Raw genomic sequence first — 108,586 nt, 5'->3', positions numbered from 1 at the left:
TTTTTTAAAAAAGTCTTCCCATTCTTTTAAAATCATTTCTTTCTTTATTTTGGCCTTGCTTGTGGCACATAGGCTCTTAGTTCACTGACCAAGGATCTTAGTTCCCTGACCAGGGGCTGAACCCATGCCCCTGCCTTGGGAGCACAGAGTTTTAAGCACTTGACCACCAGGGAAGTCCCCTCCCTAAGGTTCTATTTTAAATGTCTTTTAGAGGCAGACAGGCCTGACTTCTAATCCCACTTCTGCCACCAGTTGTGTGACACATTACCCCATCCCTCTGAACTTCTGTTTTCTCATTTGTAAAATGGGGATATTTGGTTCTCTTTTTTAAAATGGGGATATTAACAGGGTTGTCATAAAAAGTAAATAATAATGTATATAAAGTTCCAAGAATAGTGTCTGAGAGGTAGTATGTTTTCATTTCAATGTTAACTCCCTTCCATTTCCCAGCCCCTCCTCACCCTAACCTTGCTTCTAACCCAGCAGCCAGAAAACGATGACTGCTTTCTGGTGCTTCCATAGCCTTTACCCCTGCTGCGATAGGCATAATGATGGCTCCCCAAAGATGTCCTAATCCCCAGAACCTGTGAATATGTCAGGTTAGATGGTAAATTGGGATGAAGGCTGATGGAGGAATTAAGGTTGCTAATCAGCTGACTTTAAGATAGGGAGACTAAGGAACTTCCCTGATTGGCCAGTGGTTAAGACTTCGAACTTCAATGACAGAGGGCATGGGTTTGATCCTTGGTTGAGGAACTGCTGCAAGGTGCAGCCAGAAAAGAAAAGAAGACAGGGAGAGTAGCTGGGATTATTCAGGTGGGTCTAATGTAATCACATGGGGCTTCCCTGGTGGCTCAGACACTAAAGACTCTGCCTGCAATGTAGGAGACCTGGGTTCAATCTCTGGGTTGGGAAGATACCCTGGAGAAGGAAGTGGCAACCCACTCCACTATTCTTGCTGGAGAATTCCATGGACAGAGGAGCCTGGAGGGCTACAGTCCGTGGGGTCGCAAAGAGTGGGACACAACTGAGTGGCTTTCACTTTCAATGTAATCACAAGGTCACTTCCACCAGGAAGGGAGAGCCTGTGTGAAGATGAAGCCAATCAGAGGAACTCAGGGCTCACCAGAGGCACCAAGATAATATCATGTGAGTGTCTGAACCTGTGCTTGAAGTTTTGGGGGTGGCCATGACTTTTCATTTATATGAGGCAGTAACAATCCATCTTCCTTTTTTTCTTGTGTGTTTTTTTTTTTTTTTTCCCAGCCAGTCTGAATTGGAGTTCTGTCTTTTGCAAATGAAATAATCCTTTGAGAATCTGATGAACTAGAAATCCTTTCCCTAGAGACAAAGACTTGTGGACAAAACTTTGTATACAATTTCAGGGGAACTTTTGACCCCCTGAAGTCTGGCCCCAGGTTATAAAGTCCAGCTGAGTTCTAAACAGACTGCCAGGGAGACATCAAAAGGAAGAAGATCATCTTCAAGGAGTCCAGGATCCCCCCTTCAATTCCTGGAGAGGAGCTTTGGGTCACAGACAAAGGACTGGATCAAGGAATTGAAGGTGGGAGTTCTCTGTACAAAAGGCTCAGTACAAAAGGCTCTTTGGGATAACTTCAGTCTTAGCTTCTTTGAAGGAAATCTCTCAGCCCCTCTTTTGGAATCCACTATAGGGAAAATCGGAGAAGGCAATGCCACCCCACTCCAGTACTTTTGCCTGGAAAATCCCATGGACGGAGGAGCCTGGTAGGCTGCAGTCCATGGGGTCGCTAGAATCTGACACGACTGAGTGACTTCACTTTCACTTTTCACTTTCATGCTTTGGAGAAGGAAATGGCAACCCACTCCAGTGTTCCTGCCTGGAGAATCCCAGGGACGGGGGAGCCTGGTGGGCTGCCGTCTATGGGTTGCACAAAGTCGGACATGACTGAAGCGACTTAGCAGCGGCAGCAGAGGGAAAATATAAGATGGGAGAAAATTCACCATCTCTTGAATCTCCTTCCTGGACTCTTCTTTTTCCCCCCACACTTGGGACAACCAAAGAATCAGAGTGGTACTGTGACTTGCCTGAGATACACAGCAAATATATGTAGAAGGCCTTGAATTCTGGCCTAGTTAGCTCACGCCTTCTCTTTCCTCTTAGAATAAAAAGGAAGCGTCTCACTGTGGCCACCAGGCCCTATACAATTTGGCCCCTGCCTCTCTGCCTCCATTTTGGGGCTCCCCTTCCCCCTCATTTATGCTCCCTCTGGCTTTTCTGACTTTCTTTCTGTTCCTCAAACATACCAAGCACGTGCTTTTCCCCTGCTCTCCCTTTCTGCCTAGAACCAATAGTGGATAACTCAAGAGGCAGAACAGGTCCATGTTCAAGGGTCCGCAAGGCCTGGGCTCTGTCCTTCAAGATTTTTATGGGGCAACATCCTCTCCCAGGCCTTTTCTAGGACAGAGCCCCACCACAACCCCGACCCCGGCCCACCTGTCAGTCATTCCCGCCACTCCCGACCCGGATCCATCAGTCTGTCACTCATCCCCCTTGTGCCTGTCGCCTAACACCTCGCCTCAGGCCCTTTTCCCGCCTATTATCGCTCCCTCAAGGTAAAAAGAAGACAGAAACACGAGGGCCCGCACACCATCCGCCGCACTGGAGAAAGTGCGCGCGACCCGCCAGCGGGCTCGCAGGAGCTCACGCGGGCTCGCCTGGGAGCTCATGCCCTCCAAGGCTCCGCAGCTGGCGACCTCACTCCCCCAGGCTCTGCTCGGCCTTACTGGCGGCCTTCAGCAAGCACGCGCTCGCCGGGGTAAGTGGCCCCGCGTTGCTTGGCGCCAGGTGGCGCTCACGCGTCCGAGCTCTGGGACCCAGTCAACCCTACGGAGACTCGTGTTGTCATGGCAACTCTACTCCACCTAATGGGATACCTGCGCTATTCGGTTGGGTCCGCTAATCTGATTGGATGGCTGTTGAGTTCATTCCTGTATCTGATTGGATGCCAGGTACTCTTGCTCTTTCCTTCCTCTCAGAATCTCTCTCTCCGGGTCGGGTTTCTGGAGATGGAAAGTGGTTTGAGTCGCCAGGGGGCGTGAGGGGCGTCGCACCCGGCATTGGAACTTGGCCCAAGTCAGCTGACCAGACTGGCTCCCTCTCAGATACAGCCTCCCATTCCTCCGCCAGAGGGCGCCACAGTGTGCCGGGGCCCTTGGAGGCCTTGGTGACTGGTGACGCCACTGACGGGCCGTTCTTGATTGGTTACATCCCTCCGCTCTAGCCGTCAAGAGAGACCTGGAGAACAGTATCCTAGGCATAAAGAAACTGTGTTCAGGAATTAGAAATGACCTTGGACTCAAATACTTTAGTGTGCAGAGGGCAGTCACCTTTATTATCCTTTCCAAGCTCCATAATCGCCCACAGACGTGCAAACTATTATTAGAGGGGACGCCCACCTGCAGCTATGGACCCATATAATAGACACCTGTGGTTTTTGCCTGATTGGCATCTGTTATGTTTAAAAGAGATTAATAGGCTTTTTTTTTTTTAAGTAGCTTTAGGCTTACAGAAAAAATTGAGCTTAAAATACAGAAAGTTCCCATCTTCCCTAATTCCACACTCCCTAATACCCTCTCCTAATTCCCTTTATTATTAACATCCTACATTAGTATGGAATATTTATTACAATTGAAAGAAAACACCGTATGATTCCACTTACATGAGGTACCTAGAGTAGTCAAATTCATGGGGACAGATAGTAGAAAGGTGGTTGCCAGGGGCTGAGGCAGGGAGGGTGGTGGGGGTGAGGAGTTGTTTAATGAATATAAAACTTCCATTTTTGCAAGATAAAAAAGTTCTGGATACTGGTCGCATAACAATGTGGATCTACTGACACTATTGCACTGAACCTTCAAAAGCGTTTAGATAGTAAACTTTACGTTACGTGTATTGTACTGTAACTTAAAACAATGCACCGATTTTAAGTGTATTCTTCTATGAGTTTTGACAAATATATACAGTGTATGGCCATCTTCACAATCAAGATATAGAATAGTTTCTGGCTTCCCTGGTGGCTCAGTGGTAAAGGATCCGCTTGCTTGTGGCAGGAGACATGGATTCAATCCCTGGTCTGGGAAGATCCCACATGCCTCTAAGTAGCTGAGTCCATGCATCACAACTATGGAGCCCGAGCTCTAGAGCCTGTGAGCTGTAACTACTGAGCCCACGTGCCGCAACTCCTGAAGCCCTTGCACCGAGTCTGGGCCGCACACGAGAAGCCACCGCAATGAGGGGTCCTCGCACTGCAGCTAGAGAGTAGCCTCTGCTCTCCACAACTAGAGAAAAGCCCTCAAAGAAATGAAGACCCAGCACAGTCAAATAAACAAAGAAATAAAATTGTTTTTAAAAACTCAGAGCATTCCTTAAAAAAAAAAAAAAAAGGTTGCTCTGTACATGTATATAATCAACCCCCATCCCCACTCCCTTGGCCTCAGGCAACCCTAATCTGACTTCTATCTTATGGATTAATAGTCTCTACAATTTCACAGAAATGGAACCGTACAGTTTGCACTCCTTTCTGCCTGGCTTCTATCTGCACTGTTACGCATTATCAATAGGTAGTTCTTCTAAGTGCTGAGTAGCATTCATGCTACCAACATACAATTACCCATTGTTTAGAAAGTTCCCATGGTTCCTAGTTTTCCAGATTGGGGTTGTGATGAATAAAGTTGCTGTGAATATTTGTGTGTACATGTGTTCTTACTTCTCATGGGTAAATACTTTGGAGTGCCTTTGCTGGGTCACATGGTAAGCTTATGCCTCACTTTATGAAAAATTGATGAGCTGTTTTTCCAAGATGGTTGTAGCAAGTTTAATGATGACCCTCAAAAGATATTTTCCTAACTCCCCAGAACCTGTGATTGCGGAGGGGGTCTCTGCAGATGTATAACTGAAGTAAGGATATCGAGATGAGATTGTTCAGGATTTAGACTGGTCCTTAAATCCAATGACAGGTATCTTTATAAGAGAAAGGAAGGGAAAAAAACATATATGGATGACTATAACCAACTGATGTTATTCAAAGCAAACTGGTGATAAAAAAAATCGCCCTGCTTACATTTCCTTACCCTGAAATATCATTTCCCCTTCTAGAACACCTGATCCTTAATATATTAGGTCATGATGAAAGTGATTATGAAGATCTCTAATGCACAACTATATTCTAATAATACATAATAATTATTAGCAATTATAGTCAGCATTATTATTCATATTAACAGCTAACAGTTGAGTCAGTTGCTATATACCAAATACCACGTTAAGTGTCTCATGTGTATTATTTCACTAATCTGCATAACATTTTTGTGAAGTAGGCATTATCATTTCTCTATCTTACAGTTAAAGAAATCAGGGCATGGAGAGGTTATCTATTTTGCCCAAAGTCACAGAGATAATATGTGAGGAGGAGGAATTTGAATCTAGTGGCTCAGAGGTTAAAGCGTCTGCCTGCAATGCAGGAGACCTGGGTTCGATCCCTGGGTCAGGAAGATCCCCTGGAGAAGGAAATGGCAACCCACTCCAGTATTCTTGCCTGGAGAATCCGGAGGAGCCTGGTGCATGGGCTACAGTCCACGAGGTCGAAAAGAGTCGGATGCAACTGAGCGACTTCACTTTCACTTTCTTTCAAATTCAAAGCTCGCTTGTAGGGAATTCTAGTGGTTGGGACTCTGCACTTCTACTGCAGGGAGCACGGGTTTGATCCCTGGTCGGGGAACTAAGATCTCACATGCCGCAGGTTATGGTCAAACAAAACAAAACAAAAAAGCTCACTTGATAAACTTGCTGAACGTAGTGGCGTCATCAACAATGGCAAAAAGAATGAACTAGCAGCATGCTCAGTAGAGTGTGACATTAATTTAAAGGAAAAGTTTGGCGTGATGGACTGTCTTCTTGAGGATATTTTTAGGGTATTTATTAGGTTAAAATCAACTTGCAATTCTTGTGGATGCTAACAGGCTGCCCTGTTAACCTTCAGTTCAGTTCAGTCGTTCAGTCAAGTCCGACTCTTTGCGACCCCATGGACTGCAGCATGCCAAGCCTCCTTGTCCATCACCAACTCCCAGAGTTTACTGAAACTCATGTCCATTGAGTTGGTGATGCCATCCAACCATCTCATCCTCTGTCATCCCCTTCTCCTCCCGCCTTCAATCTGTCGACTAAAAAAAAATGTACTACTTGAGAGTTGTGAGTTAAGTTTTATTTGGGGCAAAATGAGGACTGCAGCCCAGGAGGCAGCATCTCAGATAGCTCTGAGAGACTGCTCCAAAGTAGCAGTGGGGAAAGTCAACATATAAGGTTTTGGTGAAGTGGGAGTTCAGGGCCATGAAGCACTAATTTTACAAAAGTCTTTTTGTTAGTCATGAGGATTTGATATCACCATGAGGGGACTTAGTGCTTCACTAGGTATGAGGAGATGCAAGGATTGAGATCATAAAGTCTGTTCCTAGAAACATCCAACCATCTACAGACCTGTCCTACCAGAGTCCCTGGAGCACAGAGTGCCTCACTCCACCCTGAACTCCCTCAGGGGTTGTTGAAGGTCAACAGCTATGGCAGCATGGGGTTCAATCTCCGTAGAGGCAGATGGCAAATGCCTTGTTGTTCAGTCATTGGCAATGCTGTTGGTAAGTGTGAATTTGTAGTTGACAATCTTTCCCAGCATCAGAGTCTTTTCCAATGAGTCAACTCTCTTCGCATGAGGTGGCCAAAGTACTGGAGTTTCAGCTTCAACATCAGTCCTTCCAATGAATATTCAGGACTGATCTCCTTTAGGATGGACTGGTTGGATCTCCTTGCAGCCCAAGGGACTCTCAAGAGTCTTCTCCAACACCACAGTTCAAAAGCATCAATTCTTCGGTGCTCAGCTTTCTTTATAGTCCAACTCTCACATCCATACATGACTACTGGAAAAACCATAGCCTTGACTAGACAGAACTTTGTTGACAAAGTAATGGCTCTGGCTTTTTAATATGCCATCTAGGTTGGTCATAACTTTTCTTCCAAGGAGTGTCTTTTAATTTCATGGCTGCAGTCACCATCTGCAGTGATTTTAGAGCCCCCAAAAATAAAGTCTGTCACTATTTCCCCATCTATTTGCCATGAAGTGCTGGGACCAGATGCCATGATCTTCATTTTCTGAATGTTGAGTTTTAAGCCAACTTTTTCACTCTCCTCTTTAACTTTCATCAAGAGGCTCATTAGTTCTTCTTCGCTTTCTGATGTAAGGGTGGTGTCATCTGCATATCTGAGGTTGTTGATATTTCTCCTGGTAATCTTGATTTCAGCTTGTGCTTCCTCAAGCCCAGAGTTTCTCATGATGTACCCTGCATATAAGTTAAATAAGCAGGGTGACAACATACAGCCTTAACATACTGCTTTCCCTATTTGGAACCAGTGTGTTGTTCCATGTCCAGTTCTAACTGTTGCTTCCTGACCTGCATACAGATTTCTCAAGAGGCAGGTCAGGTGGTCTGGTATTCCCATCTCTTTCAGAATTTTCCACAATTTATTGTGATCCACACAGTCAAAAGCTTTCACATAGTCAATAAAGCAGAAATAGATGTTTTTCTGGAACTCTTTTTCTTTTTTTATAATCCAACAGATGGCAATTTGACCTCTGGTTCCTCTGCCTTTTCAAAAACCAGCTTGAACATCTGGAAGTTCACGGTTCATGTATTGCTGAAGCCTGGCTTGGAGAATCTTGAGCATTACTTTACTACCATGTGAGATGAGTGCAATTGTGCAGTAGTTTGAGCATTCTTTGGCATTGCCTTTCTTTGGGATTGGAATGAAAACTGACCTTTTCCAGTCCTGTGGCCACTGCTGAGTTTTCCAAATTTGCTGGCATATTTGCTGGCATATCTATTTCTGCTTTACTGACTATGCCAAAGCCTTTGACTGTGTGGATCACAACAAACTGTGGAAAATTCTGAAAGAGATGGGAATACCAGACCACTTGATCTGCCTCTTGAGAAATTTGTATGCAGGTCAGGAAGCAACAGTTAGAACTGGACATGGAACAACACACTGGTTCCAAATAGGAAAAGGAGTACGTCAAGGCTGTATATTGTCACCCTGCTTATTTACCTTTAAACTGAACATTATCGCACCTTTCTAACCTTAACATTTATTAGGGTTTGAAAAGTGCTGCTCAATGCTCAAGAAAAAAGAGTTCATGTACTCCTAGTCAGACTACGATTAAAAAAAAAATCAGTGTGCTATGTGCTTTAAAAGAGAGAGAACCGGAAAGGAAGAGGTAAGTATGAGATATGCATGGGACCAGGTGGTGTGAAGACAGGAAGCAGAGTGGAGCGATACATCTACAGGAACACCAAGGATTTCAGACGGTTACCAGGAGCCGGGTGAGAGGCATGGCACGAAGCATGAAATTCTCTTCCAGAGTCTCAGAAGGAACGGACCCTGCTGACATCTTGACTTCAGACTTCTGGTCTCTAGAACTCTCAGAGAATACACTTCTGTCGTTCTCAGCTAGCCGGCTTGTGGTAATTTGTTATGGCACCCCACGTCAACAAATACAGGATCTGTATTACTTTTTTTCTTTTTTTTGTATTACTTTTTTTTCATGGTCGAATTTTTTGAAGTGGTGTGTACGGACAAGGGGGTATGAATTAATGTAAACTAGTCATGGAGTGGACACTGGCTAGTTTGAAGGACTGTCCCCTGCTGTGTCATTCTGTTGGGGCTGTCAATTAAGGGAACCCCTGCATTCTCCACTAAAGAATGTTATGACTTCAGGAGATGAATTCACCCCTGGGCAAGAAGGGTCGGGTTCCTGAGGGAGTCTGATCCAATCTGGGTAGGATGGGGAGGGGAGGAGTCAGCTATGGTGAGGGTGGGTGTAGGGGGATGGGCAAGAGCAAGCTTGCCAACTGGACAGTTGCTTAGCTGGAGGTGGTCATTTAAGATCTGAGGAGGGCCCATCAGACTCCTTTTCCTGAAGGATATGGATGCAGAGAGAGAGAGAAAGGGAATATCCTAATTTTGTTTCCTAATTTTCTGCAACTGCAGCAGGTCCTGTTAATTTCCTACCTAACAACCATTTCCCTTTCCATGCTTTCTTGCTGGCAAAGCCCACACCCCACGATATAGACTAGAAATGACAGATGCTCACTTTTCAGACTGCATTGCAACCCAGTCTGGCCCCCTAGAACCCAGTCTGGCAAATGAGAAAGGAGAACTCTTCTAGGGAGAAAATAAAAATGTCAAACACATAAGGGAGAGGCCCTTGTCCACATTTTCTGCTTTAGATGTCACTGTCTGAGAACAGGATGCGTGGTACCGTTCCAGACAGTTTGTACCCATGCGGGGAAAGCAAACTATTCTCAGAGATGCCAACTTAGTGCCTGACACTGAGCCGCTGAGCTAACCCTGGGATTTTGTGTCTTTAAAATGTTAGATGAGCAAAAGAAATTTCTACCACGAGCAAAAGAAATCTCTACCATGAGCAAAAGAAATCTCTACCATTTCAGTTCTCTCTGTTGGGAATTCTGTTTTCTTCAGCTGACGGCATTATAACAGCTTCAGCATTATAAGCCTGCAGTTCCAAATGACCATTTGTTACCATTGCAAAGATCTGCCTGAGAACGAAGTCAATAAAGGACAAAGCAGAATCTCTCAAACACCTGGGTCCAACCTGCCTGAAGTTCTTCTGTACTCTCAGGCTTCCATGAAGGTCCTTCATTTCTGCTTGTGGCTTACAATAGTCTGGGTTGCATTTTGTGTCCTATGACTACAGTGGTCCTGGCCAATGTGAAATTTAGAAAAGTTCAGAGAAAAAAAAAAAAGGAAAGTTCAGAGAAATCAGTTAAGTAGCCAAAGGTCACTCTGCCAGTGAATGAAACATTTGTTTGAATGCAGAGCCGAGATGTTCCACCCCAGCTTCCCAGTCCCATAAAGGACAGGAGCCCCAGATGGAGTGAGACCCAAAGTATGTGTTTATTCTGGAGTTGATAGCAGCAGCAGTGGGGGGAATCGGCCAGACTCAGGGTGTGGTGAACAGAAAGGGTGGACACGGGTGTGTGCGTGTCTAGGGGAACATGGGAGATTGGTCCGTTGACATTCACAGCCAGCACGAGGGTTAGGACACTAAGTCTTGTACAAACAGCAAAGAGACAGACGACAGACAGACAGAGGTTTTGGGGGGACAGGGATCCCCCAGACATGCATGGCCCCTCACCTGGATGGGGAACCCCGGGGAGGGAAGACAGACACAGTGGAGACTGAATGCCCCCCACCCTGAAACAGGGAGCTGGGCCCGCCTGCCTCCCACCACCCCCAAGCCTCCAGGGGTAGAAGGATGGGCAGGCCCAGGGCTGCCTCGCACCACGCAGCTCGGACGTTATGGCTTCGAGGAGATGAATTCACAGTCCGGGCAGGAAGGAATGGGGTCCTCAGGGGGCCTGGTCTGATTCCAAGCCTTGGCCAGACCTGCAGGACCGGGCAGCAAGGAAACATTAGTGATGGCGGACAGCCAGCCCAGGACCTGGCTGGTCATGACTGTCAAACACCCCATGGACCCAGGAATCCCAGTGCTATGTCCCTCCATCCTGACTTGGGTATCCAGCCCCTCCCACCCCTGGTCTGGGTTCCTTACCTCTCACTCTGAGTTCTCTTTCTCTGACAATCCTTTGCTGCCTTTTGTGAAGCTGGTCAAAGTCTTTTCCTGAAGGGGGAAATCCAGAAGGCTCAGGAGGAGGGGACAGAGGCAAAACAGTGGCTAGTAATGAACCTAATAAGACATCACACCTGTTTTCATCATTTATAGTTCTCTTTTTTGCCCAGCTCTGAAGTGATGGGGCAAGTGGTACTACAGTCCCATTCTACAGATGAGAAAACAGAGGCACGAAGAAGACATCACTGAAAATGTGAGAAGAGATGATGAGGCCACTGGGGTGATAGGGAAGACCCTGCACAGCCCCCAAGAAGCTGAAACCCAGTCCTGAGAGTGCTGGGGAGCCATGGGAGGGCTGAGCTAGAGAATGGTCAGGATCAGCCACAGAACATCATTGGCTGAAAGTCAAGGTCACGGCCAGACTCTGCCAGGGTTCAGCTCCTCTCCACTGAGGAGTACGGCGAGCGTGGCTCACAGGAGCTGCCAGAGAAGTTTGTGAATAAACGAGTGAGTGAATTAGAAGAAGAGTAAGTGATAAAAGGAGGGAGAGCTGCCATCTGTTCAGCTAAGTATAATCAGCCTTTTCAAAACTCACTTCTGAGTTCTGCGCTCAGCCCTTTACATCCCTCCCCACTCCAACCCCAGAGAAAACTTCAAAGCAAGTCCACACTAGTCAGTTCCAAGTGAGGAACTGAATCCAGGTGTAAAATGCAAGGTACACCCAAACTCAGCAATCCAGATAAATGCTATTGTAATACCATCTTAAAAAAAAAAAAATCAAAATCAATGCAAAAAGAGTCCATGATGAGCAAAATATAAATTTTAAGTAAAAGCTAGTCCAGTGCCATCTTAAAGAAAACTTGTTTTATTTAAAATTGAAATTTATTTAAATTGTCAGTAAAGGCCAGTTTCTAGGCTCAGGAACCAAAGACAAAAGGAGAAATATGTACTCAATTTTTTTGTATTTTTTGTCTCCCGCCCACCCCCCCTGGAATATTAAACTAGTTGGGAAAATATTGGAAAAAAAAAAAAGAGTAAGTGTACTGAAATTCATACTATCTTAAATGTTTTAATTTTACCCTGTAAGAATTTAGTATCCTCTTACTTTCTTGGCTTTAGTGACAGTAGTCATCAATAGTTTTGAAAGTTACTTCTTTGCTTTTCTTGGATTCAAATGAGAGAATGCTTGAAAATTTCTCTTGACCAATTAAGGACCTTAAGTGATCTTAAATTTTTAATTTAAAAATTGTCAAGCTGGTTCTCCCGTGACCCCCAAGGCCTCCTGGGGTCTTCCCATCCCCTTCTTTCTCTGCTCCAGGCTCACCACTGACACCCCTCTTCTAGATGATTTGGAGGAACTGGCAGCCTTACCCTCTTCCTACAAGCTTCTTTACCTAAGCCATTTCTTCTCAACCTCTATGCCTCTGCCGAGAAGCCCTCCAGGACTCCCTAATTGAAAGGGCACCCCCCCCAACTCCCCTCCAGATTCCCTTTCCCCCCCAGACTCTCAAACATTTTGGACCGCAACCCCCAGGGAAAAAATAAATTAATACCACAATCCTTGGTTTCCTGCCCTGTGAAAATTTCTGTTCTGTTCTATTTCAATTTTATTTTCTTATTCATTTCAAAAGAAAAATTTTTGATCCTTACCCAGTAAACCACAGTCCACCAATTTTCACAGGCTGCTTTAAATAACAAATGAAGAAAGCCCTGCTCTATTTTATCATCGAGGTTTTTTTTTCCCCTTTTATTTGGGACTTCATATCATGGGTAATAATAATAAGAGTAGCTGACTATTTACTGAGAGGCGGACACTTAGTCCTGCATTAACTCACTGCATCTTCACATCTGTCCTAACAATAGACGCTTCTAACGGCCCCATTTCCCAGCTGGGGAAACTGGTGGCACAGAGAGATCAAGGAACTTGCTCTAAGTCATACCGCTAAAGAGGGCAGAGCGGGGATTCGAACCTGTGACTGAGCAGCCCACAAAGACATGAGGGGTTGCGCGAATGAAGGGGAGCGTGGTGCCGCACTCACCTCCACCAGCTGATGCCAGTGCTCCACGGGCTTGCGTGGGTTGGCCAGCATCTCGGCCCAGTGCTCGCGGCCGTGGGGGTCGGCGGCGTCGGGACCCACGCGGCACACGCCGATCACCTCGTTGTGCCCGATGCTGGAGGTCACGGGTGGGGGCCGGTGAGCACCCCAGAGGCCGGCAGGCCGGGCTCCACTCCCCGCTCTCACCCCGCCCCCCGCCTCACCAGTCGTAGTCCACCACCGCGATGCTGAGCCCCACGTTCTCCACGCTCTCAGGGGCCACGTCGAACACCAGCGCCTCGTTGTACGTGGGGTTCAGCGTGTTCTTCTTGATGGAGGTTTTCCGCTTCTTCAGACGCCGCCCCTCGCTGATCAGAGAGGCCTTCACATAGGGGTCTGGGGGCGGGCGTGAAGGGAGGGCGCTGAACCGGGTCTTCGGCCCTCGGACCCCATCACGGACCCCAGACCTTTCTCCCAAACACAAGCGTTTGGTTCCCCAACCTTTTCTCTCCTAGCCCCTCAGATCCAGGAGCCCAGATCCCAGACTCTCTTCTCCCAGACTTAGGGGGTCTGGACCCCCTCCCCTCCTCTCTCAGGACTCTGTGGAGTCTGGGCTTCCAGCCCCCTCCTCGCTCAGACCCAGGAGTCTCACCCCCCTCCCCGCCCCTCAGAAGCCGGCGCCTTTCCGGAACCCACCTGAGAAGCCGGTGAGGTCCATCGCTTTGAGGTTAGAGGCTTTGATGATAGTCACGGTGAGGCGGCCGGCCGTGGGGAGGTAGCAGAGTGAGAAGTTGAGCTCCCCAAGATCTGCCTTTTCCTGCAGTGGGGAAAGGGGGCCAGCGGTGCTCTGTCTCAGCCTTCCCCCCAGCCTCTCCCTGACTTCCCCATCTCCAGCCTCCAGCTCTCCTGCCCGATTTCCAGGGCTCAGGTTTCCGATCCACTTAACAATCTGACTCCGGGCCAAAACCTGGTAAACTCCCCGGCCACAGCGGCCCACCACCGTCAAAGCCTATTTGTTCTGCGGGGAAAACTGGAAGAGGCGTGGGTGGGGGGAGAAGGACAGAAAGAGGGAGGCAGAGAGAACACTGTGAGAAATCGGCTGAGACAGAGATGCAAACGCCCAGAGAGAGTCAGAACGACAGATCCACAGAATTCTAGAGTCAGAAAGACCCAGAGCAGAGTGGGGCGGGCGGGGGTTGGTGTGGCAATCCCTGGTGCAGACAGTAAAGAATCTGCCTGCAATGCAGGAGACTCGGCTTCCCTGGGTCGGGAAGATCCCCTGGAGAAGGGAATGGCAACCCACTCCCGTATTCCTGCCTGGAGAATCCCATGGACAGAGGAGCCTCGTAGGCTACAGGGTTGCAAAGAGTCCGACACGACTGAAATGACTAACACATATGGAGACCCAGCGAGTGACAGAGACCCAGAATGAGAGGGGAGGGGGAAAGGTGGGGGAGGGGGGTACAGGAGGAGAGAGAGGAATAGAGGCAGAGACCTACATGGAGAAGGGACAGAGATCCAGAGAGGTGGGATAGAGGTCTAGAGAGGTGAGAAAAGACACACAGAGAGGTCAATCTTGGGGCAGGAGACAGACAAGAGCCAGCATGAGGTTACAAGGGAGGCAGATCTCCTGCCTCGACACACGCAGAAGGACCTGGAGCGGCAGCCAGGGCGTAGGGCCCCTAGCCCTGGTCTTCAGCCTCATCTCAGTGCCTCACCCCCAACCCACGCAGCCAGAGCCCAGGTCCCTAGACTCCCCACTGGCTCCCCTGAGGCTCTGCCCCGGCTGTGTCCTCAGCAAGAATACCCACCCTCCCTGTCGCTTCTCAGTCATCAAGCCTCAGCTTAGCTGTCACCTCTTCCCACATGCTCCCAGACTCCCTGCCGCCCTGTGCAAAGACTCCCCCCAGGCGTCCCCATGATGCTGGCCCCTGTGTGACCACCTAGGCCTGGAGCGATCAGGAGGAGAAGAGAAAATGTGAGGTGATGCAGGAGACAAGGATGGATGCAGAAGGGAGCCCTTGAGCAGGGTAGCCTGGAGGAACAACAGGGAGCAGGGTCAGGACCCTACAACTAGTCAGGTAGTTCTCAGAGCCTGAGCTTGGGGGACAGAGCAAGCGGGCTGTGGTCCCCCCAGGTGAAGGGGACCTTAGGAAGAGCCACACATGCCTGGTTCAACCGTGTCCTTGTATGTATGGGAAAATGGAGGCTCGGAGACGGGAAGGAGCTTGAGTCAGGCCATCGGGTGGGCAAAACCAGCCCTCTCAAGATATGAGCAAAACCAGCCCTCTCAAGATATGAGGACAGGGCTTACACCCCTCCCCACTCACACACAGCTTCCCCAGATCAACAGAGAGCTGGAATGTTGGGAAACCCACGGACTGGAACTGAGAGGGCTGAGGAGTTGGGAGGGTGCGAAGTTCGGGGTGCGGAAGGGGTCGGGACACCCAAACAAAGACCTAGGAACTGGGTTCGGGGAAGGATTGGATGTACAGGAGAACGAGGCTGTAAGACAGGAGGAAGGGGCCAGTGGGGATGTCGGGGGCACTGGGGAGATGTCAGGACATCGGGGATTCCAGTGTGAGGCTCTAGCGAATCACACTATCAGGGTTCCGGTGGAGACCATGAAGACACAGAGGATTCGATTAAATTAGAGAGCTTGAGGGTCAGGGCTTTGAAACAAAATGTTTAGAGATCAGAGGGGCTGGGGGAGGCGTCTCAGGAAGACTGGGAATTGAAAAATGAGGAGGTTGTAAAGGGGAAGGAAGTTTAACAAACAAAAGCTGGGAACTCTAGGCTTGGGAAATTGAAGGGTCAGGAATCCGGGGTCAGAGGGCAGAAGTCATGGGGTCACAGCCTGGAGTTTTGATAAAACGGGTGGTGTCTGTTATAGTTTTCTTCATGGTTACCATCAGATGTCAAAGTGGGGTCAGAAGTTGGGAAATCTGGAGCCTGGTTCTGATGTTAATATTTAGCTAAGTGCAGAAGGGGAGCGGGAGCCCATTATACCATTCTCCATTCCTGCTTGTACGTTTGCAGAACTTTCAGTAAAATAAAGTTGAAAACTCCAGGATCCAGGAGTTATGAGGGTGTGAAGTAGTAGGGGGGGCAAGGAGATGGCAAGCTGAGGGGTCCTGGGTCCCCTGGGGAAGGGGGTGCGGGAGCCACTGACCGAGCCGCCCTCCACGATGTCCCTCCACAGCGGGCGGTCGGGGGGCTGCTCGGCCAGCTCCAGGAGGTTGTCCAGCACCACCTGGCCGATGAGATCGTGCCGGGAGAAGCGGTCAAAGTCATAGACGCTGAAGTGCAGTTTGCGCTGCGCCAACTCAGCCAGCGGCACCGAGAACTGAAACGTCTCATTGAAGACGGGGTTCAGGGTCTTCCTGTGCACCTGCAGGGGGCGGGCGAGGAAGGGATTCAGACACCATGCCCACCGGCCCCTCCTCCCTCGGACCCCGCCCCTCCCTCCCTGGGACCCGGATGTCCAGCCCTCCACTCCAGACCTTGGTCTGAAACTTCTTCTTGCGGTCAGGCAGCAGGTAGATCTTGACGTAGGGATCTGAGAAGCCATTGGAGTCCTTGGCCGGGAGGTCCAAGGCCTGCAGGATCCGCACCACCAGCTGGTCGGAGCCGTAGAGATACCGCAGGGCGAAGCTGATGCGGCCACAGGGCGCCCCCGCGCCGGCCTCACCAGAGCCATGGGCCCCGCCGCCCCGCCGGCCACCGGGTCCAGTCCCCTGGTACAGCTCCGGCTTGATCTGTCCGATGAGCTTGGCCTTTTCTTCTCCGCCCGGCAGGGGTAAGGTTAGGGCGGGCGGCCGCTCCTCACTGCCCGGGTCCGGCTGTGGGGTCAGGGTCTGCTGGGTGAGGGGCCGGGGTAGGGCGGGGTACCTGTAGGGGGTGAGGAAGACAGATGGAGTCAGTGGCTCTGATCTCTGACTGCACCTGAAAACCTGGGGGGCCCTTCCCGGCCTTCTCCTCAAGCCCCACAGCCAGGCGCCCACAGACCCCCACCTCTGCCCACTGTGACCTTGGGCAGGGCGCTTGAATCCTCTGAGCCTCAGTTTCCCCATCTGTACGGGGGGCGGGGGGTGGCCATCCCCTTCTCTAAGCTAGCTCCACCCCAGACCTGGGCTCTCACCAGCCTCTCAAAGCTTCCATCTGACCTCCAGGAGTGACCCTGAATAACTTCTCTGTGGAGCCCAGGGGCTTCACACAGCCCAGACCATCCGACCCCCATCTGCCCTTCTCCAAATTTCCCTGGCCCATCCTCACCCTCTCCCACCTGGCCATTGCTCCCCCTGGCCTGTTCTTTCTCTCTCAACTGTCTTTTCTGTGCTTGTGGAACACTATGGAAGCCCACAGCTCCATCCTTAACCATCTTGGCCATCATCTTCCCTTCTCACCCATATGCTTTCCCTGGACAAGCTCATCTGTGCCCCAGGTTTCCACGACCACCAGCAGCCTCTGTCTGCTAAGTGTGTCTCCTGGGCTCTAGCCAGGTTCAGCCTCCCAGCCCCATGAGACACCACATACCTCTTGTGTTCCCCACTGGGCTCGCTCCCTTCTCCCCAACCCACTCCCTCTCCCAGCCCCCTACGATCCACCTCAGCCTGCAGGACAGATACCTGGGGCCATCCTCACCTCCTCTCTCCCCTCAAACACTTTCCCTCCCGTCTCCTGAATTTTCCCACCCCCACGGTCCCTGCTCATCCATCCTTTCCTGCATGAACCACTGCACCCATGGTGAAGTCCATGTGGTGGGGCCCCTAGTGATGACTGGACAGGGCAGTGCCAGATGCACTGAGAGGCAGGCATGGGGCTGGGAGAAGCAGGGGGGTCGGGAGCACGGAGCCATGAAAAGGGATGCGGGGTGAGATGCCTCCAGCTACTGATCAGTGCTCCCAGAGTGACTTTGAGCAGGTCATTAACACCCTCTGAGCCTCAGTTTCTTCATAACCAGTGTATCCATCAACCTCTGGAGGGCTTCCCCAGAGACCTCAGACTACATTTTCCATGAGCCCCTGACCAGCCCCTACCTGGAGGGGAACCACCGATGAACCTCTGGGGCCTGAGACAGTCCTTCTAGAAGGCAGTTTCCCCCAGATGCTCCCCCAGGTCCCTCCCGTTCAACAAGACCCAGATAAGCTCAGGGTCTCCCTCAAACCCTCCCCTCTTCCTAGGTCCTCTGACAGTGCCACCATCCACCCAATCGCCAGGCCAGACCCCTGGGTGCTGTCCTTACCTCCTCCGACCCCCTCCTACCCACAGCCGTCAGGCCCCGGTTCCATCCCCAACTCACTGCCCCCTGACTCTCTCTAGCTCATCTCTGCCTCCGCTGCCCCGTGATCTCAGCGCAGGCTTGTCCTCTCCTGCCTGGACTCTCGGCGTCCAGTCTGTCCCCTGTGTGGCCCCAGAGAGGTCTTTCTATACCCAGAGCTGACCTCCTCTGCTCAAGCCTTCCGTGGCTCCCCAGCATCCCAGGACAACGTTCCAGACCCTCAATCTGGCATCCAAGACCCTGTGTGATCCGGTCCCCGCCGTGTCCCCTAGGTTGCCTTTCTGCAGCCCTGGCCTGGCTGGCTCAGGACAAGCTGGTCTGGGGACCCACTTCCCCTGGACTGGGAGTGGCATGAGGGTCTGTGTGCAGTGCTCACCTCTACTTTTTCCCAACACCCAGCTCAGGTCTCGGTCATATTAGGCACTCAATATGCATGCATAGGATCAGGATCAATGGATCAGTGAACTGCAGGTCCCACCAGTGATGAATTGCTCTGTGCTGCAGGGAATCGGGGGTCTAATCTCCATTCTCTCCCACCTTCCTGATCTCTGAGTCCTGTCCCTATCTTCCTCCTTCTGCTGGTCTTAAGAGCTCAGAGCTCTAGCCCCCTCCTCCCTCAAACTCAGGAGTCTGGGTCCCCAGCCTCGTCTTTCTCCAGGAACCAGGACTCCATGCCCCAAGCTCCCTCCTTTCCCAGGACTCAGGAGCGTCGCAGATGGGAAGGCAACACTAAAGAGGAAAGGAAGTTCAGAGTGGGCCCCCAGCCTGGTGGCCTGTCTCACCTGGTGGTGGGTGCCAGGCTTGTGACCTGCTGATGCGACTGGGCACTGGGCAGGCCCCCACCACTGGGGGGCAGCAGGAGCAGCCCCGAGCCTGCCCCGCCCTCGGAGGGCAGCTCGGGAGATGTCTGGCTCGGTTTGACCCCCGCGGCTACTGCAGCAGCTGCGGCCTCTGGGTAGGAGTCCATGTCCAAGTAAGAGGGCTCAGGGGGGTCAGACCCCCCTAGGCTGCCCGGCTCCAGCAGCTCAGCGAAGGGCGGATGGTGGGCCGTGTGGGCATGGTGGTGCGGGCCCCCCAGCAGGGGATGGCCACCCAAGCCGGCCCCCAGGTGGTGCCCGCCACCGCCTACCAGGCCTGCCAGCCCGACCCCGGGGCCTAGGTCTTTGCGCAAGGGACCACCGCCCACGGTTGAGCCTCCCTTGTCCCGCCAGGGCACCCAGCACAGCTTCCACGACACGAAGAGGGAGACACCCAGAAGGACAATGCCACAGAACGTCACGATGACCGACAGCAGGCTCACGGAGATGTCTGGAGAGAGTGAGGACAAAGGTCAGGGGTCAGGGTGGGGTCGGAATTTAGCCTCCCGCTGCTCTCCCCCAAAAAGCTAAGTTTCAGTGTTGGCCTCTCACCGTCCTAAACACGTTACACATACTACTCAGTGTAGACTCCACGGCTACGCAACGTCAGTGTCTCCATCTACCCATTTTAAAGACAGGGAAACTGAGAGTTTGGGTGACTTGTCTAAGGCTACACAGCTAGTCCATGACAGATCTGGGATTGGAACCAGCAGCCTGTCTTCAGATTTCATCCTTTTTTATCCTCTTGATCGCATTGCCTCTCCTATAAGTGGGTACATCCTCCAATTTAGAACCAAGCTTCCCCCAAATGCTCAGAGGTGATCAAAGAGAGGGGAGACTGCATGGCACAGTTAGATAGGTCAGGGTTCAAATTCCAGCTCACAGTGTGGCTTTCGGAATATATCTTCACCTCTCTGAGCTTGACCTGCTCCATTTGTCCAATGGGGAAAACTCTGTTCTGCCTGTCATAGCAGTTTTAAAGAATGAAAGGGAGTGAATGGCTCGCAGAGGAAGCTGGGGAAGATAATAGCAAGCATTTCTTGAGAGGTTACTGTGCTTTATAGACATTAGCTTCCTTATGCCTCACGGGCACCCTAGGAGCTTGGCAACATGATTATGCCCATTAGTACTTTTCACAAAAGGAAACTGAGACCTAGAGACATGAAGTTACCACAGACACGAAGTCCTGTAGATGGAGTGGAGGAGGCAGAATCTGAGTCCGGAGCGCCTGGCTCCGGAGCCCACCGACTTCACCACTGGGCTACCACAATTCAGTGTTTCCCAGTGAATGGCGGTTCATTGGGTTCATTGAACCCACTGGCGGTTCACTGGCGGTTCATTCACGAATGGCAGACTTTTTGTTAGGATGATAAATCCTAGTACTGCCATCTGCATCCAGCACTGTCACCCCCACCGCTAACACACTCTGAATGCTTGCTGTGTGCTGATATGCCTTTCAGAGAAACCCGGGACAGCCCAGATCTTGAACTGAAGCTTCGTTCAGTAAGTGGTGCCAGGAGTAGGGTTTTTCCAGGAAATGTGAGTTTGTTTGGGGGTTGACTCTTGGGTGTCCATGAAGTGGATCACAAAGGGAAATTCCTGCTCTGTACAGACGGTGGGTTATGGGGTGCACGGGGGAGGAGCAGGTCACCAAAGCATTGGCATCAAGGACAGCAGGGTGGAAGCGCTGTGTCCTGTCCGTTCAGGGAGCCTTGGTGACAAGGGGATGCGCTTCAGTCCTGAACTGCCCAGTGGATCTAAGTCAGTGGCCCCTGATGTTCATCCTCATGACACTATACCACCTGAGGGTGAGTGATCCTATATTACGGATAAGGCAACTGAGGCTCAGAGAGACAGGAAGTGACCCTGCAGGGCCACAGTGCAGGCAGCGGCAGGACTCTGAGTTTCCCACCCCACTCCAGCCCCTTAGGGTGTCCGTTTCGGAATGATCAGCACCTACTTAGAGTTCTGGGGGCCTGTTAGAAACCAGAGCAAGGCCTGTTAGAAACCAGCCTTCTGAACATGGGAAGAACTAAGCAAAAGGGGTCGTTTTGGAAGAGGAGGGGGAGAAAAGTTGGACAGATGCCATCCCCCACTGTTAGCCTGACTCAGACTCTCTCCAAGTCAAAGTCCTAGGAATCACTGAATTTGAGGGTGGTCCTGAGACACCCCACCCCCAGCTTGCCAAATTGCAGTAGTGTGCTAGACTTCCTGGGGTCACAGTCGGGCTCTTCTGCATACAGACGGTGAGACCCCGAGTGAGCTGCTGCAGCTCTCTGGGCCTCATCCCTTATCACCAGCCCCTGGACACCCTGCACTTAAGATGCTGAGCCCCGCCCTGGTGCTCAGCCAGTGTGACCGTCATTCTAACGTCCCAACTCCTGCTTTGTGAAGGTTTCTCATCTGGACGAATGCGCTTGTGATATTCCCTAGCTCTCAGAACCCTACTGCTCGCTAGCTGGGGGACCAACCACTCCATCTGAACCTCAGTTTCCCCCATTGAAAATAAGGATTATAACTATATTCAGTGTCATATAATAACATATAATGGAAAGGAATCTGAAAAAGAATATATGCATCAATATCTACCTATATCTGAATCACTTTGCCATATACATGAATCTTTGTAAATCAACTGTACTTCAATTAAAAAATTTAAAAATAAAATTAAAAAAAGAGAAGATAGGGATTATATGTACCACAAAGGGTCATCATGAGTAGTTGATGAGATATGTGAAGGACCTTGCCTACTGCCTGGCACACAATCGGTGCTCAGTAAGGATATTTCAACATTTATGGAATGCCCACTGTGTGCCCAGCTTGTTCTTAGCAAGTCACATGTGTTATATCATTTGAGTCTCTCAGCTGCTCCATGGAGTAGTCACTTTTATTATTCCCATTTTCCAGATGAGGAAACTGAGGTACAGAAGAACCCATGCATTTAATAAGTGGGGGAGATGGGATTTGAACCCAGACAAGTCAGACAGACTGATTTAGAGCCTGAGCTTCTAAGCACTATGTGAGATGCACAAAGACATTTGAAGGGGGTGTGTGCAGCAGTGGAGTGGGGGTGGGGAGGGTGGATAGGAGGCCCGCAGGGCAAAACTCAAAAGGCCGTGGGTCAAATGGACCACATAGCTCTTTCTCCTTAGATTAGAGGTAAGGGGGATCAGCAACAGGCAGGATGGAAGCAAGACTCTAAGAGGGACTGGCTCCACAAGGCACAGGAAGCGAGCAAGGCTGCTCTAAATCTCTAAAAATTCTGCCTATGGTGGAAGCAGAGGGCTGGCCAACATGGCTGGGGGTGCTGACCTGCATCTGGGCCCCGGGGATAGCCTCTGATCCGAAGGTCGTTGAACTCTTGGCACCTGTCACTGGTGTCGGCATCTCGGACCCGCGCACAGAGGTCTGAGACCAGGATGAGTGCCCGACGGCAGAGGTCATCCTCGTAGTCTCCTGACATGGTGGCCAGCGAGTCCTGTGCTTGGGAGGGGCTGGGCAAGGGTACAGATGGGGAATGGGATGGGGGAGAGAGAGGGGGTGGATAAGGGGTGGAAAGAGAACGAAAGAGGATAGGCAAGGGGCAGTGATTGGGAGTGGAATGACAAAGGGACAGAGATTGGGGGGTGGAGGGACAAGGGGATGGAGATTGGGGGGCAATGAACAAGGGAGAAGAGACTGGGAGGAAATGGACAAGGAGGAAAAGACTGGGAAGGCCAGTCAAGGGGCAGAGATTCAGGATGCACAAATAAAGGGTTGGACAGACAAGGAGACAAAGATTAGGGTTGCACAGATGCAGGGACAGAATTTAGGAATGGAGAGACAATGGAACGGCCATTTCTCCTTCACGCATACAACAGATATTCACTGGGCACCAACTACACATGAGGCACTGTGTGGGCTGTTGCAGATCCAGCAGGGAACAAGCCCCACTCAGTCCCTGGCTTCCTGGTGTCACAGTCCAATGAGAGGACATAAGGAGCATACAAATCAACAAACACACTCACATAAACACATAAACACACAGCCCTCAGACTGTGAGAAGTGCCCTAAAAGAAGGATGTGTCACAAAGGGACCCGGAGGTGGGTCATCGGGGGAGTTCCCTGAAACCTGAAAGATGAGACGGAGCCAGCCATGGACAGTGGGCACTGGGGCTGGAGTGAGGAAAACCATTCAAAACAGCGTGAGGAACGTGAGCAATGGCCCAGGGTGGGAAAGGGCTTGGGAGGTCCAGGGAACAGGAAGGTGTAGACAAGGAGAGGAGAGGGAGAGTGAGAAGGAGATGGATGGGGGTAGAGAGATAGGAGATGGTTGTCTGATGCTGGCTGTGGAGAGATGAAGGTGAAGGATGCAGAGATAAGGACCAAGTTGAGAGAGGGAGAGATAAGGGGAGGGGAGACAGAGATAATGGGAAGGGCAAACTGGGGCCTGGAAGAGAGGGACAGATGAACAGACAGACGGAGGGAAAGTCAAGGATTGAGACTTGGGATGGACAAGCCATAAAGAATAAGCTGGGTGTAATTCAAGGGAGTGTGAGAGATGGATGGACCAAGCGGGCAGTGATAAGTGCCAGGCAAGAGAGTGGACTGAAATATCTTCGAGAGACAAATAGTGGACAGGAGAATGGATGGGGTGTAGAAATAAAGGACAGAAAAACAATGGCCAGAAATCACAGATGGACAAAAGGATACAGTGGATGGAGGACTGGGCAGACAGTCATGGGGGCAGAAGGAAGGTTGGATTGGGGGGGGGGGTGGTTCATAAAAGACAGGGAGAAATAGGTGGCTGTGGGGAGAAGGGGGAGTAGCGATACATGGTTTGGAGCTAGACATCAGAGATAGACTGGAAGGAGGGTGCAGGGGAAATTAGGGACGGACAGATCAGGGCTCACAGATGGACAGGTGTTGTGGGGTGCTGCAGAAGGCCAGGACTCTGAGACGGGCATAGTCAGACTCACCTGCGCTTATCCCTGCCTTGTCCTGGATGGCAGCGGAGGCGGCGGCTGGCGGTAGCCCATGGGGGTTGTAGGGTGGATAAGGGGCTGCGGAACTGTCCCCAAGAACCAGGTGGTGGGAGGGGGGGCCGGATCTGGGGGCCGTGGCCGTGAGAAAAAGCTCAGCCCGAGCCTCACATCTTGTCCTACTCGGGCCAGCTTCTCGACCCCAGGCGACCCCCGGGAGGTCCGGCCACCCCCTTCCCACCTTCGGGCCCCCAGCTCCCGTTAAGCTTAAAGACTACAATTCCCGGCAGGCCTTGCGCTCGCGTTGCTGCGGCTTCATAGACCAGGCACTGCAGGGACTGATGGGAGTTGGAGTCCTTAGTGCCTCTCCCGGCTGCAGAGAGGATGGGAATTTTTTTGGAAGGTGGGGGGGGGGGGGCGGTTATGAGATGCCGGGGTCCCAAGGCGCTGCAGGGGAGAGGAATAATGTCTGGGACCTCGAGAAGCCGCGGAGTCCGAAGTCCAGAGGGGCCATGGAGTGGGTAAACCATCCCCACGCCCGGGGGATCGGTGGGAGAGGTTGGGGTGCACCCAGGTGTTTCGGGACCCCCCCTTCCAGAACCACGTGCCCCTCCCCCGGGGCAGCCTGGAGACGCTGCAGCACTCCCACTCCCGGGTCGGAGATCCGCGCACCTCTGCCCCGACCCGCGCCCCCATGCGCCCGGGCCGCCCCCGGGGATGGGGCTGGGGCGGGGGCTCTGGCAGGGGGAGGGGGAGGAGCGGACTCACCCGGAGCTGCCCCTGCCGCCGCCGCCGCCGCCGCCGCCGCCGCAGCCCCGCGCGCCGGCCGCGGTGCCAGCTCGGCTCCTCCCCCCGCCCCTGTCGCAGGTCCTCGGCTCCTCCCCTCTCACCCCCTCCTTCTTCCCCTTCGAACCTGCGGCTTTCTAGCCGAAATCGCGCGGCCGCAGAGAGGAAGGAGGGCGCTTTCCCCGGACCGAGGCGTCTGAGACGCAGCGCACTTCCACCGCCGAGGAGACAGAGACCGGAGATCAGGACCCTCTGCTCCCCCCAGGATCCAAGGGCTCCAGCCCCCAACCCTTCCTCTCCTAGAGAAGTCAGGGACCCCGGTCATTTCTTCTCCAAGGACCCCGGGTACCGAGCTCCCAACCCCCTCCATTCTCAGATGCAGGAATCCACCTCTCCTGTTCCCTCCTCCCTCGGGGACGCAGGACTCCCGACTCCCCACCTCAGTTTTCCGCAGGAGAGGACTTCCAGTCCTCCCAGCGGAGGGGCTCTGAGGGCTGGTGCTGGGAGGGGAGGCAGGGACTCAGAGCCCGCTGTGGAGGTGGAAGCAAGGACCTGGACTCGAATTCTTCCTGGGTCTGCTCCTACCTTTTTGACCTTGCCCTGTTTGCTCTGAGTTCCAGTTTCCTCATCACCAAAATACAGACAAAAGACCCGTTTCCTAAGGGACCCAGAGATTTGAAAAGCCAGTCAGTATATAGAGAGAATTTGCATCAACGAGGTGCTTAATGAATATTTTTTCAAAGCAGCAATTAATGACAATTGCACCGGGGTTAAATGCTTTGAAAGCATTCTCTGAGTTAATCTTCACTTTGGCCCTATCAGGTGGGGGTCAGTTATGTTATTTCCATTTCACAGAGGAGACAACTGAGGCCCACAGAGGTGAAATCCCTTGAGGAAGGTCCAGAACTACCTACTCTGGGTGCAGCCCACAGGGGTGACTTGGAGGGCTCCTCCCAGTCTTTCTCAGTGCTGCCCCCTGCCTCCCAGTGACACCCATATAAATATAATCTCTAAGTGAAAAATTGCAAACACTTTAAGCCATGTCTCCGAGGCACGTCTCCCTTTAATTAGACGACCCCACCTCCCCCAATTGCTGCCTATGTATACATTTTGCAGCTACCATCATACTGCTGATTAAAAGATGCTTGCTCCTTGGAAGAAAATCTATGACAAACCTAGACAGTGTATTAAAAAGCAGAGATATCACTTTGCCAACAAAGGTCCGTCTAGCCAAAGTTTTTCCAGTAGTCATGTACAGATGTGAGAGCTGGACCATAATGAAGGTTGAGAGCCCAAGAATTGGTGCTTTCGAACTGTGGTGCTGGAGAAGCCTCTTGAGAGTCCCTTGGACAGCAAGGAGATCCAACCAGTCAATCCTAAAAGAAATCAACCCTGAATATTTACTGGAAGGACTAACACTGAAGCTGCAATACTCTGGCCACCTGATGAGAAGAGCCGACTCATTGGAAAAGACCCTGATGCTGGGAAAGATTGAGGGCAGGAGGAGAAGGGGGCAACAGAGGATGAGATGGTTGGATGGCATCACCGATTCATGAGTTTGAGCAAACTTTGGGACATGGTGAAGGACAGGGAAGCCTCGCATGCTGCAGTCCATGGGGTCGCAAAGAGTCGGACATGATTGAGCGGCTGAACAAAAACAAATCATACTGCTGAATCCCCCAGAATTGCCTTTGGAGTTCACTCCAAATTCTATCCTCAGTGCTCCTTGCTTTCTCCCAGACGGACCTACATTTGCACCCAAGAAAGCTTGCATGGGAGGAGGTGCATCCGCAGACATGTGCATGGAGGTACAAGTGCCCCAAATACCACTCTCACAGCCAGACCTCCACCCAGGGTCCACAGACAGGGAGAGACACACAGCAGCATGCAGTAATGCACACAATCAGAGTTGTGTACGCAGGTGGGCTTGCCAGACCCCATGATGTGTTCCCAAAGAGGCCGTCAGGCATCAAGGAACAGCTGCAGTGCATGGACTATGTGTGACTTTGGGAGTGGGGAGCATGGGTTCAAACCCCAGCCCTGCTCTCCCATCATTTGTGGCCTTGGGTGAATGACTTCCATTCTTGGTGCCTCCATTTCCCCATCTATAAGTAAGGGTAATCTTTTTTTTTTTTTTTTCCTTTTTCTTATTGGGAGAGCGATCTTTTTTTAAACCCAGATTCCACCTCATTAGGTTATTTGGAGGATTAAATTCACCAGCGATTCGGAGAAAATGGTTAATGTTTACTGTTGTCGTAATTAGTAATTACATGCATTGGCTCATGGAGTCTTTTTTTCCTTGGTTTATTTATTTATCTATTTTGGCACACGGGATCTTTCAATGCAGTGCATGTGATATGTGCTAGCTGTGATATGTGGGCACTGTAGCTCTGCAGCATGTGGGATCCTCATTCGAGAACCAGGGATCCAACCCACTAGCAGGGCGAATTCTTTACCCCTGGATCACCAGGAGGGAATCCCTGCTCATGGACTGTTTAATGTCATTTTACAAGTGTGGAAATTGAGGCTCAGAGAGGGAAAGTGCGCTGCCCAAGGTCACACAGCTGGGAGGTGTCAGAGTTGATTCAAAGCCACGTGGTCTGACTCTAGACTCCCTGCTTACAACCACTACATTGTTTGCATCTAGGAAGAACCTTGCCTGTTATCACCACTGGGGGTGTAGAAGAGTGCAGAGCACTGGACAGGGAAACAGGAGACAGAGAGAGACATCCATTCAATTCAGTCCACGCAGCTATTTGGCAGATACCGAGCATCTACTGAGCGCCAGGCACTGTTCTAGGCACTAAGGATTTGACTGGGAACAAAGAAGATGAGAAGCCCAGCCTTGGAAAGGCTCATGGTCTAGTGGTGGAGACAGATGGTCATTAAATAACTCCATCTGAGGATCAACGTTAATGAAGGGAAGTCCAGGGTGCTGTGTCTGAGAAGGAGGTCACAGAAGACTTCTCTGAGCAAGTGATATTTGAGTTGGCATAAACCGGGTGAAGATGAGGGAGGGGAGAGGACTCCTCCGGGGAGAGGACTCAGTCTGTGCAAAGCCTGGGAGGAGGAAGCTTGGCACAGGGAGGAGGGCTGATGAGCACATAAGCTCCACGGGGGGAGCCCTTTTGTTTACTGCTCTGTCCTTGCTGCCTGACAGTGCCTCGCGCGCAGTAGGCACTCAATAAATACTGGCTGGCTGAATGAATGAGCGAGTGGATGGATAAACAGAGAAGTGTATGTATGTATATGGACTTTCCAGGTGGCATAGTGATAAAGGATCCACTTGCCAGTGCAGGAGGCGCTAGAGACACGGGTTCGATCCCTGGGTGAGGTATATCCCCTGGAGTAGGAAATGGCAATGCAGTACTCCAGTATTCTTGCCTAGAAAATTCCATGGACAGAGGAGCCTGGCAGGCTACAGTTCATGGGGTCGCAAAGAGTCAGACACAACTGAGCCCACACACTCGCATGTATGTATTTATGAGTTGGATGGGTGAATGGATGGATCAGTGGATAGGTGGATGGATGGGTGGATGGATGGATGGATGAATGGATGGTTGGATGAACGGATGGATAGCTGAGTGGGTGAATGAGTGGATCATTACATGGGTGGATGGATAGATGCATGCATGAGTGAACGGATGAGTTTGCAAAGTACCTACAGACCCACACATAAAGTGCCTGCAGACAAATGCAGACACACACGCCCAGAGACATGCACAGTGTATGTAAACACAGGCTCACCATTTCTCCTGGTGCTCCCGTGGGAGAACCAGCAATGAGAACGGAGGTAGACTGTGCTGGCCAGGGCCTGTGTGGACAAGGGTCCAGGAAGGCAAACCCTCTAACCAGAGCTACAACCAGCCCCACCCCTGCTGCGGCGCTGACATAATTTCTGGAATAGAAAGAAAATGCTGATTCAGGGATTTGTGTCCCAGGCTGCACGCCAGGCCAGGGAGTGGGACAGAGATGAACCTAGAGAGGTGGGGTGAGTGCCAGTGGCAGACAGGTGGGGCTAAGGCAGAAACACAGGGAAGGAGGTAGAGAGATAGAAACAGAGAGATGGCAAATAAAGCAATGGAGACAGAGAGAGACACAAAGACAGAGACAGAGAGACACAGAAAGGTACAGAGACCCAGAGAATGGGAGGCAGACAAAGAAAGTCAGAGACACGTGACAGAGCAATTCAAATTCAGGCACACAGAGAGATGGATGAGGCAGGGTTCCAGAGACAGACAGCTAGGGAGAAAAGAAGAACAAATCACAGAGAAAAATGAAGACATGGAGAGATGGGAATTTAAGAGACCCAGATGTCAGAGGGAAGAAGAGAGAGACAGACACCCAGAGATGCAGAGAGAGACATCCAAAGAGAGAAGAAAGAGAGAGCCCCAGAAGAGGCAGCTAAAGCCTGAGGCTGAGATAAGAACTGGAAAAGGGAGCAAGCTTCAACTGAGTGTCTCTTTTGTGTCTGGCTCACATGTGGGGGCTTTGCTGTATCTTGCTTAGCTCGTCAAGGCAGCATTATTAGCAAGAGAGGAGGAAACAAAGGCTCTAAGAGGAGAAGACATTTGCCCAAGGTTGCACAGCCTGGACATGGCATTTGATGCTAGTCTGTTTGACTCCAGAGTCCATACTCACTTCTTCATTCTGTTACGTCATGTGGACCAACAGGGAGAGGTCCGTGAGCTTGGGGGTTGCTGAGTGCAGGTCACAGTAATAGAGGGGAATCGTCACTCATTCATTCATTCAACAGTCACGTTCCACACTTTCCTGATGCAGGAGAACCAGAGAGGAGTCAGGATGGTTTGGAGTGGAAGGCATAAAAAGACCCAAATCCCCGAGCAAGACAGGCAGAGTGCACCGTGTTCAGAGGCCTGGGGTGGGTGGGTGGCGGTGGGGAAGCAGATAAAGAATGTGCACAGAGAGGAGACAGAAAACACAACTGACAGGAGGAGTCAGAGAAAGCTTCCTGGAGGAGGGGGCACTTGAGCTTCTTTTGAAAGGATGAGGGCATTTGGGCACCAGGAAAAGGCAGCATGTAGAGAGTGGAGATAGAGGTGAGGGATTAATGAAATAAAGTAATTAGTAAAAGGTGGCTGAAGAGTGTTTTGAAGGTACAAGGTGAGAGAGGAAGCTGGGACCAGAGATCATGTATCTGTCAAACGCCTGACTGAAACGTTGTCCAAGGTGCTGAGGAGCCATGGGAGGGCTGAGTACAGGGGAAGGGACAGCTCTGAGTGCCAAAAGACCCCTCTAGAAACCTTGTGGGGAAGAGACTGGAGGATGTGAGGGCAAGAAGGAGTCTGCAGGGAGAGGGTCCAGGCAGGAAAGGACCTTGAAACCAGAGTGGGTATTGGGCTGTGGGAATGAAAAGAAGAAAGAGCAGAATCAGGAAGCAGAAGGGATAGAGTTTGGAGACTGATGGGCTGTGCAGGCTGGGTGTGCCTGTGGCCATTAGAATGAAAAATGTGTCCTCTCCTATAGGGATGAACTTGGCAACTGGAAGTAAAGGACAGTCTGATGGGAGATAAAAAGACATAAGGATGCTGAGAGGGAGTCTGGGCTGCAAAGGAACTGGGTCTGGAAATGAGTCCACTGAAGTCTGGACTGTTGTAATTACCAATAACAGAAACTCAAATAACCTAAGCAATAACACGGAATTAATTGAGTGAGTGATGGCTTCAGGCACAGCTAGATCTAGGTGCCTCAAACATCATCAGGAATCTGACTGTTTGTATCTTTGGTTTCTGCTTTCCTCCTGTTGTCTTTGCATTCAGGCAGGCTCTCTCCCCATATGGCAATGTGGTGGTCCCCAGCAGCTCAAACCTAGGCTTCAGCCAGCCTCTTAACCTCACTGGAAAAAGAAAGACCCTGTTGTATAATGGATCTAGCAAAAGTCCAAGGTTGACTATCCTAGATTGCTTTTCAGGCTCAGTTTAGTTCAGTTGCTCTGCTGCTGCTGCTGCTGCTGCTGCTAAATCACTTCAGTCGTGTCCGACTCTGTGCGACCCCATAGATGGCAGCCCACCAGGCTCCCCTGTCCTTGGGATTCTCCAGGCATCAGTCCCTCAGTCGTGTCCAACTCTTTGCGCCTCCATGGACTGCAGCATGCCAGGCTTTCCTGTCCATCACCAACTCCTGGAGCTTACTCAAACTCATATCCATAGAGTTGGTGATGCCATCAAAGCATCTCATCCTCTGTCGTCCCCCTCTCCTCTTGTAGGAGGAAACAGACAGAACAGGCTCTATCTTGAAAGCAGGACTCCATCTTGGGTCGGACTGTGGACTTTGAGCTATATGCCCAGTATCTATGGAAATGACATACCAACTGGAAAACCAGACCTCCTGGATGGAAGAACCCCAGGGCTCATACCTAGACTCTCCATTGCCTAAAAGAATACCCTAATTATCTGTGTAACCAAATAGAATCATAAATTATATTATGCTTATTGGGGTATGACCACAGGCCTATTGATAATTGTCCACTGTTAACTACCTAGGCTTAAGGCATATGAATCACGGGTTAACTTTGATTGTATCTTTCTCTTCCTTTGTTCAGACTAGTTTCAGGGAATTTGGGGAGGTGGGTTTGGGCACTTACACTTAGGGTACATAAGGTTTTCACAAAAACTGGTTGGGGTCCTTGGCTAAGAGGAGACTGCCTTGGGCCCGCCGGTGTAATAAACTGCACTTCACTATCTGCATCGTCTTTCTGCATGAGTTTGTTTCCTGGAACGCGTGGCTACAACACTCCTGCCTTCAATCTTTCCCAGCATCAGGGTCTTTTCAAATGAGTCAGTCCTTCGAATCAGGTGGCCAAAGTATTGGAGTTTCAGCTTCAGCATCAGTCCTCCCAATGAATATTCAGGACTGATTTCCTTTAGGATTGGCTGGTTTGATCTCCTTGCAGCCCAAGTGATTCTCAAGAGTCTTCTCCAACACCACAAATATTAGTGACTCAGAAAATCGAGGTGCTACTGCTAAAAAGCAGAGAACCAATGCTTATCAAGCAGGAATAACCGACAGTTAAGGCAACGACCAGTTGAAGTGGAGAGAAGCAGAGACAGACTGAGAAAGACAAAAGAAGGGGAAAAGTCTGGGCTTCTCTCCCCTGCTGAGAGCTCGGCAGACACAAAGAGGAGATGCCCTGTGGGCACCTCTGTGGCTAAACTCCTTCACTCCCAGCCCCTCCCCCATCCACTGGAGGTACCATGGCAACCAGGCCCCCTGCTCACCTTTCCCTCCCCTATATAGAACCAAGTTTCTGTTTGAATCTCGCCTGTATCTAAGCAGTTCCTGCGTGAAACAGGGATGAGCGGAGGGCAAGTGGGAACAGAAAAGGGATGACAGAGGAGGGGAGGACAAGGGGCCCGACAGAGGCAGCTATGAGAGCAGAGAGATGGGGAAAGAGGGAAAAGGGAGACTGGGAGAGATGGGGAGAGAGGTAGGGAGACAGAGAAGGGGTGATAGGGTTAGAGAGAGCCAGAAAACAATGAAGACAGAGAGGGATGGGGGGATGGGGCGATGTTGGGGAAACTGATGGAGGAGACTGGGGAGATGGAACAAGGGAAGGGGAGAGATGTGGGGAGAAAGAGGGCAGAGAAAACGAGGGAAAGAGTAGAGGAGAGATGGGGAGAGCGACAGGGAGAAGTCAGGATAAAGAAATGGGGAAAGAGGGAGGAAGGGAGGGGGACAGAGACGTGGGGAGCAGATGAGGAAGACAGTGCGAGTGACAGGAGTGGGGAAAGAGGCTCGAGGAGACCGGGAGACGTTGAGGAAGAAAAAGGAAGCTGGGAAAGGAGGAACTGGGACACACAGCGGGTCCCAGAGATGAAAGGAAACCAGATGCCTATGTGGACGCAGCCGTCCACATTTTTCCCCTGGGGCTTCAAGAACAAGAGGGAGGAAGCAGCGGGGAGACAGAGCTGGGGCGGGTGGCCCAGTCAGAGCGCTTCTCCCCGTCCTCCTGAGACAACCCTCACCCGCCTTCCCAGGATGCAACAGGAGGTGGAGCCCCTGTGCTCCTCCGCCATGGGCAACCCCGGCATGCACAGGGACGCAGGTAACTCTCTGTGCGTTTGTACGCAAGCGTGGGGGTGGAGGGCCTTCATCCGAGCATTGTGTCACAGCCTGCCTTGCGGCGTGGCCGCGAGTGAGTTACTGGCCTTCCAAAGAGAGAGCTACCCCTAACATCTTGTGCCCACTAGGCAGTACCCTTTAAGACCGCAAACCGCCATTTCCCGTGAGCCTTTGCAGATCCCTGGCCAATGGTCTGGACCCGGAACTACATTTCCCATGAATCTCTGGGGCCTTAACAAGTCTTCTGGAGGCCATGAGCCCCTAGAGACTCCCTGCCCTGGTCCCTCACACACTTTTTGTCTCCACCACCAGACTTAGCATCTTCTCCTGAAGCTACTCCTTCTCCCTGCTTCCCCCCTACGACCAACCCAATCCAGACCCCAGGCATTGTTCCGCCGACTCCCGTTCCCTCCCACTGCCATCAGTCCCTAACCCTGTCTTCCTTCTCATTCTCTCTGTCCCATACCCACATACCCAGGTCAGGGCTTGTCCTCTTCCAATGGACCCTTTCTCCACCTAACTCCCTGGCCTCCAGTTTCTTCCCTCCCCCTGGCCTCCAGTTTCTTCCCTCCCGCCCATCCCCTACGTAGCTCCAGAGAAAACTTTCTGACACCCAACACTAACCCTTTTTCTCCCTTACTCGCAGCTCTTCCATGTTCCCCATCACTCCCAGGATACGGCACCAGCCCCTCAATCCAGTGTTTGAGGCCCTATGTAGCCTGCGCCAGCTGTCAGGCTCATCTTCCAGGGCTGCCTATTTCCGCTCTACTTTAGCACAGCTCATTCATTCATTCATTTTCTCATTGAACATTTCTAAAGTAATATCTTGGTGACAATTCATTTGGCTAGCAGGTAATACAGAATTGGACTTAAGGCAGTATAAAGAATTCTTGTTGTTCAGTTGCTAAGTTGTGCCTGGCTCTTTGCGACCCCGTGAACTGTAGCTCACCAGCCTCCTCTATCCGTGGGATTTCCCAGGCAAGGATACTGAAGTGGGTTCCCATTTCCTTCTCCAGGGGATCTTCCCAGCCCAGGGATCAAGCCCACGTCTCCTGCTTGGCAGGCAGATTCTTTACCACTGAGCGATGTGGAAAGCCCAGTATAAAGAATAGGAAAGACATTATCTCACTGTAAAAGAAGCCTATAGATGGAGCAGGGTTTGTGTTTGGGTGGATCAGCAGCTCAGTGAATGTTATTGAGAAGCTGATTTCTGTTTCCCTGCTTTTTAGTCTGGGATATATTTCTTTTGCACACTAGCTTGCATACCTCATGGTCACCAAATGGCTGCCAAAGTTCCAGGCATCACTTCCAAAGGTTTTAATCTTAAGAATTCCAAATAATCTCTCCTCACATCTCATTGGCCGGCACTAAGCACCCACTCACTCTTGTCTCAATGCCTGGCAAAAAGAATGAAATTATTATAATTATTTTAGTCATTGGGTCTATGCATCAGGTGGGAGAAAGTTTTTAAAGAATTTATATCTAATCCTACTTCAGATTCCAATTAACCAGGATCTCTAGGAATGGGGCCCTAGCATCTATAGTTTTTAACTGCTTGCCAGGTAATTATGATGAGCAGTAGGGGTCGAAGGCATTGGTTTACACTGGATGAGATATTTCTGAGGATCCTGGGGATTGGTGAGCCTCACCTGGTTCCCTCCCCATCTCTCCCACGGGTGGGGAATGGACACTCCTCAAGTGAGGGATAAGGATGGAAATCATTGACAGGGTCTCCCTTCTGGGTGCTGGCTGTAAGCACCTACTCTGTGCCAGGTGCTAGGCTAGGCACAGTAAATGCTCTAGTGGCAGAATGGACAGTTTCTCTGTCCTCCAGTCTCTGTTAGTGCCTTTGAAAACCTCTTTTGTTTGGAGACCCCCCCACCCCACATCATCTCTAACCTAGACTGAGGCACCCACCTGATAAGTATACTTTATGTATCAATTCAGTTCAGTCACTCAGTCATGTCTGACTCTTTGTGACCCCATGGACTGCAGCATGCCAGGCTTCCCTGTCCATCAGCAACACTCAGAGCTTTCGCAAACTCATGTTCATCGAGTTGGTGATGACATTCAACCATCTCATCCTCTGTCATCCCCTTCTGCCCCTGCCTTCAATCTTTCCTAGCATCAGGGCCTTTCCAAGGAGTTAGTTCTTTGCATCAGGTGGCCAAAGTATTGGAGTATCAGCTTCAGCATCAGTCCTTCCAATGAATATTCAGGGGTGGTTTCCTTTAGGATTGACTTGGTTTGATCTCTTTGCAGTCCAAGGGACTCTCAAGCGTTTTCTCCCTGCTGTGCTAGTTTGCTTCAGTCATGTCCGACTCTTTGCCACCCCATGGACTGCAGCACACCAGGCTTCCCCGACCTTCATGATAGCCTAGAGTTTGCTCAAATTCATGTTTAGTCAGTTGGTAATGCCATCCAACCATCCCATCCTCTATCATCACCTTCTCCTCCTGCCTTCAATCTTTCCCAGTATAAGGGTCTTTTCCAAAGAGTCAGTTATTTGCATCAAGTGGCTAAAGGAGCTTCAGCTTCAGCATCAGTCCTTCCAATGAATAATTCAGGACTAATTTCCTTTAGGACTGATTGGTTGGATCTCCTTGCAGTTCAATGGACTCTCAAGAATCTTCTCCAACACCAACAGAACTCCAACAGTTCAAAAGCATCAAAACTTTATGTATAGCTCCAGAAAAATTTGAGTGGCATTGAGTTGACCAGTTGGCCCATTTTGTAGATCAATATTTGTCATTTCAGTTTTTCTATTTTCTTTGTGGTATTTTGGAGCCAGTAACATTTTTAGCTTGTCAGGTTGCAAATTTTGGCTTAGGCCATTAGAAAGCCTGTGGGTCCCAAGTGGTTTGCCTGTAGTAGTGAATGAAATGATCCAGCCTGTTCTCATGCAAGGAAGGCAGACATGACACATGTTATCTCACAAATAATTAATAACCTACAATTGCAATAAGTACTCCTTAGCTTTGGGCCTGAAGAGAATTCTGGGAATATTCTCTTTTGCTTAAAGACCTTAGTCCTCCACCCACACACCCTGTGATGCCTCTGCATAAAATATCCCTTTCTTTGAAATTTCTTTCTTTCTTCTTCTTTTTTTTTTTTTTTAATGAGGAGGGTCTCTGCCATTTCTTTATTTGGCAAACTCCTCTTGTATCCCTTAAGTCTCATGGTAGACATCACCTCCTCCAAGGAGCCTTCCTTGATTGTGCCCAGACTGTCCACCTTGTGACACCTCCACTGTAGCAAGTACTGCACTTTACAGTGACTGCTTTCCCCACCAGACCAAAAGCTCTTGGAGGGCAGGGTGGAGGTTTCATTAATCTCTTTGTCTGCATCATCCTTCAGAGCACACAGGAGGCCTTGGAGGTGTCTGTTGATGTTTGAATGTATTATGTTTACTCAATTATTCAATAAGTACTCATTTATAAATTTATACCTTTATTAAGTTATGCATATACATTGAAACAAATATATTAACATCATGGTTGTAATTTAGGAATCTTTATTTCTAATGCCACATTTCATAAGAAACAGTTTTATTCACATTTTAAACATATCACTTTGATGTTGCTAGAGTCATTTTCCAAGTCATTTCACACACTTTTCCAGGGCATATAATTTTATTTCTATCTGTAATAGGAATTTAAAAGATTTTTCTCTACTATGGAAAAATTCAAACATTCACAAAAATAGAGAAAATGTTTAGTAAATCCACACATTCCAATACCTAACTTCAATAACTATCAATATTTTGCTAATCTTGTTGCATCTAGGCACCCACACACACACTTTTTTGGGGGACATTCAATAGGACAAATTTGTTTTAAAACAAGTTTTAGAAAACAGACCTACCATGCCATTAATTACAACCAGCAAAAATTCATAAATTTTTCTTGAATATCATCTCATCTAGTATATATTTGAATTTCCCTAATTATTAAAGGTCAGATCAGGAAGCAACAGTTAGAACTGGATATGGAACAACAGACTGGTTCCAAATAGGAAAAGGAGTACGTCAAGGCTGTATATTGTCACCCTGCTTATTTAACTTATATGCAGAGTACATCATGAGAAACACTGGGCTGGAAGAAGCACAAGCTGGAATCAAGATTACTGGGAGAAATATCAATAACCTCAGATATGCAGATGACACCACCCTTATGGCAGAAAGTGAAGAGAAACTAAAAAGCCTCTTGATGAAGGTGAAAGAGGAGAGTGAAAACGTTGGCTTAAAACTCAACATTCAGAAAGTGAAGATCATGGCATCTGGTCCCATCACTTTATGGGAAATAGATGGGGAAACAGCGGAAACAGTGTCAGATTTTTTTGGGGGGGGCTCCAAAATCACTTCAGATGGTGACTGCAGCCATGAAATTAAAAGACGCTTACTCCTTGGAAGAAAAGTTATGACCAACTTTGATAGCATATTGAAAAGCAGAGATATTACTTTGCCAACAAAGGTGCGTCTAGTCAAGGCTATGGTTTTTCCTGTGGTCATGTATGGATATGAGAGTTGGACTGTGAAGAAAGCTGAGCACCAAAGAATTGATGCTTTTGAACTGTGGTGTTGGAGAAGACTCTTGAGAGTCCCTTGGACTGCAAGGAGATCTAACCAGTCCATTCTGAAGGAGATCAGCCCTGGGATTTCTTTGGAAGGAATGATGCTAAAGCTGAAACTCCAGTACTTTGGCTACCTCATGCGAAGAGTTGACTCATTGGAAAAACTCTGATGCTGGGAGGGATTGGGGGCAAGAGGAGAAGGGGACGACAGAGGATGAGATGGCTGGATGGCATCACTGACTCGATGGACGTGAGTTTGAGTGAACTCTGGGAGTTGGTGATGGACAGGGAGGCCTGGCATGCTTCGATTCATGGGGTCGCAACGACTGAGTGACTGAACTGAATTATTAAAAACTCTCATTTTTTACAGTTGGTTTGTTTTAATTAAGATCCAAACAAAGACAATATATTGCATTTGATGATTATATCCCTTCAGTCTTTATCCAATAAAGGTGCCTGGTTTGCTAGATGCCAAGAGCAGAAGACAAGCCCCTGACCTCATGTTGTTCACATTATAATTAGAGACTCATAGAAATAAATGTAAAAATGCAGCTGTGATGACAGCCAATACATGGTGTTATGCATTCAAGACAGGAACTCTTCACATGCTCAAGGAGATGTGATGAGCTAAGTGAGGGGGAAGAGAGCACCACGTGGATTTACAGCATGTGTTAAGGTCCTGTGGCAGGAGTGGGGCATGGAGAGTTCAAGTCCCAGAAAGGTGATGTTTCTGGAATGCAGCAAGTGAGGAGGTCGATGGTGTCTGATCAGGCTTGAGACATCAGCAGGGTCTGGTCCTATGTGGTCTTGGTCTTAATTTATCCCAAAGACAATGAGAAGTCCTGGGAGGGTTTTGAGGAAAGTGGAGGTGGTGATGTGGTCAGATCTACATTTCAAAATGGTATTCTGAAGCTTCCCTAGTGGCTCAATGGTAAAGAATCCATCTGCCAATGCAGGAGTCACAGGTTCGCTCCCCATGGGAGATCCCATGGGAAGATCCCACATGCCCTGGGACAACTAAGCCTGTGGGCCACAACTACTGAGGTTGTGTGCTGCAACTATTGAAGCCTGCATGCTAGAGCCCATGATCCACAACAAGAAAAGCCACTGCAGTGAGAAGCCTGCGCACCACAACTAGGAAGTAGCCCATGCCCTCTGCAACTAGAGAAAAACCCATGTAGCAATGAAGAGCCAGCACAGCTCAAAATAAATAATTATAAAACAAACCAAGAAACAGTAGCAAAAAATGCTATTCTGATGGGATGAATGAAGGAGAGAGACAGAGAGGTTGAGAAGTTAGGAAGCTGTTGTGTAGACAATAGTGGGATGAGAAGCAGCAGACTGGGGGATTGAGAACATGTTCTGGATCCAGATGGCTCAATTTTTATCATGATTCTATCGCTTGGGCTGTGTGACCTTGGGAAAGTCACTTAACTTCTCTGTGCTTCTCTGTGTGGTGGGGAAGTGCCTAGATGAAACAAGATTGGCAAAATATTGATATTGATTGAAGCTAGGTATTGCAACATTTGGGTTCATTATACATCCTGATGTGAAGAACTGACTCATTTGAAAAGACCCTGATCCTGGGAATGATTGAAGGCAGGAGAAGGGGACGACAGGATGAGATGCTTAGATGGCATCTTTACTGACTCTATGGACATGAGTTTGAGCAAGCTCTGGGAGTTGATGATGGACAGGGAAGCCTGGCGTGCTGCACTCCATGGGGTCGCAAAGAGTTGGACACGACTGAGCGACTGAACTGAACTGAACTGATACATCATCTCTAGTTTAGTGTTAAACTACACTACCTCAGAAGTTGTTGTGAAGATTCAATGGAAAGAACTTTAAAAGGTGTTTGGCTTTGCAAAAGGGACTGTAAACATGTAGTTATTGTTACGTGCACGGACTTGAGGAGATTACTACATTGGAAGGATGGAAGGGAGGCCAGGATAGCCAGACAGAAATGCAGAGAGCTCAGCAGAGGGACCATACGTGATGCAGGGCAGGTGGTTCTCAAAGGGGATCTGTTTAAAATGCAGATTCTCATCCCGTAGGTCTGGAGGGGACCCTGAGAGGCTCCCCCCAGACCACACATTGAGGAATGAGTCCCCATAGCAGGGGAGGACTTTATCCTGAAGGCAAGAGAAAGCCTCTGGAAATTTGTGAGCCTCTGAGAGGAAAAGATCACCCCAGTTGCCCTGCTAAAACAGATGGGAGGTGGGAAGACCAGGACCAGAGAGGGGGGCTTACTGTGGTACAAGCTGAGCCGTCTTGACAGCCTGACGCTAAAGACCGCCAGGAGTAGAGCTGGGACCTAGCTGTGTGCTGGAGACAGCCTGTCCCAGCTCACGAGATCTGAGTGGGGAAGTTTGCAAGCTGGTTGTTAAAACCACGAGTGAATGAGTGAAAGTAGCTCAGCGATATCTGACTCTTTGTGATCCCAGGGACTTTACAGTCCATGAAATTCTCTAGGCCAGAATACTGGAGTAGGTAGCCTTTCCCTTCTCCAGGGGATCTTCCCAACCCAGGGATCAAACCCATGTCTCCCGCATTGCAGGAAGATTCTTTACCAGTTGAGCCACAAGGGAAGCCCTGTTAAAACCATGGGTGCCATAACATTAGTCAGGGTGGGAGTACCCACACCATGAAAACTGGTGCCCGCTGAGAGAGAGAGAGAAAACACTTACCAGTACACCACACAGTCTACTGAATTGGAATAGAGGAGATGGTAACACATCAATGACTGAGTAAAATGTTGCTAGAGAAGACTTGGGGCTTCCCAGGTGGCACTAGTGGTAAAGAACCTGGCTGCCAATGCAGGAGACGCGAGACGTGGGTTTGATCCCTTGGTTGCGAAGATCCCCTGGCGGAAAGCCTGGCAACCCACTCCAGTATTCTTGCCTGGAGAATTCCGTGGGCAGAGGAGCCTGGCGGGCTATAGTCCATAGGGTTGCAAAGAGGAAGAGGAAATGGATTATGTGGGACAACCAGCAGTTGGCCATAAGAGAGACCAATTAGCTGACAAAGGGGTTGTGGAGAAGAGCTCAGATTTGAGAGCTGTTATCAAGCTCCAATCAGGAGGGCAGTTCTGAGGGTGTTGGAGAAACCACAGACCGGATTCAAATACTGCTGCGGTGAAGGAGCCAGGCTGGGATGACTGGAACAGGAAGCAGAAAGGGGCAGGTCCCTTCCTTTTCCTCCTGCCTTGCAGTCTCCCTCTTGCGCCCCCTTTAGGCAGAGTCTAAGGGGACCCCAAAAGTCAGAAGGGAAATGGGGTTAGTAGCGAGTCCCAGCTCTGGGGTATCCCACAGCTGGGTGGGGCAGGTGGAATCGGGCTGAGACACAACAGCCAAATAACTGGCAGAGGAGCTATCCTGGGAGTGGCATGGCCAGTCACTTGGTGATGCCATTTAAGCAGAATAAGGTGTGAGGAGTGCTCAGGGCAACCGATGTACTTGGGTTTTCCATCCCCAGGAGCGCTCCTTGTGGACCGAGAGACCCCAGAGGAGATGCAGGCACGGAGCCTGGGCAGATCTGTCAAATCCTCGTGAGTGGTCCTTGGCCCCGTGATTTCTGCCCTCAGCTTCTCTAAGCGCGAGGGCATCGACCTCTGACCTTGGGAGGTCCCTGTCCGCTGGCTGTTTTCCCAGGAAACAGTATCTGCGTCAGGTTATTGCAGAATACGAGGCGCTGGACCGAGAGCTCCCGTGCATCCGGAAGTTTCCCATGCCGCCTGCCGCTCAGCCGCTTTGTCTGTGCATGGAGACCTCGGTGAGTGGCCCTCCCCAAGCCCGTTACCCCAGATCCCTGCTGGGGCGGTGGACAGGACTTGAATCCAAGCTCTGCAGCTTAGCAGCTGAGGGCCTGGCACCAGGATAAGTGGCTGAAAATAAATTGTGAATTTGTCAAAGGGGCCATCGTTGAGAGAGGCGGAGAGAAGGGAGACAGAGGACAGGGGGAATCCTGCTAACCCGTCTACTAGGAAAATCTGTAAAATGGACAGATAGTGCAGAAATTCATTTTTAAAAAGCTTAGGTGTTTGACAGATTCAGCGAAGTGGTTACGCCGTGTATGGTTTCTGTGGCCATTCCTGCTTCAGCAGAGGTAGCTATTAAGGTGTCACCCTTTAATTTGAGAATTAAATGAGGCTTGCCAGGCACAAGCCTTCGAGTGTTCCCTCAGCTGATCTGTGTCACTTTACCCTGACGTAGGGATCACCGACTTGTTGACAAGGCCAATCCACACTCCATTGCTTCTCTTCTTTGTGTCTTTGAACATGAAACAACCCCATCCCCACCTCTGCCACTCAACATATACACCCAAGGCTTGCTTTCCTGGAGGTGACCAATTTCTTGATTTCATTGTAGCTTCTTGGCAATTTTATATATGACATATGGTATCACCCTCCACACGGTAATCTGAGACTGAAACGTTAGTGATCAATGTGTTTTCTGAATGTTAAATAGATTGACAAGATGTCAAACCCTCCCCTACGATCCCTATTTATTGACAAAGTAACAGTCCTTAAAATGCTAATGTGACTATAAAAGGAAAAATGTACAGCTTAAATCCTTGCGGAAATCTTCAAGGGCTGCCAAAACCTCACCATCCAACGCAGGTTGCTGGAAAAGTTTTCAATAGATAGGCAAAGTTGGCCAACTGGTGAATCATTTAGCCGACTGTTCATTGACTTTTGGCAAATCGGCTTGGTGAGGATTGATTTTGTTTTTCTGAGAATGACCTAGAATGGCAGCAGATGCTTTTCTACCTGAAAAATTCCTTTCCTCCTCGCTCTGGCAGGTTCTGCAGGTGGGGTCTAGGGTGGGGACTTTTGCACCTGAACTTAACTCGGGTGTCCCCGACATCCCCAGCCTGAAGAGGACCTTACCCACGTGGAGGTGCTGGAGGCCCTGGAAGCCGAGTTCCCCGGGGCCATGGAGAGTGGGCGCGTGAGCAGCATCCGCTTTGAGAACATGAACGTCATCTGTGGGACTGCTGGACGCCGGGACCGGTGAGTCCTTGGCGCGGGTGAAGGGCCTGGAGTGATAGGCCCGCCGTGAACACGATGAGGGGACGGAGCCAGGAGTGAGGGCGGAGAGAGGCGGGGCGGGGACTTTGGGTGGGCGTGGCCGGGAGCTAACGGAAGGTGTGGGCCAATAGGAAGCGCAGTGAGGGGCGGGGTGGGGAAGGGACAGTTAGTGAGAGGGCGGGGCCGGGAGTGAGGGCTGAGAGAGGCGGGGCGGGGCGGAGACCTTGGGTGGGCGTGGCCAGGAGGTGCGGGCCAACAGGAAGCGCATCAAGGGGCGGGGCAGGGAGGGGACCGATAGTGAGGGGGCGGGGCCTGGAGCGCCCAGAGAAGGTTGTGGTAGCTAGAAGGACCCCTACCTGGCTGAAAGGCGGCGCTAGCGGTAAAGAACCCGCCTGCAAATGCCGAAGTAAGAGACACGGGTTCCATCCCTGGGTGGGGAAGGTCCTTTGAAGGAGGGCATGGCAACGCACTCCAGTATTCTTGCCTGGAGAATCTCATGGACAGAGGAGCCTGGCGGGCTAGAGGAACCTGATGGGCTACGGTCCATAAGGGAGCAGAGTCGGTCACGACTGAAACGACTTTGTATGCACCCACACGGGAGCCTAGAAGGGGCGAAGCCGAGAGTGGTGCGGTGGGGGAGCAGGGCCAGGTGAGATCGGAAAAGAAGGCGGGATCTGGAGAGAGGAGCCAGACTTTCAGTGACCCAGGTGGTGACGGGGATGCGCAAGACCGAGGAGTGGGGTCGGAACACGAGACAGCAGCTATGAGCCTGAGCACCTTGCAGGGCGGGGTCAGAGTGATCCCGTGGGTCTAGACTGTCTGGTGGCGGGTGGGACCAGGCCTGAGAGCAGCACTGAAGGGGCGAGGCAGCCAGTGCAGTGGCGGTTTAGAAATATGGAGCCTCGACAGAACCAGGCTCAGGGAAGACAGAGCCTAGACTGACCCCCCTGAGGGTCGAAGAACAGATTGACCCCGACGAGAGTGCAGGCCTGGCGAGTTTAGGGACGCAGCGACAGGTTGAGGGACGAGTCGGTAAACGAACTCAGGGATCAGGCAAGGACTCTCCAGCAACCAGGGGCGGGGCTGGGGCCGCTAGCGATTCCCCCTCCGTCTCCGCCCCGCTCCTCTCCCTCTGGCCTTTTCCCCTCGCAGGTGGCTCATCATGGTCACGGACTTCCAGACTCGCTCGCGCCTGCTGCGCTCGGGGCTTCGACTCCGTGGGAACCTGCATCCTCTCGTGCGCCACGACGAACTGCTCCTGAGCGATTACCGCCTGCACCTGCGCCGTTCCCTGGTCCGACGGCGCATGCTCGAGGCTCTGGGGGCGGAGCCGACCGAGGAAGACTGACATTTAGGGGGGCGGGCCCCGGCTGCGCTTGCGCACCGCCCCTCTGGCTCGGGATACCCACCGGGAACCTCAGAGGAAAAGGGGAGTTGCCTCCCCAGGAAGGAGGCGGGGTCGGCTCGAGGGGGTGGATACTGTGAGTTTAATTATAAAGAATGACCTGGTACAAAAGCCATTTCTCTCTGCAAAATCTTGGTGGGGAGTCAGGGGGAGGGTGGTGATGGGGGGTAGGGACGAACCCCCATGATATAATTCCGCCTCCCTTGTCTTCCCCTAGTCCCTGCGAATGGACGCCTGGGTCGCAATCCCTTGAGGGGTGAATTCCGAGGCTCGTGAGAGGGAAGACCCGGGCGCCGTGGATTTGAACGCGTGCGATCCCTGTCCCAGCGAGAACCAGACGTCCTCTTCAGCCCCCCTCCTCTTCCTCCTCCTACCCCCCCTTGGAAGACAATTCTCGGGCTTTATTTCAGGTTTTTTTTTTTTTTCTGGATTTTTTTGTGTGTTCTAGGTTTTTTTTTTTTTTTTTTGTATTTTGTTATTGTTCCTCTTTTTGCTTTGTCGCTTCTCTCCACCCCGCGCTGCCCCCCATCCAGTACCTTCCCCCTCCCCAGCCCAACCTCTCCTACCCCCCTCCCCACCCCCCACACCCTCCCCAACCCCGCGGCACCCATCCAGAATGAACAAGCCCTTGATAGACGAGCGCCGCGCAGGCCCCCTGCGGACGGGGGGCATCCGACAAGGGGGAGGGGGCGGGTAGGGGCCCAGCGCGACCTCCGCCCCCCTCCTCGCCACCCCTCCCCCCTCCCACGACCCTCCCACAAGGTTCCCCGCAGATCCCTGACGTGGTAAGGGGGGAGGGTTGCAAGCACCCTCCCCCCAAGGACGGAGCGCCCCCCCCTCGGGGGTAGGGGGCAGCAGAGGGGGAATGGGCTTGGGGGAAGGAGGGGGAGCTCCCTTCTTTGGCAGCTGAACATGGTGGGGATCAGGGGCGATGCACTCCCCTTTTTGCCCACAGTAGGGGAGGGGGCTTTCCAGGGGAAGGGGGTGGCTTAGAATTTCCAAGCCCTAGGAATAGAGGGACAGGGAAGCGTGCAGGGAGGAACAGCCATGCTGGAGGGAGGAGTTTCTGGGAGAGACGGAAAGTTCAGGAGATGGGGGGAGGTGGTGTCGTCGTGCAAAATGGATGGACCGGAAGTCGGAGGAGGGAGGAGCTGAGAGGGCAAAGACTGGGGCAGGGAGAGGAGGAAGCGAGGAAGCAAAGTGGGCAAGAACTGAGAGTGCACAGGATCTTCTCTTGCCAGAAAAAGTGTACAGAGCGAAGAGAATAGGCAGAGTGCAAATGATCATAAGAGCTGATCTTTGGGGGCAGAGAAAAAAAACTGCCAGGAAAAGAAACAATAATACAGTCCCAAGAGCGTGTGGAATGAGATGAGTGTGCAAAAGGAAAGAGGCTGCAGAGTTCTCCAAGAGAGATGGAAAAAGTTACCCAAGAACAACCAGAAATTCAAGCATGAGCGTGCAAGGCAGGGCTGCGGGGTGCAAGAGCCTAGTTAAGGACGAAAAGACGGCTTCAAGAGAGCAGGGAAAGTGCTGGGGAGGATGCGTGTGCAAGAGCGGGCGTGCAAGAAGCTTCATCAAAGAGTTGACAGTGGAGATGGACAAGGATCTGGGAAAACGACGGGGCGAGGGAGTGGGGAAGCCTGGCAGAGGAGAAGATACGGTTCCTGGGAGGCGAGGGTACAAGCAACAGTGGGGGAGGGGGGAGGGGCAAGGAGGTGGCGTGGGAGTGTCACTGTGAGACGGAGGGATGAGTAGAGTGAGAATGTGGGGGTGCAGGATTAAGAGGAGAGGGTGCTTCAGGAGAACGGAGGCGCGAGTCTAGGGGGAGGCGCACGGTCTGAGAGAGGGCGAGGGAAAGGGTGTCCCAAGTGTGTCTGCAGCAAGGGCCCAGAGATTCTTCAGGAGAAAGGGGTAGGGGAGGGGAGGGCGCCCGTGGGAAGAGTCTGAGACCAAGGGGCTGTGGAGCGTGGGGAGACAGACGCCGTGGTGTGCCAGGGAAGCGGAGCGTGAGCCGGAAGCAAAGGCAGGCGGAGGAAGCCAAGGCGGAGCGCGCAAGACAGCCAGAGGGCGCATTTGTGCAAAATTGTAGCCCAGGAAGGGGAGAGAGGTGAGCAGGCGTGCAAAGGAGCGTGCAAGAGCCTGGGGGGGCGGGGGCTGCTGTGTGTGCTGGGGAGAAGGGAGGGTGGGGAGAGCCAGGGGCCTGGAGATGGAGGGAAGGGGGGTTAGAGGGGCGGCAGATGGTGGAATCTGAGGGCGTCCCCTTCCTCTGCGGCCTGGGGTACGACCCCCAACCGGTCAGGCTCAGGGCTGACCCTCTATGGCTCTGTCTGTCCCCCGCTCCCCAAAATCGACCCTTCCCTCCTTCTCCATTCCCCCGTCTGTGATTTCCTCCAGCGCCCCTCCGCTCCCCCCACCCCTTCACACACACACACAGTCTTGTGTCAGCTGCCCCCTCCTGTGAGGTGCAAATGTCTGGCCGGGATCAGGCCACCTGGTGACCTCCGGCCTTGGGAGACAAGGGTCAGGGCGAAGTTCTAGCAGAGTCCCTGGCCCGGGGAGAGAAGGACGGTTAGGTTGGGGGGGGGGGGGCGGACAGAGGTCAAGAGGCCAGTAGGCTCAAGGGTTCTGTGGACGGGCTGGTCCGTCCAGGCCAGCCATCACCTCTCCAGGAAAAACTTGAGAGCCCGGTCGATGTTCATGCGGTGTCCCACCCTGGTCACCCCCAAATCGACGTAGTCCTCCTTGGTCAAGGCGGGAAGGTGGGAGCCATCGATCTCGTGGTCCAGGAACCGGGCCCGGTGTTCGGCCAAGCCCAGCCACTCTAGCCAGTCAGCCACATCGAACTTGGTCCAGAAGCCCAGAGGTTTAGCGCCGAACGGCTTGTCCGGGGGCAGGGAAAGCAGGCGGGTCGGTGAGAGGGAGCGGGAGGCCCCTGACAAGGCCCCGCCGAGACCCCCGGATATCCCGGGGTGCGGCGGTACAAAGACGGGGGCAAAGGGGTCGGCCGAGCCTCCTGCCCCTCCGGTGGGGGAGCCTCGGATGTCAAAGAGGCCCGGGTAGAGGGGTCCGGAAGGCAGGATGGGTAGGGACGAGGGCCGGGGCGCAGGGCTGACCTTGTGCTCCGAGGCGGGCAGCAATGAGGGGCTGGGGGCCCGGCGGAGCAAAGGTGGGCGCATCTCGAACTCCACGCCCTGGAGGTGGCGGGCGGACGTGGAGGAGGAGGAAGCCGATGGGGAGGTGGCCCCCGGGGCTGCAGCGGCTGAAGGGGACACCGCGGTTCCCGTGGGGAGTGGCGGCAGAGGTGGTTTGGACCAGTTCTGAAACAGGCTGCTCACGGGTTTGGAGAGGAGCGAGGACTGGGAGTCTTCGGAGAGTCTGGAATGTGATACGGGGGCGGGGGTGGAAGAGAAGGGTGGGGGGTGGGGGGCAAGGGCGGGGCAAGAAAGAGGCAGAGGTCAAGATATAGGGAGAGAGGAAGAGAGACAGGGCGGTGGGTCGAGAGATGGGAAGAGATGGAAGGGGCGAGCGAGGGGGTAAGATGGATGTCAGGACAGAAAATGAAGGGAGAGAAAAGTAAGAGGACAGGGAGGGCGACAGTCGAGAGAGATGAAAGAAAAAGAGACATTAAATGATAATAATAATAATCGCCACCACTTACTGATGCTCACGTGTGCCAGGCATTGTTCTAAGTGCTTTTACAGATCACATCTCAATGGAATCCCCGTGACAGCCCTGATGCAGGTTACTATTATTATCAGCAGCACAGAGAGGTTAAGTAACCTGCCTAAGGACACACAGCCAGGAAGTGGCAGAGCCCAGTTATATGGCACCAAAGTCTGAGCTCTTAACCACTACCCTATACTGCCTTTCGGGGTATGGCCAAGTCACAGCAGAGTGGAAGACAGGGAGACGGTGAGAGAGGAACAAAAAAAAGAAGGGGAGCATTCAGGGGAGAGAGATGGAAGGGGACAGGGGACAGAGAGAGAGAGAGAGATGAGAGGGCGATGAAAGAGAGAAGAAACGAGGGGAGAAAAGGGTTCCCCTCATCCCTTTAGCTCCCTCCACAACAGTCCCTGCCTCAGGGCCTTTGAATGGTTCCCTCAGCTTAGTGCTCTCGTCCCTTGAGGAGCCACACAGTTCGCTCCCTTCCCTCCTCCACTCTCTGTTTAGCTTGCCTTTTATTTGAGACACCTCTCCCAAACCATCCCATTGTATTTTTTCCCTAGGATGACAGCAATGACTTTGTTTCCTGTCTGACCTCCACCTCTGCTTATCAGGCTGTGAGCTCTATAAGGGATATGCATTGCTTGTTTTGTCCACTGCGGGATTCCCTCCCTCTCCCCCTGAAGGGTGGAGAAGGAAATGGCAACCCACTCCAGTGTTCTCGCCTGGAGAATCCCAGGGACGGGGGAGCCTGGTGGGCTGCCATCTATGGGGTTGCACAGAGTCGGACACGACTGAAGTGACTTAGCAGCAGCAGCAGCCCCCTGAAGGGCGCCCGGTAACAGAACAGATGGCAAGTCAATCATTGGTGGACAGGTCAACTAAACTAAGCATCCTTTCCTCTGTCATCAGTGAGATGCCTCAAGATCTCAAAGACCTTAAAAACCACCTTAGAATATCACTGTAAGGATATCAAACCCTCGAGCAGAATTAAAGTAAGCTCTGAAGAAGGACAAGAGGGTTAAAAAACCTCCTGACACTGTGTGTCTGAGTCAGGAATGTGACTATACTTTCCCTTAGATTAGAAGGGCTTGAACTTTGAGCTGATTCCAACTAGCTAGCTGCTTTGGAAAACTTCCTCCATCTATACTTGATGGCCTTTTAAGAGACCCCCTCCCCTCCTCCATCTCATGGTACAGTTGGCCTCAAAAACCCTTTTAGGTGAGTTCTATGCCTGCCTCCTTCTACAGAGAAGTAGATTCCTTTGCTGAAGGTCACCCAGTTAGCAAGTGCGGGGCTGGAAGCAGGCCCCCCCCACCCAAAAAAAAACCAAAAACCTAGCTCCAACACCATGCTTGCAACCACCATGCCCTAAAGCCTCTTGTCTTGAAACAACACTAGGCTCAAAGGGACACGAAGATTTCAGGGGTTGTCAGAACTGACAACCCACCAAGGAAACGGACATCGGCAAGTTGTGCTCCAATCTCCTCTGTTCATCACTCTTTTTGTTCATCATGGAATGTGGGTTGTCATGGTGATGGGAGGAGATCACAGAAGCTACTGAGATAAAGGGAAATTTCGAGTGCCTGGGAAAGCATGCTTCTCTAAGGGCAAACTTCTCCAAGCCAACCTGGTTTCTGTTTTCTTTCTACAGCCTAAAGGGACAGGGTTGGTGTGGGAGGTGGACTCAGGTACCCACAGCATCAGCCCTCTGGCTTCCACTGCCAACCGCCAGCCCTGCACCCTGCTCACCTCTGCCGCTGCAGGGAGGAAGTCCGCTCGGGGACGTAGCTGGCTCCCCCGTGGTGGCTGTCCCCGCTTCCCCCGCTGCCTCCCCGGGCCCAGGGCAGAGCGCCACCAGCTGCCGAGGAGCCCCCAAACTGCTGAAGCTTGGAGCTGAGTTCACTGATGATGCTGGCTTTTACAGTGGCCAAGGCTGAGGCCTGAGGTTGGGCTAAGGGCCCCGGCAGGGGGGGCGGCGGCGGGCCCGGGCCCTCCTCCCAGGGCAGCAGCTTTCGAGGGAGGGAGGAGGCCGACGGCAAGGGCACTGGCGGACCTTCCGGCTCTACAGCCACGGGGCCGCCAGCCACACCTGCCGTCGAGGATCCCGGACAACCGCTCAGGGCCAGCAGCCCATCGGTTCCCGCCCCCGTCACCGAGACAGTGGGGCTGGTGGGAGTGATAGGGTCTCGGAGTCCCCCACCGGGGCCCGGCCGCAGGCCTCCGCCGGCCCCGAGCGCCCGGCCCCGGAGCTTAGAGGGAGTCATGAGCTGCGGGGGGTATGGGGGGCCAGGAGTGCCGCTGCCCCCGAAGGCCTGGCCATCCAAGTAGGCCACGTAGGTATCCAGGAGCTCTGGTCCACCGGCCACGCTGGCGCCACCACTGCCTCCAACGCCGCCAGTTCCACCCCCTGCGCCGCCCCCGCCTTCAGCGGACAGGCTGCTCAGCGTGGAGGCGCTGCTGATGGTCTCCAGGGGGTGGTCGCTGCTGCTCCGACTGTCCACCTCCTCAATACCAGAATCCGTGCCCGGGGGAGGGTCTGGGCCAGGCTGGGGGGCTGGGGGAGCCGGAGCGGCTGGGGCGGGAGGGCCTGGCGGAGGGGGGTCCCCAGGAGCCGCGGGGGCCCCCTGGGTCAGCGTTGCCACCTCGCTGTCATAGGAAGTCAGGCTGGATGCGGTCGAGTCCAGGGTGGGAGGGGCGGCGGCCACGGCCGGGGGCGGCACAGAGGGCAATGGGGTGGTCGGGGTGGGTGGGTCCGGCAGCGGGTGGGGAGGCCCCGGCGTGAGAGGCGACTCCGGCTTCTCGAAGCTGTTGGAAAACTCGAGGGGCGGGGGCAGCGGTTCCACAAAGAGGAATTCGCCGTCTTCCACGTCTACTGAGGGGGCGGGCGGCGGCAGGACCAGCAGGGGGAGCCCGTTCTCTTCACTGCCCCGCGGGGAGGTCGGCGAGGGCGGCACAGAGCGGCGCGGGCTGGGCGGCGGGACCCCCGGCCCGTCCTCCGAGGGGGGCCCCCTTCCACCCGCCCCGCCGGCCCGGGGCTGGCAGTTCTCCAGGAACCGCACGTGGAGGGGCAGCCGCTCGGGCTCCTCCGGGGGGGCGCCAGATCTCCAGGGCTTGCTTACCCCGGGGTGCGGGGCGGGGGGCTCGGGCCCCAGCTGCAGCAGGAGGGGCCCGACCCCGGGAGCTGTGGGAGGCAGGCGGTGCAGCAAGGAGCGTCGGGCCGCCGGTGGGCTGGCCGGAAGGGACTTCTCCTGGCTGCCCAGCCCTGCCCGGTACCCCAGCTCCCGGCGGGCCGGGTCCGGGGGCGAGGCTCCCCAGAGGCGCAGCACTGGCTCGTGGTGGGCGTGGGGCGAGTGGTGGTGCGGGGTGGGCGGCGGGGCCTCGTAGCGGGGCGATGGGGGCCTTGGAGGGGGCTGGGGGGGCCCACCGCCCTCCGAGGACTCCTTCAGCGCCCGCTCCCGGGCGGCCAGGGCCAGCCCGAGTGGGGAGGCCGGGTCCAGGGCCTTGCCGGTCAGCGGGTGGACCAGGGGTCGCGGCGGCAGGAAGCTGGTGAAGGCGCTGCTGCCCCCGTAGGCTCGGCCGCCGGCCGCGTAGCCCGCGTAGCCGCTGCCGGCGCCCGCCGACTCCAGCCGGAGGTAGGGCTCGGCCGAAAACATGCCTTCGTCGATGGACTTGGAGTGGCGCAGCCGGGGGCCCGGGGGCGCCCCTGGGCCCAGCGAGCTGTCGCCGCCGTCCTCGTCCCCCGCGTCGGTGGAGAGGAAGAGCGTGGACCGCCGGCGGGCTTCGTTCTGCCAGCCCCCTTCCCTCCGAGCCGCCCCCACCAGGGCCGCTCCGAACTGGCTGGTGAAATCCAGGGTGGCCGGGCCGCTGGGCGAGGCGGGGGTGGGCACAGGCGAGGGGGACGGCGGCACGGGCGACACGGCCGGGGCGGGGCTGGGCGCGGAAGAGCCGCCGCCGACCCCGCCGCCCGCGGCCTCGGGCTGGCTCGGGGGCTCCGCCTCGGTGCTGCTCCCCTGGCTGCTGCGGCCGCTGCTACTGGTGGATGGCGCCTTGATGATGATGGTGGGGATGGGGATGGAGTTCTTTTCCGACGGGGCGGCCGCGGCCGGCGGCGGCGGCGGCGGCGGCTGCGGGGACGCCGGAGACGTGGGCGAGGGGGCAGGCGGGAGGCCGCCGCCCTTCTGGGGCTCGCCTTCGACGACTTTGGTCTGCTTGACCAGCGGGCCCTTGCGCCCGCGGCCGGAACGGGCGGGCACATACATGGCCGCGCTGGCCGCCCGCGGAGGCAGCTGGAAGTAGCGCAGCGCCGGAGCCTGGGAGGGGCCGCCCGCGCCGCCCCCGCTGCCGTGGTGCGACGGGGACAGAGCACCCGGGGTCGGGCTGGGCCCGCCGCCCCGCCAGCCTCGTAGGCTGGGCTGGGGCCCCAGAGCCAGGCGGGGTGGGGGGTCGTCGGGGGAGCCGCCAGTCTCCATCTCCGGGGCGTGAGGCGGGTGGGCATGGTGGTGGTGGGGCTGGGGGGGCGGGGCGTGGTGGTGGTGGTGGTGGGGCGGGTGGTGGTGGGGTGGGGGCAGGGGCCCGCTGTGATACAGGCTCTTCTCTCGGCTCCCTATCCGGGTGTCAGGGGGAGCAGGCCCATCGAAGGACGCCGGGGACGAGGCCGGGTGGGTGCCACCTGAGCTGGGGTTGAAGGGCCCACCCCGCGGAGAGGGAGTGAGGCGGCCGGAGGAGGATGGGGCTGGAGGCGTGCTGTAGGGGGGCTCTGGTGGGGACGTGGTGGGCGGCGGGGGGATGTCCTCCGAACCAGGCACAGACAGACTGCGGCTGAACTTCATGGCTGGGGGTGCTAGGTAGGGTCTATCGTCCTCTGCAGCCCCTGGGAAGACACAGAGGATCCAGGAGCAGGGCTGGGGTGGGAGGGGTGGTCTCCCCTAACCCTATGGAGCTACAGTATTACAACAGCAGCACCCATGATGATACTGATGGTGACACCCTGCTGCTGCTGCTGCTGCTGCTGCTGCTGCTAAGTCGCTGCAGTCGTGTCCGACTCTGTGTGACCCCATAGACGGCAGCCCACCAGGCTCCCCCGTCCCCGGGACTCTCCAGGCAAGAACACTGGAGTGGGTTCCCATTTCCTTCTCCAGTGCATGAAAATGAAGTGAAAGTGAAGTCGTTCAGTCGTGTCTGACTTTTAGCGACCCCATGGACCGCAGCCTACCAGACTCCTCTGTCCTTGGGATTTTCCAGGCAAGAGTACTGGAGTGGGGTGCCATGGCCTTCACCCAGTAGGTGTTAAAGAGGAACATTAGTCCAGAGCTTCCTTCCCCAGCTGTGGTAAATGCAAATCCTCTCGATACAGTAATTCAGGTTGTGCACTGCACAACAGCAAACAGCAGAGGGAGCAAGAGAGGTGGGGCGAAATTCAGATGTACTTCCTCCCCAGGCCAGGAGGGGGCGCCTTTTCTAAGTCGTCCAAAGGTATAATATAGGATAAGAGAAGGCAATGGCACCCCACTCCAGTACTCTTGCCTGGAAAATCCCATGGACGGAGGAGCCTGGAAGGCTGCAGTCCATGGGGTCGCTGAGGGTCAGGCACGACTGAGCGACTTCACTTTCACTTTTCACTTTCATGCATTGGAGAAGGAAATGGCAACCCACTCCATGTTCTTGCCTGGAGAATCCCAGGGACGGGGGAGCCTGGTGGGTTGCCGTCTATGGGGTCGCACAGAGTTGGACACGACTGAAGTGACTCAGCAGCAGCAGCAGGGGTCTTTTTGAAGAAGGAAATGGCAACCCCAGTATTCTTGCCTGGAGAATCCCATGGGCAGAGGAGCCTGGCTAGCTGCAGTCCATGGGGTCGCAAGAGTCGGACATTACCTAGTGACTAAACCACCACCACCACCACCACCACCAGGCGTCTCTTGCGGTGAGCGAAACTGGCTTGAGCCAGGAAGAGATACCTTGTTTATATGCATAGTTCTAGATTTCTTGTATAGGCAGAAAAGCAATGTAATTAGTACATCAAATCTGTGATTTCACAGATGGAGCTCAGGATGAGGTTAATATTTTAAAAGAGGGAGCCAATTTATAGGTAAGCAATGTCAGGTGGATGTAAGGGTAGCTGTTACTAGGCAAATGAAATGGGTGGACTGTGGACACCGAAGTTGGGGAAAAGCTAGATTCAAGCAGCAAGCCAACTTGGAGAAAACCAGAGGAGTGAAATCTTTTGCCTACTGACCAACTGCCAGGGCTTAGTCCTTGACTCTCTCTTCACCTCTGACTTTTCTCTCTTCCTTGACTATCTCAACCAGTGTCACCACTTCATTCACTACTTCCCTGCTGAAGACTCCCACGCTTGTCTTGGACCCCATCTTTGCCCCTGAGCTCTGGGCTCATATATCCAAATGTTGCATCCTTTTGGATGTCTCATTTGCATCTCAAGCTCAGCAGACCCTAAACTGAGCTCCTGATCTCTCCTGTGATATTCCCAAGCTGCTCTCTCAGCACATGCCAGCTCAGTCCCCCACACCTGCCTCAGGACCTTTGCACTGACTGTACCTGCTCCATGGAATGCCTTATCTCCAGACATCTCCACGGCTCCCCGCTCATCTCCAAGTTTCAGCTCAAACCTGCCCCCCAGCATGCCTGAGCTCTCTCATTCTACTCTTTTTCCCCCCCATAGCACTCACCACAATTAACATACTATATCATTTTCTTATTTCTTATCCTTATAATCTGTTGTCTGTCTTCCCCTGCTAGAAGGTAATTTCCACGAGGGCAGGACCCTTTAGTCTGCTTTGTTTCCTGACAAATCCCCAGTAGTCTAGCCTGGCATATGGTAGTGCTCAATAAACATCTGTAGAATGAATAAATAAATAAATGGAGTCAGGTATGAGAGAATGAACCAGAGTCTGTGGTGGGAGCTTTGACTTACTGCATCCAAGCAGGGGCAGTGACGCCCCCATTTTCTAGATGCAGAGCCCCAGGCCCAGAGAAGTGAAGCCACCTGCCCCCGATCACACAGCTGGGATGGACAAGAACCAGGATTCAAATCCAGGTTTGCTCAGCAACAAAGCCTGAGCTCTTTGCCCAACTTCATTGTCACATATGGAAGGAGAAAAGAACATCCCCAGGCTCCCTTGTTTTCCCCATAAACCATCACCCTCCTAGCCTCCCCTTTCCCCTCCGGCATCCCTTACGCCCTCCCTGCAGGTGACATACCAATAGATTTTTGTCGGAGCATGAGCCCGGGTCCAGGAGGCAGGTAGGAAGGACGTTCGTAACTTGGCTGGGAGCGGTGGTGGGGATCAAAGCTCGACTTGGGGTTGGTGGTCAGAGGAGGGGAGAGAAAAGAGAGCAGGGGAAGATCAGTCAGGGCATGGAAATCCATGGATTCCCCCCCAGGGCCATCCTCCTTCCCTTCTCCAGCCTCTGCAGGAAGGGAGAGGGGCATGAAGGAAATGGAAGGGAATTCTGGGGAAGAGAAAGATTTCTGAATCCTGATGGCAGCAGTGGGGAAGAAGAAAGCGGGGGGGGGGGAGGCAGATTATCAACTGAGTCTGCTCTGCTTCCAACCGATCACTAATCTGGGCACTTTTTCTCCACTCATGTTGTCACTGCTCAGGTCCAAGTTATCACTTGCCAGGATGGCTGCAATAGCCTCTTCCTTGGCTCCTGGCTGCCACCCCTGTCCTGACCCCCCTTTCTAATCTACTCTTCACACAAGAGTCAGAGGCAGGCTTCCCTGGTGGTCCAGTGGTTAAGGATCTGTCTTATAATGCAGGTCCGATCCCTGATCTGGGAAGACACCACATGCTGTGGAGCAACTGAGCCCAAGAGCTGGAATGACTGAGCCTGTGCACCACAACTGAAGCCAGGGCACTCTAGAGTTGGTACTGCGCTACAAGAGAAGCCACCGCAGTGAGAAGTCTGTGTACCGCAACTAGAGAAAAGCCCATGCAGCAACAAAGACCCAGCACAAATAAATAAAAATCAATCAATCTTAAAAAAAAAAAAAGAAAACGTGAGGGATCTTTCTAAAAGAAACTCAGATCATGCTATTGCCCTGCTTAAAATCCTACTACAACATCTCACATCAGTTCAGAGGGGATCTGAATTTCCCGAGTCTGATCTTCAAATCCCCCTGCAGCAGGCACTGCCTGTGCTCACCAGGTTATCTTCTTGGCCAGGATGCTGTGCACACACCCAGCCACAGTGTCACCTGCCTGCAGCACTTGGCGGCCCCTTGTTCTGAAGAATCACCCTCCCCCAAAGGAGCTGATGTGCCCCAGCAGTTAGGTGTCCCCACTTCTGGGAGCAGCAGCCCGCAGCCCACTGACATGAACATCTAAGGCAGGATTAACTCCATCCTGTCGTTCACACTCCAGAGCTCTGTAAGAGTTCAGGCTGAAGGGGAAATTCAGTCATCAGGCTTGCTGACCTCTGCAGCTCATCCTATCTCCCCCCGCCCTTACAGGTTCCCCTTTAAGAAATCATTTTCTCGAGCATCCGTATCTCAGACTCTGATTCTAGGAAACCCAAACTAAGACACTATGTATGATCTAGCCCTTGCCTGCATCTCCTGCTCTGGTCCCACCGTGCCCACCTTTTCTTGCTCCTCTGATGCCCCAAGGTCCATCCCTGTTTAGGACACTTACAAGTCCTAGATCTTCTCTCTGCAATGGTTTCCTCCTAATCATCACAGATTCTTTTCCATCTTTACCTCTTCTGCTCAAACATCCCTCCCAGTCACAGCCTACTGCATTTCCCTGTCCTGTCTTCTTCAAGGCACTTCTCTCCATCTGAAATGATCTGGTTTACTTGTTTACTGTCTCCCCAGCTAGAATGTTGGCTCCCTGAAGGCACCAGACATTGTCCCTGGCGCTATGGGTACAGGGTCAAGGGCTTATGATAATTCTAGACGAGAAATGTTTTCATTTCTTTTCAGATAGGAAGGAGACTTGAATACAGTTCAGCCTGGATAACATTCATCCCAGATTAGAGTTATTATAATTATTTGCTTACTTGTTTGTTGTCTGTCTTCCTCGGCATGTGGCCTACCCAATACCCATTCTACTCAATAAGAACAGCCTGATCTTCTTTGGCACTTAATTAAGAGACTGTATTTCGCAACCTCCCTTGCGACTAGGTGTGGTCATGGGACTAAGGCAGTACCAAATGCATAAGTGGAAGTGTTGTGTGCTATTTCTGGAAAGTCTCATTAGAGGTAACCCAAGAAGCAACAATGTGCCCTTCTTTGCACTCCTGTCTTTCCACTGTTCCTTGTTCCTGCTATCTGGAATGCTGGTGCAATAGCTGGAGCTCCAGCAGCCATTCTGGACTATGAGGGAACTTTGTGTCTGGGATGAGAAGGATCCTAGATCTTCATGACCATAGAGGGTACCACACCTCCCTTGGACTCCTTACTCCCGACTTGTTCAACATGACAGAGATATAAGCATTTATCTTGTTCAAACCACTGTTATTTGGAGATTTCTCTTACCGTGGAACCCAATTCCCCCAAAATACCCCCACTCCCTTTGCCAATGTAAATTCTCTAAAGGAAGTAACTTTGTTTGACAGGTTCCCTCCTATACTACCAGGACTGAGCACTAGGTCTAGCACACAGTAGGTGCTCAATAGATATCTGTAGAATGAAGGACATCCTGACAAGATGTGGCAAGCCACCAATGGTGTAAAACTAGATCTCTTCAAATCTCTTCTGAGAGACTGATGGGGGGTGGATCACAGTGACAGAGGAGAAATCAAAGCGGGAGGAGGCAATGGAGGGGGTGGAATAAAAGTAGGGGGGTTAGGGTGACAGAGGAAGAGTTCCCCTAACCGAAGAGGATCCAGACTCAAGGGAGAGGTGTCTGATATTAGCACACTGGTAGACCTTCTAAGTGTGGGAGAAAGAGGGATCAAAGAATGGGTTAGTTCGGCACCAAGAGGGATCAGAGTGGCAGAGGAGGTGCCAGATTGACAGAGGAGGCATAATAGCGTCTGAGGAGGCTAGGAATGACTGCTTGAGGGGCGGACCAACTCAAGGTGGAACAGGCTGACCTCAGTCAACAAATTGGGAGCGTCCTCTCCCGCGCAGAGAGGGCAGCCAATCAGAGGGCGCCAGGTGCCGTGACGTCACCGGCTGCCTGGCAGATTTCTCCCCAGGAAGTCGGCCAGAGGTCCCGCCCTCCTCTGTGCCACCTCCTGGGTCAGCTGAGGGTCCGGTGCCTCCACAGGAGAGCGTGCCCGGGCACTGTGCACAGGCTAGAGGCTGAAGATAGGCTGGGAAATTCACGTTAGGGAGCCAGTCCCGGAAAGGGGTGAGGGGAAAGAGACCGGCGTAGGAGGCTGATGGAGAGACAGAGCTAGACAAAAGACAGAGACGGGGGTCCAGAGGTGCGCGGGAGACACAGGAGGGGGCTTGAAACAGCAAGGCAGGGAGAAAAAAGTGGTCCTGCGAGGCCCTGCCATGGAGAGGGCCAGGGCCAGCCCAGGAGGGGAAAACATGCAGTCAGAAGGGTCAGACACACCCCGGGAGGGGGAGAGGCAGAGAATGCAACCAAGAGAATATGGTAAAAAATAACCAGAGGGAGAAACTGAGTCCAGAGAGAGGCTGAAACTAGAACCTGGACCACCCAGTCCAAGATGTGGACCGGGAGCAGGGGACCCCTGGGAAGAGGGGATCAGTGACCAGGTAACAGAGACAGTACCCAAGAAAACCAAGGCCACACAGAGGAGAGGACAGACAGACGAACAGCAGAGCCCTAGGAAGAGACGGAGCCCAAGAGGGATCTTGACCTTCAGTGGATCTGCCAGGGGTCTGCAGCCCCACTGTTGGCGCAGTGGATCCTCCCTAGCCCCTCTTACGTTTAACCCAGAGGTGTATCTTTCAGGGACTTCTGTCCACTGTGGTGCAGGCCCCCGTCTGCACTGGGCTTCCACACTGCCTGCTTGTCCCCCTGGTATAGATGAAGCAGAGTCCAGGTGGGAAAGGGGAGAGAAGCCAGAACAGATGGGAGATGGAGACACAGATGAGAACAAGACCACCGAGAGAGACACAGGAAGGTCATAGAGACACAGGAAGGACACAGAGGTGCCCCTGTGTCTCAGGGGCTGAGAAAGATCAGGATGGCTGGTGGCAGCAGGGGGGCAGAGATGGTGACAGAGACAGCCTGCAACATGAGAGGGAGGGCTTGGGGGAGGCCCAGGAACAGACCCCAGGAGGAAGAAGGAAAGAGAAGAAAAGGGGAAATGACCACTGGCCTCCAGGACCCAGAAGAAAAGAAGGCCCCATGAAGACCTCAGGCATTTTATTTCTAGGTGATGGGGGTGGGCAGGCAGCTGGTTTTATTACTGGCTAGTGCCTGGGCCCTGGGGGAGGGGGTGTCTTTGGAGCCAGGATCTTGTCTGTCTTGTAACGGAGGTTCATGCAAAGAGCGGCTGGCAACCTGGCACTTGGTGGGTACGCCACGCATTTGTTGAATACATGAAAACAGGATTGGCCCTAATCTCTTACTAGAGACTCCATATTGAGCCTGGGATGTTGTTGTGGGTTTATCTCTGGGGGTGCAGGCTGGGGTCACAGTGAGGGCTCCAGTTATGGTGGCTAGGAGTGCTCACCATCTCTTGAGAGCCTCTGCTAGAAGCTGATCTCATTCAATCCTTCTAAAAGCCAGCAAGACTGACTTTAGCCATATTTTAAAAAACAGGAAATTGAGGCACAGAAGAATTATAAAGCGTGGGCCAAGTGACAGAGTTAGAGGGACTCAGGCTTTGAAGGCGGGTTTGCCTGGCTCTACTGCCCATGTGCTTTTTTTTTAAATTGAAGTATGGTTGATTTACAATGTTGTGTTAGTTTCAGATGTACGGCAAAATGATTCAGTATGTGTATATATATATACACACACGCATATACGTGTATGTGTCTGTTCTTTTACAGGTTCTTTTCCACTATAGGTTATTATTATTGGCCGTGTGGCATGTGGGATCTTAATCTCCCTGACCAGGGATCTAACCTGCACTTCCTGCAGTGGAAGTCTTAACAACCAGATCGTCAGGGAAATCCCAGGCTGAGAGATTTCAGATTCTTTGAGAAACCAAGGACAGGTGTGAAGCAAGGGCCTCCTACATGCAGGGCCCTGTGCCCAGCCCTGAGAAGTGGCCAAGGACCCTCTGCCTTTAAATCGGAAAGAAATTCTGAATACAAAATCTGCCAGCTGCATTTGGCTCTTGTAAGAGTACCGACCCTTCGAGAGTAGGTGTTTGAACCCTCGCGAGGGTTGTGGATAGACTGGGGGTGGGGAGGGGCTGTGCACTAGGACGGGGAGAAAATCCCTACATCTTGATTTTCATTAGCCTTCAACTAAAACACAACATTTCCTTAATTAAGGATGTCGGCCACAGACCGTGCCAGTCTTAGCAAAATGTGTGACTGTATCAGAAATCACAGGTATTTCTGCAGTCTTCATGGCAGAGCATTCTTCATGGCACATTTCGCTAAACAGTGTTTATGCTTCTTTGAAACTTTGAAATTAGAGTAGTCTAGATCCACCACCAGAACTTGCTGGCTACTGTGTTAAGAAAAGGCACCAACATTACTGTATCACAAATTCTGCTTTTAAAAGTGTTTTGAGGGACTTCTCTGGTGGTCTAGTGGCTTAGACTCTGAGCTCCCAATGCAGGGGGCCGGGGTTCCATCTCTGGTCAGGGAACTAGATCCCACGTGCAGCAACTAAGATGTGGCGCAATCAAATAAATAAATAAAAATAAATATTAATAAAAATTAAAAAATGTTTTGATAACTGTTTTTCTGTGTACCTGGCTTCTTTTGTTATCTTATGTATTATATTTTACTTTTATTTTTGGTTCAAGGGGCTTGTAACCTCACTTCATCTGCTCACAAGAGTTGAATTCTTTTTGGTGAGGCTTGCAGTGCCCTGAGGGGCTACACCCTTCCACTGTCACTCCCCATGGTTATATATTGTTCTTGACCCTTGTGAAGTGAAAGTCGCTCAGTCGTGTCCGACTCTTTGCAACCCCATGGACTATACAGTCTGTGGAATTCTCCAGACCACAATACTGGAGTGGGTAGCCTTTCCCTTCTCCAGAGGATCTTCCCAACCCAGGGATCGAACCCAGATCTCCCTCTTTGCAGGCAGATTCTTTACCAGCTGAGCCACAAGGGAGGCCTAAGGATACTGGAGTGGGTAGCCTATCCCTTCTTCAGTGGATCTTTCCAACCCAGGAATCGAATCGGGGTCTCCTGCATTGCAGGCGGATTCTTTACCAGCTGAACTATCAAGGGTTTTGACCCTTATGGATTATGTATTTTATTTTATACATTATTCAGAGTATTAATTTGGAGGACTAGGCTAGCCTTTTAAAAGGGTCCACCATCCCTCCAAAGTCAAAGCACAGGGTTTTTTAGAGTCAGTGGCCTCTTGGCCACCGGGTGGTGGGTATGGCCTATTGAAAGAGGGAGTCAGAGGGTGCACTCAGAGGGCAGGGAGGGCCTGGGCAGAGACCTGGAGGGTAGTGGTAGGGATGTGTCCCCGTGAAGGGGCACAATCCAGTGAGGGACCAGCAGGTCCGAACCAGAAATGACAGGGCCGTGGCTGGACTGTGGATCCAGTTGCCGGATTGCCTGGGGCTGAAATCCTGGCTCCCTCTTTGAGCCTCAGTTTCCCTTCTGTATCACAACCGAGTGCATCTCCCAGGATGATTCCAAGGAATGAATGAGATAATCCACGTTAAAAACAGAGTGTCAGAAATGTGATCAACACCCACTGTAGGTGAGCGGGCAGAGCGGAGACAGAGATGGTAATTAATATTTTAATAACTACCACTTGTTGAGCACCTATTATTATGCTCTGTGCCTGTGCCAGGGAGTGCCATCCCTGACCTCCATTTACCTTCCCTGAGATCCTTAAGGTGGGTCAGAGATGGACAGAAAGAGGTGGGCGAGAGGGAGCAGTGAGGTTTGGGGATGAGGAGTCGGGGGAGGGGACAGAGATGGGATCTGGGGGGATAAAGGAGGAGGAGGACGGGTAGAGAGGAAAGGGGACCCCCCAGAGTGGGGAGCAATGAGGGATCCCAGAAAATCTGGTGCCCCTTAGGCAGAGCACTCAACACAGTGGAATCACAAAGGGTTTGTAGGGGGAGGGATAAAGGGTACAAGTTGCCCTGTCTACCCCTCAACCTTTCCTCCCCCCAAGTCCCCCAAGTCCCCCAGTCCCACAGACCAGGCTGCCTACCTCAGTGGTAAAGAAGCCTTTGGGTCGGTGTTTACCCAGGGACGCCAAGCCACCAGGCCCAGGACTCTCGCTTGCACTGATAGTCTGCTGAGCTGCCGCCAAGATTTCATCCAGTTTGTCTAGGGGGAGACGGAAGGGGGACAGAGAGACAGCGAAATGAAGTTGGCTTGGGCCTGGCGGGCACAGAGACAGAGCTGCTGGGCGCCCCATTCAGTGACTTGTATAAACTAGGGAAGGGCATCTCCATCTCCCTCCCGGTGGGCCTCCTTGGAGACACGGCCCAGCCGGGCAGGGCGGGCGGGATGCAGCTATGGAAAGGGCTGAGGGCGGGGAACAGGACATCCTACAGGGAGGGTGGAGCAGAGGCAGAAGGGGCTGCAAAGAGGCTCAAGACAGCGGTGGGTGCTTAACCGTAACAGCTGGTGCAAAGCTGGGGTGTGTGGATGACCAGCGTGGAAGTGGCTGAAGGGGGCGCGGGGTAGAAGGGAGAGGGATGGGGGGCGGATGCGGCACCCCAGGGGGCGTGGGGTCGGGGGAGCGGGGCCGTCCCCCGCGGAGCAGGGTTGGGCCGTCTTACTGAGAGCCATCTGATACACAGTCCTCTTTTTCTCCATGCTGGGCATCGGGGGCGGCTGCTGCTCGTACTCTGTGGGCAAAGGAGGCGGATGAAGCCCAGGGGAGCCCCCGGGGGGCGGGGCGGAGCGGGCTCAGCCGGCGGCGGGCGTGGCCGGCGGGCGTGCGCAAGCGCGAGTGGGGCAGTGAGGGGCCGGGGTCGGGGAGGGGCGAGTCCGCCGGCGGGAACGGGACGGGGGCCCTCCCGCCAGTCCTGTGCCCACTCACCACTCTTCTTCTTCCAGGGGGAGACTAGCCCGGGGGGGAGGCAGTAGAGGAGCCAAGAGTTAGGACTTCGTGGGGAGGCGAGGGGCCCCCTTTCTGGAACGCCCGCCTCCCTCAGGGACCCGGGGTGGGGGGCGCTCGGCTGCCCCGATCCGCCCCGGCGGGGCGGCGGGGGCAGGGAGGGGCGGGGAACCGGACCCCCCGGGTCCACTCGGCCTTGCCTGGAGGGAGGGGGCTCGCCTTCCTGTCTGTTAGTGGGAGTGCGGGGAGCTGGTAGAGGGAGAAATGGAGGATGCGGGTGGGGCTGCGAGGGGACAGACGGAGAGGGGCTAGAAAGGAAACCGGGACCCGCAGAGAGGAACGTTACAGACCCAGAGAGACACCCGACAGAGAAACAGAAACAGGGAAAGCTGACTCTCAGACGCCCTTTCCCAGCGACACACACGCAAGTCAGAGGGAATCTGACCCGTGGACTGGGGGACGCGATGAGGACAGGAGGACGAGAGCCCCTGGTCACTAACACTAACAAACCCAGGGCTGGTCCAGCCGCCCTCGGCCCCCTCTCCCTCCGCAGCAGTGGTCCCCGGCAGCCCCACCAGCTCACCCATCTCCTCCAGCTCAGAGGTCATAGACTTGGAACGCAAGGAGATGGCTGGGGGCGGGAGCCGCTTAGCTTGCTGGGGTGCTGCAAAAAAATGACAGTGAGGTCAGACATCAGCACCATAGACAGAAACCCTCCACGACCACCCCACCCCCCACCAATGTGGTGCTCCCAACGGTCAGAGAAGAGATGTTGGTGATGGCGTTTAGTTGCTAAGTCGTGTCCCACTCTTTGGAGACCCCACAGACTGTAGCTAGCCCACCAGGCTCCTCTGTCCATGGAATTATCCAGGCAAGAATTCTGGAGTCAGTTGCCATTTCCTTCTCCAGGGGATCTTCCAGCAAGCTAGGCTTGCGCTCAGTTCCTCTCCTGAGGGTCATGATCAAGCAGCCTTGGGGAGGGGGAAGGCTGCTGCTGGTGGTGGGACCACTGGGTCATTAGGGCTCCAGAAGGTCTGAGTCCAGTGGCAGTGGCGGGTGGGGTTAATGTCCAAGCCTGACCACACAAGTCAGGGGAAGGAGCACCTTTCTTGTGAACAGCTTCATCCATGTCCGGGTGCCTGGTGACCATCACCACCTTGACCATCAGCGTGTTGCCCCCTTGGCGGATCATGTTCACCACCTGCCGGTGGCCGACCTTCACCACGTTCTGCCCGTTCACCTGTGGCACAGACACCCCCAACCACACCTGATAGGTGAGGGGTAGGATGCTTTCTGCTTCTGGGTCCCTGCTGAAGTGGCCTCCTCCTGCCTGGACCTGTCTGTGGTGCTGTCGGTCACTCTTCTCCTCCCCCCACTCCCCTTGCAAGCCCCCACCTCTCCACTCCTGTAACTCTTAGGGCCTCAGGGTTGGGGAAGGGGCTGGGCCCACCCTATTTGCCTCTCTCCCTCCTTATCCTCCAGCTGTGTGTGTGTACACACACGTGCGTGCCTCCCTGCACACACACACGTGCGTGCCTCCCTGCACACACACACATGTGCGCACACATACGCCCTGGGAACAGCTCTGTTATCTTCTGAGATGCTTCAGAGAGGCTTTCAGATGGAATCACTGAAGAGGCTGGCTAGCTGCTGGGGGGGCAGGGGGGAAGAGCAGGGCACAGGGCTGGAAAGCTTGGTGCCAAAGGAGAATCTGGTTCTGGGCAGCAGCATCTTGGCATGGATCACTAGGGTTCTGGAGATTTGTTGCTAGGGTCCCAGGGGAAAGCATGGTGTCTGTGGCAGGTGGGCCAGGCACTGGGTCTAGGGAGAAGCCCCTGGGAGGCTGGGGGCCAGGACTCACCTCGATGAGGAAGTCTCCCATTCGCAGTCCAGCCCGCCATGCCACGCCGCCCTCGTCCACTGACTCCAGATACTGCAGTGCCGGGAAGGCTGGGGTGGGGGTGAACTCCTCGATGGGGGTCTGCGCTGCAGATGGGGAGGAGCCGGCGGGGTCGGAGGGGAGGGGGTGGAGAGGCCGAGCAGGGGATGGGGCTCAGACCCAAGTCACGGAGGCCTCACCGTAGCTGAGGGACCAGCACCCCGGGGTGGGGTGGTGGGCAGGTCGGGGGAAGGGTCCCAGGAGGTGATGGGGGTCCCTTTCCTTGTCCGTCCCCCTGGGTCAGAGCCCTTCTCCTGTCCCCTCCCCGGCCGGCACTCACCCTTGGCACCCCGGAGAACGAACCCAAACCCCTCACTGTCCTTCTTCTGCAGCAGGACTGTCTTCTCTTTGATGATGTAATCGCTGGTGGGGAGGGTGGGGGAAGGTCGGGGGTGAGGTGGGCGGAAAAGGGATCATGAGACACGGAGCCACCTGGTGCCCCACCAGCGACCTGGTGACCTGAGCCTAAGCTCCGGAACCCTTCATTCCGCCCCCCTCCTCCTCCTAGGAGCCTCCTCACCCACTCCACGTGCATCTGCTTGCAGCAGCCCTGACAGGCCTCTCCCCCTCGGAGCCCGGGGTGCGCGGTCTCCCACTCACTCTTTCCTCATTCATCCATCGGTGCATCCATCCACCCATCCATTCAGCAAGCACGGCGGGAGGAACGCAGAGGTACAACCGCCACATTGCCAGACAGCCTGGCTGGAGGCCCTGCTGGCCACTTCCTGTCTGTGACCTTGAGCCCCGACTTTAACCTGTGGGGCCTTGGTTGCCTTGTCTATCGCAGCGGACAATGACAGACCCCACCTGACAGGGTCACTGTGTGAGTTCCCTAATCTGTAGTGTTATATAGTACTCAGCAGAGTGCTGCATACACAGCATGTACGCAATACGATGTGTTCTGTCTTTGGTCAAGTCTTTTGGTCCAGAGGACAATTGTACTTGGATAATACCTCTCCCAACTCCCGGACTAGACACACACACACACACACACACACACACACACACATATATATGCTACAGTAACATCTCCCCAGGTCCCTGAGCAAATTGTAACACTGCTTATTCAGCAGCTGTCCAATATGGTGGCCGCTAGCTGCCTGTGTCTATTTATATGCAAATTAATTAAAAATTAAATGGAAAAATTCAGTTCCTCAGCTTCACTAGCCACGTTTCCAAGGGCCCGGCAGCCACATATGGTTAGTGGCTACCATGCTGGATGGCCCAGATACGGAACATCTCCATCGCCACAGAAAATTCTAGCGTGCAGCGATGACATCTACTTCCTGGCGTACTCAAATGGATCTCCTTCATGCGGTCAGAGGATTCTAGCAAAATGAAAACTGCATGTGAATACGTGGAGAGTTCCCTGTAATGCCACCAGAGCCCACCAGTATATTTAGGGGATGCTCACATAGCCAGGAAAGTTCAGTTAAATACAGACCTATTTCATGTCTCTCAACACCAGCCCTGGGCTCACTCAGGTAACAGTCACAAACCCTAGACGTCACCACGGTGTACATCAGGACTGCACATCCATTCCATTCCAGGAGCCCCAGTATAAGCAGGAATACCCAGCCACCCTGGCTCCAGGCTTTTTAGAATACCCACTATCCCCAACCCCTGTCCCCAGAGGCAACATGCCTTGCCATGTCCAGACACCCTGCAGTCACATTTGAAACCCGGCCCAGCGCATACGCAGCCCCCTCAGAATACCCCAATAATATCCGCAGGCCCCAACACACTCCAATAATAGACAAGCATGCTCCCTGCGTGTTCCAATTACCTACCCCCACAGGTTTGGCAAAACAGCCCTCCACGAATACTCCAGTATATTTCAGCAACCCCCCCACACATCCCAGTATGCTCCAATAATAACTCCCCCACACTCTGATCTCAGTCTATTCCCATAACACGCCCCCTGAACACAAACCAGCACATGCTGATAATACTTAATGTGTTCCTACTGTATTTCGGCACCAATCCCCTCCACACACGCAAGCCCTGCTGGATATTCCCATGACCCCCGACACATCCACAGTTGAATCCATATATTTGTACCATAGGGACAGTGTTCTGCACATGTGCTCTGGCCCCAGCCCTGCTCCCCAGCCACTATTAGAACCCCATGGGCCCAACAGCAGGCACACACATGTAGACACAGCCCACAGCTGCCCTGGCTCAGAGTTGACGATGCTCCAGTAAACATGTCTACACAATATCCACTATGTCTTCTAGACCTTATTTATATGCAACCCAGGGACCTTGTATCTGAGTGGAGAGAATGTTGGAAGAGAAGGAGGGAAGGGGTTGAAAGCAATGAAAAAGGGGAGGAAAGAGGTCAAGAAGGCTCCTTGAGTGGGTGAACGATGGGGCCAATAGAAATGGGTTGAGAGGTTAGAGTTGCCTGCTTCTGACCACGAACTCTGTAGCATCCTTGTCCCCAGCTCTGGGCCCACCGTGTAGACTGACAGTCTCCTCTGAGCCCTCATGCCCTCGCTGCCCCCATAGCCCTTCCAGATCTCCAGGGACCCCCAGTGGCCAGTAATGCTCTTCAGATCCCCTTTATTCCTCCTTTACAGCAGTTTCACTTTCATTTCATTCATCTCACAAACCCTACCTTTCCCCCATCCCCCTCAATCTTTCACCCCCACACTCTCCTTACACTTCACACATAAGCCTCCCCCAAACATCCAGCCCCTAATACAATTCATTAAGACTTCTTTATCCATTAGATGCGAAGAAAAAGCCCATGCTATGTGTCAACCAGTATCTGAAGTCCCTCACAGGTAAATGACTCAATCTATCATCTCCCATGGCGAGCCTCTAGGTAGGCGTGAGTACCATTTCCACTTTACAAATGAGGAAACGGAAGCACAGAAAGGTCAAGCAACTTGCCTGAGCTCACACAGTGAACAACATTCTTCAATGATTCCCAAGAAAATACCTGGGTAGTTGCAATAGTAACACCTTCCACTCCACTGAAACCAAACACCCCAGCACATATACGTTTGCCCCAGTTCACCATGAATGTGCCCCTCCAGTTCCTGAAATTTATCCCAGGCTATGCCTATAGCACAAGTAACATTTATCGAACCACTGCTGAATGCCAGACGGCATTCCAAGCACTTTATGTTTATGTATTCATTCAGTCCTCATGACACCCCCTGGGAGGGGTTGGCTGTCATCATTCCCATTTTATAGATGAAGAAACTGAGGCACAGAGAAATACATTTGCTCCAGATCACACCTGTCAGAAAAAAATGTCACAGCTAAGATCTGAATTCCCCATAGGCAACCCATGCATGCATGCATGCATGCTAAGTCACTTCAGTCATGTCCAACTCTGTGCGACCGCATGGACAGCAGCCCACCAGGCTCCTCTGTCCATGGGGTTCTCCAGGCAAGAATACTGGAGTGGTAGGCAAACATATACCCCAATAATATCCAAACACCAGCAGATCACCCCACCCCTCCCTCTTGAGTCTCCCTATCCTGGACATACGCCTCTCCTTCCCATGACTTTCTCACGCAACCCCCAGCTCTGTGTGCGGTCTCTCTCATCCTCCTTGAACTGCCCAGTTGCCCTCTTGTGCCCACAACTCCCTACAAATGGGTATTCCTTCTCCTCTACTCTTGTGTATACCTTCTTGCTCTGCACCTGGATCCCCCCTCAAGTTGTCTGAAAGCTCCTCAGGACCATAACCCCCTCCCCACCAGCTCTCACCTCTGCAAGCCCACATTACACCCCATGGGGCTGTCCCCCCACCTCCCATTTTGCCCTTGCACACCCCACATCCCCTTTCCCAAAGTTGTCTCCCCCAGATTTCTGCGGCCTCCTCACCCCCCCTCAGGCCAGCGCTCCCTCTCCTTTGCCCTCATCCCTCCCACAGCCTCTGGAGCGTCAGTACAGAGCTCCACTGTATCCCCTACAGCATGCTAGATGTCTTTCCTACTCCAGTTCCCCCTGCACCCATTCTCATCTATGGAAGCCTCCTCCTACTTTCGCATCCTCAATTCACTTCACCCTTCCTTCTGTCTCCTTTCACTGGCAGCTGCATTTCATTTACATTCCCTGCATCTCCTCTCTGTGCTCTCCCTGAACTGCCTGAATCCCCGCCCCGCAATCCTCTTCACACTTCCTGCACCCCCTCCTTACCCCATTCCTCCGCTAGCCCGGCGCACACGCTCTGCTCCTCTGCTCCGGCGTTCCCCATTCCTCCCCCCCCATTCCTCCCCCGACTTCAGTATCCCCCACTCCCCCCTGTTCCCTTTCCGTCCTGCCACCCTCTTACCCAGACCCTCTAACCCCGCCTCCTGCCCTACCGTTGGCGACCCACGCAGCACCCCATTCATGCTCCCGTAGGGCTGACTACCTGCCCTGCAGGCGCACACACAATGCTCCGCCCCAGGCCATCCCTCGGCGACCCTGAGCGGCCTCTGGAGCTCAGCGGCCAGCTCTTGTTCACCAGATCCCACACACAGGGACTGCAGCAGCCTCCACTCCCCCCACCCCCACCCCGAAGGTCCCTCTCGCACACCCAGCATCCCACAGCCCAGAGCCTGCTGCTGTACGTAGCGCCCCCCTCTGCCACTCAGCCCCTCCCCGTGTCCCAGCTCCATGGGGCCTCTCCACGACCTGCCCAGAGCCTCCCCCCGCCCCCGCAGGGAAGCCAGCCCCCTCCCGTGCTGAGAGGTGACACACAGAAGCAGATGCAGTTCCCCGTGCAGAAGCTCCACCGTGTCTCAGCACACGTGCCCCACACAGGCACGGACCCCTGGGGGCAGGGAGCGGGTGCGTGGGGACGGGGACCGGTGAAGGGTGGTTGTGGGGGAGGGGACAGGCCTGGTCAAGGAGGGTGGGTGTTGGGAAACACAGCCGCAGTCCCTGGGACAGACCCCCCCACCACCACCCCGACACACACACACATGCAAACACACTAGTCTCCAGACAGCCTCGCTATCGCTCCAAGTCACACACAGAGATAGACGCCGGCAAACAGGGACATACAGATGGACACAGTTGGGGAGGTGGGCCGGGAGCCCACCATCTCTCTCTCTCGATTACACACACACACACACAAACAGGGCTGCAGGCAGTCATACACACGCACGCACACCGCCACAGCCACAGGAACACACGCACCGTCGCACAGTGACACGCAGCGGAAAAAGAGGAGGGGAGGGGAGACGGGGGCGGGATGCGTGTGTGATGGGGGGAGATGACTGTGAATGGGAGAGAGGGGTATGAATGGGGGGGACTTGCCAACTCCGTGAAGGGGAGCGGGGACACAGGAATCAGAGGAACGCGGGCCTGGGGTGCAGATGCCAGAAGGGAGGGCTCTAGAATGGGGGCGCTAAGGGTGGCAGAAAGGACAAGCGGGGCCCTAATCCCGGAGTGGAGTCCGTCTGGAGGGCCTCCTTAGGAGGGACGTCCTGGAGAAGGAGCTGAAGGGGGCCTAGAAGGGCCTACGAGGGGCCGGAGGAGTGTGTGTGTGCGTGTGTGTGTGTGTGTGGGGGGGGTGGTATCGGGGAGAGAGGCCCGAGTGGGGGGGGGGGATGAGAAAACGAAGGGGAGAGAAGAGGGGTCCGGAAAGGGCTTAGTACCGAGAGAATATAAGGGGAGAAGGGCGGAGGGGGCGGGAGGCTTGGGGGCGGGGAGGGAGCCCCAGGGATGGGGGATCAGCGGCTGGGGGAGGGTCTTCACCGCGGGCCGGGGCCTCCGGATCGGGCCGCGGGGGGAAAAGGGGCGGCACGCTCCGTTACCTGTAGATATACCAGACGCTGCGCCGCCGGGGCCCCAGGGCGGGCCAGCTGGAGGAGAGCGCGGGGGGCGGCTGCGGCAGGGAGCCCCCCCCGGGGCCGCCCCCGAGACCCCCGCCGCCGCCGCCGCCGCCGCCGCCGACCGCTGACAGAGCCATCGCCGCCGCGGCCCCGGCCCCGGCCCCGGTGCCGGCCGCCCCCGCCGCCGCCGCCGCCGCCGCGTCCCCGTCCCCGCTCGGCCGAACCCCCGTGTCCGGGCCCCCAGGCCCCGCCTCATGCTGACCCGCGCCGGGAGGGGGAGGGGGAGGGGGCGCGCGCCCTCCCGCGGGAGGGAGGGCAGGGCCGGGGGCTCACATGCCGGGGGGCCGCGGGGGCGCGGGCCGCGGGGTCGGGCCGCGGCGGGAGCACGAGGACCGCGGACGGCGCCGGCTTCAGCACCGCGGACAGCTCCGGAGGCGGGCGGCGGGCGCGAGGCTTAACCCCTTGGCGTCCTGCGCCGGGCGGGGGAGGGGGCCGGGCCGGGGGGGAGGGGGCTGGCAGGGGAGCGCGGGGGCCCCCTTGGCGGGAGACGGGGGAGGGGCGAGCACGGGGGGAGGAGAAGGGGGAGGCACTTCCGGTCTGGGCCCCCCCCTTCGCCCCCCTCCCCCCTCCCGAGCCCTCCCGCGCAGGTGCAGAGCGAGGGAGCGCGGGGAGAGAGAGGGACGCACAACATCACACGAGACGCCTCGCAACCGCGTGCGAGGGACGCGCGGACACCGAGCCCCACTTCCCGAGCCGAGGGGGACAGCGCGGCGAGAGAGGCCCCGAGAGGGGACGCACAGCCCTCCCCCCGCCCCCCACGGCAGACAGACGCACGATGCACCCCGACACAGTCTGGAAGGGGCCGGAAAGGGAGAGCCAGGACGTTTAGACTGGGCGCCAGAGCAGGGAGAGACACCCTTCCCAGCAAAGAAGTCCAGGCGGAGGGACATCCACGCACCACGGCTCCCCGCCAGAGAGAGAGAGCCGCAGACCCCCGGGGCGAGGAAAGAGGGCAGCAGAGGCCAAGAGGGGTTACACGCGGCGGGAAGGCACAGCTCCGGCAGGGAGGCAGGGTCACAACACGGGCCAGGCCTCCCCAGACAGGGCCAGGGAGAGTGGAGGGTGGGGGTGTGGGGAGGAGAAGCTCAGACATGCCGTGCGCAGGGCAGCACATGCCAGCGGGCAGGAAGGGAGGGAGAGGGGGGCAACGCACTTGACAAGCAGAGAAAGGAAAGAGGAGGAAGAAACTGAGCGACCACCCTCATCCAGCTGGTAGAGCAAACGATCCCCAAACCAAAGCGAAGGGGAGACCCAGAGAGACACTGACAAGAGACAAGAAGCCGAGGCTGATGGGGAGACTCCGGTGGTGGGGGGGACCTGGATACTCACCCAGTGCCCAGAGCCGGAGACGTGCCAGGCGAACACGCACAATGGTCAAGCGCCTCGGACACTTGGGGAGCAGGGTGGCACCCCAGTCCCACCCTCTCTTCCCATTTTGTCATTTATCTCCTCCCCTCTCCTCCCCTGGCCCTCCCCCGCCCCGATCCATCCCCACTGGCCAGAACACAGACACGTAGGTTTGGACACATTTAATGGAAGGATGCTACGAACAAGGAGACCCTTCCCTGGATTAGGGGGAGCGGTGTGGGGGGGGATGTCAACTTTCAGATGCCCAGTTATGACCATCCCTCCCCCACAGCCTGGCCCTTCTGGAAGCTCAAGCCCTGGAGTCCTCCCCTCTTCCTCCCTACCCTCCCCCAACACCCCAGGTCCTGAATTCCAGATCAATCTGACAGACACAAATGCATGCACACAACTTTATGCGTTAATGCGCACACACAGCGACGTGCATGAAGAGGGACAGGCATGTGCAGAGACCCACCGCCGGTCCCTGGGTGGTAAGCAGACACACTGGACATCTCTGAAAAACACTGGCCCTCATTCTCAGACACACGGATTCGGGGAAAGAGAGGTGCAGAGAGAGCCAGCCGCACAACGAGCCACAATCGTGCACCCAGAAATGACAGCCACAAATGCACCCATCTGTACCGAGCGGGACACACCCTCTCACTGTCACGGGCATGTGCACGGGGCTAGAACTCCAAGGGCCTCCGGCCACACATGCACACAGACACGTGTCATGCACACCTACAGAGGCACACGGGCAAGAACGCGCTTGGGGAATCTGTACAGAGATGCTCGGTGACTGTGTGAGACGGTCACGCACAGGGAAACTTTAGCTCTGGGGGTACACACGCACATCCATACGCCCCCAAGCACCCCTTCCTTCCCACTCCTGACCCCGTTCCCTCCCTTCCCCTCCCCTCTCACCTCCCTGGGCCAATCCCATCCATCAAGCTTCAGAAGCAAGTCAGCCAGCAGCCAGGGAGGGGAAAGGTGTCAGTGTGCCTTCTCCCCGCCCCCACCCCGCCTGGCCGGCTCTGCTTGTCCCCCCCTCCCCCCCATGCCAGCATGGGATGCACACACTTCCGCTGCACAGGACTGCACAGAGATGCGGCACGTGAAGGAGACAGGAGCCTCCAGCCACCATACAGGTGAGCTCCCCAGCCCCCCGGGCATCCCCACCTTGCCCCAGTCCACCTCATTGGTCTCTGGCTACCCCAGAGCTGGGCAGTCTCAGTGGCTGCCAAGGACAGTTTGGGGTTGGGCTCTGTGGTCTGAAGCTAACCCTACCTCCCTCCACCCCGGATCAAACGCTAGAGGGAGCAGACAAGAGAGGGGGTTTCGAGGTGACAGAAATATTTAGAAGGTGGAGGAAATATTTAAAAGGTGGAGTGGGAGGGATTTGGGGTGGCGGGGTTGCCCGAGGGTGTAAGGACATTTACCTTGGGGCATCAAAGCTGTCGTAGGAGCCCACGGTATAATGCCGGAAGAGTCTCTTTGCCTTGTCACTTCGGCTTTCTGCAGGGGGACAGAGGATGACCTTGGACCTTCTACTCTGGAAATCATGGGTTCACCCCCTGATTTGGGTGTCCTGGCCCAAGCCTTCCCTTCGACCTCCCACCCCCACCAGGAGGGGGAAAGGAAGGGACATGAGAATCTAGAGTAAGTCGGGGACACCTGGGGATTCCTCATTACCTTGCTTTGCTTCCTGGGAGCGGTTGGCCACCTCTTCCAGGCAGTCAGAGGGGAACCAGCCAATGCGACCTTTGACCTGGCCTTCCCAGAAGCCTCCTTCCCCGATGCTAAGCACTGGATGGGGAGTGGGGACATAGAATAGAAATATTTCTGCATTTCCGTGCTGCCCACACCTCCCCTACCCTGCCCACTCCCAACACGTGATGCACAGCCTTTCCACAATTCTCAGTACCTTGCCCAGAACCTGGCCCAAGGGCATCCTTACGAAGGGGCAAGGGGGAAGTGTGTGTGTGCTCAGTCGCTCAGTCATATCCGAATATTTGCGGCCCCATGAATGGTAGCCCGCCAGGTTCCTCTGTCCTTGAGATTTCCCAGGCAAGAATACTGGAGTGGGTTGCCATTTCCTCCTCCAGGGAATCTTCTGGACCCAGGGATTGAATCTGCATTGTCTTCTGCATTGCAGACGGATTCTTTACTGTTAGCCATCGGGGAGGCCCCATGAGGGGGAAGGGGGAGATAGTCACTCCTGCATAGTAGCTTCCTGAACACAGCGGGGACACCCAGAGGCACTGGGGAGAAGGGCTGTGTCCCATGACGTGGTCCTTGCAAGTTAGGGACATGTCCACAACTGGCTCTCATCTCCCCTGGTAACCAGTCACAACTCAGTTATTCCGTAATTTCCTTAAACCCCGGTAGGCTCCTAGGTCACGTTATACCTCATCACTACCCCTGCCACCTCCTGCAGTCTCCTTGCCACTTAACCTTTTGTCATCTGTTCCCAGATCCCTCCTTCTGTCTCTTTGCTTCCCCTGGCTCTAGATGGGAGATTAGAGTTGGCTCTCCTCTCCCCTGCTTGTTACCAGAGGCCCCTGCCTACCACCCCTACCTCTTAGACATCAAGCATACATTGACCTACAGTGATGGGCGGTAGGGACAGCTAATGTCTCTCCAACTCTCACTGGGGCTAAGACCCTAAGAGGGGTCATTTGCTCCATTTTACTGGTGGAGAAACAGAGGCTCGGAGAAATTCAGGCTTGTTTGCCCCAGGCTTTGCAGCCTGGATTTGAACACTCCGGTCTTGCTACCTCTCTGTTCCAGTGCTTTGCTGCTGCTGTTCCTGATCATGACGAGAGCGACAGTGACAAGCCCACAGCCGTCCACCTCTCCAGCATCTTTCACAGCTCTGTTCCCACTTGGCCCTTCACATCCTTCATTCACTCTATCCTTACACCTCGGTAGGTAACAACTGATTTCCCACTTTATAGATGAAGCTGAAGCTAAAGTAGAAAAACCTCTTGCCCAGGGGTGGCTCGAGCCATGCTAGGGTTGGGGTTGGGGTCTTGTGATGCTTTGCCCTGCACTGATCACCTCCTCTGAGAGGGTCTGGGGAAACTCCAGCCAGGAGATGCTCAAGGTCACGGAAGAGAGCAGATGTGTGTCAAGAGGTCTGGGCTCTTGGCTGACTTTGCCTTGCCCAGCTGGATGATCTGGGAATCATTCATTTGTTCACTAAAAAAATATGTATTTTGTGCCAGTCATGAGTCAGACATCAGGCTAGGACCCGAGCACAGCTGTTGTGTTAGTTGCTCAGTCGTGTCCAACTCTTTGTGACCCCGTGGACTATAGCCCACCAGGCTCCTCTGTCCATGGGATTCTCCAGGCAAGAATACTGGAGTGGGTTGCCATGCCCTTCTCCAGGGGATCTTCCCAACCCAGGGATGAAACCTGGGTCTCCTCTGGCATTGCAGGCAGATTCTTTACTGTCTGAGCCACTAGGGAAGTGAGTAGAGCTGTCACACAGCACACATGGTTCCTGTCCTCACGGAGCTTCCAGACTGGCAGCCAGTGGAGTCATAACTCTACAAGTGACCCCATGATTGGAAAACTGAGGTCAGGGCTCAAGCGGGGAAAGGAGAGGGTTTTTGGAGAAAGACCAGATAGGAGTATATAAATCTGATGAGGGAACTTCCTCGGTGGTCCTAGAGGTTAAGATTTCGCCTTCCAATGCAGGGGGTGTGGGTTTGATCCCTGGTCGAGGAGCTAAGATTCTACATAAACCATAAAACAGAAGCAATATTCTAACAAATGCAGTAAAGACTTTAAAACTAGTCCACATCAAAAAAAAAAAAAATCTTTATCAACAAATCTGATGGCACGGGGGGATCAGGAAGGCATCTCAGAGGATGTGACATACGGGCTGAGACCTGAAGGATGTGGGGAGTGCAGGAGGCAGAGAGAGGGGGCTTTCTGGGCAGAAGGAACAGCATGTGCAAAGAGTTTAGGGTGGAAAAAGACTTGGGGTGTTTGAGGAAGGATGAGGATAAGGTCCCTGGAACCCTTCAAGTGAAGGAAAGAGCAGCCTGAGATGAGGCTGTGTTGGGGGCAGAGTGGACAGAGGAGGGGCTTTCAGGCCAGGCTGAGGCCCTAGGCTTTGATCCTGAGAGCAGAGGGAGTCTGCTACCTTAATCGGGCTATGAAGAAGCCCAGTGACATCATGGATGTGGGTGTGCTCTGAGGCAGTCAGGGAACTTTTAAGGAAAGGAAAGGATATGAAGTCAGGGCAGCACATCGGATGACTGGGCTTGACATTCATAAAGACACATAGAAGATGTAGCCCATGGCCCTCTGCCTGTGGGAGGGTCCCTCACCTCTGACCTCAGCTTCCCCTTCTTCTTTTGCACAGACCTGACCCCCACTCCTGAGAGTCCCTTGGACCACAAGGAGATCCAACCAGTCCATCCTAAAGGAAATCAGTCCTGAGTGTTCATTGGAAGGACTGATGCTGAAGCTAAAACTCCAATACTTTGGCCATCTGACGCAAAGAACTGATTCAATGGAAAAGACCCTGATGCTGGGAAAGATTGAAGGCGGGAGGAGAAGGGGACGACAGAGGATGAGATGGTTGGATGGCATCACCGACTCAAGGGACATGAGTTTGAGTAAACTCCGGGAGTTGGTGATGGACAGGGAGGCCTGGTGTGCTGTGGTTCATGGGGCTGCAAAGAGTCAGACACAGCTGAGTGACTGAACTGACCCCCTACCCGGCCATACGCACACATACACACTCTCCCCTGGCACGCTGCCCCTCTGCCAGAGGCACTGCCCCTGCCTGGCCCCCACAGTTAGCTCCTGCATTTGGCCATTCATCCATTCACCCGTTCACTCAGCAGATGTGCGCCGAGGCCCTCTGTGTGCTGCGTCATTAACCTGGGCCCTGATGACCCGGCTCCTGGTGACACGTGACCTCATCTTCAGAAACTCAGGCCCCAGGGAGACAGACTACAAGACAGATGTAACTACACAACCCAACTGACACTCTAACCCTGGCACGCTCTTCAAGGCCCACTTAAACCATGTCTCCTGTGGGAAGACACCCCCCTCCTCCACCCCCAGACTCAGCTTCCCCCAGGGCCTAGGGTCTCTCCCTTCTAAGTGCCCCTAGTGGGGGCCGCATATGATAATGACAGCTGGCCTTATTAGGTATGAATCACTGTTCTGTGGGCTTTCTAAGAGCTGACACCTTTAGTCCTCACAAAGGTCCCATTGTACAGATGAGAACACTGAGCCTTGGAGAAGTCGCTCGCCTGAGGCCGCCCTGCTAGGAAGTGCAGGAGCGGGGACTTGAACCCAGACAGCCTGGTTCTCAACCCCTACGCAACTCGGCTCGTCTGCCAGCCTAGAGTTGGCCAAAGAATTGCTCCCCCGCCTTGAATGAACTACGGCAGGGTACTTCCTGTCTCCAAAGCACCATTCTGTCCAAGAACACACATCGGCAGCCTTGCGAAGTCGCACGCGGGGGATCCTGGCATGGTTTTCCAGAGGAAGGCAGGGAAACAGGAGAGAGGCAAGCCCCGTGACAGCAGCCTCTGTTCAGAAAGCCCTCAGCAGGGACTGGCTTCACCTGCTGCCCATCTCACCAGAGCCCGAGGGAGCGGGCACCACCACCTCATGTGTCAGATGAAGACGCCTGGCAGAGGCAGGAGGTGAAGTCAAGGTGGCATGTCCCTCACTCTCTGCACAAGAGAGCGAGAAGAACTGTGGGTTCGGACTGGGGACCTCAGGCAAGTCGCTTCACCCGTGTAAGGCTCTGCCCCTTCGACTGGACAATGGGCTCCGGACACCCGCCTTCAAGGGTGATGGTGAGCGAGATGGGCCCTCATGGGGTCGATGTCCCAGAGATGCTCATCTCCTCTCTTTTGCCTGGACCCCACCTCCTGGCAGCGCAGCATCTGAGCTCCACTGTTTGCTCCTCCGAGGCGGAAGGGGAACCTAGGTCTCTCTGAGGTCTCCAGCGTGCCCTGGACGTTCCAGGTGCTGGACAACTGTTGGTCACGGGCCGGCCCCTCCCTAAGAGGTGGGTGAGTTCACCTGCCAACCCTTGCCCACAGCCCGGCTGCACCCTGCCCCTTTACCTTTGATCTTTTCGCCCTTGCTCAGGGAGATCTCCCCCTCGGCTTGGGCCTGGTAGGACTTCACAGCCATGAAGGAGCGTCCAGGGACTGCCGAGTAGAGCTTCCTGCGTCTCCCGCGGCTGCCCAGGGAGCCCCCGGGGCCCCCGGAGCCCCCCGTGCCCCCGGCTGGCCCTTCCCGGGGTGTCCCGCTGGAGCTGCATACACAGAGGGTGTGAGAGGCAAGGGGGAGTGGAGGGAGGGGGCACCTCTGGGAGAACAGGGGTCCTTGGGGGGGTGGGAGGTGGAGCATCAGGGTGGGGGAGGGGGTCTGAGTGCCTTTTCCGGCTCTGGGGGCCGGGGGTGCGGGGTGGAGGGGAAGAGGGCATTTGGGGCTCCCCCTGCCTGCCCGATGTGGGCCACCAGCCCCCTTTCCTGCCTCCTGGCTTCCGGCTCTGTCCCCTCCCACGGGCCTGCACACCCTGCCTGATTCAGCTTCCTGAAGCTGAGCTCTGCCTGTGTCATCCCTAGCTCACGAGCCTTTGGCGACTCCCAGCTTCCTCCTGGGCTGGGTCCAGCGCCTCTCCCGCCATCCCCAGCCCACCACCATCTTCCTCCCGCCCACCCCCTCCCCATGCCCCTCCAGCCGGCTCCCCCCAATGCCCCCTGCTCATCCTCCCCGCCTGCGACCTCATCTCCAGGCTTGGAAACCCCTCCAGTCTCCCTCCTCGCCCACCCCCACTCCGCTGAGCTTCCTCTCGCCTTGCCCAGGCTGTCTGTCTGTCTGCCTGCCTGCCTGTCCTCAGGGGCTGGAACCAACCTTTCTCTTGGGCCCCCTCCCCACCCCCGGCCGGACTGCGGAGCGGCTGCTGAGCTAAACTTGGACTGGTTCATGAAACCCTCACTGCCTTGGGGTCAGGAGGGAGACCTGGCGGTCCGAGGTGGGGACCAGCGAGTTGGATGTAGCGGGGTAAGGGGGCAGCTGTCCCTGGGACAGGAGGTGGGCAGCTGGGCTGGCCTGGTTGGGGGGATGGGCAGCCGTGGCTCCCAGGAGGGGATTTGGGTGGGAGGGGGGTCTGCAGGACCAGGGCTGAGCCCTCCCCTACCTGGGCCGTCCACGGGGCTGGCGCTTGGCCTCCTCAGGGTGCCTCCCTCGGGATGGGGAGCGGGCCCGGGCGCCCCGGGGGCTGCTGGCACTTCGCAGGGTCCCGCTGCTGAGCTTGGCGCTGGGGGCGGCGGGCTGTGCCTGGCCCTGGGGCCCTGCGGTGGGGCCGGGGGCCCCCGCAGACGAGGTCCCTGGGGCGGCGAACACCATCCAGTCGGGCAGGGCCATGCTGGTATCACTGTTGGCCCGCAGCAGTGCGGGGGGCACCGTCAGCCCTGTGCCCGGGGGTCCCCGTCGCCGGGCTGCATATTTGGGGGACTCCTGGAAGGGCACTGAGGGGGGGGCACGGAGGCCGGGGGGGGGAGAGGGGGAGACACACAGGAGGCAAGAGACGGTTGGGTGGGGAAGGCACCAGGGGAGAAACGGATGAGAAAGAGCGGGGCGCCTGGAGCCTGGCCCTCCCGCTGCCCAGGTATTTGCAGTCCTCTGAGGTTTATTTGGTCCCATCCTGGCCCCCAGATCAGGTCTGCTGACTCCCCAGTCCCGCCACGCATCCCCCCCAGGACCCCGACTTCTCCCCTTAGCTCGCTCACCCACGTCCTGTTCTCGATGGTTTCGGATCAGCTCCCCGAGTTCAAAATTCCCAGCGATCACTGCCACCTAGCGTGAGGGGGTAAGGGGGGCCCAGGTAGGAGAGAGAGGGGAAAAGCAAACAGGAAACACTGTCAGGTCTCCAGCCAGCTGCCCTGCCCCCCAACCTTCACCCCAGCAAGTCCAGCCTCTCTCTTCTCCCAGACCGCCTGCCTCCCTCCCAGCCCCCTAAACTTTAGCCCCTCTGAGTTCTTCACGCCTCCCCCAACCCGCCCCAACAGACCTGGAAGGGGGTCTGTCCACTGTTATTCTTGACATCCTTGTTGGCCCCTCGATAGAGAAGGATCCTAGCACACGTCTCCTGGTGGTCAGTGGCATGAGGTGAAAGGCAAGAGAAAAAGAGTTACTGTCACCCCGAGCGGACACCACTGCGCTGAGCCTTTGGAACCACCTGGTGGGAACCCGCCCTGCTCCGGACAGTAGCCACTCGCCCTTTAAACGTGGCCGGTCCACACAGAGGCACAGTGCGCGCCGGATTTCAAGGACTCGAAAAGTGCAGTTTAAATCTCTCTAGTAGTTTTTATGGGGGCTTCTCAGGTGGCACAGCGGGAAAGAATCCACCCGCCAATGCAGGAGACGCAGGAGATGTGCGTTCGATCCCTGGGTTGGGAAGATCCCCGGGAGGAGGAAATGGCAACCCGTTCCAGTACTCTTGCCTAGAGAGTCCCATGGATGGAGGAGCCTAGTGGGCTACAGTCCATGGGGTCACAAAAGGTCGGACATGACTGAGTGACCAACACTTGAGCACAGCACAATAGTTTTTATACTGATTACTTGAAAGGATAGTATTTTTGAAACAAAATATGCTACTAAAATTAGTGTCACCTGTTTTTTTTTTTCTTTTTAAAAAAGTGTCTCCTGGGATATTTAAAATTACACATGACTTGGGTTATAGTGTATTGGATGGCTACTAACTTAACCAGGGTTTTCTTCTTATTATTATTACTATTTTACTGAAGTACAGTTGATTTACAATGTTGTGTTAATTACTGCTGTAGAGCAAAGTGAATCTGTTATATACACATACACACATATTTATATCATTTTTTGAAATTATTCTTTTCCATTATGGTTTGCCTGCGTGCATGCCAAGTCACTTCAGTCATGTCTGACTCTTTGCGACTCCATGGACTGTAGCCTGCCAGGCTCCTCTGTCCATGGAGATTCTCCAGGCAAGAATACTGGAGTGGGTTGCCATGCCCTCCTTCAGGGGATCTTCCCAACCCAGGGATTGAACCCACTGTGTCTTCTGTCTCCTGCACTGGCAGGCAGGTTCTCTACCACTAGCACTGCCTGGGAAGCCCGGTTAACGGTTTATCATAGGAGATTGCTGGCCTGCGCTCTACAGCAGGGCTTTGTTGTTTATCCATTCCATATATAATAGCTTGCACCTGCTCGCCCCAACCTCCCAATCAGGGGTTTTCATCATTAGCACGACTGACGCTCAGGGTCTAGACAAGTCTCTGTAGCAGGGCCATCCTGTGCATTGCATTGAGCATCATTCTCTGGTCTCTGCCACGAGATGCCAGTAGCACTCCCTCCTCAGTGGTGGCAGCAGAGAACGTCCACAGACACTGCCAAATGTCCCCTAGCGTGCAGGAGCATCCGACTTGAGAGCCACCAAGTCAGACCTCTTAGGGTGGGGGACTTAATGTGTTGCGTATCAGAGCACCTTAGAGGCAGTAGCCACTGACTAGCCTGACAATTCTGTGAGATGGAAGTGACTGTCCCCGTTTTACAGATGAAGAAACTAAGGCTTCAAAGGGAGCCGGTGACGATCAGCCCTTGGATTCGAACCCAGGTGTGTCTGACTCCTGAGCCCTTACTCAAACACTCTGCTAGACCTGGAAGGAAAGAGGCAGGAGGCAGTGGGGGCCAGGGCTGGATGGTCGGGGGGGTGGGAGACAATGCCATCCAAGACCAGATCAATTCCTTGCCAGTGTCAGTCACAACAGACCCAACGTCCTTGCCCTGGCCTGGGAGGCACCCCCGCTGATCTGCCTGCCCTGCCACCCCCAGCCCCAGCCTCATCGACCGCATCTGCTATACCACCTTTCCTTGCTCCCCACTCCGCAGACACACTGGCCTCCCTTCTCTGGCAGGCATGCTCCTGCCCCAGGGCCTTTGCACTTGCTGCTTCCTCAACTTGGGAGTCTCTGCCCCTAGCTCTCCACACAGCTCACTTTCTCACTTGATGCACATTTCTGCACAGAGGCCAATTCTTCAGAAAAGGCCCCTCTGATGACCCTGTCAAAAATAAACCCTTGACCTGTTCCTGGCTTTATTTTAATTTATATGATATCTGCTGTGTGCTGGACATTCTTCTAAGTTACAATTAACTCGTTTTCCTTATAATACTGCCTCCCTGAAATTACATTTCGATTTTATTCATCTCCAGCATCTCTCCCCCACTCCGTTGTCTATTTTGGAGAGGCAAGGTTTTGTCTGTGGCACCCACGGCCTGGCATGGTGCCTGGCCCATAGAACTGTTCAATAAACGGTTGCTGGATGAGGGGAGTCCTCCTCCTCTGTCTTGGCTTGGGCGAACCCAACCTGGCCTCCAGCTCAGCTCCACTCCAAATCCCCCAGATGCCCAGTCTAACCAGCATTCACCAGACACTTCCTCGGTCTCACCCTCTTCATGTGACAGACCCATCAACGATGCTTGTATGGGTCCATCCTACAGGACAGGCTCAGAGAGGGCAAGGTCACACAGCCAGTCAGTGGGGCAGCTGGGACTCAAACCAAGCTTTCTGATCCTAGCGCTCATCTGTCTACTGTGAAAGCACTCTGATCGCCCAAGTCTGATGGCTCCCCGACTGGACAGCAAAGTTAGCCCGGTTTGTTTTCCGGGCGTGTTTGTGAGTGTGAGTGTGTGTCCCTGTGTGCATAGCTGTCTCCCCGACTTGACGATAAGTTGGTGCCGTGTGTGTTCTTGCATATCTGCCTGCCCCCACCGTCACCTTGCCTAGCACAGGCCCAAGAGCATCTCTTTCATCTCAACCAGCAGTTCGCTCCACCCCTGAGCACCCAGTATGTACTGGGGCAGTAGCACTCATCCCACTGAATTGTAATTATCTGTTTACACATCTGCCTCTTTGCCAGACTGTGAACTCCCCCCACCCTGCCTGCCCGAGGACGGCCGCCATGCTGTGTCTGATTCATCTCACGTCCCGGCACACAGTAGGTGCTCAGGAAATGGGCCCGGAAAGGATGAGGATGTGGAGTTGAGTCATGCAAAAGTCATTCATTCAAATCATTCATTCATTCCTGGAGTCATTCAATCTATCTCGAAACAAATACCTGTTGAATGTTCTGAGCTGGATGCTGTGCATGGTCTTGGCAGGGAATTCAAGGTATCTGATCCATCATTCATTCATTCATTCTCACTCATTTAAAAAGATGCCTTTATTTGGCAAAACTAATACAATATTGTAAAGTTTAAAAATAAAATAAAAAAAAAAAAAGATGCCTCTAAGCCTACTATACACCTCGGCCTTGGGACAGAGCGCATGATCAGATGTAAGCCCCACCCCTGAGGAGCTCACAACCCGGACATGGCCCTGACCCTCACCACCAGAGGCTAGATGGGCTGGCCAGAAGACCCGAGGGGCAGAGAGTGAGGAAATCTTTCAGACCCAGCTCTGGGCCTTGGGAAGCTTAAAGTCTGGGAGGGAAGAGGAGGGGAGAGAAAGTCGGAGAAGAACTTGTGTCTGTCAAGCATCTATTTGCTAAGCGCCACGCTGAGAGCAAGCCAAACATTCATACCCTTGATCCTTTGCGAGGCAGAGGTTACTGATACATTTTACAGATGAGAAAGTAGAAGCTCAAGGCAAGGGAAATGGCTGAGTCATCTGACCCACTCGGAGTAATTGTTCCCTCTCTATATGACCCTATGGACTGTAGCCCACTAGGGTCCTCTGTCCATGGGATTCTCCAGGCAAGAATACTGGAGCAGGTTGCCATTCCCTCCTCCAGGGGATCTTCCTGACCCAGGGATTGAACCTGCATCTCCTGCTTGGCAGGTGGATTCTTTACCACTAGTGCCACCTGAGAATCCACCCCCCCACCCTCTTTCTATCTATACACTACATTTTCCCTTTCAAATTGCCAGTATGGTTTCTGTCTCCTGACCAGATCCTGACTGATAACAGTAATGATAATGATAATAATCATTATTATTAGCATAGCTGCCTCCTAGGGATGAGCACTTATCACGCATGATCTTTCATCCCCTTCAATCAGCTGCTGTTACCCTGACTTCAGGGAGCCGGATGGAACCTCAGAGAGGGGAGGGGACTGATTCAGGGTGCCCTGGCCTGCGCACTAGCTGTGGGGTCAGAAAATCCGGAATGAGGCCTGCATCGGGAGCAGGAGAGACAGACGCACCGGGGAGGGGAAGTACAGGCAATTTGACAAACACTGTGTTCTCCCTGCTCGGCAGGCACCGAGCGAGCAGACTGCTCGCTGCCACAAGGCGGCACGTGGCTACCTGCCACATCCTGGCACTGCACGTTCTGGTGAGAGAGAAGGGGCTGGGGCTGTTCTGGGAGACTTCCTGGAGGAGGGGGAAAGAGGCTGATGGATCAGCCGCAGCATGCCAGGCCCTGGCGTCCTAAGACCCTGAGGCAACCGTCCAAGGGCAGGGAGACCCTCCAAGGGCAGAGAGCCTTAGGAAGCAGGTGTTGAGACTGGGGCTTCGGGGCCTGGGCTGATCTGCCCAGGATCCCCCGGTGCACTGGAGACAAACCAGCTGGGGTCATGAGGCTTAAAGCCCCAGCTTTTATCAACCCAACCAGCCACGACAGCAGAGCTGCAGCGGGTATGCAGCTCTTCACTGCTCACCTCCATTCAGAGCTCTTGAGCTGGGGACCGTCCACCCCGCCCTGAATTGCTACAACGTGCAACACACTCTTGTCCCCTCGGGGGCTGTCCCTTGTCCCCTGCAGTAGGTGCCCCACTGGCAGCTGAACGGACACCCATTAGAAATAGGACCCTTGGGGATTAACATGTACACACTGCATGTGTGCATGCATGTGAAGTCCCTTCAGCTGTGTCTGACTCTTTGCTACCCCACGGACTGTAGCCCGCCAGGCTCCTCTGTCCGTGGGATTTTCCCGGCAAGAATACTGGAGTGGGTTGCCATGCCCTCCTCCAGGGGATCTTCCCGACCCAGGGATTGTACCTGCATCTCTTATTTCTCCTGCATTGGCGGGTGGGTTCTTTACTACCAGTGCTACCTGGGAAGCCCAACATATACACACTATATGTAAACTAGATAACCAACAAGGACCCACTGTACGGCACAGGGGACTCTACTCAAGGACTGCAATAACCTATGTGGGAGAAGACCTGAGAAAGAAGGGATATATGTCTACATATAATTGAATCACTGCCGTATACCTGAAACTAACACAATACTGTAAATCAGGATACTGCAACATAAAATAAAAAATTTTCTAAAAAGGAGGACTTCCCCGGTGGTCTAGCCGTTAAGAATCTGCCTGCCAATTCAGTGGACACGGGTTCGATCTCTGGTCCGGGAAGATCCCACATGCTGTGGAGCGATGAAGCCTGTGTGCCGAAACTACTGAGCCTGTGCTCTAGAGCCTGTTCTCCACAACTAAAGTCCTGCGCGCAGCAACGAAGACCCAGCACAGCGAAAAACAAACAAATAAATGAATAAATATACCTTAACAAACTTTTAAAGAAAAGAAATAGGACCTTTGTAGTTTCCTGCATTTCCAGTAACAACCCTGACCCTCTCCCCTCCGGATTTTTTGGCACAGACGGTGCCCTCTGCCGGCAATGCCCCTTCTGCCCTCTTCTATATGACCACCTGTTGCTTATCTTAGCTCTGATGGCACATCCTCCTGAGAGCCACCTCCATCGACCCAGCCCCAAGGCCAAGCCCAGATGTGGGCCCCCACGGGGACCTGGATTCCCAGTGACCTCCCTCTGAACACTTGGGATCGCCCTGGCAAGGTGTGTCCCGTGATGGGAGGTTGTCTGTCTTGCTTGCTACTGTCCCCTCAGCCCCCGACTCTGAGCCTGACCCAGGGGAGGAGCTCAGGAAACCTCTCTTGAATAAATGAATGAACGAACAAACGAATGAATGAAACAGTGGAAGAGTGGGGCGGGGGGCACCGGGGGGGCCGGGAGACGGGAGTCAGGAGGAGAGCAGACCTTATTGTAGAGGGCACAGATGTGTAGGGCCGTGTTCCCCGAGGCGTTCTGGGCTCCAGGCTCAGCTCCGTAGAAGAGCAGATGTTCCAGATGCTGAGAGTGACCGCGCTGGCAGGCCTGGAGGGGACCGGGGGCCAGAGCCCGGGTCAGACCCACCTGGCCACAGCATCTGTCTCTCTCCTTCACCTGGAGGCCAGGCAGCCCTGCATCCGCCACTCCCCCTTCCTTCTCCTCTGAGGCCCCATTCTCGCTTAGGGACCCATGCTGTCAACGTCACCAGTCATTCCAAGGCCCAGGCCTCCAGTCTAACTCCTCAGAGTCCTGGTGGTGACACCTCTATGCTTCCTCTTTGGGGACCATGCTACTCCCACCTCCATCCCCTGTGAGGACCTCAGCACCCGCAGCCCTAGGCCCTTGGATTAGGGTCCCCGATCCCTGCCCACCCTCGGGGCCCACCTGCCGCCCATGCCACCCCAAACCTCGCTAGGCCGGGCAGGAGCACCTGGTGAATCTCCTGCCAGCCGTTCTCATCAGCTATGCCCAGCTGGGCCCTGTTGTACAGGAGCAGCTCGCAACAGCGGGGGTCACCCCCCACCATAGCCGTGTGGAACAGGGGAGTCAGCCCTCGGCGGTCCTTGTAGTTGGGGGAGCCCCCAAGATCCAGGAGCGCCTAGGAAAGGTTAAAAAAAAAAAAAAAGACAATCACACAAGTAGTGGCTGGTTATCAAGGGCCAATTGGACGAAGAGACCTGGGTAACCTCACACAGGGTCAGAGCCAGAGCTGATGCTGCCACGATGCCCTTGAGTGACCTTGAGGCTGGCCCTTGCCCTGTCAGCCTCTCTCATCCCTGTGAACAACAGGGGGACTGGGGCGATGCCTCCAGAGGACCCCTCCCTCCCACTGTGAAATCCTGCCCAGCCTTCCCCCATGAGACATGCGGCATGAGCCACTGAAGAGGCTTAATGCCTCAGTGCCCACCTACTCAACAGGCTGGTTGGTGGTGGGGAACCAATCAGAGAAGGGCGCCTGGATGCAGGAGGGCCCCTGGCTGAGTGGGAGGTGTGGTGAGGTCCAGGATCGCAAGAAGAGGCAGGGAAATGGTCTGAGATGGGGCAAGCTCGGACTTGGCTCAGCCTCACTGGGGCCGGGGGCTGGGGTGGGGGCAGGGAGTGATCCCCCTCGAGGAACGGATCTGGGCCTGGAAGACTGGCAGCTTCGAGCGTGTGAGGAGTGTTGGCGGCGCCGGCGCCGTGCGAACAGAGTCACGGTGGCGCAGTCCAACAGCACATTTCCAACATTTGCGGTGATGGAAATAGTTACAACCGCACGATCCAACATGGCAGCCGCGTGGGGGCTACTGAGCCGCTGGAAGGTGGCTAGTAAGCCTGAGAATCGGAAGTTTTAATTTTAGTTCATTTTCTTCTATTTAAATCTAAACAGCCCCCCCGCTCCCCCGCCCGTGGCGCTAGTGGCTGCTGGATTGCACGAGCGCAGGCCTGGGAGGGAGGGATTGGGCGTGAGCAGGAGTGGGGTTTGGGGGTATGTGTGTATGTGTAAAGTCGCTTCAGTCCTGTCTGACTCTTTGCGACCCCATGGACTGTAGCCCACCAGGCTCCTCTGTCCATGGGGATTCTCCAGGCAAGGATGCTGGAGTGGGTTGCCATTTCTTTCTCCAGGGGAACCTTCCCCGCCCAGGGATGAAACCCACATCTTTTATGTCTCCTGCCTTTGCAGGAGGGTTCTTTACCACTAGAGCCACATGGGAAGCAGGTAGGAGAAGGGGTTTGGGGGAGGAGGGTGCATGAAGAGGGTCTGTCAATTCCAGGGCTGTGAGGCAGACCTTTGGGACTGGTGTCTGACTGCCTTCAGGGTTCTTCAGGGAAGGATTGGATAAGGGAAGGGAAGGCTGGTTAGGCTGAATCATCTATGAACCATGGTGTTTACCAACAACTTCAGGGGAGCTCTATCCTGACCTATGGATGAAGAGGGATCAAGTGCCCTTGGGTAGGAGGAGAGAAAGAACATTTTAAAATAAGACCGGGCAAGCTGACTCCATAAATGTATATGTGCGTGCTCAGTCGTTCAGTGGTATCTGACTCTTTTGGGACCCTATGGACTGCAGTCCACCAGGCTCCACTATCCATTTTCCAGGCAGGAATACTGGAGTGGGTGCCATTTCCTTCTCCAGGGGATCTTCCCAACTCATGGATTGAACCCAAGTCTCCTACATCGCAGGAGGATTCTTTACCTCTGAGCTACCTGGGAAGCCCCCATGTATATATACTGAGGGTCTATGAGCTTCATCTGCTTGTAAAGGTGCATTTTAGGCACTATACTGGGCAGTAAGGAGATCAAACCAGTCCATCCTAAAGGAAGTCCATCCTGAATATTCATTGGAAGGACTGATGCTGAAACTGAAGCTCCAATACTCTGGCCACCTGATGCAAAGAGCCGACTCATTGGATAAGACTCTGATGCTGGGAAACATTAAGGGCAGGAGGAGAAGGGGACGACAGAGGATGAGATGATTGGATGGCATCACCAACTCAATGGACATGAGTTTGAGTAAACTCCAGGAGTTTATGATGGACAGGGAGGCCTGGTGTGCTGCAGTCCGTGGGGTCGCAAAGAGTGACACACGACTGAGTGACTGAACAACAACTGGAGTAGAGGGCTGTATTTCAGGTGAGTGAAGGTGGAGTACTGGGAGAGTGAGCTGTAGGTTGAGAAGTGAATGGAAGGGTTGAGTTGGGAAGCAAGAGGACCAGTGTCTGGGGGGAGCAGATAGGGGAATGGTGTCTGGGGGCACGGTGGGAAACTCACTCTGTATTTTAAAGGGTACCAGGGGACTTCCCTGGTGGTCCGGTGGTTAAGACCCTGCATGTCTGGTGCACAGGGCATGGGATCAGGGAACTAAGATCAGGGAACTAAGATCCCACATGCCGTGCCGTGTAGCCAAAAAATAAAAAAATAAAGGGCACCAGGAAGAGTCTACACTTCGGGGAGACAGAGGTAGGTGTGGACTGCTGGCTCAGCGGGGCTGGAAAAGTTCTGGGTGTCAGGAAGTTAACATGATCTACCTGGGGGCAGGGCAAGGGTCCACATGACCATCAGTTATAGCTGATCACGAGCCTTGAGCTGGGGAGGGGGGCTCCCAGAGGTCCCAGGAGGGTCTTGGGTGCAGTCAGAGGAGTGACTGTGGAGGAGGGAGGTGGACAAAGGGGCCGGGGGGATTGGCCGGACGTAGTCTGGGTGAAGAACGCAGTCACTCGGGGGTGTCTCTGGGCTCTGGGGAGGGTCCTGGGAGGATCTGAAACCTCACCGTCAGAGCGAGGCAGTGGCGGGCACAGGCGGCCTTGTGTAGCGCGGTCATGCCATCCCGGGCCCGGAAGTCAATGTGCGCCCCGCCCAGGCATAGGGTTCGAATCACCTCTACGGAGCCTTCGGTCTGAGCAGCCAGCGTCAGGGGGGTCTCTGGGAGGCAGGGGGAAAGGCCGGTCATGTGCAGCCCCTGGGCCTCATCGTCCCTGACTCCCCAGCCCTCCCAAAGCACCCCACCCTGCCGCCCGCTCCCTACCTCCTGAATCTGAGTCATGATAATTGGGGTCCAGCCCCTTGTCCAGCAGCCGTGCCACCTTATCGGATGTCCCGAGCTGCACGTACTCCAGGAACTTCTTCAACCCCGTCTGAGTCGCAGATGAGAGAGAGAGAGAAGACAGGCGGTCAGGGAGGAAAGAGGCAAGGCTGGGTTTGGAGCAGCGCTGTCCAGTGGAATCACACAGCAAGCCACACATGCCATCGAGAAGTCCCTAGTAGCCACCACTTTTTTTAAAGGAAGAAGACCTTCCAATTATATTGAAATTCACTTCGATGACCTATCTGTTTTTAGTCTATCATATATATCCACAATATTACTGATTCAACAGGTAATCCACATGAAATTTATTACTGAGATACTTTCAGGGGTACTGAGTCGTCAAGATCCATTGTGTATTTCACGCTCATAGTGAGGCTCAATTTGGACCTGGTACACCGCAGGTACCCCGGCGGCCGTATGTGGCTGGCTGCTCCCGCAGATGGTACAGGTCTGGATGGATAGACTGTTCGGGGGAGGACAGAGACAAGTGCATGGTGGGGTGGGGCTGAGGGTAAGAAGCAGCCAGCGAGCTTTCTTCCCAAGTGTCAAGGATCGTTCATTTCACTTCCGACCGAAGCAGCCCCCTGACTTCCTCCCAGCTTTCAGGGGACCAGAAGAGACGCAGGCGATACAGCCTGAGGACTGGAGGGCAAGGTGTGTGAGTACACAACTAAGTCGCTCAGTTGTATCCAACTCTTTGTGGCCCTACGGACAGTAGCCCGCCAGGCTCCTCTGTCCATGGGATTCTCCAGGCAAGAATTCTGGAGTGGGATGCCATTTCCTCCTCCGGGGGATCTTTCCCATATGGGGATCAAACCTGTGCCCCCTGCATTGTCAGGCGGATTCTTTACCACTGAGCCACCAGGGAAGCCCCAGAGAGCAAGATGCCAGGAGGATAAATGGCTGCAGAGGAGTGCATCCTTGGATCTGGTAGAGATTTAGGCTCTGAAATTGTGTGAACTGCAGGGTGTCTATGAAACTGCCCCTAGACAGAGGGACACTAGATACCAGAGTCACAGGCCACGTTGGCTGGGGGTGGGGGGGCTTTCCTGCATGGGATATAGGGGCCCCAGGAGATGAGAGGGGAGAATCCAAGGATGAAGAAAGTGGGAGCCAGGTGGAAATGGCACGAGCCTGGGCAGAGGCACAAAGAGAGAAGATGAGAAAAGCTCTGATGTATGCTAGAGGCGGGAAGGGATAGTTAAGGACTTTGGGAAGGTTCTGTACGCATTATTGTGTTTAAAATGAATAACCAACAAGGATGTACTGTATAGCACGTGGAACTCTGCTCAACACTGTGTGCCAGCCTGGATGGGGGAGGAGTTTGGGGGAGAATGTATACACGTATATGTACGGCTGAGTCCTTTCCCTGTCCACCTGAACCTATCACAACATTCTGAATCAGTTATACTCCAGTACGAAATAAAAAGTTTTTTTGTTTTTTTTTTTAATGAAAGGCTGTGATGGAGTCATCAGGTGCATTTGGGGTTGTCCCAAATATGACACAGCATCCCAAGTTAAGTGTGAGATGCTGGCAGAAGAAAAGAAGGTTTGCAGGGTCGTTGGGAAGAGCTAGGAGAGAAAGTAGTTAGGGAAGGGGGCTCCAGGTTGGGGGTGGTGGCGTAAGTGCCAGCAGGGTTCTCTCACCTTCGTGTGCAACTTGGCCAGCTGCTTCTCATCCAGGTTGGTCTGCTTGTAAACACGGGTCTTGTATCGGAACTGAGGCCATGGGGGGGGGTGGGCGGTGCGGGTGACGGGAGAGACAAAAGACTCAGAGTCAGGAGTCTGGACCTCTTCTGAGCCAGGGAAGTCAGTGCAGGGTCAGGACGAAAAATAGCCCCAGAGTCTTGGCTGGGTGGGCAGAGGGCTGCTGGCCACTACGGGCCTGTGGACTGCAACCCCTAAGGTGTCTGGACCCCGCGGGGTATGTTCTAGAATAACCACTGTCATTTCCCACTTTGGTAGGCCAGAGGAAACTTGGGGCAGGGAAATGACTCACCCAAGGCCACTCTGCCTGCTGGTCAGAGGCAAGAACGCCCTGGTAATGTGAACTTAGGCCTCTCTGATTCTGATTGTTAAGTCAAAGTGTTCAGTCACTCAGTCGTGTCCAACTCTTTGCGACCTCAATGGACTAGCCCACCAGGCTTCTCTGTCCATGGGATTTTCCAGGCAAGAACACTGGAGTGGATTGCCATTCCCTCCTCCAGGGGATCTTCCCGACCCAGGGATGGAATCCGTGTCTCCTGCATTGCAGGCGGATTCTTTACCCTCTGAGCCACCAGGGAAGCCCCGGGATTCTTAGGGCACCCTTTATATCCAGAAGTGCCCACAGGGTTTTCCCTTGCTGAGGGCTGGGCTGGGAGAAAAAAACGGGGAGCGGGCAGACGCCTGCTTGCATCTGCGAAGGGGCTGGGAAGGCTGTGGGGGTCTCACCTCCAGGTAGGGCACCCCCTTCTCGAAGGACTGGGGGTACTCCCGCAGCAGCCGCTCCTCCTCCAGGAAGTTGGCGTCCCGGCCCGAGGTGGCTGGCTGGAACAGGCCATAGTTGAGCACGTCCTGGAGGCTCTCGCTCAGGGCACAGAGCACCTGCTGCTTGGCCGTCCAGATGGTGGCATCGGGGTTGAAGCGCAGGCATTTCTGGTGGGGGAGGCGACAGGAGAGAGAGAAGGGGCCTGAGGTGGTCTGCAGAGGGCTACGGGTGATTCCCGGGACAGCGGAGGGCTGGGGGAAACCCATGAGGGTCTGGCAGTGGGGGCCATGTGTGAGGGCATCCAGAACCAGAGCCCCCCTCCCCTTCCCCTCTCCCCGTGCAGACTCCGGTGGTCCCTGTCTCCCACCACCACCCCACCCCCCCGCCCCCCATCCGCCGGCCAGCAGGCTATTGCTCACTGTCTGGTGAAGGTCAGGGATGCCGATCCTAAAAACCATCATGCTGAAGTGGGCGTCGTCTGGGACGGACATGGAGCGGCTCTGGAGGCCTCGGATCGAGGCCAGGCTACCAGGTGCTGCGCTGCCCCGGCCCCGGGTCCCCCGGGGGCCTCTCCCGGGCCCGTCTGGGGAGCTGTCGGACTCTGAGCCCCCCTCGGGACACTCGCTGACACTGTGGCGTTCTTCGTCCTCGCTTGACGCGGGGCTGTGGGTCATCGTGGGGCCACGGGGCGATGGGGGACGGCAGCATCACAGGCGGCTGGCGGGGGAAGGGGCAGGGGTGGCGGTCAGACCAGGAGCCCAGGCCCTTTGGAGGCCACGGGTGCACTCAGTGGTCAAACACGGTCCAGGGCAGTGGCTCCAAGCTGCCCGAGGGAGACAGGCAGGAGGCTGGACACACCCCCAGACACTCCTACCGCCTCCAAGCTCTCTCCTGAGCTGCCGGGCACACACGCCCCCACCCCCCCCAGCCCTGCCATGCTGCCTGCACGTGTCTCCTTCCCTGCCCTTGGCCTTGCTCGCAGCCCCCCGCCCCTTCTGCGCCCCACTTTGCCGCTGACCCAGCGCGGCGGTGTCCCAGAAACCGCAGAATCACCGCGGGAGCCGCTGGCCCACTTTGCCAGGCCAGGGATAATGCAGCTAAAATTAGCCCAGGACAGACAGGTGGGCGACCCACCGGCACCTTGCCCTCCTGGCCCCAGCCTGGCCCCTCCTCACGCGAGGTCCTCCCCGCCTTCTGCTCCTGGTGCCTCCCGGATGACCGCGAGGAGGCTGAGATGTAGTAAGGAGGAGAGGGAGGTGCCCTGAGCCTAGGGTGGAGCCGGTGACTTCACTGAAGTGTGGCTGACCGCGTGTGTGTGGAGGGCTGCTGGACAGCCAGCATCCCAGGGGGCAGGGGCACCTGGCCGGGGCAGAGAGTACCACACATGAGGTGTCCCCCGGGGGGAACCACAAGAGGTGGCCTGTGCAAGTTTCCGAGGGGCATCTTGAGAGGGTGTGTGGGTGGGTGGAGAGACTGGCCCTGGCAGGGCTGTCCGGGTGACAGCCTTGCGGTGGGTGGCCTGGGTGGGTGTAGGGCGGCGGTAGGTGACCTGCGGGTGTGTTCGAGGCCTGGCGCTGCTGGGTGGAAGGACGGGCATCGCCTGGTCCTGGGGGCCCCATCTGAGGGAGACTGGGGGGCTGGGAGGGAGGCTAAGGAGTGGGATGAGAGTCTGGTGGGTGAGGGTGAGATCCCCACTATTCTTCAGATCCCCACTGTTCTTCGCCCCTGAATTGGTCTTATAAGGGTGAGTCCAGATGGGGCCCTTCTTTCCCGTTTTCTGCCCCCCTCCCACCCCAGCACCGGAAACCAGAATGTCTGGTCTGGTCCCTCCCCCCCACACCAGGCCCGGCTCCTGCACGTTGCCATGGAGATGGGAAGCAGTGGAGGGTACTGCTGACTTTGGGGGAGTGGGGATGGGCTGGGGGGGTTGGGGAGGGAAGACAAAATGTGTGCGGGGGGGGGGGGGGAGGAGAGTTTCAAGAACTGTGGGCGAGCCAGCCTCCAGCCATGGGCTGGCCACCCCCTCCCCTAAGCGTGGCCACGGCTCCCTCCCCCACTGGGTACCCAGCAGAGCCTCCCCTACTTGGCCCTGGCGAAGACCCCCCACCCCCCCGCCCGGCCTCCTCCTACCCGGCGACTCCACTCCCACCTCTAGATCTGGGGCTGGCAGCCACTCCCCCTCGGCTGACCCCGGCTGACCCCCTCCCCCAGCCTCCACGGACTCCTGAAAGCAAAGCTCGCCCGGTCCCCCGGCGCGTGCGGCTGCCCCCAACCCCCAGGACCAGCTCGGGCCCCTCCCCCTCAGCCCCCGAGGGAGGGAGCGGGCACACTCCGCCGGGGCGGCATGAATCAAACGCTCCGCGGCTAAGAATAGCTGGCACGCAGCTGGTACCGAGACGGGCTGAGGAATCGGCGGGGGGGGGGGGGGGGAGAAAGGGGAGAGAGGGGGTGCCCTGGGAGGCTGCGGGGGTACGGCGGGGGGAGGCTGCCGGCGTGGCCGAGAGCCGGCCCGGGAGAATGAATGGAGGCGGAGAGGCTGGGAGAGGCGGGCAGACGGAGCCCGGGCTGGGGCCGAGAAACTGGTGGGGGAGAGCCCGGGTCCGCGGAGAGGGGGGGAGCAGGACTCGGGGGCGGGAACCGAGGGGGCGCGCCGGCCAGTGGGGAAGGAAGCGGGGACCGGGTTGGGATGCAGGGAGCTCGTGAAAGGGTGGGAGGGGATTGGACGAGTCTGGAAGGAGAAGCCGAAACCACAGGGGGTCGAAAGGGGCGGCGAAGGCCGAGGCCCTGACCCCCGCTGGAGGGGGTGGGCGCCAGAATGACCACGGCGAGGGGCCTCGAGGGGTGGGGCCGCAGGAGGGGTCCAGGGGGCCCAGGTGGGCCGCGATGGGCGAGGCGGGGGAGTGGCCGGGCCGGGCTGGCCGGGAGGCGGTTACCGCGACCGAGCCCTCGGCCCAGGAGCGCGGGGAGGCGGGTTCGGGCAGGGGGCTAAGGGGCCGCATGCCCCCAGCAAGTCCGCGATCCGGGACGGGGCACGAGGGACCCGGGCGTAACCCAATTTGGCGTCGCCCGGGGCAACGCTCCCCTCCTCACCCCTGCCCCCAACCGCACACCCGGGCCGGGAGCCCGGCGCTCGGCCAAGGACGTCCGGGGCGCCCCCGCCCCCGCCCGCGGCCCCAGGCCCGCGCTTCACCCCCCAACCCAGACCCCCGGTTTTCGGCCCCCTTACCTGCCTGGCGGGGCTGCTGAGTCCCGGTCGGCGGCGCCCGCGGCCCCTCCCCCCTCCCCCCACCCCCCACCCCCCCGGAGACGGGGGACCCTCAGGCCATGCCCCACCGCCCCGGAGGGCGAGCGGGCCCGGGGAGGGGGCGGGCGGGGGCCGGGGGGCGGGCGGGGGGGCCGCGGACCTCACCCCCCACGCGGGCCGGGCCTGGCCATCCGCAGAGCGCCCCCCCTTGCGCCGCGGCCGCCGCGCCCCTCCTAGCTAGCCCGCCCCCGGCTCGGTCCGGCCGGCTCCGGGCGCCGCGTCTCCGTCGGCTCCTCTCCTCGGCCTCAGGCCGCCGCCGCCGCCGCCGCCGCCGCCGCCGCCCGCTCCGCGCCTCCTCTGCCTCCCGGCTCGCTCTCTCGCTCTCGCTGTCTCTCCCTCACCCGGTCTCTCTCTCTCCCTCCCTCCCTCTCTCCCTCCCTCCGCCCTCTCCCCTCCCTCCGGGAGCCGGCGGAGGAGACATCGCCCCTCCCCGCGCCCCCAAACCTCGCCCATCCCCCCCCGCCGGCTCCGCCCCCTCCCCCTGCCCTCCCCCACCGCTCCTCTCCGCCGCCAGATTCCCGAACCCTGACTCCACCCCTGCTTGCCCCAGTACCCCGGGGATGGGGCTCCGCCCCCCTAAGGGTGCCTCTCCCCGCACCCCCCCAGGACCGCCCCTTCCCAGGGCGCCCCCACCACCTCTACCCACAGTAGGGTGCAATTAAGTATTCGTTGCTAGACTCTACACCCCCAAACTGGATGGTGAGAGCTATAGATTCCTGCCCTGTCCCCCCAACACACACACACCTTCCCGCAAGGCACAGGTGCAGCGAGTCGCTCCCCAGCCCTGCCCCTGCAGACGTCTCCACATACACATCTTCTCCAGGGCGTGCGGGCTCTCGCAGGATACATTACCATGAGCACAGCCAGCTACATCATGTACATATCACACCCGTGTGCCGGAGCATGCACACGGCAGAGCACACGCGTCTACCCACCCCACACACGGGCACGCAGCCCGCTGTGCTTGCTCAGAGCTCTAGCTCACACGCAACCCTGAAACAGAGACACAGAACCACAGGGAGACGTGTGCTTTGTCTCCATCACATTCACCCACCGTGCCCTGGCCGTCCATCACACAGGTGTGCACATGCCCATCGAGAAGCACGACCCTGCACCACCACTTCCTTCCCGATAATTAACTCTGACATTTCTTGAGCACTTTCTGTGTGCCTGGCTCTGTGCTGGGTTTACTCCTCAACTTTGCACACTGTAATCCTCTGGGCTATGGACTTGCACTATCCCCATTTACGAGAGGGGAAAACTGAGGCCCAGAGAGGTTAAGCAATTTGCCCAAGGTCACCCAGCCAGCAAGAGTTGGTGGCCAGGATCAGAGACAGGTGGCCTGGCTCAAAGTCTTTAGACTGCTGTGTGCTGGGGTTCAGTACTGGCCACTCCATAGCTGCATATCTTTCTTTGCCACACATGATCCCCCCCAGCCATCTCCGCATTGCACGTGGGATACACCTGCAGAGACAGGGCCGATCCCATAGGGCAGCGGTGAGTGTGTCGCCACAGCCCAGGCCCCTACCCTTCTCCCAGCTCCAACAGCTCCTCCAGGGCCACCAACCAGAGCCCAGGCACCTGCGGAGGGCAGTTCCAGGCAGCCTCTGGGTGTGCATCCAGCTGCAGGCTCTGGGGTGCCATGGGATGAGCGGGAGCAGGTGCCAGCCCAGCTGCCCCAGGAGGCCCAGTTCTGGATTCACCCCCACCAGCCCAGGTGGTGAGCAGCTGGGCCTGGGGAGAAAACAGCTGCCTGTGTGTGTCGGCACCAGCAGTGAGAGGGGCTCTGTACCCTTTCTACAGTTTATGAGGCTTTTCTCGGCCTGGGCATCAGCTCTTGGTGAGGGGTCCCCAGGCTCCTCATGAGTGCCCAAGAGAGGCCCGAGCTCTGAGGCAGTGGGCAGCCTGCCCAAGGTCACACTGCCCTTTGCTTTCTTGGAAAATGGAAAAGTCTGGCTGTGTTGATTTCCAAGGCCCCATCCTGGGGCTCCCAGCAGCTGAGGGCGGATGCCCTGCTCGTGCCAGGAGCCAGAAGCTTCTGCTAGCTGCCGCCGCTGTGCTGGTAACCTCCAGCAGGCCCAGCTGTCCCCTCTCTGAGCCTTGGTGTCCCCCCTGGAAGAGTGGGCCCTGTGATCCTGGCACTGCCCGCCTGGCTGAAGCTGGGGAAGCCCTACATGACTCATGGGTCTGGCATGGAGTGGGCATGGCCAGCCTCCTGCTGCTCCTGCCTCTGCAGCCTCCCTGCCCCTGCCCTCATAACCTCTACCCCGGTCACCAGGCACCCCCACCCCCACCCCCAGGGCCACAGGAAACTCGAGTTTCCACTTAAACACAATCATGCAGGGTTCAGTCTTTTGGCAGAGCTGCGACCCCACTGCCAGGGAAGGCTCCTTTCCTTGTTCAATTGACTGAGTACCTACTATGCGCTGGGTTGGCCCTGTCCTAGCTCCGAGGATACAGCCATGAAGAGGGATGCCTGCCTTCATTGGCGAGAGACAGACATCAAACAGATAAACAAGCCAGCAAGACAAGGCTGGTCTTGATTCAGCCAAAAAAGACAAAAAGGGGTGTTTGAATAAACTACCTGGGGAAGGCCTCTCTGAGCTGAGACCTCAGTGATGAGAAGGAGCTGGGGGGAAGAGCCTTCTAGAAGGAGGAAAAGGCTGGCGCAAAAGCTCTGAAGCGGGAAGGAGCTTAGCATTCAGGAAGTAGTGAAGAGATCAGTGTGGCTGGAGCTTGGAGGGGGGCGGTGAAGGGAGTGGGGGTGATGAGTTTGCAGAGGTGCAAAGGATCCACCCTTCCCTGCCCACCCCCAGGCTGGGCAGGCCAGGCCTGTGCTGAGGCCAGGGTTTGGCTTCACTCCCGCACATGATGGGAAGCTGAGGGGGAGCAGGGGAGTGGGGAGTGATGTGATCTGATTTACGGTTTGGAAGCATTGCTCTGGCTGCGGCAGGCTGCGTGGATTGGAGGGGCTCGGGAGGAAGGAGGGGAGAGGCAGGAGGAGAGGACTGCAGTGGTCCAGGCAGGAGATGAAGTAGCTCTCAACGCTCAGAGCTCTCTGTGCACCCAGCCCAGCAGCTGCTTACTCCACCTCCTGGAGAAAGCTTCTCGGACCCCACCCAACCTCCACCCTCCCCTCTGCCCCAGCCCCTCACCCAGATGGGGCTGTCTGCGGGGTCTGTGAACAGCTGGAATCCCCCATGTTACCCCCAACCAGGACCCAGACTGCAGGAGGCTTCCAGGAAAGCATGGCAGATGGATCCAAGAGCCCTACCTTTCTGGGGGCTGCACACAAGCCACACGCGTGCTCTTTGCACGGATCCCCACAGACAGGCACAGATGCTCATCTGGATCTGGAGCAAGGGTCTGGAGGGCAGGATGGGAGATCTGGGGGGCAGGAGGTGCTCTAGAGCCTGAGAATGCTGTGAGAGCTTCATTCCACAGGGTGTGTGGGCAACGGTGGCCACAGGATAATAACAACCTTAGCAAGACCTTGAGGTCTCCCCTGACCTGAGGCGTGGCCAGGGAGAGGAGAGGGAAGCAAGGCCAAGCCCTGGCAACTCCCCAAGGAGGTTCCTGGGCAGAGGCTGAGCCCCCAGGATCCCTTGGGGAGCTGGCTCCATCCTCCTGACCTTCTGGAGCTTCTGGCCGAGGCAGAAGGGAAGAGCAGGACAGGACGGAAGCAAGCTCTGGAAAGTGGGAAGAGGAGGGCGTGTGTGGAGACCCAAGGCGGGATCCAAGCTTTGGAACGCTGGAGGTTTCCGGCCACAGAGGCAGGGCCTCCGGGGAGCCAAGAGAGGCGGGGAGAGACACACACAGAGGAGCAGAGACCAACGGACCGAGACAAGAGTTGGGAGGAGAGGGACCAGAGAGAAGCTGGGAGAGGCGCGAACCAGGGGGCTGGTGATCAGCACACACTCCGGGTCCCCAGAAACATCCTTCTCCTCCAAAACACACCCTTCTGCAGCCTTGGGTGCTCCGAGACCAGCCTGATGCAGGCCGCCTGGCTCCTTGGCGCGCTGGTGGTACCCCAGCTCCTGGGCTTCAGTCATGGGGCTCGGGGAGCTGAGAGGGAGTGGGAGGGGGGCTGGGGTGGCGCCCAGGAGGAGGAGCGGGAGAGGGAAGCCCTGATGCTGAAGGTGAGTTGGAGACTGCTGGGACTCTAGTGGCGGGACCCGGGTGGGCGACTGTGGGCTTGGGAGGGTGTATTCCAGGGTTAGAAGAATGGGCAACGGGAGGGATGGGATAGGCTCGGAGGATGAAGGTGATGGGTTCAGAGAAGAGGGCAGACAGCCAGCTGACAGCTGGAAAGGGGCGTCTGGGGAGTCTGAATGTAGCTGCCAGCCTGGCCCTGATCACCCTCCTTGCCTTAGCATTTACAGGAAGCGCTGGGGCTGCCTGCTAGGAGGGGAGATCAAAATCCCGAGGGAAACTCTGAAGGCAGGGGGGCCTGGGCGACCGAGGAGAACGGGCAGGGGGAGGAAGGCGAGGAGGAACCCACACCGACCCCCGGCGTCAGCCCCAGCCCCTCTCCCACCCCGGAGGACGCCATCACTTATATCCGTAAGTAATCCTTAGCTCCGCCCTGCGACCCCCAACCCCGGCCTCCGTGGTCATTTTCACAAAAAAGAACCGTCCTTTCCCTGCCCCAGGATTTTTCAGTTGCCCACCGCCCAGCTCGGAGCCCTCACACCCAGGAGCTCCGGGTCCCCGGCTTTGCCTTTCAAGAGACCGGGGTGGCCACCGGCCCCTACCTTCCAGAAATCTTGAGGGCCCCCACCCCTCACCCCAACTCCGCCCCAGAAGCCGTAGGTCCCGGGTCCCCCCCACGTCCTCCAGTACCCTGGCTCCGCCCCCAGGGTCCCCGTCCAGCGTGCGCCCTGTCCACCCGCAGTGGGTCGCCTGGCCGGCCTGGACGCAGGCCTGCACCAGGTGCACGTCCGTCTGCACGCGCTGGACACCCGCGTGGCCGAGCTTACTCGGGGGCTGCGGCAGCTGAGGGAAGTGGCGGGCGACACCCGCGACGCCGTGCAAGCCCTGCAGGAGGCGCAGAGCCGCGCCGAGCGCGAGCATGGCCGCTTAGAGGGTGAGTCGCATCCCGCCGGGCGGGGAAGGAGGGACGATCCAGGTCAGGCCGCGGACCGGTGGGGAGAGGGGAGCCCCGAAGGGTGTCTGAGACTTGAGGACCCTAGGTGTTAGGGGCGAGGGGAGAGCGGCCCTCGAGGATTTGGGGTGTGCTGGCTGATGGGGAGGGTGAACATGGTCCCAACCGTGCTAGTGAGCCGACCCTGCTCCGGCCGTACCACGCCCCCTACGGTCCCGCCCCCACGTCCTGGCCACGCCCCCTGGCGGCTCTGTCACTGGCTCCGGGTGACTCTGGTCCCGCCCTCGACCCGCCCCCGAGGCACTAACCCCGCCTCCGCTCGGCCCCGCCCCGTCCCGCCCGCAGGCTGCCTGAAGGGGGCGCGTCTTGGACACAAGTGCTTCCTGCTCTCGCGCGACTTCGAGGCTCAGGCGGCGGCGCAGGCGCGGTGCGTGGCGCGGGGCGGGAGCCTGGCTCAGCCAGCTGACAGTCGGCAGATGGAGACGCTCACCCGCTACCTGCGCGCGGCGCTCGCCCCGTACAACTGGCCGGTGTGGCTGGGCGTGCACGACCGGCGCGCCGAGGGCCTGTACCTCTTCGAGAACGGCCAGCGCGTATCCTTCTTCGCCTGGCACCGCGCCCCCAGCCCTGAGCCCGGCGCCCGGCCCAGCGCCGCGCCGCACCCGCTCAGCCCCAACCAGCCCAACGGCGGCGTGCTCGAGAACTGCGTGGCTCAGGCCTCGGACGATGGCTCCTGGTGGGACCACGACTGCGATCGGCGCCTCTACTACGTCTGCGAGTTCCCCTATTAGCGGGGCCGGCTCCCCCCACCCTCCACTCCGCCCCACCACCCGCCTTGTGCCTGGGCTATGCCACCAGCAAAGACACCGTTCCTTCCTTCCTTCCTCGCCCGCGGATGGAAATGTGTTTTCCCTGGCTGGCCGATCCCTGGGGGACTCCTGCGGGGCCGGGACCCCTTCCTTGCCTGTCTTTCCCGGAGGCGGTGGGCACGAGGCTAGGTCCCGCGCCAATAAAACGTTGTGGAATCTCACTTGAGTAGGCAGTGGAGGCGCTTTTGGCCTTTTATCTTTTTGAGGGGCAAGGCCTGTCCCCCTCTTACAGGTATTATTCGAGCCCCAGATCAGAGTGATAGAGAACACATGTGCATACGTACACATGGTCATCTTCTCCTGCGCACAGATGTCTGGAGTCCACGAATGCACACGCGGCTGACACCTCTGCCTGCATTGTGCCCCCTACTCAAGGTCTTTGGGACCCAGAGCCTGTCAATCATTGTCCCAGGCCTTGGCCTTGGCCCTGTTCAAAGAGATCTGGGAAGTCCTGCGGGAAAGACTCCCGTTTAACTTTTTTTTTTCTTTTTTTTAAGTGGGTCTCAAACCTGACTCATCAGATGGTACCCATAATGTCATGTAAAGTCAGGCACTGCCCTACCCCCTTCCCCTTCCCCCAACTCCGGGGCCTGTGTTTAGACACAAGCATAAGGACCTACCCAGCCTGGAAGCTCAGGCTCCCTCCCAACCGATCCCTCCACTCCTTGACTTTGAGGCCATGAGCTAATCCCTCCCCGCTATGAGCCTCAGTTTCCTCATCTGAACACAGGCACTATTACCCCTACCTTGTATGGCTCGTAGGATGTTCATATGAGCCCAGGAAAGTGAGCATTTGGGAAAGGGTGGCACATAAGGCACAATTACATTTTCTTCCCCGGCCATTTTTCATACCTTAATCCCCTGGGGCAGTGAGGACACCCAGGCCCAGCCTGGGCCTCAGCACTCTGGACAGCACTCTTTGGAGCAAGAACTCTTTTGGAAACACCCACCCAGTGTCTCCCCACATACAGGCATCATGGTATTCTGACCCTTATACCATCATGGAGCCCAGGAATCAGAATGTGACCCTGTCTGTCCTTATGTCTGTGTCCCTTCCCTTTTGTCAGCCATGGCACCTCCCGCCTAAAGTGTCACCGTTGGCTCCTCCAGTGGGAGGAACGAGCCACTGTGTCATCTCCAGAAGTTGGGGGAGGGAGCACAAGCCACCCACTCCCTTTAAGAGTCATTTCCCAGCCCCACCGTCCCTATAGGAGTCACAGAAGCGGGGGTGGCTTCCGGTCAGGAAGACTTCCATCAGGAGACTGAAGACTTTGACCCAAATTCATCCCCCTCTAAGCTTGTTTCCCAGGGTCGCAGTAGGGCAGCAGGATGTCTTCTAGAACACATAAGGGCATCTCAAAGGGCAGATGAGGCAGACGACGATGAGTATCTGCTGTTACCTGGGAGAGCTCCACTCTCACGGACCTGACATTCTGGGAAGTCAGTGGATGGGACAGTTCAGTGGTTACCTGCCTAGATTCTGGAGCCAGATGGCCCAGGTTCTAATCCTTCCTTGGCCACTTAGCTACTGGGTAACTTGAGTGAGACATAACTTTGCTGTTCCTCAGTGTCCCCATCTGTACAATGGGGGTAATAAGATCTATACCCTAGAATAGTGCCAGACACAGAGGGGTCTTTGCAGCATGGGTTCTGATCCTCAGTTGGCTATTCCAGACACAGAGGGGTCTTTGCAGCATGGGCTCTGATCCTCAGTTGGCTATTTCAATCTCACCTTCACCTCTGCTTGCTCTCTCCAGACACTGTCTCTGCATATGCAAAGGTCCTTCCAAGAATTGGCTAATGAGTCACCGCCCCCCCCAGCATCCCTTCCCAGAAGCGTTAAGTACTGCCTTAGGTGTTCCAGAACGGCTGACTCCTCTCTTGACAGAGCCCTAATCAGCCATACTGGGGACCCCTGTGGGGCAGAGCTGGTATAACTAACTCCCTATTCCCAGCATCCCAGGCATGAGGGTTCTTTGAATGAAGGAAGATGCCTGTGTGATGCTATGGTGGGAACCCTGAGATGACTTTCTTACTGTTTCTCTTCCTCCTTGGTGTCCTGCAGGCCTCAGTCAGGCGCCTCTCCTGGGCTCCCAGTGGATCAGGGGCTTTCCTCATCGCACCTTCCATCATTCTAGGTGCCCTTGTTTGGTCAGTGTCTGTCATATCAGTCCAGAGACAAAGAGTTGTGTACACAGAGATGGCTGAGTTTGGGAATGGATGGCATTTCAAGGACTATTTATTCATCAGATCAGCTAACCTGTATGTTGCATTCTGGGCTGATTCTGGACTCAGCTCTGCATAGGGGAACCCTGCCACCTCCTCCAAGAAGCCCTCCCAGGCCTCTCAAGAGCCCAGAGTCTGCCAATGCCGTCTCCCTGGCTCACCGTGGAACACCTGCGGTTTGAGAGCTTGAAGCCATGGACCAGAGACGGCCCAGCAGGTGGTTGGGATTGATGAGTTAAGGGGTTCCAGAGAAGTGGTGGAGGAAGGGCGCAAACCTGAGATGCCCCATCGTGAAGCAAAAGAACCAGGCCTGCACGGGCCTGGCAGGACTACAAATCCCAGCAGGCTGAGCGGCAGGCCTGCCCAGAACCACATTCCTAGAAGCCATCAGGAGCTTCATGCGGAGCCTCTGGCAAGCTCCTTCCCCTCCTCCAATGTGAAGACTGCCTACGTTCCCTGCAAGCTGGAGGACCACACCCAGTCTCCAATCAGAGCTCAGATCCCGACTCCCCAGCCACTGGACCTCGCCGCGAGGTAGTTTGGGAAATGTAGTCTGGTCCCGAGTCAACCGGTAGGAAAACCAGAATTGGCAGAGTGTAGCAGACTGCTAGTGACTGGAGAAGGAAATGGCAACCCACTCCAGTATTCTTGCCTGAAGAATCCTAGGGACGGCAGAGCCTGGTGGGCTGCCGTCTATGGGGTCGCACAGAGTCGGACACGACTGAAGCGACTTAGCAGCAGCAGCAGCAGCAGCAGCAGCATTCCATTAGCCTTAGAATGTAGTGGGCTCTAAGATCTTTCCCTCGAGAGTTTTTTTTTCAAAATACGGATGAATTTCCACCGGTGTATCATTACCATTCTTTAAAAAGTGAAATCAATTCGTAGAAAATATCAAAATGCAGAGAAAATGGAAAGAAATAGTTCTCAAAATTTGAGTTCTTGAGTTTGTACTGAATTACAATATAAGACACAACATAAAAATTCTTCCTTTGCCTGCTAAAGATATGATAAACACTAGTCCAAACGACTTTAGCCTGTTTTAAAAGAATCAAAGCTTTTTATTTGGAAATAGTTTCAGACTTACAAATAATCTGCACAAACACAGATAGTATTTTGTCTTTGTGTACACCGTTTATCCAGATGTATTTATTAACAGTTCATCCCATTGCTTTAGCTTTATCATCATCAATCTATTTTCAACCTGAAAACATAAAATAGCCAATTATTTTGCCAGCAAAATGAGTTTATGTGGGAATAGCAGAAAAATTGCAATTTGAAACAAGAAAGCTGGGGTGAACAAGTCTGAAGAGGTGACGAACCGGTCAGCTTTTATTAGGGTTCAAGAGAAAACGGGGGAGGATTTTTTAAAATTTATTTATTTTTTAATTGAAGGATAATTGCTTTACAGAATTTTGTTGTTTTCTGTCAAACCTCAGCATGAATCAGCCTTAGGTATATATATATATATATCTCCTCCCTTTTGAACCCCCCTCCCACCTCCCTCCCTATCACACCCCTCTAGGTTGATATAGAGCCCCTGTTTGAGCTCCCTGGGTCATACAGCAAATTCCCATTGGCTATCTATTTTACACATGGCAATGTAAGTTTCCAAAGTTTACCCTTTCCATACATCTCACCCTCTCCTCCCCTCTCCCCAGGTTCATAAATCTGTTCTCTACGTCTCTTTGGAAGGATTGTTTTGAATAAAAGTTCACTGGAGAAGAACAGGAGTTTGGGGTGGTAGTGGTTTCTTGTTGACTGCAAACAGGGGTCAGTGCATTGTTCCTAGGGCAAGGAGGGACCCTCTTCCCTCTTCTTAAAATCAGGAGATGAAATTCTCATGTGAAAACATGTCCTCTCTCCTGTCCCAGGAGGAAAAATCTAATATTCTTAATCATCATAAAAAAGAAGTTGAGGGGCTTACCTGGTGGCCTAGTGGCTAAGACTGTGCTCCCAATGCAGGGGGTCTGGGTTCAATCCCTGGTCAGGGTACTAGATCCTGCATGCTGCAATGAAGACTGCGCATCCCATGTGCCGTGACTGAGACTGGCACAGCCACGTAAATAAATTAAAAATAAGCTGAGACTGAGAGAATTTTATACAAATAATTTTATGTAAATAGACCTTGTTAAAATAATTTTTATCTTTCTTTTTCCCTCTGGTTATGCAGGCTACGGGGCAGGCTATAGTCCATGGGATCACAATGAGTCCGACACAACTGACTTACTAAAACACACACACATACACACGCAGGCTACCATGTGTAATATGTGCATGAAAGCTTGCTCATCAGGGTTTACTGAATTCATTTTAAATGAGGTTTTTTCTGTTTTCACTCTATCCATCTATCCATTCCATCCATCCACTCATCACTCATCCTTCCATCCTAACCTGATCACCAGGGACAAACCAAAGTCAGGTTTACCAATTCGCTGTGATGAAAGAAGGGATTCCCTGGTAGCTCAGCTGGTAAAGAATCCACCTGCAATGCTAGAGACCCCGGTTCGATTCCTGGGTTGTGAAGATCCCCCGGAGAAGGGATAGGCTACACACTCCAGTGTTCCTGGGCTTCCCTGGTGGCTCAGATGGTAAAGGATCCATGCAATGAAGACCACATCCCAGAGAAGGGGCTGTGATCGAGCTATAGAATTTGGGGGAGGAGAGAAATTTGGCTTAAAACTCAACATTCAGGAAACTAATATCATGGCATCTGTTCCATCACTTCATGGCAAATAGATGGGGAAACAATGGAAACAGTGAGAGGCTTTGTTTTTTTGGGCTCCAAAATCACTGCAGATGGTGACTGCAGCCATGAAATTAAAAGACAACTGCTCCTTGGAAGAAAAGCTATGACCAATCTAGATAGCATATTAAAAAGCAGAGACATCACTTTGTCAACAAAGGTCCATCTAGTCAAAGCTATGTTTTTTCCAGTAGTTGTGTATGGATGTGAGAGTTGGACTATAAAGAAAGCTGAGCACCGAAGAATTGATGGTTTTGAACTGTGATGTTGGATAAGACTCCCTTGGACTGCAAGGAGATCCAACCAGTCCATCCTAAAGGAAATCAGTCCTGAATATTCATTGGAAGGACTGATACTGAAGCTGAAACTCCAAAATTTTGGCCACTTGATTCAAAGAACTGACTCATTGGAAAAGATGCTGATGCTGGGAAAGATTGAAGGCAGGAGGAGAAGGGGATGATAGAGGATGAGATGGTTGGATGGCATCACCGACTCAATGGACATGAGTTTGAGCAAGCTCTGGGAGTTGGTGGAGGACAGGGAAGCCTGGCGTGCTGCAGTCCATGGGGTCGCAAAGAGTCAGACATGACTGAGCAGCTGAACTGAACTGAGGAATTTGAGTGAAATTTAAGTGAAGCTGTGTTTTAATAGCTCGGGAGCAAAGCAGAAGTTTGTATAAATGAGTCAACATCAGGTCTGGACTGCAAAGTGGTCTCAGGGTCCTGTTTCCTTGGAAACTACAAAATTAAGACAAATGTGGCATGTGGTGTCTGGAAACTCTATCTAAAGCTCTGTGTCAGGGCTGGAAATGGAGGCTTCTTGTCTGTGTCAAACTGACTTACATCTTCCAGGCAAGAGTAGGATGTTTAACTTTTTTTTTTTTTCTTTTTGCCATGCAGCACAGTTTGCAGGATCCTAGCTCCTCAACCAGGGATCCAATGTAGGCCACTTGGTGAAAGCGCCAGGTCCTAACCACTGGACCGCCCGGAAACTCCCTGTTTAATTCTTACGGAGATACTTTCAAATAGCAAAGGTTCCAAAAGCTTAGGATTTTTGAGAACTACGTTTCTCAGTGAGTAAAATAGTCCTTTGTTGTTGCTGTTGTTTGAGTTGCTCAGTCGTGTCCAACTCTTCCCAACCCCATGGACTGTAGCCCGCCAGTCTCCTCTGTTCATGGGATTCTCCAGGCAAGAATACTGGAGTGGGTTGCCATTTCCTCCTCCAGGGGATCTTCCCCAACCAGGGATCGAACTCACATCTCCTGCTTGGCAGGTGGATTCTTTACCACTGAGCCACCAGGGAAGCCCTAGTAACCCACAGAGGGAGTTGTTACAACACTACAGCTACGTGGTGGGAGAGATCTCTGGGAGAGATGTTACCTGTTAACTTTGCAGCTGGCTTCATCTGTGTCCACAGATGGCAGAGTTTTAGTCCCAGCTGGTTTAATTTCCCCAAATACATAGGTTTTCTGAAGCACGTAAGGGTTAGTTACACACATCACGGCCTTTATCCTTAAATACCTCCCTGTGTATTTCTTCAGAATTAGAGATATTGCCTTGCCTGACCCAGCCGTAATCAACCTCAGTAAATGTAACATTTACATGATACTTGTATAATCTACTGGTGGTTTACCGGTTTAGTCAGTTGGCCCAGATGCTGTCCTTCATAGCATTTTCCCCATGCAGTTCAGGATCCGGCCTGGCATTACCTGTATTTCCTTTAGCTGTTGCGTCTCCTTGAGTCTGGGACATTTCCATATTTATGATATTGACAATTTGGAAGAACAACTCTCCCCCTTTTTAAAAAAAATAGAAGTTCTTCACTTGAATTTGCCTGATGTTTTCTTATGATGATTACATTCAGGTTATATGTTCTCTAGCAGACTGTGTGAGGTCAGGTGTATCCTTCCTTTTAAGGGTCAGTTGAGAGAAGTGTGTGAAGCATGGGATGGCGTCTTTTAAGTTACTTTTCTGTTGTCAGTGGTTCTCCGTGAACATGACTCCTTTCTGGCTTCCTTGGGTTTTTCCTGGGCTACCCCCTGTTCATCATTTGAACAACCTCTCTCCTGCCCCAGCCCCCAGCCCCCATCTCCTAAAGTGCCAGCCTCATCATTTCTAGGAGCAAAGTGCTTCTTTTCAAAGTATGGGTGGTTTGTGTGAGCTGGGCCAGGCAGCAGTGTGAACGTGGGTTTTGGAAATCTCCTTGGGAAGGCAAGTCAACCTTCCCCTCTGGATCTCTCCACGGATTCCAAGTACAACCAGGCTTTGGTTTCTGATCTTGAGCAGTGACAACTCCTGGCCACCTTGTGGGCAGGAAGCCACAGCTGGGGTGGAGTCGGGGGACGGAGATGACAGGAAATGGAACACCAGCTCTGCCTTAAAAATAATCTCTTTGGCTATTTTGTAATATCTGATACATGTAAAACAACAGATATGTAAATATGAGGCATGAAAAGATCACCTATTAACCCATCACTCTATTCAAGAGTGGAGCTTCCCTGGTGGCTCAGTGGTAAAGAATCTGCCTGCCAATGTAGGAGATGTAGGTTCAATTCCTGGGTCTGGAAGATCCCTGGGAGAAGGAAATGGTGGAAACAAGCTCCAATATTTTTGTCTGGGAAATCCC

The 108,586-nt window shown here is 54.6% G+C and overlaps 4 protein-coding genes and 1 long non-coding RNA gene across 10 annotated transcripts; 3 read left to right on the top strand and 2 right to left on the bottom strand.

Annotated features, from left to right (window-relative positions):
• Positions 1 to 9,973: 9,973 nt before the first annotated feature.
• Positions 9,974 to 24,611, bottom strand: SYT3 (synaptotagmin 3). Its single transcript, XM_027515028.1, has 11 exons — positions 24,577 to 24,611; positions 23,806 to 23,936; positions 22,160 to 22,341; positions 18,773 to 19,298; positions 16,213 to 16,600; positions 15,882 to 16,100; positions 13,406 to 13,526; positions 12,934 to 13,105; positions 12,713 to 12,845; positions 10,656 to 10,724; positions 9,974 to 10,489 (listed from the first exon to the last, which is right to left on the bottom strand). Exons 3-10 carry the CDS (start codon positions 22,308 to 22,310, stop codon positions 10,659 to 10,661), a joined length of 1,776 nt encoding a protein of 591 aa, XP_027370829.1. The 5' UTR covers positions 22,311 to 22,341; positions 23,806 to 23,936; positions 24,577 to 24,611; the 3' UTR covers positions 9,974 to 10,489; positions 10,656 to 10,658.
• Positions 24,612 to 32,344: 7,733 nt separating this feature from the next.
• C18H19orf81 (chromosome 18 C19orf81 homolog) lies at positions 32,345 to 43,846 on the top strand. Its single transcript, XM_027515027.1, has 5 exons — positions 32,345 to 32,659; positions 40,723 to 40,795; positions 40,899 to 41,019; positions 42,120 to 42,259; positions 43,430 to 43,846. Exons 1-5 carry the CDS (start codon positions 32,428 to 32,430, stop codon positions 43,623 to 43,625), a joined length of 762 nt encoding a protein of 253 aa, XP_027370828.1. The 5' UTR covers positions 32,345 to 32,427; the 3' UTR covers positions 43,626 to 43,846.
• A 1,048-nt stretch (positions 43,847 to 44,894) lies between these two features.
• SHANK1 (SH3 and multiple ankyrin repeat domains 1) lies at positions 44,895 to 95,871 on the bottom strand. 6 transcript variants are annotated; one of them, XM_027515020.1, is made up of 25 exons: positions 95,764 to 95,871; positions 92,135 to 92,432; positions 91,679 to 91,882; positions 90,893 to 90,964; positions 89,186 to 89,294; positions 88,931 to 89,082; positions 86,110 to 86,277; positions 85,608 to 85,724; positions 79,645 to 79,722; positions 79,364 to 79,430; positions 78,772 to 79,102; positions 77,690 to 77,883; positions 73,278 to 73,391; positions 73,025 to 73,100; positions 72,510 to 72,536; positions 64,675 to 64,757; positions 64,317 to 64,441; positions 63,560 to 63,695; positions 63,039 to 63,119; positions 62,438 to 62,461; positions 62,175 to 62,243; positions 61,598 to 61,716; positions 54,564 to 54,660; positions 49,098 to 52,218; positions 44,895 to 47,057 (listed from the first exon to the last, which is right to left on the bottom strand). In XM_027515020.1, the coding sequence occupies exons 2-25, from the start codon at positions 92,387 to 92,389 to the stop codon at positions 46,340 to 46,342; spliced, it is 6,537 nt and encodes a 2,178-aa protein (XP_027370821.1). In that variant the 5' UTR covers positions 92,390 to 92,432; positions 95,764 to 95,871; the 3' UTR covers positions 44,895 to 46,339. The 6 variants fall into 6 exon arrangements, with proteins under 6 accessions (XP_027370821.1, XP_027370820.1, XP_027370822.1 ...); XM_027515019.1 differs by lacking the exon at positions 95,764 to 95,871 and adding an exon at positions 94,942 to 95,009; XM_027515023.1 differs by lacking the exons at positions 44,895 to 47,057; positions 95,764 to 95,871 and adding exons at positions 47,373 to 47,547; positions 94,942 to 95,009.
• LOC113876146 lies at positions 72,547 to 74,906 on the top strand. The gene is made up of 3 exons (XR_003506427.1): positions 72,547 to 72,733; positions 73,107 to 73,244; positions 74,376 to 74,906. It is a non-coding gene; the product is annotated as an uncharacterized LOC113876146 (long non-coding RNA).
• Positions 95,872 to 98,612: 2,741 nt separating the features above from the next.
• CLEC11A (C-type lectin domain containing 11A) lies at positions 98,613 to 101,158 on the top strand. Its single transcript, XM_027515026.1, has 4 exons — positions 98,613 to 99,158; positions 99,393 to 99,582; positions 99,914 to 100,105; positions 100,469 to 101,158. The coding sequence occupies exons 1-4, from the start codon at positions 99,012 to 99,014 to the stop codon at positions 100,912 to 100,914; spliced, it is 975 nt and encodes a 324-aa protein (XP_027370827.1). The 5' UTR covers positions 98,613 to 99,011; the 3' UTR covers positions 100,915 to 101,158.
• Positions 101,159 to 108,586: the final 7,428 nt, after the last annotated feature.

Source organism: Bos indicus x Bos taurus, chromosome 18, assembly GCF_003369695.1.
Source record: "Bos indicus x Bos taurus breed Angus x Brahman F1 hybrid chromosome 18, Bos_hybrid_MaternalHap_v2.0, whole genome shotgun sequence".
NCBI classification, from domain to species: Eukaryota; Metazoa; Chordata; class Mammalia; order Artiodactyla; family Bovidae; genus Bos; species Bos indicus x Bos taurus.
Note: the sequence above shows the minus strand (reverse complement) of the source record. Positions and strands in the feature narration are given on the sequence as shown.

Excerpts from the sequence above, each read along its gene's own strand:
- SYT3 (XM_027515028.1), bottom strand. The coding sequence starts at position 22,310 with ATGTCAGGAGACTACGAGGATGACCTCTGCCGTCGGGCACTCATCCTG. Across the intron at positions 16,101-16,212 it reads AGAAGAAGTTTCAGACCAAG|GTGCACAGGAAGACCCTGAA; the intron begins GTCTGGAGTGGA and ends CGCCCCCTGCAG. Across the intron at positions 10,725-12,712 it reads ACTGGCATCAGCTGGTGGAG|GAAAAGACTTTGACCAGCTT; the intron begins GTGAGTGCGGCA and ends TTCCCCCTTCAG.
- C18H19orf81 (XM_027515027.1), top strand. The coding sequence starts at position 32,428 with ATGAAAGGAAACCAGATGCCTATGTGGACGCAGCCGTCCACATTTTTC. Across the intron at positions 41,020-42,119 it reads GTCTGTGCATGGAGACCTCG|CCTGAAGAGGACCTTACCCA; the intron begins GTGAGTGGCCCT and ends CGACATCCCCAG. Across the intron at positions 42,260-43,429 it reads ACTGCTGGACGCCGGGACCG|GTGGCTCATCATGGTCACGG; the intron begins GTGAGTCCTTGG and ends TTCCCCTCGCAG.
- SHANK1 (XM_027515020.1), bottom strand. The coding sequence starts at position 92,389 with ATGACCCACAGCCCCGCGTCAAGCGAGGACGAAGAACGCCACAGTGTC. Across the intron at positions 72,537-73,024 it reads GACAGCTTTGATGCCCCAAG|CTTGATGGATGGGATTGGCC; the intron begins GTAAATGTCCTT and ends TTGCTTCTGAAG. Across the intron at positions 64,758-72,509 it reads GATGGGATTGGCCCAGGGAG|CGATTACATCATCAAAGAGA; the intron begins GTGAGAGGGGAG and ends CCTCCCCACCAG.
- CLEC11A (XM_027515026.1), top strand. The coding sequence starts at position 99,012 with ATGCAGGCCGCCTGGCTCCTTGGCGCGCTGGTGGTACCCCAGCTCCTG. Across the intron at positions 99,159-99,392 it reads GGGAAGCCCTGATGCTGAAG|CATTTACAGGAAGCGCTGGG; the intron begins GTGAGTTGGAGA and ends TCCTTGCCTTAG. Across the intron at positions 100,106-100,468 it reads CGAGCATGGCCGCTTAGAGG|GCTGCCTGAAGGGGGCGCGT; the intron begins GTGAGTCGCATC and ends TCCCGCCCGCAG.